This window comes from Macaca nemestrina, chromosome 7, assembly GCF_043159975.1.
Source record: "Macaca nemestrina isolate mMacNem1 chromosome 7, mMacNem.hap1, whole genome shotgun sequence".
Taxonomy (NCBI): Eukaryota; Metazoa; Chordata; class Mammalia; order Primates; family Cercopithecidae; genus Macaca; species Macaca nemestrina.
Genome location: NC_092131.1, coordinates 46,247,876 through 46,356,125, shown reverse-complemented (window position 1 = coordinate 46,356,125; position 108,250 = coordinate 46,247,876). Strand labels below are relative to the sequence as shown.

At 38.9% G+C, this 108,250-nt stretch overlaps 2 protein-coding genes and 1 long non-coding RNA gene across 4 annotated transcripts; 2 read left to right on the top strand and 1 right to left on the bottom strand.

Moving 5' to 3' along the window:
• The first annotated feature begins 777 nt into the window (after positions 1-777).
• On the top strand, positions 778-55,150 carry LOC105473669 (hypoxia inducible factor 1 subunit alpha). 2 transcript variants are annotated; one of them, XM_011727586.2, is made up of 15 exons: positions 778-1,136; positions 25,627-25,817; positions 26,760-26,905; positions 26,990-27,074; positions 32,272-32,384; positions 33,029-33,231; positions 38,834-38,940; positions 40,583-40,730; positions 43,777-43,997; positions 44,970-45,256; positions 47,380-47,502; positions 47,626-48,059; positions 51,587-51,695; positions 52,595-52,721; positions 53,832-55,150. In XM_011727586.2, the coding sequence occupies exons 1-15, from the start codon at positions 1,102-1,104 to the stop codon at positions 53,981-53,983; spliced, it is 2,481 nt and encodes an 826-aa protein (XP_011725888.2). In that variant the 5' UTR covers positions 778-1,101; the 3' UTR covers positions 53,984-55,150. The 2 variants fall into 2 exon arrangements, with proteins under 2 accessions (XP_011725888.2, XP_011725887.2); XM_011727585.2 differs by having other exon boundaries at positions 25,624-25,817.
• LOC139364276 (uncharacterized) lies at positions 16,917-58,033 on the bottom strand. Its single transcript, XR_011625819.1, has 3 exons — positions 57,808-58,033; positions 22,167-22,215; positions 16,917-20,807 (listed from the first exon to the last, which is right to left on the bottom strand). It is a non-coding gene; the product is annotated as an uncharacterized lncRNA (long non-coding RNA).
• Positions 58,034-71,020: 12,987 nt separating this feature from the next.
• On the top strand, positions 71,021-104,130 carry LOC105473671 (small nuclear RNA activating complex polypeptide 1). The gene is made up of 10 exons (XM_011727587.3): positions 71,021-71,213; positions 75,508-75,667; positions 75,848-75,988; positions 77,264-77,368; positions 85,190-85,348; positions 87,110-87,178; positions 87,876-87,938; positions 91,603-91,753; positions 101,245-101,337; positions 103,384-104,130. The coding sequence occupies exons 1-10, from the start codon at positions 71,086-71,088 to the stop codon at positions 103,416-103,418; spliced, it is 1,104 nt and encodes a 367-aa protein (XP_011725889.1). The 5' UTR covers positions 71,021-71,085; the 3' UTR covers positions 103,419-104,130.
• The last annotated feature ends 4,120 nt before the right edge of the window (positions 104,131-108,250 follow it).

Here is a 108,250-nt window from a genome sequence, read left to right as displayed (position 1 = left end):
AATGCTTAACATAGTTTCAGATTTTAAGATTTCCCTGCAACTTTATTTCCCTTGAAGTTTACAGCAAGAGGAGTTAATTTTTATTTTTAATTGCATTTATTCAGTAATTAAACTCCGCCACAGAAAAACTTAGTGGACAAGGTGAGTTCCCCTGTGTCCCATGGCAAAGGTGCAGTGGGTGACATTGACCCATGGTTAGGTAACCTGGCAAGGAAAGACCCCGTTGTAACACATCTGAGCAACGAGACCAAAGAAGGGCTTGCAGCCACGAGGCGAAGTCCGCTTTTTTGAACAGAAAGCTCAGCAGAGTTGGGCGGCAGTCACGCTCAGCACTGCGGCCGAGGAGAAAGAGAGCGGCAGCATTACATTGCTGCACGAAGAGTAGGAAAATATGATGCAGGTTTGGGACCAGGCAACCGAAATCCCTTCTCAGCAGCGCCTCCCAAAGCCGGGCACCGCCTTCCTTAGGGGAAGGCGCAGAGTCCCCAAACCCGCGCTGAGCCGCGCCCCCAGCTCCTTTCTCTTTCCTCCGCGGCTAAACACAGACTACCACGTGAGCGCCGCAGCACGTCCCAGCTGTGCCTCAGCTGACCGCCTCCTGATTGGCTGAGAGCGACGTGGGCTGGCCGCCTGCGTGGCTCGCCATTGGCTCTCGAGGAACCCGCCTCCACCTCAGGTGAGGCGGGCCTGCGGGAGCGCGCGCCGGCCTGGGCAGGCGGGCGGGCGCGCTCCCGCCCCCTCCCCTCCCTGCGCGCCCAAGCGCGCCTCCGCCCTTGCCCGCCCCCTGACGCTGCCTCAGCTCCTCAGTGCACAGTGCTACCTCGTCTGAGGGGACAAGAGGATCACCCTCGCCGTCGCTTCGGCCAGTGCGTCGGGCTGGGCCCTGACAAGCCACCTGAGGAGAGGTTCGGAGCCGGGCCCGGACCCCGGCGATTGCCGCCCGCTTCTCCTGCTTCTGGTCTCACGAGGTGTTTCCCGCCTCGCACCCCCACCTCTGGACTTGCCTTGCCTTCTCTCTCCGCGTGTGGAGGGAGCCAGCGCTTAGGCCGGAGCGAGCCTGGGGGCCGCCCGGCGTGAAGGCATCGCGGGGACCGATTCACCATGGAGGGCGCCGGCGGCGCGAACGACAAGAAAAAGTAAGCCCATTCCCTCGGCCGGCCGCCGGCGCCCCCGCCCGCCGTCCCGCCCTGGGCTCCCGGGCCGCCCTCGGCGCTCCTGGGGGTGGGGGGGCAGCCTTTTTGTTTCTGCGGCTTCTCCCCTCCCCTCTCTTTCCCCCAACCTCGCCGGCCGGGCTCCCCCGCTGTCCACGTCGCCATCTTGTCGTGGGGGGTGGGAGACGCCTCGAAAGTGCTTTCAGGGGCCGGGATCTGAGCCCTGCTTGCCCTCCCCGCCGGCCGTGGGGGCCTCGCGCCGCCCACCTACCCGCCTCAGAAACCCGGCCTGCTCTGTGGCCGCATCCGGAGGGGACTTTACCCAGCCCGAAAACCCCGGGAAGAGAAATGAGCTGCAGCTCGGTAGCCGCGGTTTGCACCCGGAGCTTCCGCTCCTTCCCGCCCCCATCCTCTCCGGTTCCATTGAAAACTCGGCCCTGGGGCGGACCCTGCACGCTGGTCCTGGCTTCCTAGTGGGCTTGGGGCCCTGAGTTCCCGACTGAGGGACTCGCGTGGTCGGATGCGATCTTGTCCTGTAGTTGTCCAGCCGTCGCGGGTGTCTTTGCCTTTGTGCATCCTAGGGATTTGCCGCGATGGCCTTAAGATGCGAACTTTTTAGTTTGCACGTGCAGGTTTTGTTTCGTTTTAAGCGCCTTAAAAAACTTGCCTAGACTGAGAGTCAGAGTAATGGGAATTTAGAGAAATAGCAACATTTTAAAGAGAACTTTAGAATTGGATACTTGAGTTCATATCACCTGTCACGAGAACGCAGATATTATAAATGAATACATGCCTCACTCATTCTTCAAATAATGAAAATGTAGGGGCTGGTTAAATGTAGGCAGACAGTTTTAATGATACTGAAAAAATTATATGATGAGTGAACGAAATGCGGCACTAACATGTTGCAAAAATTTTCGAACTCTTTCATTTTCCTGAAACTGAAGTATATTAAAGGAAAACCTTCAACATATATCCAAAGTAAGTTAATCACTCGGTTAGAACTTAATGCAAGTTTTATAAATCACCTTGAAGTTTGAGCCTAAGGGGTACATTAGAGATTAAGAATTGTGAGTTGAACCACTGGTATTAAGAGCGGACTCCCCCATCCCCCAACGCACACACAATTTTGTCCACTTTGGTATTTTAACTTTTAAGGAAATCATTTAAGGAATTGAAGATTTAGAGTAAGAGTTTTGGTTAGTAGACTGGCTTTGCTCTTAAATCCTTCCACTCTTCTGGCAGAGAGATTAATTTCCCTAATCAGTATCAGCAGAAGATAAACTTGTTTATATTCTTGCTGTTTTGTAGATCCCTTCTCCTGGTCCTTCTTCAATAGAATATTAAATTCTTAGTTTGTGTACACCAGAGAAGGCACTTACAAAATTCAAAAAGTGAGCAAACAGGTTTAAATTCATTCCAAGAGTTACCAGGAATTAATTGCAGTTTATTTTGCGGAGGTGATTACAGTGCTTTTGATGAAATGATAAAGCGGCAGATTACCTCTGTGTAGTGCCAGTTTTCTATCCTTATATATATTGAATCATACTTAATACAATGTATTAAATTATGCACCAATCAATTCCTTTTTATATACAGTATCGAACTCATTTCTTTGCCATTCATCAGTTCAGAATATCAGAAGCAGTTTTGAAATGAATGAATGAATAAATTAGCTGCTGTTCATCAGCCCCAATTCTAAATGAGTTCTTAGATTTTCCTCAGCTCATCTGTTACTTTCAAAATTTTCTCATTTGAAAACTTAGCAACCTTGGGTTGGATGGATTCATTTCTTAATATAGAAGTTCTTGATATAACTGAAAAGTTAAACACTTAATAAGTGGTGGTTACTCAGCATTTTTAGATGCTGTTTATAATAGATGACCTTTTCTAACTAATTTACAGTTTTTTGAAAGATAACTGAGAGTTTGAGGGATGGGGATTTTCTTCATGCAACTTTTTTTTTTTTTTCATTTTAAATGAGCTCCCAATGTCAGAGTTTGGGAAACAAATTTGTCTTTTTAAAAGAAGGTCTAGGAAACTCAACCTGAAGAATTGGAAGAAATCAGAATAGAAAATGGGTATAGCTATGATATTTTAGATTTAAGATAGGACATTTCATGTTGCCTCCTAGTTATAGGGACTGAACTTACTTAATAGCACATGTGTTTTGATTTTTAGATTTTTAAGGGAATGTCAAGAGAGTAATGATTCTGTTTCAGGCTTCAGGCCAGACTCCTTCAAAGTTTTCCAAAACAAATAATTACTGAATCATTAAAGTAAAATTTCTGAGAATAGATATTCCTTAATTTCCTTTCATTAACTTTGGCCATTAAAAGTCAAGAAGCTCTCTCTCATTTATTAGCAAACTTTTCTCGTTATATTTCTATTTTGATTGTCCTTTTGTTTGAGGAAGCAGTATATAGTGGTTAAGAGCATAGGATGTGGAGGCAGATACCTCTGAGTTAAGGGTCCCAGCCCTTCACTTGTGAGCTTGAGCAAGTTACTGAATGCCTCTGAGCCTCTTTCCTCCTTTTGAAGTGATGATAAGAATAGCAGCCATCTGAGCAGTTATTGTAAAGGTTAAATGAGATAATGCTTGTGAAGCACTTAGCCCATTGCAGGAGTCTTGGTGACACTGTGTACTTGAAAATAGATGTTACCTGTTAAAATTCTTGTTTGAACTTCCACAACTCTTAAAATTCTTTTTTGCTAGTCCTTCCAGCTATTTCCTTTAGTTTCTTTTCTGTGTCTTCATGCATCTTTTCTATCTCCTGAAAGTGAAAAGACTAACATTGGATCCAGAGCTTGAAAAGGGCTTTTTTTCCTGTTAAAATGGGCAAAAGAGTACATCCTTGGGTTATATTGGCACCTAGTATCAGTTATTTTTCTTGAGCATCTGATCTACTCTCTACTCCAGGCCTCGTCCTTCACAATTCCTCACCCCTGTGTTTTCTCCCCAAATAGGAAACTTTGAGTTTACTCTGGACTTACATACTGTGTATGTAGAGTCAAACATACACAGCATTCTAGTCTTACTGTTGATTTAAGCAAGATATGTGCAAGACACTGCAGTCTTAGTACTGGCAGTAACTTAAAACATTTTTTGTCTTGATGCCAAAGTTTAGACAATTTTGTAAAAATTAACCTTTGTGAAAGATAATGAGTTGATAAAATATTCTCAGTAAAGCAGCTACATGATAGAAAAACTGTCCTTTGCTTATGAATTTCTCCAGAGTTAAGACCATTGAGTTCCATCTGAAGGCAAGACTTAAAGCTTGCCTTACTGGTCTGTTTTGTGGCTCAATTTGTATGAAGTCTATATTAGTGCACTCTTCCACACGTGCGTATTTACTGAACTATCAAGTTATTTTAGAGCATCTTGTGCAGTTTGGAGAATGTCAGCTTTTCTACCTGTTAACTTCCATTGTCTTTCCTTTTAATGCCATTGTCTATGGCTCTAATGGTGTCTGGGCTCAGGGTTTAGATTTTGTGGTTACATTCTATTCTTGTATGTCAAGAGTGGTGTATAGAAAGCTGAGGGGGATTAATTAGTCTCTTGACTGATTTTTTTTTTTTCTGGAAGAACTCAAAATAGTTTATTATGTTTGGTGGTGAAATTAAAAATTGATGTGCATGGATGTTAAAGATTTGGGTTAAATCGTGTGTTCATAGATGCCTTCTCTTAATATATCATTTTTTAAACTTAGATACTTGAAATACCGTATCCCTTTATCTAAGATTAACACAAGTCTGTTTCTTAACCAGGAGAAAATAATCTAAATTTAAATGTGGTGTTGGATGAGTTTCCGATCAAGAAATTGATTTTTTAAACTTTGTGACTAGTTATCCAGTGGGTGGATTTTACCCAGTGTGTGTATGTGTTCTCTGCTTAACTCTGGAAGGTTAGAAAGATAATTTGAAACTAAGACAAGCCAAACTTCTTGTTGCTCAGTATTTTTGGTAAAAATATGGTGAGAATGTTTAAATTAACGATAGGCTTTGGAATTTTAAAAATAATTATATCTCTTGGTCTCTTGACACATCAAGAATTAACTGTTTTGTATATGCATTGAGTATTAATGTTCATGTTTTCTGCAGTAGAAATTTATAAACCCTTATCTATTTGCCAGACATCCCTTTAGAGAAATCTAATATCTAAAACCTGAATTTCTAAAACAAAATTAAAAATGTTTGTTTTGTAAAAACAAAAATTGTGATTACCTCATGGCTTTTTTCTTATAGCTTTTGATTGTTTTTTAAAATTGTAGTTTAAAAATATTAACATAAAATTTACCATCTTAACCTTTTCTAAGTGTACTGTTCAGTAGTGTTAGATACATTCACATTGTGCAACTAACTTCCAGAACTTTTTCATCTTGCAAAGCTGAAATCATACCCATTAAACAACTCCCAGTTTCCCCTTCTCCTCAGCCTCTGGCAACCACCATTTTACTTTCTGTTTCTGCAAATTTTAACTACTCTAGATGCCTCATATAAATAGAATCATAGGGTTTTAATATTTTTGTGATGGGCTTATTTCACTTAGTGTAATGTCCTCAAGGTTCATCCATATTGTAGCATGTGTCAGAATTTTCTTCCTTTTTGAGTCTGAGCAATATTCCATTATATGTACCATATTTTGTTTCTCCATTCCTCTAGCAATGGACACTTGGGTTGCTTCCACATCTTGGTTATTGTGCTGCTATGAACATGAGTCTGAGTCTGCAAATCTCTCTTAAGCTTTCACTTTTTTGGGATATATATCCAGAAGAGGGATGCTGGATCATATGGTAACCCTTTTTAATTTTCAAGGAACCACCATATTGTTTTCTATAGCAGTTGCACCAGTTTACATTCCCACCAACAGTGCACAAGGGTTCCTATTTCTCCACATCCTTCTAAACACTTGTTTTCTTTCTTTCCTTCGTTCTCTTTCTCTTTCTCTCTCTCTCTCAGCCATCTAATATGTTGAAGTGATCGTTTTTAAGGGCTTGTTTGTGGATAACCAGCTGAAAGCTAACTACAGTTTGCCAGTGGAAGCTTTAGCAGAAAGAAGATTAAGTACCTCTAAAATGAGAATTCAATTTTTCTAGTGACTTAGATTTGCTCTGCCAGTACTTTTTCACAGAAACACTTTTTGGGTGAAATAGTGTACACCTGTTCTATTGTTGATAAAGCCCAATTTAATTAGGAAATTTGTTCTCTAAGATTTATTTGTTTGTTTATTTATTTATTTATTTATTTATTTTATTTTTTATTTTTTATTTTTTTTTGAGACGGAGTCTCGCTCTGTCACCCAGGCTGGAGTGCAGTGGCCGGATCTCAGCTCACTGCAAGCTCCGCCTCCCGGGTTCACGCCATTCTCCTGCCTCAGCCTCCCGAGTAGCTGGGACTACAGGCGCCTGCCACCTCGCCCGGCTAAGTTTTTGTACTTTTAGTAGAGACGGGGTTTCACTGTGTTACCCAGGATGGTCTCGATCTCCTGACCTCGTGATCCGCCCGTCTCGGCCTCCCAAAGTGCTGGGATTACAGGCTTGAGCCACCGCGCCCGGCCAGTGTTCTCTAAGATTTAAAACAATAATTGAAATAATGTATTTTTATTAAAACTATTCCCAAGATGTTAGCTTTTAGCTGTTCTGGTGATCTCAACTGTTATTTATGAGTGTTTATTTTAAAATTTCACCTTAACCGGTTACAGTTTTAACCATAAGGATTATTTCAACATATGATTTTGAGAGTTTATTGTCTTATAAATGCGAAAATGTAGTGATGGAACATAGCTTACTGTATGTAGTTCTTCACTTGTTTGAAAAGTCACAATATATTTAGGCAAATTAATTTAAAAGTGTCTAGTATTTAATATTGCAGTTTTCACTCATTAAGGACAGGTCCCCTGTGTTCCCCCCCGCCCTTTTTTTTTCCAAGTAGTCTGGAAGGGTTTGTTTTTCCAGCTGAAAAATACTATGGTTAAAAAGAAGCATAAGGTTTAAAGGTGAAAGTTGAAGTCTTTGAGGGTTGGGATATGTTTCTGTTCTTAAGAGTCTTGTAAATTCAGATGCTAAGCAAATTTCTTTAAAATGATTTCTACCCTCCCCGTTTCCATTATAAAACTGGGTAAGTTTCAATGGACAAAATCCCAAGTAGACTGAATTTGAAATTTGTGGGCTGGGCACGGTGGCTCACGCTTGCAATCCCAGTACTTGGGGATGCCTAGGCGGATGGATCACCTGAGGTCAGGAGTTCGAGACCAGCCTGGCCAACATGGGGAAACCCCATCTCTACTAAAAATTACCAAAAATTAGCCAGGCATGGTGGTGGGCACCTGTAATCCCAGCTACTTAGGAGGCTGAGGCAGGAGAATTGCTTGAACACGGGAGGCAGAGGTTGCAGTGAGCCAAGATCGCCCCATTGCACTCCAGCCTGGGTGACACAAGACTCTGTTTCAAACAAATAAAAAAAGAAATCTGTGGTGTGAATACTGGTACCTGGTGTACACAGTGAGCTCTTAATAAGTATTTGAATTAACAAATGAGACAAATGATTGAATAATTGGATGAACAAAGAGAATGCAGGTTTTTAAAAGGTTTCTTTAGAAATATTGTCGGCCCGGCACGGTGGCTCCTGCCTGTAATCCCAGCACTTTGGGAGGCCGGGGCAGGTGAATCACTTGAGGTTGGGAGTTCAAGACAATCCCAACCAACGCAGAGAAACTCCGTCTCTACTAAAAATAAAAAAAAGAAAAAGAAAAAGCCAGGTGTGGTGGTACATGCCTGTAATCCCAGCTACTCAGGAGGCTGAGGCAGGAAAATCGCTTGAACCTGGGAGGCAGAGGTTGCAGTGAGCCAAGATCATGCCACTGCACTCCAGCCTGACGACAGTGAGATGCTGTCTCAAAAAAAAAAAAATTAAAAAGAATGTTTTAATTCTTTAGTTCCTTGTCTCTCTGAGATTCATTGATTGGTAAGAAGAAAGTTATAGAATCTCCTTTGACTTTTCTTGATATAGATATTTAAATTCTATTACTTTATAGCAAGGTTGGGGCTTGATTATTTTCTTTGCTTTATAATAGAAGAGCATTATTTTCTTTGCTTTATAATAGAAGAGCATATAATAGAAGAGCATTGATTATTCTCTTTGCTTTATAATAGAATACCATTTAAATAGGAGTTCCTTGAGTGTGTTTACAATCATTTGATTTGGCTAAACTATTTTAATGTTTAATGAAATTTAAAAATTTAAAAATTTTGGAGGAAGAAACTTAAAAACTACACAGGTGCACAAAGAAATAAAAATCACCTGCTATTTCACTGTGTAGAGACCATTGTCTACTGTTTCTCAATTCTGTGTTACATATGTATGTTAATAACTGTAGGATTAGGGAATGAGTACTGTTTTTAACCTGCTTTTTAAACATTTACATCTACATTTTTTTCTGTCTAAATAGTGAGGGTCTCAGAATTTTGTAGGATTGTGGTGATGGTTAAATTAGAGAATATTAATGTTGGGTACTTAACATAGTATATGGCTGTTAATACTCTCTAGATTTCGGATATAGTATATTTTACCATTATTGCCTTTTTATCAAACCTATTCTCAAAAAAGTGAGAAAAGTGCTGGGATAATACAGGCGTGAGCCACCATGCCCGGCCCCATGGTTCTTTCTTAATAATAAATTCGAAGAGGGGGCCGGGCGCAGTGGCTCAAGCCTGTAATCCCAGCACTTTGGGAGGCCGAGACGGGCGGATCACGAGGTCAGGAGATCGAGACCATCCTGGCTAACACGGTGAAACCCCGTCTCTACTAAAAAATACAAAAAACTAGCCGGGCGCGGTGGCGGGCGCCTGTAGTCCCAACTACTTGGGAGGCTGAGGCAGGAGAATGGCGTGAACCCGGGAGGCGGAGCTTGCAGTGAGCTGAGATCCGGCCACTGCACTCCAGCCTGGGCGGCAGAGCGAGACTCCGTCTCAAAAAAAAATAAAAATAAATAAATAAATAAATTCGAAGAGGTAGAATTGCAGGGTCAGAAAGTATCCATTTTAAAGCTTTCAATATAATTGCCTGTTTATCTTCTAGAAAGTTTGACTAGTTGTATTTTAGAGTGTCATTTTCTTGAACTTTATCATCATTAAAGTTTTAAATTTGAAACACTGGCAGTTTGATAAGTATATTAGGATTCTTTTTTATTGCAAGTAACAAAATACAACTCAATCTAGTTTAAGAGGGGAAAATGTAGTCATTGGCTAACACAATCTAGTTTTGGTTTAAGAGACAAATCTAGAGTCTTAAATGATCTCAGAGTGTAATAATCCTTGACTTTTGTCTTGATATTACTTGGCTTGTATACCTTTGCTGTATTTGCATGCTGGCCTTATTCTGCCACTGACAGGCTGTCTGTATGGTGTGGAAGAGGACGGCTAGCATCCCCATACCTGCAGCCTTACAGTTTGTAATGAAAAAAAAAAACAATGTAAAAAAACCCTTCTCTCTTCTAGTGTCTGTGTATCAAGTTTCCTGGAAGAATACCTGTTTGCCCTACTTGGCCATGTGAAAGGAGTTCCCTGATTACATGAGTCAAATATGTCTTATTGTAGCATATTTGATTGTCTTGTAGAATATTATCTTATTATACACAGAACTCTTGATCAGTGCTACCATTGTAATTAATGGGGAATGAGTTTTTGTTGCAAGTCATTTGAATTCATATTCTATAGTTTTCTACCAAGTGTAGTCATTCTGCAACTATTCTTGTCATGACTTTTGGGAAGTTGAGTATTTCTTCTATGGGTTAGGGTTTTCATCTCAAGAAAAAGATGATCCTTTACTAAATAAGTGTTAAGATCGCACATTTTTCTAGAACTTTTAGCTCTACTGTGTGATCTTACACAAGTTGCTTTATTGGGATGATAAGAATGATTGCCTTATAGGATTGTTAAGAGAATGAAATGATATATCAACTCATATGAAACACTCAGAACAGCTCTTGGCACAAAGTAAGGGCTTAATTAGGTAGAAACTAACCCTATATTCATAATATTATAATATTTGTTGTTTTCAGCATGGTTTAGAATCGCTCAGGCCTTCTTTGGGATAATCTGATGAAGGCTATTCACCACCAGTGGGTAAATAATAGTGGCAAAATAGTTACTGATGCTTTTCCTTTGTTTTTTTTTTTTCCATGAAAATCTGGCCTTTGCAGACTAAATACTGGTTTAGGTATAGACATGTTATTCTAAAATAATTTTCCATAGTGGTAATACTAAAGGAAGAAACATGTTCTCAAAGCTATTTATTTGGGATGTTAAAGGAGGGGAAATTAAGAAAGCTTACATTTCCATGTTCTTTGTGTCCAGAATCTCATTAAATGTCTTTTAACTTGTTAGCAGAGGAAAGTTGGATATTGCCTGCCTTTGTAGCTAACATAGTTAAAATATGTAAATGGTTATAGTGTCAAACGAGTAGTCAAAGCCCCAAAGCTGTGAATGGAGGAAGGGATATTTTCTTGAATAATTTAAGTTGACTTATTTCAGTGGTTCAAAAAATTTCTTCAACCCTTAACCACGACTCAGGCACGTAACTATTATACTATGTCCTATAACAGATTATTGTGCATTCATTTATTCAACAGGTATTTGTGCAGCCAGTTTATCGATATAGCATTGAATCGTTGATGGCTTAGGCCACAGTTGAACATTCCATTTTTGATGTTAATTAATTCATTCATAGCATGTTCCATTTTTAAATTTTTAGTTCACTGCACTTTAAAGTTTGAGGTTCTTGCAAAGTACAGACTTTTGGGTTTGAGTTTTGTTATTTAATGTCAACCACCACAGGAGCATTGGCCAGTCTGCTTTTAGAATTTTCGTAGACATACACACACACGACATTCTCACAAGACAGTCTACTCATTTTCTTTTTTATTCCTGTGTTTCTTAACACAGGGTTAATGTTCAGATCTCTTTTGGAGCAAAATAATCCTCTGAATTTTTGAGATGTACCCAGTGACCTCAGTCTCAGTATATATACTGCATTAAAAAATGTAACCTTGTTCCTTTTAGTGGTCATTTGGTAAGTTTGATCATAAACAAATGCAGCCTCAAACACAGAAGGCTTGAAGCAAGTATACAGAACTATGGAGAGATCATTTAGATGATCTAGAATATGCCTTTTTTTACGATGCCATCAAAATGAAAACAGTTTTAAAAATTCTCATAGAATGTAACTTTGACACTGCTTTAACTCTATTAAACAAAGCACTGCCATGTTGTAATTCCTATTTATTACTCTCTGGAGTTGCATAAGTTACCAGATCTGCCTTTTGTGTGATATCCTTTTCAAATATCTGAGGGTAGATACCATGTTTCTCCTTCTATTCTTAAAAAGTCCCAAATTTCTTGAATCTTTTAATTCAAAAATTATATATTGAACATCTGATTTGTGGAAAGGCATGGGCCATATTAAAAATGGGGCTTCATATTAAAATGGGGAAAGGGTGGAGATTCTCAGGTGGAATCTGAGATCTGCCACATACTAATAGTGTTACCTAACCCTTTTTAAAGACAAAGAAACAGGATCAGAAGGTCACTTGGGAAAATTTATTTGGTAATATTGGGTAGCTGGATTAGTATAGTTGGAAAACAGAGACTCTTGCTTTAGGAGAGCTGCTCTTTTGTTATTTCCAGAATCTTCATCATGGTCAAGGTTTAGAGCTGAATATTTAATAGAAGAAGTCTTTAGGGTATGCTTTCTATTACATACCCTTATTTCGACATGTGTGTTTTTTCCTGTTATGTAAATGCTTTTTTATTACTTATGCATCTTCTATTATATTTAAGCAAATAATTATTTCAAGGACACATTCTTCTACATACACACAAAGTTTAGGGTCACCGACCTTCTTAGGTTCTAGTCTTAGATCTGTTACCATCTAAGAGCATATAAATAAGGGAAACAGAAAGAAAAGGATTTACAAGCTGAGAAGGAAGCAATGCAAAGATAGAAGAGTGATAGAGTAGGTAATTTGGGAAAAGTCAGTGATACACAGCTCTTAACCATGAACAGTGATTTTTAACTCTTGAATGTTTGTGGCATTCATGAAGGTATTAAAAGGTGACTTTTAGGCCGGGCGCGGTGGCTCAAGCCTGTAATCCCAGCACTTTGGGAGGCCGAGACGGGCGGATCACGAGGTCAGGAGATCGAGACCATCCTGGCTAACACAATGAAACCCCGTCTCCACTAAAAATACAAAAAAATTAGCCGGGCGTGGTGGCGGCGCCTGTAGTCCCAGCTACTCGGGAGGCTGAGGCAGGAGAATGGCGGGAACCCGGGAGGCGGAGCTTGCAGTGAGCCGAGATCGCGCCACTGCACTCCAGCCTGGGCGACAGAGCGAGACTCCGTCTCAAAAAAAAAAAAAAAAAAAAAAGTGACTTTTAAAAAATTGTTTCAGATAACTGAAAAAAATTGAGTTGCCACATTCTTCATTAGGTCATCTTTGAACTCTACTCATGCACTTACATGTTTAAGGCAAAGTTTTACTAAACACACACTTGTTCTTGCTAGCTTATTGAGTTTTACTGCTAGCTTCTTACTCTTAGCAATTGTACCTCACATTACATAGTATTGTCAAACCCACTATATTCAGTGTTTCGCCTGACAAACATGGTGTATTATAGGATGTGTATTCAGTTATAGATAAAAATAAATTATTCTCGTTTTTCAAAATTTGCTGGCCTACCTGTTAAGCTTTTGCTTTAAGACGTGCTAATGTTTCTCAAACTTCTGTGGTTTAATCACCTGAGTGTTTAGTTGCTCTATGGATTCCCAGGGACCCATTCCTCAGAGATTCTGATTTGGTAATTTTGGGGTGGAACTCAGGGATCTGTAAATTTCACAAGCACTCACAGATGAAACATAGACTTTAAACAGCTAAGAGTGCTCATCAGGATTATGTTGATATTATTTTTTAAACAGATGTGCCAAGCCTATAATTTGAATTTCCAGGGTTGGGATTTGGCCTTCTATATTTGGGGGAAGAAGTTCTATTGATGATTATGGATATATGCCACAGGTCAACCATTCAATAGTCTAGTCAGTGTAGTTAATGTATTTTATAATTACTAAGTTCTAAGTATGTGGTAGTATTACTGTTTTAGGAGGAGGATATATTTCCTGTATTTGTAAAGCATTTGGGTAGGTTTTTTAAAGAGGAAAGTATATAACAAACTAGTTTTGAGTGTTGCTCTTTTACTTCTTCGGGCATTTTTGAAGAACACGTAAGTATTTTATTAGAGCAGAGGGCTCAGAGTGGCCCCCAGATCATCATCATTGGTAACACCTACTAACTCGTTAGAAATGCACATTCTCAGGCTCCATTCAGACTTTGTAAATCAGAAACTCTGGAAGTAAGGCTTAGCATTCTGTGTTTTGAGAATTCCTCTAGGGAACTGTGATGCAAACTGACGTTTGAGAACCTTCATCTTAGAGTAAAAGCTTTACATACACATTTTCGTTGTTTTATTTATCTAGCACAATACTTTTTTTTTTTTTTTTTTTGAGACGGAGTTTCGCTCTTATTGCCCAGACTGGTGTGCAATGGTGCAATCTCAGCTCACCACAACCTTCATCTCCTGGGTTCAATTGATTCTCCTGCCTCAGTCTCCCGAGTAGCTGGGGTTACAGGCATGTGGCACCATGCAAGGCTAATTTTGTATTTTTAGAAGAGATGGGGTTTCTCCATGTTGGTCAGGCTGGTCTCGAACTCCTGACCTCAAGTGATCTGGCCGCTTCAGCCTCCCAAAGTGCTGGGATTACAGGCATGAGCCACTGCACCCGGCATAATATAATATATATAATCAGGGCTCAAAGATTTGTTGAGAGGCTCAACACCAATTCTGGACCAGGAAAGATTTTATTTATGTCACCAGTCAGGAATAATCCAAAAACAAAAAGCACATTCTTCTTACAAATAACATTTCAATACACGTTAATGTAAACACATGGAAAAGTATTAGCTACTTAATAAATGTAATTAACATGTAAATGAAAAATTTACACATTATGGCTATTTCAGATGTGATATAGTTTTCATTTTCAGAATGAGCCTTCCAATTTAAAACAGTGATTCTTTTCCCCCTGTTTATTTTACTGCATTAGAAAATCACATTTAAAATAAGCATTTTGGTGAGGTTATTGGAAGGTGAATAAATCCATCTTTTCTTTAATTATAGATATTTAAGAGAGATGTTGCCGTGCCATTCAGATAATGATGATCTAAGGCAAGAAATTTAGTTGCTTTCAAAAATAAGTATATACATTCTGAACATTTTTCTTTATAAACAAACCATTTCATCTGTTTTTTTGAATTTCAAATTATACAGAATTTTCAAAATTTGAAAATTAGGTTAACATGAGAAGCTGAAGATACTGAATTATATTATCTGTTCAGTCTATACTTTTCTTTAGGATATACAGTAGGAAAGAAATATGATAGTTCAAGTTAGATTACTACTTCTTTCAGAGTTTTTTGACAAATGTAGGTACAGTGATAGTGTCAGTTCATGGTGAATTTTTGTTAAAATAAATTACAAAAAATTTGTGATCCTGATTTCTTGAAACTAGTATTGTTAATATTTGTAAACTTTACTAACATTGTATATCACTGTATTCTGGTTTTATCTGTGCATCTATGAGTTAAATATATGTGTGTATAGCTACATATGGTTATATTTATACACATACATTACACATAGGAGTGGAATCATACTCAATTTTATTTTGTATTTTTCATTTACATGTTAATTACATTTATTAAGTAGCTAATACTTTTCCATGTGTTTACATTAACGTGTATTGAAATGTTATTTGTAAGAAGAATGTGCTTTTTGTTTTTGGATTATTCCTGACTGGTGATATAAATAAAATCTTTCCTGGTCCAGAATTGGTGTTTTGTATTGTAGCATCTAGTATAAGCAAAGATTAATTTTTATAGACTTTGCTTTTATCCTGAAATTTTATGGTAACTGGTTTAATGGAAAGACAATTTCTGTGACGTGTTTTGTCAGTTAGGGATTGACCCTGGTAAAATATTGCTGGATAACAACAAGCAATGTAAAAATACATTTGTTCCATAAGATAACCTCCGTGAAGGTAGGGGCTTGGTCTCTTTTGTTTATTGCACCATGTCCTGTTCTAGGAACAGTGTTAGACTCATAGAAGGTGATCAAGAAATATTTCTTGAATACATCAGTAACATTCTCTAACATGTGGGTATCCTAAAGGTTTATTTTTAAAGTTTATTGATTAGAATTCAGAAGATATTTTCCCAGACAAAATAATAATAGATTGCTAGCTGTCTTGAAAATGTAATTTGTATTTAATTTGAAATGTCAAGTTTTTACTATTTTTTCCATTAAGTAGAGATAGGGTTTTAAAAAAATTACATGTGATGTTTTAAGTATTCTGGTTTTGCAACAATTACTAGGTAGAAAATGTAACAACAGATCCTACTAATATTACTTCCAATAATACATATAAAATACTTGTCTAAAAGTAACCCTCCTTAAAAAAACAAAGCTGGCCGGGCATGGTGGCTCACGCCTGTAATCCCAGCACTTTGGGATGCCGAGGCAGGCGGATCACGAAGTCAGGAGTTGGAGACCAGCCTGGCCAACATAGTGAAACCCCGTCTCTACTAAAAATACAAAAAATTATCTGGGTGTAGTGGCAGGCACCTGTAATCCCAGCTACTCAGGAGGCTGAGGCCGGAGAATCGCTTGAACCCGGGAGGCGGAGGTTGCAGTGAGCGGAGATCACGGATCGCTCCACTGCACTTCAGCTTTGGGTGACAGTGCAAGACTCTGTCTCAAAAAAAAAGGCAATAGGATTAGGTATCAACTTAATGAAAACTTCATGACAGCACTTTCTTGAAAAAGACTGTGGAAACCAAAGTTAGTAAACTCCTATTTCTGCCTGGGTTTGGAAGACGTAAAGATGATAAAGATGTTTAAGTGTTCCTTTCTTTTTTTTTGAGACAGTGTCTTGCTCTGTCTGGAGTGCAGTGGCACAATCACAGCTCACTGCAGCGTTGAACTCCTGGGCACAAATAATCCTCCTGCCTCAGCCTCCTGAGTAGCTGGGACTACAGGAGTGCACCCTTACACCCGACTAATAATTTAATGGTTAAGAACATTAACTATAACTCATACATTTTCCTGACCACATTAGCTTAGGACAAAACAGTAAAAGACATGAGTGTAGATGAAAGCGATAAGGGAACTAATCTTAAACACTGAACCTCTTTTCAGCAAATTGGCATTCTAGTTTCTCAGCTCTCTCTTTACACCTCTAAATCTGTTTCCTAGCAAGATCACTTACTTGCCTTGGTTTATGGTGATACTTTTCATTGTTATACTGCTGGGTGATTGTTTTAATTAGTAGCTGTTTTTTTCTACTTCAGGAAGATGGCACTGCTGGCTGTGATGTTTACCTTGTGGCTAATGCCTGTGTTTCCCTATGTTCACATTTATTCCACGATTCATTTGTTAACATTTACTAAGCTGCTTTTCTGTGCCAGGAACTTGGCTAGATGAATAAATGGTTGTTTTTGTACACAAAATTAGCTGTCATAATCAGTTATTGTAGCATTTATTCTTGCAAAAATATATATTTGTATTTCAACTAGTGATCGAATCTCAACTTATTAATTCATACATTCAGCCAGCACATAATTGAATACTTCTTATGTGTCAGAAACTGTTCTAGGTGCTTGGGATGTTCATTGAACAAAATAGACAAAAGTTTCTGCCTTTGTGGAACTTACTTTCCAGTGTAGGTGTGGATTGGTGGGGTAGAAAATAAGTAAACAAAGTAAGATACGTACTTAGGCTTTCATAAAAATAGAGCAGGGCAAGAGGACCAAGATGGAGGCAGTGATCAGGGAATCTCAATAATGGTGAGACTGGGACAAAGACTTGAAAAAGGTGGAAAAGCAAGCCTCTTAGGTATTTAGGGTAGCAAGGGGAACAACTAGTGCAAAGGCCCTAGGAGACAGTGTGTTTGAAGTGTTGTAAGGAACAGTAAGGAGGCTAGTTTGGTTAGAATAGAATGAGCAAAGGGGGCAAAGTGGTAGAAGATGAGATCAAAGAGGTAATGACGCCATTGTGGAGGCCCGTATGGACTACTGGAAGGGCTTTGGCTTTTACTCTAAATGAGGCAAAAACCATTTTAAGCAGAGAGGAGTGATATGACTTGATTTCTTGTTAAAAGGATTATTCTAGTTGCTGTTACAGGAAAAGACTACGGCGGTGCAAAGAAACAGGGAGACAAAAGAATGTAAGATTTTCACTGTAACTTATATCTAGTATGCTTGCTTATACTTGAAAATGCATATCCAGATAATTGTAGTAAATTCAAATAGTATGTTTATTTAATAGTACTAACATTGATATGCTGGTTAATTATGATTAGGAGCACTAATAAAGCACAAATCAGAGATTCTCCAAAAAAAATGTTGAAAGGGCAGTCAATTTGTCCTGTGCCAGAAATCAAAGTCATAGCAGATTTGGGCCAAATATGTCAAAGTCAAACTTACGCACATCACTACTGAGAAGACAAAGATGAATGTGTGACAGTGTCCTGCCCCCAAGAACCTTTAAGGGTTGTAAAGGAAGATTAGTATAGCCAAATAACTAGTGATCAGTTCTACCAGAGAGGACCAGTTCTGGAAGACAGGGGAAAAAAAAACCAGAAACAAAATGATGTTTGCATTAAATCTTTAAAAGTTTCTCTCATAAATTTACCAAGCCAGATATTGGGAAGGGTACCCCAAGCAGAAGGAGTAGAGTAAGCAAGCCAGAAAGGAAATACTGGTGCTTTTAAATAACTGCAGTGTGACTGGAGAATGTGGAAAATGATGAGGATAAAGAGGTGGACAGGGAACTAGGTAAGGGAGGGCTTTCTTTTAAAATAATTAAACGTTGTCCTGTGTACATTTAATGGGATTTTAATCAGGCCATAATACCAAATTTCTTTACTTTAGAAGGATCTTTATGGTGATGGTTTCAGAAAGAAATTAAAGCAGAGTAATAGTGGTTGGCAATAATGATCAGCTAGTGGTTCCCAAACTTACGTATCATATGCATCTTGGGAGTTTTTAAAAACTCAGATTTTGGGGCCGGGCGCGGTGGCTCAAGCCTGTAATCCCAGCACTTTGGGAGGCCGAGACGGGCGGATCACGAGGTCAGGAGATCTGGCTAACCCGGTGAAACCCCCGTCTCTACTAAAAATACAAAAAACTAGCTGGACGAGGTAGCGGGCGCCCGTAGTCCCAGCTACTCGGGAGGCTGAGGCAGGAGAATGGCGTAAACCTGGGAGGCGGAGCTTGCAGTGAGCTGAGATCCGGCCACTGCACTCCAGCCTGGGCGACAGACCTAGACTCCGTCTCAAAACAAAAAAAAAAACAAAACTCAGATTTTGGGATCCTGACTTAGATCTACTGAATCAGAATTTACAGATTCAAATTCCTAGTGAGGCCTAGGAATTTGAAATGTTGAATGCCCTTCATGATGCAGCTAGACAAGCATTTGGGAATAAAGCATTAGGTGACTATTTCAGTAGACTAAGGAGTGGGAGGCCATTTAAGCTCAAAGACTGTTCTACTTCTCACTATATTTCTAGTACCTAGCATAGTGCATGGTACTTGATAGATGCATCCTTTCTCCCATACCTCGCACCACACATCTCTTCATCTGTATCCTTAGTAATATCCTCTATAATAAACTGGTGAACATGTTTTCCCTGAGTTCTGTGAGCTGCTCCAGCAAAGACGGGTTTGTGAGAATCCCAACTTTTCAAGTCTGTTGGTCAGAAGTTCCTGAGGCCCAGACTTGCAACTGGTGTTGAGGGGGCAGTCTTGAGGCCTGAGCCCTCAACCTGACATTATCTCCAGGTAGCAGAACTGATTGCTCACCTAGTGGTGGAGAGAACCCCTCCCCTCCCGATTTGGTTACAGAAGTTGTCTTCTGTTTTGTTGATTGCTGTGGTGTGGGAGCAGACGGGGGGAAAAAGCTGTTGGAGAGTTTTTTCTAAAACAGTAGGGAGATATTTAGATTTATAAAAATAGAATCAAAGTAGATTAACTGAGCACACTGTGAAATATAGAGTAGAGCTGTGTAAGGAGTATATCTTAATGTCACACTGACACCAAATTGAATGTTTGCTGGAACATTCAAAGATCTAAATGTCCCAAGTCTGTGAAAACAATCAGGTTAGTAAACAGTCTTATGCAAACAGCAACACAATGCTCAAAGCCATTTAAGGAAAAAGAACAGTAACTGAATTCTCTTATGGAAATGTGAGATGTTGTTTTACTAAGTACTGATTGTGTTATACTTTTTGTTTATTTGTTTGGTGGTATTTCAGTTCTTAAAATTCCTTCAAATGTGCTGCAAAATACAAACCAAGAACTTGGTCGATTTTCTTTTTGTTTTCCTGTGGAAAATGATGGAATTCAAAACCTTGAGGATTAGACCTTGAGAGTTAACCTTCCAGTGATTATGCCACCATTATACAAAATTCTGGAGGACAAAACCCTTCCCACTTAAAAACCAGTTAGTCTCAGAAAATCACCTCATGTGAGGAGACTGCATCATTATAGTATGTGTATTAGCTTTAGGTAGAGATCTAAAATGTTTTTAATATTTAAAAAACTTCAGCCTTTCTTCATTAATTTGGCCTAATACAAGTTAGAAGAACTTTAAAAATGAGTACAAACAACAAGGAAGGGCCGGGCACAGTGGCTCACGCCTGTAATCCAAACACTTTGGGAGGCCGAGGCGGGCAGATCACCTGAGGTCAGGAGTTCCAGACCAGCCTGGCCAACACAGAGAAACTACATCTCTACTAAAAATACAAAAATTAGCTGGGCGTGGTGGCACGTGCCTGTAATCCCAGCTACTCGGGAGGCTAAGGCAGGAGAATTGCTTGAACCCAGGAGGCAGAGGTTGCAGTGAGCTGAGATCATACCATTGCACTCCAGTCTGGGCAACAAGGGTGAAATGCCATCTCAGGGGAAAAAAAAACAACAACAAACAAACAAAAAAGAAAGTTTCTGTGACTGCCAGACAAATGTTGAGCAAGTAAAACACCAACAATGTTGAACTTAGATATTGTAATAGCTGCTCTGTACAAATAAAGTCTACTGGGAGTATATAGGGTAGACTGAATTACCATCTTTTGATTCTTTCCCCGTAATGATTGGCGTTACCGGAAGGGATTGCCTTGCTTTGAAGAGCTGATGGACAGTAGAGCAGAGAGCATCTATCACCATTGTGGGTGCTTTTCAGTTAGGATTCTGGATTTATAAGCAAACTCCAAGAAAGAGCCTGGTTCTGAATCCCTCTGAATAGCTTCAGTCAAGTCCTAAATTCTGAAGCCAACCTCTATAATTCCTCCTTTATGTCTTTGGTATGTGAAGTAGGCAAATTTCGAACTTCATAATAATAGCCTAGACTTACAAATACTTGCCTTGGTAATTAGGATGAGTTTTTGAGAGACAGCATAGTCTTAATCGCATGGACACCAGACTGCTTGAGTGGAATATAGGTTCTGCCATTTATTAACGGAGTAACGTTGGGTAAGCTATTTAGCCAGGGTCCTTATCTGTAACATGGTGATAATAATAAATGTTAAATAATAGGTGAGAAATGTTTAGAATACCACTGTGTACATAGTAAGCACCATGCATAGGTGTTTAGATTTAAAAATACTGGCAAAGGCAAGGTTGGATGGCTCACACCTATAATCCTAGCACTTTGGGAGCCCAAGGCAGGAGGATCACTTTAGCCCAAGAGTTCAGGACCAATCTAGGCAACATAGATTCCGTCTCTGCAAAAAATTTAACAATTAGTTGGGCATGGTAGTGTGTGCCTGTAGGTATTTGAGAGGCTGAGGTGGAGAGAGGGAGGATCACTTGAGCCCACAATTTCGAGGCTGCAGTGAGCTTATGATCATGCCACTGTACTCCAGCCTGGGTGACAGAGCAAGACTCTGTCTCTAAAATAAAATGAAAATAAAACTGCAGGCAAAAATGCCAACTGAAAGTGAACATGAACTTTTCTTTGTATTTTTCTTGGGCCTGAGACTTTAAAAAGTGCAGGGCAGTTAAAACGATGAGACGTAATTCTCACCTATCAACTCAGCAGAAATTAATAAGATTAAAAAGATGCATAATATATTATATTGCAGAGTCCATGGGGGAATTGATATACATATTCATGAACTGGCAGAGACAAAAATGGGCACGGAACCATTTGGAAAGCTATTATGTACTTTTAAAAATTTCAGTAGCACAATTTTTATATCATGAAATTTCACTTCAGAATGTCAGTCCTGTAGAAATACTGACACAAGTGCAAAAACAGCAAAAACCAACTTGTACGTTCAAGGCCAGAAAGAGTTATTTCACCAGATAATAGAATTGAGGTACATTAACTTTATTAGAAATAAATCTGATAATCTGCTAACATTTTAAATAGTTATGGTTTAACTTCAGTTCTCGAAGTCACATATTTTTACAATTAGGAATGCTAACAGGCTTTTTGTGCAATACGGAAAGATGACTTTAAATGCCTACTATTATTTTGTGTCCTTTTATTTTTTTTAATTTTCACTGACCTACTACAAAGCACCAAATGTTTTGTGTTCTTAATCTGAAGAATAATAGACATTCTCTATAAACAGCTATTGCTTATTCATGAACTTTGTACACAAGAATCTTCATAAGACAGGGGCTCAATTATTTTTCTAAATATATTTCCTATACAAAATAATTTCAAGATATAATTGTTACTTTTGTGTCTAATACTGTATATTAAATAATAAAATAGTAAACATGTAAAAACTACAGTACCACAAAGATTGAGCTATTTTGCCAGTAGTATACTCCCAGCTTTAGATCTAGAACAGTCATAGAAATGGGGAAACAAACTATTTTGACTGTACTCTTAACAGAAACAGTACCTTATGCAGTAGCAGAACGTAGCAGCAGCAGAACTTCATTTGACCTATACTTAAAAACAAAATAGATGCAATTTATAAAATTTAGAGAAATATAGTGACCTTATTTGCATGCAGAAGATGTACTTCTTTCTGATCTATACATCTTGTGTTGTGCAATGTAAGCAATAAAACAGATAGTACAGGATTCATCTCTGTGGGACCTAGACCCCCCTGGTCTAACAGAATAATTATTGGTCAGTACTGTAATTCTGTGGTATAAAACTGATAAAATTAGCCTTCCTGTGACTAGACAAGAAGCTGGGCAGTTTAGATGCTGAAACTCATAAAACTTCGGAAGCTTTAGCTTTAAGCTTACTTAGAAATGTTACAAGACCTCTAGTAGTCACATATGAAGACTATCATAAAAATTTCTCCATTAAATCTTTATTATAGATCCCTGATTGGTTTATGTCTAGACTCATTGTGTGATAAAGGACCTAATGATTTTTATCACCTTCTTCATCTAATATAGGTTTGTCAACTCTATATTAGTTGTTTTCTTGAAGGCTGGTTTTCTTCCAAAATTCAGGCTCATGCTCAAATTCTTATTTTCAGTCTACACTAGCTTTTAAATATACTGTCCTTTAGATGCTTTATCTAACCTCACATTTCTAATGGATTTGTCTTAGACGCTTATTGCCACTCCTTGGATAGTCATTGCTATCTTCAAAGTTCTGGACAACACATGTATTTCAGAGGAACTGGAGACATTCCATCACCATAGTTAGCTTGCTTGGATACCCTTTAAAAGCATATACTCGCGCCTGTAATCCCAGCACTTTGGGAGGCCGAGGCGGGTGGATTACTTGAGGTCTGGAGTTCGAGACAAGCCTGGCCAACATGGTGAAACCCTGTCTGTACTAAAAATACAAAAATTAACCTGGCTTGGTGCTGCATGCCTATAATCCCAGCTATCCCAGCTACCCGGGAGGCTGAGGCAGGAGAATTGCTTGAACCTGGGAAGTGGTGCAGTGAACCGAGATCTTGCCATTGCACTCCAGCCTGGGTGACAAGATCAGAACTCCATTAAAAAAAAAAAAAAAGGCATATATACCATGTATTATAAGGTTTTCAATTTTTCACCAAGTGTTTCATTTGGGTAGTCATTAATATATTGGTAGTTTACATCAGTTGAGTGGTTCAGAAAAAATATGGTAAGTTGCTTATAAAATTCTGAATACTTTGGCTAGGCACAATGGCGCAAGCCTGTAATTTGAGCCTTTTGTGAGGCTGAGGCAGGAGAATTGCTTGAGCTTGGGAGTTCAAGACCAGCCTAGGTAATAAAGAACACCTGGACTGATTTTGGCATTTGAACTAATATTCAGGTTTAACATGAGATAATTGATCATCACTCTATTTTGGAGGCTTTATTTGAACCAAATAGAAAGCTATTTCCCACAGCTATCACTGCCTCTCACCTACAACTTAAGGGGGTCGGGGAGGAAGTGAGGGAGTTTCTGTTAGGGCCAATAGGGACCTGCTAGATACCCCCCCATCCTGGGAATGGTGTATGGAACTCCAGTGTATGCTGGAATTATTATTGTCATACTTTTTTTTAATTTTACTCTTCTGCTTATACAGATCAAGTCATAACATTTTATTTTTAAGTTCAAATTGAACACATTTACAGAGAACAATGCAGCGAAATGAAAAATAAAATAGACTGCTGGCATTTGCATTTTCATGTAGCCTCAGTGACTAATTTTTTTTATTGTACAGCATTGAGAAAATCCTAGTTCATATAACTAGTTATAGTTCATATAGATTCATATAACCAGTTTTAAGTAATAATAGTTTCTTCCTTTTTTTACTCCACCATCTGTCTAACCAGATGAAGATAATAGTTTTTAATAGCTCACCTTAAATTTCAAGGTACTCAAGTTAAATTGATCTACATGCTTGAGTTGAAGTTTTTTGTATCAAAGTTCAATAACATGCTTACATTCCTCATTAAAGTATAAAAGTCCTGTAAGCACATAAACTTAAGTGCTAAAATTAGTATTGCTATTGTCACAATACAACATGTTATATTGTAACAAGAGCATATGCTGAGAACTGTGCCTGTTAGTCCAGAATGTTGCTTCTATGGTTGTACCTTTCAGCTTTGCAGATCATTTGGAAGGAGGAGAGATCTGAGGTGGATACAATTAGGTACTTCATTCACAGGATGTAAGGAGGATTAAGTAAAATAATGCTGGCTAAAAGTCCTTATTTAGCATACTGCCCAATGCTCACAAAATCATAATAGCGGTTTTTAACTTTTGGTGAAGAACCTATTTAACAGGAGTGAGTTCAGGGGCATAGGAGATCATGTGTATGTTTAAAGTAGAAGCAGCATTCCCCATTAAGAAGAGAAATACAGTGGAAGAGCAAAGACTTTAGAGTGAAAAAACACCTGGATTCAAATCCTATTTGCTACATAATGGCTACTTTTAACCTATTGAACGCCAGTTTCTTCATTTGTAAAATAGGGACAATATTTAACCTATTTACAGGTTGTTGTGAGAGAACTAGGCACCTAGTACAGGGTAATGTTGGCACATGGTAACCTTTCATACATAAACTGTCGCTATTCAAGAAGCTATTAGATGTCACTAGGCAGTTAAGCAAAGGATGACAGATTTGCTTGGTGTGACAATGAAAATCTTTGACTCTGACATCCTTCTTGAAAGAGTTCCCTGAAGATATGTCATTGTATTGACACCTTTATCTTTGCTAACCTATCCCTTTAAATTCTGGGTATTGTGTGTGCCACAGCTTTTTTTCTTCCATATTCCTGCATTTATTTGGCACCTGTTGTGCCAGTAATAGATAAGGGGCTGCTAAGGGAGGAGACAACCTGCACTGGCTTACAGCTGCTAATATCAGTTCCTATAGCTTATTGTTAGTGTTGTTCATGTGGTAAGGTAAATGGTGAGAAAGTACTGGAGTCTAAAGAAACTTGAGTAGAAATCAGTTTGTAGCTATTACCATTCTACCTGCTAACAACTCCTGTTTTCAAGTTATTATGTACAACTTTAGGCAGTTTCTCTAGCCTTAGTCGTGGTTTCTCTGTGTTGAGACTACTTTTGAATTCTATGAATTACAGCCTTAGATGTACAGGCTACTTTAAGTTTTTGCCTAAAATAAAAACATTCTCTCCAGTTACACATGCTGGGGAGGAAACGCCTGCTTCCGACAGGTTTAACGCTTGGTTTTGGACTTTTTGTGAGAGTTCCTTATGTGTGCAGTAATCCAAAATTTGTATAGTTGTCCTTTATAAAAGTACATTAATCTCGTAGACAAATCTCCATGTAACTTAATTACATGGCATCTTCTAATCCTTCTGTGATAAGCAGAAATGTAGTTTTATTCAAGTTAAGGCAAACTAACTTGTATACACTTTCCATCTCTTATTTTTTTTGTTGTTGTTGTTAAGTAGGATAAGTTCTGAACGTCGAAAAGAAAAGTCTCGAGATGCAGCCAGATCTCGGCGAAGTAAAGAATCTGAAGTTTTTTATGAGCTTGCTCATCAGTTGCCACTTCCACATAATGTGAGCTCACATCTTGATAAGGCCTCTGTTATGAGGCTTACCATCAGCTATTTGCGTGTGAGGAAACTTCTGGATGCTGGTGAGTTATTTTACAAGGGTAGAAATAGGCCTGAAAATTAGAAGTTAGAAGTAAATAGAAATTATTTTTAGAAGGTGGTCGCAATGTTTTGATTTTGCATATCTCCTTATATTGTGATATGTACATGTTTAAAATTTTTTCTGTAATTCTTACTATTTTTATCAAGCTTCATATTTTTCTTATCAGTTATTCTTTGAAATAATCTTTTTTTTTTTTGCATTGTAATTTGTTTTGCTTTATTCTCTTAAACATACTCCCAATTCTTTTCTAATATAACATCCTTTTTATTACCTGCTTTTAAAGCTTTAGTCAGGAATAAGATACTGGCTTTTTGTTTGTTTTTTCCCTTTTTCTCCTGTTCCATCTACCTTTCTTTCTTTGAAAAACATGACTCAGGCTGGGCACGGTGGCTCATGCCTGTAATCCCAGCACTTTGGGAGGACCGGGGTGGGTGGATCATGAGATCAGGAGTTCAAGACCAGCCTGGCCAAAATGGTGAAACCCTGTCTCTACCAAAAATACAAAAAATTAGATGGGCGCACTGGCAGGTGCCTGTAATCCCAGCTACTCAGGAGGCTGAGGCAGGAGAATCGCTTGAACTCAGAGGGCGGAGCTTGCAGTGAGCCGAGATCGCGCCACTGCACTCCAGCCTGGGCGACAGAGTGAGACTCCATCTCAATAATAATAATAATAATAAGTAAATAAAAAACATGACTCTTCTTTCTTCTATGGTTTGCCTTGCTGCATTACTTTAAATAATCATGAAAAGCAGCTGGCACATCTAATTATAGTCTTTCTAGCTTCTGGCCTTCACTGTTCTGTGTTAAAATGGCTATATATATTAAAGTATCTGCAAGAAAACTTTATAAAAACATCTAAATATTATATCATTTAAGTACAACTTTTTAACTAATTATTTTCCTCTTCTTGTGCCCTTTTTAGGTGATTTGGATATTGAAGATGATATGAAAGCACAAATGAATTGCTTTTATTTGAAAGCCTTGGATGGTTTTGTTATGGTTCTCACAGATGATGGTGACATGATTTACATTTCTGATAATGTGAACAAATACATGGGATTAACTCAGGTAAAATGCACACATATTAAGAGCCCTCCTATATGTTTTTATGATTTTATGATATAGCCCTAATTTTTAAAAATGTGTTTACAGTTTGAACTAACTGGACACAGTGTGTTTGATTTTACTCATCCATGTGACCATGAGGAAATGAGAGAAATGCTTACACACAGAAATGGTAAGAAAAGTCTGCTGTTTGATTTAATGTGACAGGTGGTTTTACATAATCAGATACTATTGCTAATTATTAAACTTTGCTATTGTAACTTACCTAAGGCAGAATGTTATTTCATGTTTAATAAAACGTTAAGTCTATTCTTCATTAAAACTATTATTCTAGTTTTTAGGAATTTCATTTTGAAAGCCCACCTAATTGCATAAATAATTGTGCATGTGTGAGAAATAAAATGGAAAAATAAATTAAAATCATGACCAAGAGAGTTATAAATAACCTTTTTTTTTTTTTTTTAAGATGGGGTCTCGCTCTGTTGCCCGTGCTGGAGTGCAGTGGCACAATCAGCTCACTGCAGCCTTTACTGCTGGGACTCAAGCGATCCTCCCACCTCAGTCTCCCAAGTTAGCTGGGACCACAGACGCGTGCTACCATGCCCAGCTAATTTTTTAAAAATCATTTGTAGAGACGAAGTCTTACTGTGGTGCTCAGGCTGGTCTTGAACTACTGAGCTTCAACCATCCTCTCATCTCAGTCTCCCAAAGTGTTGGGATTACAGGCATGAGCCATCACCCAGGCTACCATTTTTTTAAAAATTGAGATGGGGGTTCTCGCTGTATTGCCCAGGCTGGTCTTGAACTCCTGGACTCAAGTGATCCTCCCGGCTCAGCCTCCCAAAGTGCTAGGATTATAGGCATGAGCCACCACACCTGGTGGAGTTAAAAATTAAAATACACCATTAAGGCATGGAGAAATTATAATACAAATGGCAGATAATAGGACTTTAGAGAATCATTAAAGTTGAGGTGCCAGTCTGAGTCTAAGGCCCAATAAAAAAAAGTTCACCAGAATTTTAAGACAAACAACTGCTTATCTGACTTCTTCGGATGTTCTCAATAATTCAAGACCGTGTAGTTAGATTATAAGTATTACATTGTGGAGGCCCACATATTAACAAAAATAGACAGTAAGACCGCTAATTCTTACGAATGAATTGTTAAAAATAATCAAGTGTTCCGAGATTTTTGGAAAGTACCTCGTGAATTAAAAAATTAAAGTCTTTCTACATTTGTGTGTTCTTAAACAGTGTATACTGATCGTAATTATTTAAAAAATCATGTGTTCTAAGATTTTTGGAAAGTACCTCTTGAATTACAAAAACAATTCAAGCAAGTCATTCCACATTTGTGCCTCCTTAAGCAGTGTATACTGATCATAATTGAACTTTTCTTCATGATGGAAAGATACCACAAGGAAAATTTCTTTTTTTTTTTTTTTTTTTTTGAGACGGAGTCTCGCTCTGCCGCCCAGGCTGGAGTGCAGTGGCCGGATCTCAGCTCACTGCAAACTCCGCCTCCCGGGTTTACGCCATTCTCCTGCCTCAGCCTCCCCAGTAGCTGGGACTACAGGCGCCAGCCACCTCGCCCGGCTAGTTTTTTTGTATTTTTTAGTAGAGACGGGGTTTCACCATGTTAGCCAGGATGGTCTCGATCTCCCGACCTCGTGATCCGCCCGTCTCGGCCTCCCAAAGTGCTGGGATTACAGGCTTGAGCCACCGCGCCCGGCCGGAAAATTTCTTATGTTCTGCTGTCCTTTGTTGCTCTCCAATTTAAGTGCATACGTTTGTTTGCTTCTATATTATACAACCTCAAATTTATTTTTTGTATAATATTTGAGGTTTTCTTTTTCATATCATTTATTATAATAATAGCTAACCTCCATTGAGAGAATGCTCTGTGCCAAGACACTGTTCTTCCTATTTTATATGCTTTTAACTCCTTTATTCCTCACAACAACCCTGTGAAGTTAACTGTTAGACAATTTCTGTTTTACCAGGAAACTGAGGCACAGAGTTACTAAGTAACTTTCCCAACATTATTTGGTTAGTAAATGGCAGAGCTTGGGCTGAACTTCAGTAGACTGGCTTCAGAGTCCACGCTCGTTAGTCCTTTGGAGCGCTTTTCATATTCTTGAATTCTCACATTCTGTCTTTTTTCACGCTGTCAGCGGGACCCGACTCCTGTTTTTAAATTTCATATTGTGTTTTTACTGTTAATTTGGAAAACAAATGCATACTTTTTAGAATTCTGTATAAAGGAGGAGTAAATATGCGATGAGCAAGGACCTAAGTGGGCTGTCAGTGAGTTTAATATATGAGTTCTAATGTGCAGAGTTGAGGTTTATATTGACTGCTCAGTGCTTCCCTGGGGCTAGACTATAAATGGATGGATATTAGGAAGTCTTGTTCTGATTTGGTAATGATGTTAATGCATTATTCTAAATCAGATAGTCTTAATATAGTTTAAATGTATGTTTCGAACCAAATGTTCTTTTTTAAAGCACACAAACATTTTGAAATCATTCCTAATGTGGTTATGAATTATTGATGTTCCATTGGGAAACTAAAATGCAGATTTTTCTCTTTTAGAAACTAGGGACTGTTGCAAAGCATCATATTTTAGTGATACACTGAGAGCCAGTGGTGTGTTTATAATAGGACAAACAGTCCTATTATTCTTCCGTATAAATTCTAGAAAAATGCTTTAGAATTTATAAATTATTACAAAATAAGACTTATTTTTAGAGAGTTTAAAATTTAGGGTTTTTTTTAATGGTTTGTTTTTTTTTTTCCTCATTAGGAAAACACTAGTACTTTTCAGTTACCTTGATTTTTAAATTAATCTGCAGGTCCCCATTCAAAGGCCTTGGGTTCTTTTCAAAGGTCAGTATAATTCAAGCTTAGATTATGAAGGACTGAACATACCCAAAGGATTTTGCATGTGGATCTTTACTGCCACTACCACAACCATCACCACCTACGTACACACACGACACACTCATTCTCTCTCTCTCTCTCTCTCCCTCCCACACTCCCTCCCTTCCCCTCGCCTCCCACCCCCACCCTTTGCTCTCATGGCATCTTTTAAAAATATACTCTTGAATCCTTCCAGGGAGGGCAAATTCACTTCTTATCTAAGTAAACCCAAGTGGCATGCATCAGTACCAGGACTGCCCATCTTGCCTAGTTCCATTATTAAATGAGTATAGGCTAGAATTCATCTTGTTCCTTAAGAGTCCAGTATTTCTAGCTAACCATGCCTACATTTAAACTTACTCTCATTTCTTTTCTACTTGACAGTGTTCTTCCAATATACTAGCATTACAATTTCTAGATTTGATTTTCTCTCCTGTCTTATTTCCATCCGTTTTCAAGTCTATTAAGATCTACCTCTTCATTTGTCTTTTACCACCATTCTTTTCACTCATACTACTGCTACTGGCTCAGCCCTCTCATTACAGTCACGTAATTCTAACATATATATTGTGGTAAGTTAATTTTCCTTAAGTTACTGATTGTGCTTTTTAAAAGCCCCTTGTTGAATATTTAGGCAGGACTCCATGTGGACATCCACAGGCCTCCGTAGTACAGCCCTAACGTTCCCTTCTGACTTTGCCTTCCTACTCTTCTATGTGTACTTTACATTGTGGACAAACTACTATATGCAGTTTTTCAAACATGTCCTATTTTTCCTACCTCTGTGCTTTTCATTCTCTTCCTTCTCCCTGGAACCTTCTAACCCATCTCTACTTACTGACATTCTAATGTCTCTTTTTCTAAGCAGGACTTCTTGATTCCCCTTGACTAGAAGTTATTCCTCTAAGCTCTCCCTATCCTCCCTTAAAGCATTTTTATAAGTCTCAAGTACCAACTCTACATTGTGTTTTTGTTGACCTTACTATATCTACTACATTTTTAACTTCTTCAGGAAAGGTGGTGTGTCTTACTCATCTTTGTATTGCCTGCAATCTCTAGTCCAGGTTCTAAATAATAAATATTTTTATATGTGTTTTGAAGTACATTGACCAATGAAGATAAGAAATCAAGAGGCTATTTCCTTTTTTTTTTTTTTTTTTTTTTTTTTTTAGACAGTGTCTCACTTTGCCACCCAGGCTGGAGTGCAGTGGCACAATCTCAGTTCACTGCAACCTCTGCCTCCTGGGTTCAAGTGATTCTCACGCCTCAACCTCCCGAGTAGCTGGGATTTTAAGCGTGCACCACCACACCTAGCTAATATTTATATTTTTAGTAGAGATGGGGTTTTACCATGATGGCCAGCATGGTCTGAAACTTCTGGCCTCAAGTGATCTTCCTGCCTCAGCCTCCAAAGTGCTGGGATTACAGGCATGAGGCATGAGCCACCATGCCCAGCAAGATGCTATTTCCTTAGTCACCTAAATATAATCTCATTTTTAGTTATAGAAGGTTTGAAATAGGAGTGAATAGACTTTACTTAATTCTGACTTTACTTTATTTCTGTAGTTTTTTTTTTTTTTTTTTTGAGATGGATTCTCACTCTGTCGCCCACGTTGGAGTGCAGTGGCACAGTCTCAGCTCATTGCAACCTCCGCCTCCCGGGTTCAAGTGATTCAACTGCCTCAGTCTCCCGAGTAGCTGGGATTACAGGCACCCACCATCACACCCAGCTAATTTTTGTATTTTTAGTAGAGACAGGGTTTCACCATGTTGGCCAGGCTGGTCTCGAACTCCTGACCTCAAGTGATCCTCCTGCCTCAGCCTCCCAAAGTGCTGGGATTACGGGCATGAGCCACCATGCCCTATTTCTGTAACTTTTGATAAGTCATTTGATCTGTTGTTGTTTTCTTATAGTAACAAAGTAGAAATAATTTTCTGCCTGCTTTACTAGATAAATTAAGGGGAAAAAATAAGATATGTAAAAATGTTATTTGTTATTAAAAAGAAAGTTGCTATTTTAAAGGTTCTGTAAATACATAGAGTGCTTATTAGAAATTGAGCTAACACATTCAGGAAAGAATAGGAAGAGTTTGCTGAAGTTCTTTCTTTAGGGATTCTTGTGTACCAATAGCACAGTTAAAGAGCAAACTCATACCATTTTTATATTTCTCTGTAGTTTGACTAAACTTACTTGCTTGAATGATTAACTGTTATCCCAAATACGGATTATCTTTCAGTCAACTCAGGGAATCAGAGCTACTGAGTAGTATGTGTCAGATCTCTTGGGTGTGCTGGAGTGAGTAAAAGGGGAATGAATTACTGTGTTCATGCTGAGACTTTTAATTGAACAGGTATTCAGTTGATCTAGGTGATGGGCACTTTGCTACTTTCATTGTAACAAATTTGTATATTTAGTTGCTTTAAAACTTTATTTCATGCTTTCATTAGGCCCTGTGAAAAAGGGTAAAGAACAAAACACACAGCGAAGCTTTTTTCTCAGAATGAAGTGTACCCTAACTAGCCGAGGAAGAACTATGAACATAAAGTCTGCAACATGGAAGGTAAGTGAAAATTATTTGTGATTGATGATACACTTTATTTATACATAGACATTGCAGTATTAAGATAACTTTAGAATTGTGAGGGAAGGTTTACAGTTCCTTGGTGTTTGGTTATGTAACATTTATACCTTCAACTGATTTGCATATGATTCCCAAAATCCAGAACCGTGTAGTAATTTGCCAATTTGAGGCACAAACTTAAATTAGGTGAATTGTGGCACTGGTATACTAGGCTTACTTAATCAGTTGGCTTTGCCAACCACACAATATTTGGATCCTGGTAGGGCTTAATTTTCTATTAATCATGGTTTTGTATCTTTGTTCAATGTTGAGACATAGTCATCAGTGCAAGAAATAACTATCAAACCAGCCCGGATGATGAGATGAATGAAAAAGCAGCCTAGACTTTATATGAGGGGAATTTTTTAAACAGTAATGTATAGGCCCTGGGCAGGAAGTAGGTCATGGGTGGTGGAAAAACGTTCATTGATTTTCAAAAACCTGGTTAATCCACTAGTGACAGTAAATTTTATCAAAGCTTACTGGCCATGTCACACTCAACAACTTATCTCTGCTTTTTTTTTTTTTTTTTCCTAGCATTGTAAAATTTTTGTTAACTGCTTTGTTTTCTTCTTCATACACAGGTATTGCACTGCACAGGCCATATCCACGTATATGATACCAACAGTAACCAACCTCAGTGTGGGTATAAGAAACCACCTATGACCTGCTTGGTGCTGATTTGTGAACCCATTCCTCACCCATCAAATATTGAAATTCCTCTAGATAGCAAGACTTTTCTCAGTCGACACAGCCTGGATATGAAATTTTCTTATTGTGACGAAAGGTAAATTAGATCTAAAATGTGAATTTGAAAGTTTTAATTAGTCTACAGCATTATTGAATATTCACCGTAGCATAGATTCAGTGTTGGCCATGCATGGTGGCTCACACCTGTAATCCCAGCACTTTGGAAGGCTGAGGCCCGCGGTGGGATGGATCATCTGAGGTCAGGAGTTTGAGACCAGCTTGGCCAATGTGGTGAAACCCCATCTCTACTAAAAATACAAAAATTAGCACTGCATGGTGGCGGGCACTACTCAGGAGGCTTAGGCAGGAGAATCGCTTGAACCTGGGAGGTGGAGGTTGCGGTGAGCCAAGATCACACCACCACACTCCAGCCTGGATGACAGAGCAAGACTCCATCTCAAAAAAAAAAAAAAAAAATTACTCAGTGTTAAACTATGCTTTCCACTAAATTAAACAGAATAATACATCCTATAATATTAGATTAACTTTGTAAATTAATTCAGCCACATTTATTGAACACTTACTCTGTACTATGAACGCTTACTTTACTAGGTGCTATCCAGAAATTAAGATGAGTCGTCTTTTCCCCACTAGGGGCTCTGCTTACTTAAAGAGATAATTTCAAAAATATGCAGTGTGTATTTTGAGCAAAGATAGATTACCTTAGGTTGGGGACTAGAAAGCCAAGTGTTTGTACATCTCTTCATCCTACATATTTTCCTTGAGAAGCTTCAATCTTGCCCATGGTTTCTATCACTATTTCCCACATTTCTTTCTGTAACTAATTCTATTTAATTGCCAACTTAATATTTCTATCTGGATATTCTTCTGTATTGTAAACTAAGTATTTCTGTAACTGAACTGTACCACTACTGCCCCCAAACAACATCATCATCAAAAACTGCTTTTCTTCCTATAACGCTTATCATGGTTAATACACCACCATATGCCCATGACTCCAACAAAACTTTGGAAGTCATCCTTAACTTTTCTTTTACATTCATTGGCTACATACAGTTGATGTCTAAATCTTACAGATTTACTATCTACATATATCTCTTGATCGATTTCCTCCTTTCCATCCTTGCACTCCTGCCATTGAATTCATTAGCTCATTATTACCCTTGACTTGAGTTGTTGGCATAGCTGCCTTTTTGCCGACAGATTTGTACCCTTGTAATCTTTCATCCAAGTTGCCAGAAAGTGGGTGTCCTAATGTGAAAATCAGATCATGTCATTCTGTTGTTGAAAATGCCTCAAATGCTTCCCTTCATCTTTGCACACAAAAATATTTTGTTTATAAAAATACTAGATGAGGGAAGTAAATTTTCATTTATCAAAAGAAGATGTGCATTTTAAAAGACTGAAAAAAAATAGACCTACACAATACAATCTAAACTTAGCATGGCAAACAAAGATATTTATGCTCTGGCCCTTGCCTACTTCTCCAGATTAATCAAGAGGAAGAGGGACTACTTATTCTGATGTGGCCGCCACCGCTCTATAGCTAGAGAGCTCCCCATGGTGTTTTAATGTCTTAGTGTAGTGGTCCCCAACCCCCAGTACTGGTCCGCAGACTGTTAGGACCCCGGCTGCATAGCAGGTGAGTGGTGAGCATTCCCACCTGAGCTTCACCTGCTGTCAGATCAGAGGCAGCATTAGATTTTCATGGGAGTGGCAAACTACTGTTAACTGCACGTGAGGGATCTAGGTTGTGTGCCCCTTATGAAAACCATCTCGACCAGTGCCTGATGATCTGAGGTGGAACAGTTTCATCCTGAAACCCTCCCCACCCCCATCTGTGGAAAAATTGTCTTCCACAACCTGTCCCTGGTGCCAAAAAGGTTGGGGACCACTTTCTTACTGCCTTTGCACATACTTTCTTTCCTGTTCTGTAATGACATTTTCTTCACTTCTTAACACATACTTACCTTCCAAGCGCATCTACTCCTTTGTGGGGCTTTCCCTGTTCCTTCAAGAAGAAGCTGCACTGTTCCTTGTACATACCTCTTTTGTTAGCATTTATTCTACTATCGTACTGCTTGTCTCATTTTTTACTATAAGGCTATAGTATAGTATAGTAGCTAAAGGGGACATAGGTTCTGTAGCCTGACTGCCAAATCCTGGCTTTGCTGCCTATATACAAATGATCTTGGACACATTAGTTCTTAGTTCTTGTCTGTAAGCATCAGTTTCTTCATAATACTAACTTGAAGATTATATGAGAAAACCAGTTTAAGCACTTAGCCATAATATAAAGTAGACAAGAAACCCCACCCCATTGGATAAGGAAATATGACAGAGCTCTGTCTTTAGAATCACATGTTAGATTCACTTATGGCTTGCAGCTCTGATACTTACAATGTGGCCTTGGCCTTGGTACTTAACCGTTGTAAAACTCACATTCCTTATCTATAAAATAAGAATCATGGCCGGGTGCGGTGGCTTATGCCTATAATCCTAGCACTGTGGGAGGACGAGGCGGGTGGATCATCTGAGGTCAGGAGTTTGAGACCAGCCTGTCCAACATGGTAAAACCGCATCTCTACTAAAAATACAAAAATTAGCTGGGTATGGGGGCACGTGTCCGTAATCCCAGCTACTTGGGAGGCTGAGGTAGGCGAATTGCTTGAATCCAGGAGGCGGAGGTTGCAGTGAACCAAGATTGTACCACCGCACTCCAGCCTGGGAGACAGAGTGAGACTCCATCTCAAAAAAAAAAAACATACCTCAGAAGGATGTTATGAGGATTAAAGAAGTCTGTTGAGTGCCTAGTGCGCATAGTGAATGCTTCACTACTGGTGTCAACTTTAAGAAAATGAATATAGAAAAGCTAAGATTTTAAGGTGTTTACTACTAGTATTCATGTAAATGTATGATGGAACAGAGATTTCCATCCTATTTTGAGAAATTATTTTTTATTTTTTTGAAAACTTAAGGTAACAAAGTAGAGGGGAGGCCAGGGAGAAAGGAAGGTAATGGAGCAAAAATGAGAAAGGGAGTGACATTACCCTTTAGTTATAGCAGAAAATTAGCAAAATGATCATGACAAGAGGTAACAGTAAAGACAGTCAGCTCATATATCAACCAAAACAGTTTTGAGTTTGACCAACAGACTGTTATTTTCTGATTTAGAGCTCTTTCCAAGAACTTCTCACATCTATAACTCCTGAGAACCAAGCTATGGAAAAAATTTTACTCAATTTTAAGAAAATCTAACATATCAAGCTCCTAAATTCCAAAATATTCCACAAATAGCTGCTATTTACTATACTCAGTAATAATCATTTAAAATTATTCAATTTGAGCATCTACTGTGTTCATGGGACTAAAGTAGAAATGAAGATGAATAGTTCCTACCTCAAAATAAATGAGTTGTATACTGCTTTAGATCACGGGTTTCCTAGTCCATTAAAAACACTTTTTGGTCATATTTTCTGGACACCCCGACCCCTTTGGTACAGAATATAACCTATGTAATTCTCTAAAGTTAAATTAACTTCACCTTTTTTGCTTCAATATGTGTAAAACTGACCTTCTAGGAAAGCATATACAGTTGATATTTTTGACTTTCTGGTATCTTTTAGTGATAGACACACCTCAGATTGAGAAGCACTGATGGACATTAGATTAAATCAGCTTCCTATGACAATATAAACAAGACCCTCATTAATCTGATCCCCCTACCTACTTCTTCAGCATCATCTCATATCTCTCTCCACTAACCATATTCTAGAATCTTTGTTACCCACACCACATTAAACATTTTAAAAAATCTTTTGCTTATGCCGTACCTTTTTCCTGAAAGTGGTTTTGCCTTTCCTTTGTCTCTCTCTAGTCATAAGTCTCCTATAAGAGGCTGTTCCTCATTCTACCATTCCTTTGCATGGATAGGATTCCATGGAATAGATTCTCATCACTGCATTTATCACATTATTTCCTAAGTAGTACAGTACATCTACTGGAAGATTAGCCACATGTTGAGTTTTGTCTTTGCATTTTCATACCTAGAATAATGCCAGGCACACATGGGCATATTAAGATTTGAATAGTGAAAAAGTCTTTAATTCCATGGGGATTTTATTTAAACAGAAAAATATAAGACCAATTAAAATTATTTTTAAAGCATAATTTCAAGAAATATGACTGATTTTGTTTAAAAACATGTTTTCCTTTATAATGCTGCCACCTGGTGTTGCTGTGTTTAGAGATGGCCCTTTGTAAAGAATTGAGGGTTTGGGCTGAGTTTGGTTTGGGTTTTGACAAATCAGCTTTTCATTTATGTATTTATTTTGTAATAAACTATGGAAGATCTTGCCTTTAAGTGTGAGAACACAAGCAATGTTACTTTTATACCTTTATAGGATATCTTGGCTATGTCCTTCCTGTAGTTAAGTGGGGTTTTTTTTCCACACACAGCATGTTATATAAGGTTTGCTTGCACCTCAGTAAGAAAGTCCTCTGAAATCTAAAGGCTGAGAATCTAAAAGCTTAACTCACGTTTTGCTCCTAGAAAGACTTGAGAAGAGAGTATTTCTGTTCAGCATGGTACTAAGAAGATAGCTTTCTCTTTCTCATGTCATGGTTGCCGTTACATACTGCTTAGAGAGAATAAGCTCTAGTCTCTGTCTTAAATAAAGGTCTACTCTCTGCCAGCGAGATAGATAGGGTAATGGGATTGTTTTCCAATCTGTTGTCATTTGAAATATTGTTTTATCTGAAATTACCCCCATAATTTCACGTAATGCCAAAAACTAAACTGAGTACAAGAGCATCTTCTAAAACCAACATAATTCCTTTAGTTCCCATTTAGTGTAGATGCTCTTTGGTTGATGATAATAGAATTGTGTAGTGGCTATTGATTTCTCAGAGTGAGGTGTTGCCTAGGGGCTTAAAAGTTACTACATAAAGCATTTGGCTTTATGAAAAAATGTTATAGATTTTATCTATATTTTAAAATAAGTGTCAGTGACTGCCTTTATAACTTTTACCATTTAATTTAGTAGTACTTCTTATCTGTTTATTAATACCCTGCCTTGTTACCAAAAGTATGTATAATGAGATGTGGTAAGAATAGGTAACAAGTAGGCCGGGCACGTTGGCTCACGTCTGTAATCCCAGTACTTTGGGAGGCCGAGGCGGGCAGATCACCTGAGGTCAGGAGTTCAAGACCAGCCTGACCAACATGGAGAAACCCCGTCCCTACTAAAAATACAAAATTAGCTGGGCACATGCCCGTAATCCCAGCTACTCAGGAGGCTGAGACAGGGGAATCACTTGAACCCGGGAGGTGGAGGTTGCGGTGAGCTGAGATTATGCCATTGTGCTCTAGCCTAAGCAACACGAGGGAAAATTTGTCTCAAAAAAAAAAAGAATAGGTAACAAGTTTGGGTGAAGAGGATAAAAGAGTTAAATAACAGAACGAACATAGAGGACTTAAAGAAATGTGTGGTATTGCATTTAATAACTGTAGTTCCTAAAGGTGAGGTGTAAATTTATTCTAAGCAAAGGAGGATGCTCTTTATTTTTGAAAATTCACTTGTCCATAAGATTAATGCTTATCAGTTAACTTGGGAGGAGAAAATTTTTTATCAGTTAGTCTCCCTTTTTTTCTTAAATCTTGTATTTTTTACTAACAGAATTACCGAATTGATGGGATATGAGCCAGAAGAACTTTTAGGCCGCTCAATTTATGAATATTATCATGCTTTGGACTCTGATCATCTGACCAAAACTCATCATGATAGTAAGTACAATGGAAGAACTCAGAGATATTCTAATTACTTAACTGTTGCAACCTCTGTACAGTTTGGCTACCCATCGAATTCTCTGGTTAAAATGAACCAGTCTTCCCAGACTAAATGTGTTAACAGGCCTATTCAGTACAGATCTTGACCATTTTGTGTTTTGTATTTGTTGCAACAAATATCAGTAAAAATGGAATCATTTAATCATTGACAAAACTTGCTGGCATTTTAAATACAAAGACTTGAAAATCCAAATATTATAGAGTATTGAATAGCATAATTTTCAGAATTCACATAAATACTCAGAACAGTGGTTGGTATGTAAAAGGCACTCAGGAAATATTTGTACAATCAATGAATGTGAAGGTAGTGAACATCACATTTGATAATAAGTAGCATTTTTTAAAATATTTGTAAGTGCATAGTTATGTGTGTATATTTATGGGTGTGTATATTTATGGGTTACATGAGATATTCTGATACAGGTATGCAATACATAAGGATAAATGGAGTACCTATCACCTCAAGCATTATCTTGTGTGACAAACAATCCAGTTATACTCTTTTGGTTATTTTATTTTATTTTTTTTTTCTTTTGAGACAGGATCTCACTCTCGGCCAGGCTGGAGTGCGGTTGAGCAATCTTGGCTCACTGCAACCCCTGCCTCCCGGGTTCAAGAGATTCTCCTGCCTCAGCCTCCCAAGTAGCTGGGATTATAGGCGTGTACCACCATGCCTGGCTAATTTTTGTATTTTTAGTATAGACGGGGTTTCGCAATATTGACCTGGCTGTTCTCAAACTCCTGACCTCAGGTTATCCACCTGCCCTGGTACCTGGCCTCTTTTAGTTACTTTAAAATGTACGATTAAATTGTTTTTGACTATAGTCACCCTTAACAAGTACCTTTGACATAAGATTTGATTCTGAATTTTACTCAAATGAATGTTAAGATCCCAAGGTAAGTTAAACTTTGGACTATCTCACCTGTTTAATCTGTACCTATGCATGACTTCTGACTGTGATTGAGGATACCTGAATATCACTGAGTTTGTGTGATTGATGAGCCTTGAACTCAAGAGTATATCCAAGTCTGTAGTCAGGACCCCCCAATCCTCAAAATAATACCATCATTAGGATTTATTCAGTACTTTCTCCCAAATCAATATTTAATTTAAATTGCCTAAATTGCCAAAAGACTTACAATGTGGTATCAATTTATATTTAAATATGCTACGTACAGCTTTTTAAAGTATCTTTGGTTCTCTGGAAACTTTAGTCAGAATTTAAGGAAGTTATTGTGGCACCATTTTCTTGAAAAAGGCTACTGATTATTCTCTAATCTTACACTTTCAACCTAAGTCATTAAAGGAATTTTAGTTACTGAAGATTGTATATTCATGAACTCTTCACTTAGCTCATTGGCAGCAAAGGAGTTTTATTTAGGGGATTTGAAAAAGGAAATGGGTATATTTTCAGCTATTCTGGGACACACTGTCTGAATTTAAGCAGTTACAACTGATTCCACTAAATAAACATTTGTTTTCTAAAACAATGATCAACATTCAGCATCTGTTCATTTAATTGAAAATTCAAAGTTACAATATTTTCTTTGCATGATTCTTTTTCCTTTTCCCCCCTAGTGTTTACTAAAGGACAAGTCACCACAGGACAGTACAGGATGCTTGCCAAAAGAGGTGGATATGTCTGGGTTGAAACTCAAGCAACTGTTATATATAACACCAAGAACTCTCAACCACAGTGCATTGTATGTGTGAATTATGTTGTGAGGTAAGTTTGAGAAATAAACGTTTTTGGGGAATAAATAGTGATTTTTTTTGGATACTCTGTTCATTTATAGGAAGATAAGATTATAAATATTAACTAAATTTTAATTCTTTTTTTTTTTTTTTTTTTTTTTGAGACAGAGTCTCGCTTTGTCACCCAGGCTAGAGTGCAGTGGCCGGATCTCAGCTCACTGCAAGCTCTGCCTCCCAGGTTCACGCCATTCTCCTGCCTCAACCTGCCACGTAGCTGGGACTACAGGCGCCTGCCACCTCGCCTGGCTACTTTTTTGTATGTTTTAGTAGAGACGGCGTTTCACCGTGTTAGCCAGGATAGTCTCGATCTCCTGACCTCGTGATCCGCCCGTCTCGGCCTCCCAAAGTGCTGGGATTACAGGCTTGAGCCACCGCGCCCGGCCAAATTTTAATTCTTTTACATCTCTACCAAATTATTATTTTCTGTACTCTGACCTAGGTTTCTAGTCCAGCTATTCTACAGTGATACCACTAAATACTGTCAGTAGTTGTCTATCCCCATACCTTCACTCCTATTTTTAAAAAGACCATGAAAAAAACACCAGATCCATCGACTGGTTTGGTCTACTTATACAGGTATCAGCATATATTATCTCAAGACAGCTCTGTTCTTTTTGTAGGAAGAATACTGACCTACGTTTGTATCATAGCTCTAGCACTCATTAGCTCCCTGACCTTGGGGAAGTCTCTTCATTTTTCTGAATTTCATCTATGTAGATAATCGTTCAGAAGGTTATAATGAAAAGTAAACGAAATTCTATGAGATTAATAAGCTGTATGATGTAATACATGGCTCTTGTATATTCATGAACTTTTCACTTAACTCTTTGGCTTGTGAATATTATGTACATCACAATTTAATCTTTAATTTGATCTATTTTACCAGACTCCTGCCCCATCTAGTCTACCTGTCCACATTATTACCACCTTCTAGTCCACCTTGCCCATTACTGCCAGGCTAAGCTTTCTAGTATGGATATCTCATCATCTTATTTTCCTTAGAATTTTAGTGATCTTTTTATCACTTCCAAGATAAACACTTGCCTAGGTGTATAGCATCCTTGTTTACCATCATACTCATGCATCAGAGATTTAGCCTTCCCTTTAAAATCTAGGGTCACCCCTCTTAGGAAGACTTTGGCCAGTTTTTATTTTTGCCACTTCTGACACCATCCTTTAATGTTTTTATATTAGTGCCACAGAGTTCTTTTGTGACTTTACCATTATGTATGAATCTTCCACTTGGAATGTCTTTCTCTTCCTCACACCCCAGTCTGCCTAGCAAATGCCACTTGATCCCAAGTACCAGCTCGTTAGCTTCTCAGTGAAGCAAGCCTTCTCTATTTTAGCAGTTATCACAGTGTATTTTAATTGTTTACATATCTACTTTCACACTGGGTTATAAATTTCTTAAGGTCAATCTTTGGTTCTTAAGGTTAATCTTTGCATTCTCAGTTCATCTCAGATAGTGAACATTTAATATGTTAATTAAAGGAGTAATTTACATTTAAGCCACTCGGGAAGATAAACTGCTGCTCATCATCCCTCTTCAACCCTGTCCTGTAGGTGGTATCACCTTATGTTCTTACCACCAAAGAAAATATGGCCCCTCTCTTAGGACTATCCTTAGATCATGCCTCATATGTTGATGCCAAAGAGTTCTTTTGTGCCAATTTCATAACGTGTGTCAGCACAACAGTTCTGAAGATTTGTTGGTGTCCTTCATGTACTTGACTACAAATTGCCTTGTCATCATCACTCTTCCCAAAGGATATCTGAAGTTCTTTCTTTCTTTTTTTTTTTTTTGTGAGACGGAGTCTCACTCTGTCGCCCAGGCTGGAGTGCAGTGGCGTGATCTTGGCTCACTCCACCTCCTGAGCTCAAGCAATTCTTGTGCCTTAGCCTCTCAAGTAGCTGGGACTACAGACGTGCACCACCACACCGGGTTAATTTTTTGTATTTTTAGTAGAGACAGGGTTTTGCCATGTTGGCCAGGCTCTTGAACTCCCAGGCTCAAGCGACCCATCTGCCTCAGCCTCCCAAAGTGCTGGGATTACAGGCATGAGCCACTGTGCCCAGCCTAGATATCTGAAATTCCTTTTTTTTTTTTTTTTTTTTTTTTTTTTGAGACGGAGTCTCGCTCTGTCGCCCGGGCTGGAGTGCAGTGGCCGGATCTCAGCTCACTGCAAGCTCCGCCTCCCGGGTTTACGCCATTCTCCTGCCTCAGCCTCCCCAGTAGCTGGGACTACAGGCGCCCGCCACCTCGCCCGGCTAGTTTTTTGTATTTTTTAGTAGAGACGGGGTTTCACCGTGTTAGCCAGGATGGTCTCGATCTCCTGACCTCATGATCCGCCCGTCTCGGCCTCCCAAAGTGCTGGGATTACAGGCTTGAGCCACCACGCCCGGCCGATATCTGAAATTCTTAACTGAAATTAGTCAAATTATCTTGTACTGGGAATTTTTTTTTTTAATTTCAACTTTTATATTTGATTCAGGGGATACATACATAGGTTTGTTACATGGGTATATCATGTGATGCTGAGGTTTGGGGTACAATTGATCCTGTCACCCAGATAGTGAGCATAATACCCAACAGTTGTTCAACCCTTGCCCCTCTCTCCTAGTAGTCCTCAGTGTCTGTTGATGCCATCTTTATGTCCACAAGTAACCCAATGTTTAGCTCCCACTTACAAGTGACAGCATGCAGCATTTGGTTTTCTGTGTCTGGGTTATCTCACTTAGGATAATGGTCTCTGGATGCATCCATGTTGCTGCAAAGAACATGATTTCATTCTTTTTTATGGCTGCATACTGTGCATTGTATTGGGTCTTTATTTTGTAATAGCATTTTAAAACCCTAAATGTGACAAAGTACACGTGAGTGATCATGCATCTCAAGAAATCCTAAAATGTTCCTGTCCATAAAGCAGAATTTTTTAAGACTTTTTCACAGTCCCCCTTCCCCTCACTGTGTCAAGTGCTCATTTGTGAATTACTAATTTCTCTTGTTTTGACAGTGGTATTATTCAGCACGACTTGATTTTCTCCCTTCAACAAACAGAATGTGTCCTTAAACCAGTTGAATCTTCAGATATGAAAATGACTCAGCTATTCACCAAAGTTGAATCAGAAGATACAAGTAGCCTCTTTGACAAACTTAAGAAGGAACCTGATGCTTTAACTTTGCTGGCCCCAGCCGCTGGAGACACAATCATATCTTTAGATTTTGGCAGCAACGGTGAGTAGTTATTTTGTTAATGCCCTAAATTGTGTCTGTTGCTACAAGCCTCATTTCAACTAAACATTACTTTGACGTTTTTTGTTGGTAATCATTTGGACATTACAAGCTAATATATTTTTATAGTTTTCTTAAATGTATTTGCTTAAATATTTTTGCCCTCGTAATTTCTTACCATTCTTGCTTTTTTATATTGTTGGAAATTGTGCTTCAAAGTGTCCTTAAGGTATTTCTTCTTCCCACATAAATTTTTCCTGGCTGCTCTATTTCTGTATCCTGCTGTCAGATTTTCTCCACAGTTTAGCAGAGTTACATGGAAGTAGGCATTGTTGCATTAAAGGATAAAAAGGCAGTCATACTATAACATGAAGCATTGAAGATGAAAACTGCAATTTTAAAGTAGAGAACATTTTAATGTATAAAAAGGTTGGTGTTGCCTTTTGTCTTTTATGCCGTAGAGATTAAGAGGAGGTATCAATAGTGGATTGTAAAGATAACCCAGACTTATGGTTATACTATACTATTATATGTAAACTTTCTGATGAAGGAAAATTTGTTAACATTTTGTTGTTTGATGAATTAGACAAACCTTCCGTGAAAAGGAACACAAATTTTTTGTATGTTAAAATCCCTGTGGCCAGGCGCAGTGGCTCACGCCTGTAATCCCAGCACTCTGGGAGGCCAAGGCGGGTGGATCACTTGAGGTTAGGAGTTCGAGACCAGCCTGGCCACCATGGTGAAACCCCGTCTCTACCAAAAATACAAAAATTAGCTGGGCGTGGTGGTGTGCGCCTGTAATCCCAACTACTTGGGAGGCTGAGGCAGGAGAATTGCTTGAACCTGGGAGGCAGAGGTGGCAGTGAGCCAAGATTGCGCCATTGTACTCCAGCCTGGGCAACAGAGCAAGACTGTCTTGGGTTAAAAAAAAAAATCCTTGTATACTTTAGACTGACTCATATTTTTTCCCCACAGACACAGAAACTGATGACCAGCAACTTGAGGAAGTACCATTGTATAATGATGTAATGCTCCCCTCATCCAACGAAAAATTACAGAATATAAATTTGGCAATGTCTCCATTACCCACCTCTGAAACTCCAAAGCCACTTCGAAGTAGTGCTGACCCTGCACTCAATCAAGAAGTTGCATTAAAATTAGAACCAAATCCAGAGTCACTGGAACTTTCTTTTACCATGCCCCAAATTCAGGATCAGCCACCTAGTCCTTCTGATGGAAGCACTAGACAAAGTTCACCTGAGGTAGGTGTCATGATATAATCAGAAAGAGACAACTTTCAGATTTTAACATTCAAGAATGTATTTATAAGTTTGACTCAAACACTCATTTGAACCACAAATTACATTTGTGTGTGTGTTTGAATTTTAGCACTTTAAAATTATTGCAAGAGCTATTGCCTAACTTAGACCTGAGCATATGTTTTAGGCTCAAAGATAGTCAGGAACATGGGAAGAAACTAGCTTAATATAAACCAAAAGGTGAAATGTACATTATTTCTCTATATCAGTAGGACAAAAACATCCTGAATTTGGACATTTAAAGAGAATAGTACTAAGTGTGCTCAAGGTAGCCACAGCCTATACCTGTTACCCCTTTTAGTTTGTTTTATTGTGTTTTGTTTTGTTTTGAGAGTCTCACTATCACCCAGGCTGGAGTGCAGTGGTGCAATCACAGCTCACTACAGCCTCAACCTTCCAGGCTCAAATGATTCTCCCACCTCAGTCTCCCGAGTAGCTGGGACTACAGGCTTGTACCACCATGCCTGGCTGATTTTTTAACCATTTTTTTTTTTGGTGGAGTCAGGGTTCTCACTATATTGCCCAGGCTGGTTTTAAACTCCTGGGCTCAAGTGATCCTCCTGCCTTGGCCTCCCGAAGTACTAGGATTACAGGCGTGAGCTCCCATGCCTGGCCCATTACCCCTTTGAGTTGGAGAACTGTCTGGTAGCAATAGACTTAACAGGGTTTAAATGGGAAAGGACTTTATAAATTCTTTGCCCAGTTTAGTCCAATTTCCATCACTATTTTGAAATTTTGGGTAAGTATAACATGAAAATAACAAGTGTTACATAAAATACTTAGTAACTGGTCTTTTTTATTCTGGATCTGTCTTGATATTAATTGTCCTATAAACACAATAAAAATAATCTTTAAAGGCTAGGCTGGCCAAGACTGGAGATATCACACAGGGCTCTATTTCTAAATCTAGAATGATTCCATTTTAGGGCTTTGTACATCTAAAAATATACTCAGGAGTAGGACAACTAAGATCCGAACATTATAACTTGATAAATGAGGCATAAATAAGCTTTAATAAGTGGTAAATAATTCTACATTGAATATTTGTTGAATAAAACTGACAAGCTAAGAGTAGGAGATTTGACATCTCATACCCTTGTGGTGAATGAATATATATCCTATGCTCTGGTTGCTTAATTTACCCACCACAAAAAAAAAGTTTGGTTCATCTTGGTTTTTATCTAACAAAAGTAAATCTAACAAAAACATTAGAATGAGGAAAGCAAAATTTCTTGTTTAGAATACACAGCTATAGTTTTTTGTTAAAATTCTTGCCCAGAACTCTTAAAATAGTAATAATGTACATTCGTTCAGGTATATGCAGGTAAAATAACTTGAGTTTCTACTCCCACCCCTGACAATAGCTGTGAGATTTTTACGTAGCTCAGTCACCACAGGAATGTGCCTTCTCAGTTCAAAGATAAATTCCAGTGAATGTAGCATCTAGTTAATTGGTCAATTAGGTACCATTGTGGAATGTGAATTACCAAATAGGTTTTATTCTTAGAATAAGGTGTTTCTTTTCATCTTAATTTTGTAAATGATGTTATATTACATAGTCAGAAATATGTATATTGGCAAAATTAGTTACCAGTATAAGCTTCAAAATGTCACTATTTTCACTTTTTTTTTTTTTTTTTTTTTTTTGAGATGGACTCTCACTCTGTCACCAGGCTGGAGTGCAGTGGCACGATCTTGGCTCACTGCAGCCTCCGCTTCCCAGGTTCAAGTGATTCTCCTGCCTCAGCCTCCTGAGTTGCTGGGATTACAGGCATATGTCACCATGCCCAGCTAATTTTTGTATGTTTAGTAGAGACGAGGTTTCACCATGTTGGCCAGGATGGTCTCAATCTCTTGACCTCGTGATCCACCCGCCTTGGCTTCCCAAAGTGCTGGGATTACAGGCGTGAGCCACCAAGCCCAGCCTAGTTAAATAAAATTTGATAAACACGATGGACTTGGTTGTGTGTTTTCTGGTTTTTCTGAGATCTAGTTTGAAAATTCTGACAACTAGCAAAGTATATGGAGGCTTCTTCAGGAAATAGTAAACGTGTTTCTTTTTACAGCCTAATAGTCCCAGTGAATATTGTTTTTATGTGGATAGTGATATGGTCAATGAATTCAAGTTGGAATTGGTAGAAAAACTTTTTGCTGAAGACACAGAAGCAAAGAACCCATTTTCCACTCAGGTATATTAACTTGTTTTATATTAAATTTCATTAATTTTTAGTCTGAAGTAACTTTGAGTTTCACTTGTTTTTTATTTATAAAGTGTAGCCATTGTAAAAACTCATGTATTTGCTGTTTTAAAGGACACAGATTTAGACTTGGAGATGTTAGCTCCCTATATCCCAATGGATGATGACTTCCAGTTACGTTCCTTCGATCAGTTGTCACCATTAGAAAGCAGTTCTGCAAGCCCTGAAAGCGCAAGTCCTCAAAGCACAGTTACAGTATTCCAGCAGACTCAAATACAAGAACCTACTGCTAATGCCACCACTACCACTGCCACCACTGATGAATTAAAAACAGTGACAAAAGACCGTATGGAAGACATTAAAATATTGATTGCATCTCCATCTTCTACCCACATACATAAAGAAACTACTAGTGCCACATCATCACCATATAGAGATACTCAAAGTCGGACAGCCTCACCAAACAGAGCAGGAAAAGGAGTCATAGAACAGACAGAAAAATCTCATCCAAGAAGCCCTAACGTGTTATCTGTCACTTTGAGTCAAAGGTATTTATGTGTAACATTCAAGTTACAGTTCTTTTATTATCTTTGAGATAAATGTATGTGATAGTACATGATTTCTAAACTTATAGCAAACTTTCTGATATATATGCCCTAAGGCAAATTCTTGAGCACTCAAAAAACTTTCTAAATTAACCTCATATATATATATATATATATATATATTTTTGAGACAGAGTCTTGCTCTGTCACCCAGGCTGGAGTGCAATGGTGCAATCTCAGCTCACAGCAACCTCCGCCTCCTGGGTGCAAGCCATTCTCCTGCCTCAGCCTCCCAAGTAGCTGGGATTACAGGCATGCGCCACCGCGCCCAGCTAATTTGTTTTGTATTTTTCGTAGAGACAGGGTTTCTTCTTGTTGGTCAGGCTGGTCTCGAACTCCCGACCTTAGGTGATCCCCCCGCCTCGACCTCCGAAAGAGCTGGGATTACCGGCCTGAGCCACCACACCCAGCCCTATTTTTTCTAAAATAATTATATATATTTCTAAAATTATCTATCTAAATGTGGGAGGGTCTTTCAACACCTTTAAAATAAAATCCACCTCAGTTAAGTTCTGTAAATATTTAAGAGTTAGCTCAGATGTACTTCTTGCAGTTGTTTAAATCAGACTAGTTAACTACCCTTGCAACTTAGATGCTTCCATTTCTTAGAGCTCTTTTTTAAGCTTATCTGAAGGAAAGCCCTTCCAATTTAAGGGTTATTTCCAATTGCACATTCCAAATTGAGCCTTCCATCTTCAGCATTCAATATAGATATTTACAAGCCCCTCTTTTAAAATTTTATTATAGTTAACTTGTATTAAAGTTGCTTTTATTTTTCATTACATATTTGTAGAACATTAGCTATATATATATTGCAGGCTACATAGGTTTTCTAACTCTATACCAGAAATCTAAGCATGAATTATGACATTACTTCTGTGGAGCTAGTTCAAACAAACATATGGACACGACCCAATTTTTAAGTTATACTTTCTGTGTATAATTTGTAAGGGGATTTCACATATTTTAAGTTTGAGGCTATAGCTAGAAGAAATTTTTATCTAATAAGTGTGTGGAAGAGGGGAATGATTCCTCCTCCACTATGTCTAGACTAAGCCAGCTATCAATAGCAATAGGAAAGAACCACTGTCGTAGCCAGAGCACATAGGTTTTTTTCCCTGCCTAGCATTCCCACCTTGACCTAGAGTGCTGGGAGACGTCTTTTCCCTAAGCTTGGAAAAGATCTTGGGGCTTTAGATGAACTCAGAAGTACTTTCTGTTACTTTATTTACTGTATCACTAACTCACTTTTGACTCTGAGCTCCACGAGGGCAATCATAGTGTCCTGGGTATTTTAGTGATACTAATACTTAGCTCATGATCTAATGTGTAGTACTTCCTCAGTAAATGGTTGTTGGGGCAGGGCGCGGTGGCTCATACCTGTAATCTCAGCACTTTGGGAGGCTGAAGCGGGTGGATCACCTAAGGCCAAGAGTTTCAGACCAGTCTGGCCAACATGGTGAAACCCTGTCTACTAAAAATACAAAAATTTGCTGGGTATGGTGGCAAACGCTTGTAATCCCAGCTACTTGGGCGGCTAAGGCAGCAGAATTGCTTGAACCCTGGAGGCGGAGGCTGCAGTGAGCCAAGATCAGGCCATTGCACTCCAGCCTGGGCAACAAGAGTGAAACTCCGTTTAAAAAAAAAAAAGAAAGGTTGTTGGACTGACAGATGCATGAATACAGTAATAAAAATGACAATCACTTCTAAGTTACAGTTTACAATCAGCTACAGAGGATGGGATATCCAGTTTTCTGAACAACTGTTCTCTTGTACTTGTCAAAGCCAAAGGGTAACACATCAGATCACTTTAGCAAGTTTTTTTTTTTTTTTTCTGAGACAGAGTTTCGCTCTTGTTGTCCAGGCCGGAGTGCAATGGCGTGATCACGGATCTCAGCTCACCGCAACCGCTGCCTCGCCGGTTCAGGCGATTCTCGTGCCTCAGCCTCCCGAGTAGCTGGGATTACAGGCATGCACCACCACGCCCAGCTAATTTTGATATTTTTAGTAGAGACAGGGTTTCTCCATGTTGGTCAGGCTGATCTCAAACTCCCGACCTCAGGTGATCCGCCCGCCTCAGCCTCCCAAAGTATTGGGATTACAGGCGAGCCACTGCACCCAGCTAGCAATTGTTTTTAAACATTAGTTCCAATGTAGTGTACACTGAAAACTTTTATGAAAGAAATTTCAAAAATTAAACCATTAAAAACATAACTACTAAGTACTACTACTACTACTACTACAACGATAGTTACATGATAGACTGAGTGTACATTTCATAAAGACAATATATCTATATAAGAATTTTTAAACTTGCCTGTCTGTATAATAGAAGTTTTATAAAAATTTTTTAAAAACCAAAGAAAACTGCAAAATAAGAGAGCAGTTAGATCACTTACCTATTTGGCATTCTCAACTATCTGGAACAACAAGGAGCCATTATGATTATGCATTTGGTTTATGGGGGGGTCTTGAAAAGTCAAAATAATATAACAAAGCTGATGTACTTTACTCATTAGAACAATTCTTCATGATTTAATATTAATTTTAGATATACATAGTTCATGTTTGATAACCAGATCAATACTGAGTGAAAAATAGCATAGTGGAAAGAGCAGGGGAGGGGAGGGTAGGGATCTGGAGACCTAGAGTGTACTTCCATATCACAACTAGTGAGCAGTAGGACTTTGAGAAAGTTACCCAATAGGCCTCGGGATTCTCATTTATAAAATGGGTATGATATGCCTGCCTTATCTATCTTGGGAACTTAAGTAAGATTAAAATGAACTAATGAACTTGAAATGTTTTATAAACTGAAAATGCTATATGAATGTGAAATTGATCTTATATTTCAATAGTCCCAACAGTATCACCGCATTGTTATGTTAGGTGGAATAAAAGGACAATATTTAACTGTTTTGACTCTACAATAATGTCAATTTAGTTGTGTTCAGCTGTATTTTATAAAAGAGGGATATGCATACTGTAGAAAATTTTCTGTTAAATTAAGCTTTGAAGGCCAGGTGCTCACGCCTGTAATCCCAGCACTTTGGGAGGCCAAGGTGGGCAGATCACTTGCGCTCAGGAGTTTGAGACCACCCTGAACAACATGGTGAAATCCCATCTCTACAAAAATATATATATATAAATCAGCCATAATCCCATCTACTTGAGAGGCTGAGGTGGGAGGATCACTTGACTCCAGAGACAGAGCTTGGTTACAGTAAGCAGAAATCATGTCTCTGCACTCCAGCCTGCCTGACAGAGTGAGACCCTGTTTCACCCCAAAAAAAACAAGCTTTGACTTTTAGGGTGATAAACTTTAGTAATCAGGAGAGTTATGTTATATATATTACATTCCTTAATATTGGAGAACTAAGGAATTATGTATTTTCTTTAAAAGAGCTCACTGGATATTTTTTTTAAAAATAAAAGAGCTATATTTTCATTTACAATTTTTTTCTTTTCAGAACTACAGTTCCTGAGGAAGAACTAAATCCAAAGATACTAGCTTTGCAGAATGCTCAGAGAAAGCGAAAAATGGAACATGATGGTTCACTTTTTCAAGCAGTAGGAATTGTAAGTATGAGAGTAGTAGGTTTTGCTTTTCTAGATAATGTGCTATTTCTGTGTGTGTGTGTGTGTGTGTGTGTTTCCACGTTTCTTCCAAATAGTAAAGTTATATTTTCAGAATTTATACATTGGGTTTTTTTTTACTCTGTATACACTGGTTTTTAAAAATACAAATGTTTAATGAATACATTCTTGGTATAAAAATTCCAAACAATTCCAATGTATTTTGAATTAAAAAGTGAAGTTCTCCCCTTACTCCACCCTGAATATCACCACCAATCTCATTCTCTTCCCTTTAAGTTACTTTGCCTGATTAAAAGAACTGGTATTGGCCGGGCGCAGTGCCTCACACCTGTAATCCCAGCACTTTGGGAGGCCGAGGCGAGGATCACTTGAGGTCAGGAGTTTGAGACCAGCCTGGCCAACTTGGTGAAACCCTGTCTCTACTAAAAATACAACAATCAGCCAGGTGTGGTAGTGCACGACTGTAATCCCAGCCACTCTGGAGGCTGAGGCAAGAGAATAGCTTGAACCCGGGAGGTGGAGGTTGCGGTGAGCCGAGATCAGGCCACTGCACTCCGCCTGGGTGAGAGAGTAAGAGTCCATCTCAAATTAAAAAAAGAACTGCTATGTTTTGGGGTAAGTCAATGGTGGTATAATACATTCTGATATTTTCAAACTAAATTAACTGGAAAGTATTTATAGACAGAATGGTCATAATGGATGGCAAATAACTTTATGGTCATAACGGATAGCAAATAACTTAAGAAAGTATTTAAAATAATTTAGGGTAGTATTTTAGAAACTGCCTATATAATGTTACTAAATTTACACCGATTTCAAGGTTTTTGGTTGTTTAAAAAAAATTGAACAAACTAAACTTGAAATAACTTTACTGTTTATAGGGAACATTATTACAGCAGCCAGACGATCATGCAGCTACTACATCACTTTCTTGGAAACGTGTAAAAGGATGCAAATCTAGTGAACAGAATGGAATGGAGCAAAAGACAATTATTTTAATACCCTCTGGTTAGTTTATTCTTTCTGACCTTGAACATCACAGAGACAAAATACATGAAACATTTTTGTTTAGGAGCTTTAATCTAAGTGAGAAATGACTTTGGTTCCTTAGCAAGATTAAAAAGTAAAGTTGCGGCTGGGCGCGGTGGCTCACGCCTGTAATCCCAGCACTTTGGGAGGTCGAGGCGGGTGGATCATCTGAGGTCAGGAGTTGGAGACCAGCCTGGCTACCATGGTGAAACCCCATATCTACTAAAAATACAAAAATTAGCTGGGTGTGGTGGTGGGTGCCTGTAATCCCACCTATTTGGGAGGCTGAGGCATGAGAATCGCTTGAACCCGGGAGGCAGAGGTTGCAATGAGCCAAGATGGCATCACTGCATTCCAGCCTGCGTGACAAGAGTGAGACGCTGCCTCAAAAAAAAAAAAAAAAAAAGGTAGTATTTCATTTAATGGTCTTAATACAGAGATTAACATTTCAAGGTGGAGCTTTTCATTTTTCATAATTTTATTTGACTTATCTATGTCTGTGTGCTGTCAATATTGATAGAAGCTGAAATTTGTGAATTTTTATGACTACTTTTTTTTTCTTTTTTTTTCTTTTTTTTTGTGAGACAGGGTCTTGCTCTGTTGCCCAGGCCTGGAGTGCAGTGGCATGATCATAGCTCACTGCAGTCTCAAATTCCTGTGCTCAAGCAATCATTTCAGCCCCCTGAGTAGCGCGCACTACAGACATGCCTCACCACGCCCGGCTGCTTTTTGTAGAGATGGGGTCTCACTACGTCGCCCAGGCTGGTTTCAAACTCCTGGCCTCAAGTGATCCTCCTGCCTCAGCCTGTGCTAGGATTACAGGCATCAGCCTCGATGCCCACCATATTTGTGCCTTTTTCCAAACTGTTATTTCTTTGTGCCTTTATTGTATCCTGTAAACATTTCTGAGACAGCAACAGTATCACTTGATTATACTTACTTTTTTACATAGTTGTTGTTTTGCCAGGTAGACTAAAAACCCTTCTAGAAGTTTGCTTTATTTTCTATGATACCTAACACATTGTGGGTGTTTAATAAATATTCATTGACTAGATGAATGTATACTTAGGTATCTCGTTTGTTTTTCAGATTTAGCATGTAGACTGCTGGGGCAATCAATGGATGAAAGTGGATTACCACAGCTGACCAGTTATGATTGTGAAGTTAATGCTCCTATACAAGGCAGCAGAAACCTACTGCAGGGTGAAGAATTACTCAGAGCTTTGGATCAAGTTAACTGAGCTTTTTCATAATTTCATTCCTTTTTTTGGACACTGGTGGCTCATTACCTAAAGCAGTCTATTTATATTTTCTACATCTAATTTTAGAAGCCTGGCTACAATACTGCACAAATTTGGTTAGTTCAATTTTGATCCCCTTTCTACTTAATTTACATTAATGCTCTTTTTTAGTATGTTCTTTAATGCTGGATCACAGACAGCTTATTTTCTCAGTTTTTTGGTATTTAAACCATTGCATTGCAGTAGCATCATTTTAAAAAAATGCACCTTTTTATTTATTTATTTTTGGCTAGGGAGTTTATCCCTTTTTCGAATTATTTTTAAGAAGATGCCAATATAATTTTTGTAAGAAGGCAGTAACCTTTCATCATGATCATAGGCAGTTGAAAAATTTTTACACCTTTTTTTTCACATTTTACATAAATAATAATGCTTTGCCAGCAGTACGTGGTAGCCACAATTGCACAATATATTTTCTTAAAAAATACCAGCAGTTACTCATGGAATATATTCTGCATTTATAAAACTAGTTTTTAAGAAGAAATTTTTTTTGGCCTATGAAATTGTTAAACCTGGAACATGACATTGTTAATCATGTAATGATTCTTAAATGCTGTATGGTTTATTATTTAAATGGGTAAAGCCATTTACATGATATAGAAAGATATGCATATATCTAGAAGGTATGTGGCATTTATTTGGATAAAATTCTCAATTCAGAGAAATCATCTGATGTTTCTATAGTCACTTTGCCAGCTCAAAAGAAAACAATACCCTATGTAGTTGTGGAAGTTTATGCTAATATTGTGTAACTGATATTAAACCTAAATGTTCTGCCTACCCTGTTGGTATAGATATTTTGAGCAGACTGTAAACAAGAAAAAAAAAATCATGCATTCTTAGCAAAATTGCCTAGTATATTAATTTGCTCAAAATACAATGTTTGATTTTATGCACTTTGTCGCTATTAACATCCTTTTTTATGTAGATTTCAATAATTGAATAATTTTAGAAGCATTATTTTAGGAATATATAGTTGTCACAGTAAATATCTTGTTTTTTCTATGTACATTGTACAAATTTTTCATTCCTTTTGCTCTTTGTGGTTGGATCTAACACTAACTGTATTGTTTTGTTACATCAAATAAACATCTTCTGTGGACCAGGCCCCTTTGATCAGCTTTTATGTTCAAATATAAATAATATTTGCTTCAACACCTCCAACTCATAAAATTGTTTACCAACAGTTTAAGCACTTTATGAAAATTACATGGTACTGGTTATTTCTACATTTGTCTTATTGCCATCACCTTAATGTATGTTGAGTCCCTAAATGTCATGTTAAATAATAACAACCATCATATCCCATTGAAAAGAGTATGTTATTAGAAAAGAAAGGTCATTTTTAAGTTTCTGAGCCTATTAAAATGTTCAAACACAAAATTTTAGTATTTTTAAAACATGCATGGGATGAGCGAAGCCGTTCTCAGCATTATAGTCACATAATGTTACAAAGGCTAGAGTTTCTCTGAAGATTTCTAATCTATTCCCATTAACAGATTAATAAATTTAGACCTCAAATGAAGAAGAATTTGCCCAAGCTTTAAAAGCAATACATGGCAGACCAAAAATGTAAGCTTAAGTTTCCTGACTCTAAAGTCAAACTTAGAACAAATTTGGTTTGTTTTTGTTTTAATGATACTGCATTTTAAAACAAAGTAGCTTTATCCTTTTTCTCCTGTATTTTTCTTTTACAAAATAGCTGTATTTTATACTCACAATCTCATTTTTAAAAATCAGACAGTGTAGAAAGATATTTCTTAAAACCAAAAAATCACTATGAATCCCTGCACCTACAAGTACAGAAAATTATTTTTATGAACAAATTATGTAGGAAGTGCCAGAGCCTTATATCCTGTACCCTGAGGTATATATACTGAACAAAAGGAACTGAGCCACAGATATCTTAGGTGGCTGTTTTTATCTTAAAATGGAGGACAGTGATTACAATTATATGAAAATTTTGGAACAAAAGTTAACAATACTAAGATTCAGTGCAAAATTGCGGGGGAGGGGCACACGTATATTTAACCACAAATACTGTGACCCAAAGTGCTTCAACATGTAGTTACAGATAGTACTACACTAGAAGTGGTATTTTAGAATAAAGTAGTTGCTTACTATTCACAGGTCACAAAACAAAAAATTATGCTTATGTAGCAGATTAGCTTCAGTTGAAAACTATTTGTAAATCAGTAGATTAATGACCAGCAGTTCAGGAAAACGACTTCTGAAAGCATTGAGAAGGGAAAGCCACGTTAAAGGACAGTACAACAGGAAGGAAGCAAGTACTTACCTACTGCTCAGTCACTCAGAAAACAAGCTGCTTGGAGTGCTTTAAGCTACAGAATAGAAGAACTAGCCCTTCCCAATTTTATGCACTGTCACAAATTTCTTCATAATGGTTTTATTCAAGGCTTATAACCCAACCCTGGCAACTATAGTTCTGGAATAGTTGTTCTCTCCTTAATATTCCTCTCCCCTCCCTATTTTACGAAACAACTGTATTTTTTTTATACTCACAACCCAGAAAATGAGAATGTATATTCTGAGTATAAAAGAAATGTAGCTATTTCATTAAAATACAGGAGAAAAAGAATAAAGCTATTTCAATTTTTGTAATGCAGTATCATTAAAAACAAGTTTGTTCTAAGTTTGACTTTAGAGTCAGGAGACTTAAGCTTACATTTTTGGTTTGCCATCTATTACTCCTAGAGCTTGGGTACATCATTCTTCATTTGAGGTCTAAATGCTATATATAGTTCATTCATAGCAGTACCAGATAAGGGAGGAGTATATCTATAGAGTATATAGTCTTGAAGAAGTGATCTAAGGTTCAGAGCTTTTGAGGTGGCCATCAGTGACTCCAAAGCCCATGGAGCTAACCACCCTGCAGTGCTAGCCAATCCAGTTGAACATACGCTTTTCTCCATTATTAACTGTGTTTAAATAGCAAACAGAAGGCAGCAATGGAGGTGTGGAAAACTGAGGGTCCGATGTCACTTGAAAAAGTAATGAGATCACATAACACATTGAGGGAATGTCCTAAGAGGAGGGGCAGGGCATAAGTAGAAATGAATGAAAGTTTTCAAGTGCTATTTAGTGGGTTCTGAATTCGAACTAGAGATTGAGATCTCCAGTTATGGAGACATTAACTCACATTAACGAGGTAGTGAATGGGAAAGCACAAACTATAAAAGACTGTATTAATGTATGGTATGTTTTTCCCAGAGCTGTTTTGACTTAATGGCATAATAGATACAAGCTTTTATAACCTCACGATTACCATTCCAAATCTTGATTTCCTCCTAGAAACCTCTGTACAGAAAAGATGAACTTAAAATTACTCGCTTTGTAGAAACTCAATCTAAAAGTTAAAAATTTTCAAGTAGCAATACCTAAAACAAGTTGCAGAGCAAAGAATCCTTTTTTCTTTTTTTTCAACATTAAGATCTGGTTAAATAAAACCTTTGCAAACGTGTTGCTAGCTGGAATCAACAAAAATGTAAAGAAGAAAAACTTTTACTTTTTTTTTTTAAGTTTTCCACTAACCACTTGGCTCGTATTCCGTTCCTTTAAATAGAGGTGAACCTGTCGTCCCAGATCATTTTACAGAGAATTAGTGAAATCAGTGGAATTCGATACGAAATAGTCTCCCTGTAGGATAAAAGTTATACTTTACCATAAACCTTCCTATGAACGCGTTCTGGAGATCTGATGTGTTCACACCTTTCAGAGGTTTGGACATCATTTTTTATTCTTACCTGTAGTGGATAGTTTTTCCAAGACGCTGCCCAGACACCCGATCTCCGTGTACTATTGAATTTCCTTTATTCCCTTGTCTTGGCTCCATTCTGGGACGGAGAGGAAAGACAGGTGCCTGAGAGTGGCAGCGGTCAGAGCCCTGCGGGGAAAATACCAAGCATGCGGAAGGGAACCGGCACCCTTCTGTTCCTGGTGCGGCTGGCGCTACATGATGAGGATGCGAAACCCCAGCCAACCCGAGAAAATTCCCGAGCCCCGCCTGGCGCGCGGCAGGCCACGCCTCAGTACGTGCTTGGGCGCAGCACCGCAGTCCGGGCCCCCGCCCTCGGCTCCGACCCCGGGCTCCGGGGCTCCAGCCGCGCAAGGTGGCTGCGTGTGCGCGGTGGGGTGGCTGCTGCCAGCTCCGCGTACGTGTGGGAGAGCATGCCGGAGGCCCTGGCCGCTGGTGGCCTACGAACGGGCGGCGCCAGGCGCGGAGGGTCAGCCCTGGGCTTTGTCTTCTAGGACTTGTCAAAGTCGGAAGCCTAGTACTTCCCCAAACTTTGTTTTTTAGATGGGGGGGGGCGTGGGCGAATGGGACTTGGTGTGTTGCAGAGCTCTCTCCCGAAATTCCCAAGCAAATGCTTTGGGGTATGAGATTTTTTCTTTATAGAATAGAAAAAGGTTGAGTTCTAACAGATTGAACCGTGATTAGCTATATAATACTTTTTTTAAAAAATTAGACATCTAGTCAAAAATAGAGGAGTTCTGTGTTTATTTAAATATATTCCTCTTAAGGCATTCAAAGAGTTCGTTTATTTTAAATAAAGCACCTTGAGATATGCCTAGTTAAGGATCTGGAAAGTTTAGCTATCCCACTTGGTGCTGTTTTTATTTTGGGGTTTTTAGAGGTGGGGGTTGGCCTTTTTACTTTTTTGATTTTATCATATGCCAACTATTGAGAATCCTTTGGGAGAAGATAATCTTGTTGGACAGAAGGGAGGTGAGTGTATAGAATAAGGAAAAAGCTTGGAGTCTTAATCTCTGTAATAATTGGTATGTTCAGATTGCACAATGAATTGGAAAGTACAAAGCCAGGTATTGTTTAGAGTAAATAACTTCGCCTCTGCATATCCACAGCTCACTACATTTTGTATTTTATTTCCATTTGTTTCCTTCAGGAAAATTCATTGTTTATGAGTTTCCTCAAATAGAATTTCATAGAAAGCAAAGGCACACTTTTCAAAAGTAGTTGAGCTGTTTTAGATACTTTTTTACTAATAAAAACTGATCTGTAGCCTCACTCATCATATGTGTGTGTGTTTGTGTCTAATTAGGGAGGTGCCCTTTAATGAGAATGCCATAATTCTTTTGGTCCTACAGATGCGTAATCATTATAGATGGACGATTCTCCGTAGAAGAGAGCAGGCTAGTGGGGCTGTAATACTTACCACAAAGGGTCATGCTTTTTACAAAGTAGAGAAACGCTGTGTGAAGCCAGACAAGTAGATTAGGATTCTGTGAAGTAAAATCTAATTTTAAAGATCTTTGAAATGTTAACATTAAAAACCCTATTTTATGTAGAGATCCTTTCCAAATATGACTGGATAATATTATTTGCTCTTTGAAATGGATTTTTAAAACAGTTCTACATACAACTGCTATGACAAAATCTTTCATAGGGATACAGAAACAAGCTGGACAGAAGTCATTATAAACTGTTGCCTGACTCCCTAATCTGCTGGTAGAATATTAAAGCAAAAACCTAAAGAAAGCGACCTACAAATACGGAAAATTAGAAAGGAGCCAATACAGCCTGGGAGGTACTTTGCATCAGCCTTTGCCTCTTACTTAGAGTTTTCCCAACTGCAAATATTTGTCACTCCTGTGAACTTCCTTATCACGTCCTCTTTAGCTTTCTCACTTCTCTCTCTTTGTTTTTTTTTTACCTTATAATTTTTGTGTGTCTTATCCCTCGTACTAAACTCTTAGTTTTTTCAGCGCATGGTTCCCATCTGACTCACCTTTGATTGGTCCTAAAACCTTCCACTCTGCATGCACAAAGACAACTCACATATGATCCAAGGTGAGAGAGGATGTCAGGTGACAGAGACTAGAGAAGAATTATGATCAGAGGAACAAAGTGGGGAACAGAACCATTTTCTAGCTCTTCCAGGGAGATCCATTCAATCAATGAATAGTGTTTAGTGAGTACAAGATATTATTCTAAGACCTCTAGGTGATATAAATATTCTAGAATATGGTGCCTCCTATCAAGAGTGCAGTTCTGTGAGGTACTCACAAATTCAACTGTACTTGTGCAAACACAGTTGAAATCTAAATAGAATTTTTATTGGCCCTTTGAGATGTTCCAAGCCACTGTTACCTTTCCTTTTCATGGCTGTCTCCAGCTTGATAATCTCTGTCTCCAGCCCAGGGTGCTCCCCTCAGGCACCCCAAATTTGGCATGTCAAAAATTAACTCCTCATTTGTCTTCCAAATGCCTTCTCCTCTTGCATCTCCTGCTCAATGAATGGCACCATTCAGTCTGAAACTAGAACCCTAGAGGTCACTTGTCACTACTCCCTTATCTACCACATATAGTCTGTCACAGTCCTTTGCTTTCCTTAAATTATAATTATGGAAACTTAAACAAAAGTAAAAAAAAGCACGAAAGTACAAAAGTAAAGAGACTACAATGATGCCAACGTGTCTTTACGGTTTGTGTTCTCTGGGAAGTAGACTCTGAGATGGAGATTTCATGTATTTATTGAGGAGTGCTTTTCAACACATGTGGAGGAGAAAGAGCAGAAGTAGGCAGAGGAAGAAACAGCTGAGGTGCAGTCCCAACAAAGCCTTCAGCAGCCACATGGGGAGCTCTGAAGCGCAGCAGCCCTTGAGACTTATCCCAAGTTACAGGGAGTGTGGAGGCCTTTACACCCCTACACTGATCAGTCTCTTGATGTGGGCTGCCCCCAGGAGACATGACCTTTAGTAAGGCAGGTTTCTTCACCTGAGACAATCCCCAAAAAGGGCTGACAGCTGAAGACCATCTTCTGCTGCACTTCCAGCAGCTAGGAGAGTAAGTGGTTCATTCCTGAGACATCTGTGTGTCATCACAGTGTCACCCACAGTGCAAGCTTTAACAGGGATCAACTCATGGATGATCTTTTTTTTCAGCGGCACCTCTACATACACACACGCACACACAAGCATAGCCATTATTTTGGTTTTTGGGTTTTTGTGGGGTTTTTTTGAAATTGAGTCTTGCTCTGTCGCCCAGGGTGGGGTACTGTGGCACGATCTCAGCTCACTGCAGCCTCTGTCTCCCGGGTTCAAGCGATTCTCCTGCCTCAAATTTTCGTATTTTTAGTAGAGATGGGGTTTCACTATGTTGGCCAAGCTGGTCTCAAACTCCTGACCTCTGGTGAGCCACCTGCCTTGGCCTCCCAAAGTGCTGGAATTACAGGCATGAGTGAGCCACTGTGCCCGGCCAATAGCTACTAAATTTTAAATAAAATTTTTTTCCTATTAACAAAAGTAATCATATTTCCTGTAAAATATTATAATGATATAGAAATGAATTATGTAAGAAGTAAAGTCCTCTGGCACTCCACCTCCAAGGACAACTACTGTTTTACATTCATTATACTGTTCCCATTGAGAATATTTGAAATATAGAAATAATATAATCATAGAGAGAAAGGGCAGGTCTTTAACTTTCCTTTACCACCTTGGAATGTAAATAAATGGCTCCAAGTAAGAGCAGTCTCTAGATCTCTTCCAAATTTTCTTCTTTAAGATTGATAATCTAGTTATCCTTTACTCAAACTGTTCAGGAGCACTGAGAAATCCAGGGAGAAAAATCTTACAACTCAAGGCATTCCAGGCCTGGGGATCTCTTGCCTATTTGTCCAAATTCTGCCAACTTCTTTCCCTTGCATCCTGTGTCCCAGTGATGTAACCTTCTAACATGCTCTCTGCCCTCTTTGTACCTTTGTACTCGCTTTCTCTCTGTTTCTGCAACACCCTTCTTATCTCATCTTCGTCTCCTTAATTTCTCGCATTTTTCACAACTCATTTCTACTTTAGAAAGCCTATCCTCTCAGGGACTGGATTAGGAGATTCTCCTCAGTGTTCCCATTTTGTGTGGTGCTTAACTCTTGCACAGTATTAATCACACTAAAACTGTACTTATGTACTTGAAGTGAATTGTTCTGTACTAAATGATGAGCAACTTGAAGATAGGAGTTATGCCTCTAAATGCATACCTAGCAGAATGGCAGCATAAAGAGCTCTGTGGCCTCACTCCCCATGAAACAACTGTAACTGGTGAAGCACTTTAAAAACAATCATTTAAAGTTTCCTGAAACTGCCCAAAGGTTACACAGCAAATGAAGAACTGTTTATTCAAGAAAATAAATAAATAAATAAAAATAAAAAATTAAAGAAAAATAAAAAAAGAATCTACTACATCTTGGTAAGAACAGCAATAGGCAGTCAGTGGTACTTGAGTCATGACTTGCTGCTTTTACCACCCTGCCCACCTTGAGGAAAGCTCCACTCAGGTGAGTGTGGCCAAGAAGATGGGGCTGCTTCTTGCCCCAGATCCCCGTAGAGGACTATGAGCATTTTGGTCACAACCATTTAACCAGTCTTTAAGAAATTCCAAGCTTTCCCTCGTCTTCCTGTCTTCTTCTGAGCCCTTCAAACTCTTCCAGCCTCTGCCCATTACTCAGTTCTATGAAAGGAAAATAAATCTCAGAACCACAAAATCACTAAACCAAGCGAAAAGTCAAGCTGAGAACAATGCCTTATTTAGGAATAAAACTTCAAAATAAAGTTGTCCTGCCTAATTGGACCAAACCAATGTATATCTTACACATATTGATTGATGTCTCATGTCTCCCTAAAATGTACAAAAGCAACCTGTACTCCAATAATCTTGAGAACATGTCTTCAGGACCTCCTGAGGCTGTGTCACCAGTGCATCCCTAACCTTGGCAAAATAAACTTTCTAAATTGATTGAGATTTGTTCTAGATACCTTTTTGTTAACAGTTTGAAAGCCACTTCCACGTCTTTATAGCAATGCCTCAATCCTGGTACCAATTTTCTGTGTTAGTCCACCCGTGCGTTGCTGTAAAGAAGTACCTGAGGCTTGGTAATTTATAAAGAAAAGAGGTTTAATTGGCTCATAGTTCTGCAGCCTGTATAGGAAGCATGGCGCCAGCATCTGCTTGGCTTCTGGTGAGGCCTCAGGAGCTTCCAATTATGGCAGAAGGTGAAGGGGGAGCCAGCACATCTCATGGTGAGAGAGGGAGCAAGAGAGAGAAAGAGGAGGTCCCAGACTCTTTTAAACAACAAGATCTTGGCCGGGCGCGGTGGCTCAAGCCTGTAATCCCAGCACTTTGGGAGGCCGAGACGGGCGGATCACGAGGTCAGGAGATCGAGACCATCCTGGCTAACACGGTGAAACCCCGTCTCTACTAAAAAATACAAAAAACTAGCCGGGCGAAGTGGCGGGCGCCTGTAGTCCCAGCTACTTGGGAGGCTGAGGCAGGAGAATGGCGTGAACCCGGGAGGCGGAGCTTGCAGTGAGCTGAGATCCGGCCACTGCACTCCAGCCTGGGCGACAGGGCATGACTCCGTCTCAAAAAAAAAAAAAAAAACAAGATCTTGTGTGAACTAACTGAACAAGAACTAACTCACCACCAAGGGGATGGTGCTAACCATTTGTGAGGGATTCACCTCCATGATCCAATCACCTCTCACCAGGCCCTACCTCCAACACTGGAAATCACATTTTATCATGAGATTTGGAGGGGATAAACATCCAAACCATATCATGTATCTCCCTGGAGGGACAAGCTGCTGGCATTTCTGCCCACTCTCATGTTCTGTTGCAAAGGCTAAATTCCAGATGAGTGGAGAATGGAAAGACTGGGGGCTCCTTTCCTTCTTTCAGACTGCATTCATAGAGCAGTGGCTCTATCCCAGGTGCAGCAGACTGAGAGTAGTGGAACCCCAGTTGCCCTTATTGCAACTCACATATACGGTATGAGTTCCATGCTAGGACAGGCAAGCTGAGAAGAATGAATGGAAGCTACTTCCCCCTTGCAGAGCCTTGCTCATAAAGCAGGAGAGTCACTCTGAGAGAAGGTGACTGTCCCCATCCTTAGCTCTGGCTGGAGCAGTGGTTCAGAGATTTTGCTCAGGGGGAGAAACATCCATAAGAAAAGAAAATTCTGAAGCTCTTCCCAGAAGAAATTACTTTATTTGGAACGGAGTAGGGGAAAAATTGAACCTAAATGTGCTCTTGAAAACAATGGATATTTTGGTTGTAAGCAATTAAGAGGAGGCTGGTACCTTCTAAAAGCAACAAGCTAAACTGCAGACCAGAGTTTACCAGAGAAAGCTAGGGAAGAGATGGCTAAGAAGAGTCTTCCTGGGATCAGAGCAAACCTCAAGACTGAACTCAAAAACTACCTCTGCAAAGGAGCCTAAATTTAATCTGATTAGACAATGGAGTAATTTAATCCCCCAGAGCATTGTCAAAAACAATAGAGCAATCAGTTAGCAATTAGTGGACTCTAACAGTTAAGTGGTTACTAAAAGGTAGACAGTTTAACAGAGAGATAGGGAAAGACAAAGAATACCGGTGAAACCACTATCATCCCAGGGTGAAGGGTGTAAGGAAGGTCAAGGCTGCAGTCTCTGAGGAACAACATCAGAAGCTTCACACTGAGCTGGGGAACTGGACTTCACTAAAATACTCCAGTCAAGTGAGTAAAATAAATAAATAAGTAAACAAAATCAATAAGCTCCAGAAGGGGAAGCAATCAATATCCATAATTATACAATAAGTTGTCTAAAGTATCAAATCTTTAACAAAAAAAGGCATGAGATATGAAAAGAAACAGGAAAATTTGATCCATACACAGGAAAAAAGGATGCAAGAGAAATTACATAACAGAGAGCCTCGATGGCTGACTTTTTAATAAAGACTTTAGAGCAGTCATTAAAAATATATTCAAAGAATCAAAGGAAACTCTGCTTAAAGATGTAAAGGAATGTATGGTGACAATAATTCATCAAATACAGAATACAAATAGCTAGAAAATATTTTTAAAAGAGCCAAATAGAAATGCTAGAGCTAAAAAGTAAAATAACTGAAATAAAAACATCACTAGATTCTTCATTGAGCACCTACTGTGTAGCAAGTACTTATAGGTGCTGATGGTACATTAGTGAACAGACACACACCCATTCTCTCAGGTTTATCTTTAACAGTATGGGAGGTCTTAGCCTGGGAAATGAAGTAAGAGGGAAAGAAATAAAAGCGATAAGGATTGGAAAGGAAAAAGCAAGCTATCATTACTATTGTTATTCACAGCTGCAGATATCACCTATATAGAAAGCCTAAAAGAATCAACAGAAAAATTACTATAAAAGTTTAACAAGGGGACTGGATACTAGATAAATATATATAATTCAATTGCATTTTTATATATTGGAGTCAAGCAGTTAGAAAATGTAAGGCAGTCAAAGATACTAAACACAGTAGCTACACAAAAACGTAAGACATATAAGAAAAATCTAACAAAAGACAAGTAAAAAGTTCAGGGAGAAAAATTATAAAACTTCAGTAAAGATGCTACAGGTGACTTAAATGTTTATGGATAGAAATAATACAATAAAGATATTATTCCAGCTGGGCTCAGTGGCTAACACCTGCAATCCCACCACTTTGGGAGGCAGAAGTGGGTGGATCACTTGAGGTCAGGAGTTTGAGACCACTCTGACCAACATGGGGAAACCTCATCTCTACCAAAAATACAAAATTAGCTGAGTGTGATGGCACATGCCTGTGATCCCAGCTACTTGGGAGGAGGTAGGAGAATCACTTGAACCCGGGAGGTGGAGGTTGCAGTGAGCTGAGATCGCACCATTGTACCCCAGCCTGGGCAACAAAGGCGAAACTCCATCTCAAAAAAAAAAAAAAAAAAAGCTGTTATTCCTTCCCAAATTCAACTGACATCCCAATGGTGCTATTAGAGAAATTTGACAAGTCAAATTTAAAATTTATATGAAAAAGTGAAAATTCAAGAATAGTCAAGATATTCCTGAAGAACAATAAGAGAAATTTCTTTCTTAAGTAAATTCACTTAAAAAGCTGTAGTAATTCGAGTGTGGTGTTAGAGAATTGAAATCTAAATGGAGCCTTGAAGGTAGGTAACAACCCTAGGGGTAGACTGAAGCTGGAGCCGGCACTAAAGGTCTCTTCCTGTGCCAGGCTTAACCACTTCAGTTTTAGAGGCTGGGAGGTTAAGGGATTTGTGGCCTGGGGGGTCCAAGTGTTTGAGTTGAGGATAGTAAGGAGGCTTAGAGTGGTAACTGTTTTACTAACAGTAATGGAAATACTGCACTATGATTTGGTATTTTAATAACAGATACAAAGCCATACAGTTGTGTACTGGTTGCAATTAGCCATACAACTTGATATATAACAGAAGTGAATTTTGGGAAAGGATGGACTATTCAATAACAGATGCTGGAAAATTATGCATATGGAAAATACATATACATACATATGGTTATACATATGGAAAAAAGTGAAATAGGATCCTTATACCATACATAGAAATAAATTTTTAGATGGATGAGAGTAAATTAAAAGTGAAAGGTAATACTTTCAGAGTTTCTGAATAAAATTGCAGCAGACATGTTGGCAGTCTGTTCTGGTCTAAATGTCTCCCAAAATTAATGTGTTGAAACTTAATTGCCAATGTGATAGCATTAAGAGGTAGGGTCTTAGCAGGTAATTAAGTCATGAGGACTCATGAATGGGATTAGTGATTTTATAAAAGGGCTGGAGGGAACTAGCTAGGCCTCTTTTGTCCTTCTGCTATTATGCCATGTGAGGACACAGCAACAAGTGCTATCTTGAAAGCAGAGAGCAGCCCTCACCAGGCACGGAATCTGCCAGCACCTGGATCTTAGACTTCCCAGCCTCCCAGAACTGTGAGAAATAAATCTCTGTTGTTTATAAGTTATCTATTATATGGTATTTTGTTATAGCAGCAGGAATGAGCTAATACATAGTCCAACAAAGACGTGTGCACCTCTTCCAGAGATTGGAACTATTGTTGGGGAAAGGTTGCCTAATTAGGGATGACATTTCTCAGCCACGTTTGCACCTGAATAAGTCCATGTGACTGAATTCTGGCCAATAGACTGTGGATTGAAATGGTGTATAACAGTGCTTCTCAAATTATCTGTTGTAATGAACCATTTCCCCCCAATCTATCATGGACCAGTACTTTTATAAACTTTAATAAAATTAAATTATTTTTAAAAATCTAAAAAGTCATATCAAATTATTCCATCAAATTTCTATATAAAGTTAATAAGCATTTGTATTAGTCTGTTTTCACACTGCTGTAAAGAAATACACCTGACAATGGGTAATTTATAAAGGAAAGAGGTTTAATTGACTCACAGTTCCACATAGCTAAGGAGCCTCAAGAAGCTTACAATCATGGCAGAAGAGTCGTTCATCTTACATGGTGGCAGGGGAGAGAGAGTATGTGTAGGAGAAACTGTTAAACACGAATAAAACCATCACATCTCATGAGAACTACTATCATGAGAACAGCATGGGAGAAACCTCCTCCATGATTCCATCACCTCCCTCCCTCAAACCATGGAGATTACAGGTCCGTCCCTCCACATGTGGGGATTACAATTCGAGATGAGATTTGGGTGTGGACACAGAGCCAAACCATCTCAGCACTTATTCTTAATTTCTGTACTATTGTGAGATGGAGAAGTAATAAACAGTTTGCAGACCAGTAGTTGTCAGTGAACCACACTTTGAGTGCATACCATTTCCAGGCCTGGCCCATAAAAATCTCTCATGCAATCTTCCACATTCTCGTTCTTCTCCAGTCCACAGGCTCGATGTCTTCACTAAAACATTCCAGCCAAGTCACTCAAGGTGCTCAAGGTGACCTTGAAAGTCAATCACTGAAGATGGCAGAGTTTTCATCAGCTTTGGTCAGCAGGTAACTGCTTGAAGCAGAACCCTCCTCACCCCATCCTGTCATTAATTGAACTTAATGTAAAAGAAAAACAAGCTTAGTTTGTGTTCAGTCATTCAGCATTCAAGATTTATTAGTTATACTAATAATGAAATACAGGGAAAACACTTATAACTTTAAGATACAAGAGCCCTTATTAGAAAAGATTTTGAAATTTGACTATATTAAAAAAAAAATTTCTATACATAAAAAAATCACCATAAAGATAGTAAATAAAAACAACCTAGGAAATAAACAACACACAGTACAAACACCAGTTTAGTATCCAGAATATATAAGGTGCTTCTACAAATCAATATGAAAAAGTCAAATGCCACAATTGAAAAATAGACAAAATATATAAACAAGCATGTCACAGTAGAGGAAATATGAATAGAAAATCAGAATTTGAAAAGATACACAACCACATTAGTATCAGAGAAATGTGTTTTAAGACCACAATTAGAAGCCAAATTTGTGAGATGATACGGCTCAAGTAGGAAATCTCATGCACTGCTAGTGAAGTGTAAATCAGTCCTATTCTTTTTTTTTTTTTTAAGACAGGGTCTCATTCGGTCACCCAGGCTGGAGTGCAGTGGTGCGATCTTGGCTCACTGCAACCTCCACCTCCCAGGTTGAAATGATTCTCATACCTCTGCCTCTCAAGTAGCTAGGACCACAGGCGCATGCCACCATGCCTGGCTAATTTTTGTATTTTTAGTAGAGACGGGGTTTCATCATGTTGGTCAGGCTGTTCTTGAACTTCTGACCTCAAGTGATCTGCCTGCCTTGGCCTCCCAAAGTGCTGGGATTACAGGTGTGAGCCACCACACCTGGCCAAGTCAAGCTATTCTAAAAAACAATTTAAAATTATAAAGTTGAACACTTGCACCTCTTATTATTTAACAATGATGATAATGGTAGGTATATATTCTAATTCTAGGTGTATATACTCTAGATTCCTGCAACGTACAAGTAGAGTTGCCATATTTAGCAAACAAAAATATAATATGCCCAGTTAAATTATATTTTAGATTTAGATAAACAATGAATAATTTTTTTAGTTGATCTGAAAGTCAAATTTAATTGGGCCTCTTGTATTTTATCTGACAACCCTATAAAGGTGACATATACAAGTGATCAAAGTAGCATTGTTTATGATATCAAAATCTGGAATATACTTAAATTTCCATTGAGGAAATAATGAATAAGCAGTATATTTTTGCACAATAGAATATTAGCACTGAAAAATGAACTACAATTATGAGTAATAATATGAATCAATCTTGGAAACAAGTTTTAAAAGCAATTCAAATAACACATATTATAAATTGCAATACCATTTTCATAAAACTCAAAACCAACCACAACTAAAAAATATACCGTTTAAACATGCATACATATGTGATAAAATATATAAATGAGAAAGAGAAACAAAATTCAAGGTAGTTATTTATTTTATTTTTTGAGATTCGGTCTCATTCCGTAGCCCAGGATGGAGTGCAGTGGCATGATCGTGGCTCACTGCAACCTCTGCCTCCTGTAACCACCACTTCCCAGGCTCAGGTGATCCTCCCACCTCAGCCTCCCAAGTAGCTGGGACTGCAGCTGTGCACCACCATGCCCGGCTAATTTTCACCATGTTTCCCAGGCTGGTCTCCAGCTCTTGGGCTCAAGCGATCCTCTTGCCTTTGTCTCCCAAAGTGTTGGGATTTCAGCCGTGAGCCACCGCACCCAACCAGTAGTCGTGATTAAAGTAGGGTACAGGCAAAGGAATAGGTCAGAGGAGGAAATCGCAGATTGATGTGAAGGTGTTGGTAATGTTCTGGTTCCTACACAGGTGAAAGGTGCACAGGTGTTTAACTGCTATGCTTTTTATCTCACACATCACATACATTTTTCTGTGACATAAAATATCACATAACATTTAAAAAACAGGTCAAGAGGGCAGGGTGTAGTGGCTCACGCCTGTAACCCCAACACTTTGGAAGGCCAAGGGGAGTGGATCACCTGAGGTTAGCAGTTCCGAGACCAGCCTGGCCAACATGGTGAAAACCCGTCTCTACTAAAAATACAAAAAAAAAAAAAAAAAAAAAAAAAATTCGGGTGGAGTGGTGCATGCCTGTAATCCCAGCTAGTCGGGAGGCTGAGGCAAAAGAATCGCTTGAACCCGGGAGGCAGAGGTTGCAGTGAGCCGAGACCGCACCATTGCACTCCAGCCTGGCAACAAGAGCGAAACTCCGTCTTAAAACAAAAAACAAACAAATCCAAAAAACAAACAAAAAAACAGGTCAAGGATCAGAAAGTAAAGTGAATTGATACTCCATTTACAGACAGAAAGCCCAATGTTTTTCTATAATATCAGGATACCTCTCCTGAAGAATGATAGCATACCTTTCAATCAGAGAAATGGTCTAAAATTCAAAATGTTACTCCTGGAGGAAGGAAGCTAGGTGGCAACGTGTACACAAAAAGGCAATTCATCCAAATAATAATATAAGAAGTAGGTATTTTGTAAGTACTATGTAGCACAGGGGTGAATGCGTGGCGGGGTGGGAGGGCGGCTGTTTACAAGAGGGTATGAAATACAGCTCTTCTTTTCAAGAGTGGTTGCAGAATACCAGGGTTTACAAAGAGAGGGTCACACATTAAGCATCGTATTATGTGGGTACAGAGTATTAGGGTTCTCGATGACCAGAAGGAGAATGAGTTCAGTTTGTTTCCTAGCAAGCCTTCTTTAGCTTCTCTTCCCACGTGGGGGTGGGTGGGGTTGGGACTGTTCTTTCCTAGCTCAAAAGTTCACTTATGTCACACTAGGGTCACTTTAAAGGAGAGTGCTAGTAAGGGTAAAGTCAAGTTACATAACCTAGCGGAAAATGAAGACCTAAAACCGCTCGTGAGCAAACACAACACTTGAGACGTAAACCTCTTCAACTAAACCACGTAAACCTCTTCAACTAAACCTCTTCAATAGAAGGGTGGACCTTAGCACTCTGGGTGAAAGCAATCTCAGCCAGCAAAACAGCAGAACGCTTTCACGCACGCGCATTAAGCAGACGACCGGTAGCAAGAGCCCGGATAAAGGCGGAGCTAAAAGTGCCGGATAATACGACACGGAGCGCGTGTGCGCACGCCGTAGGGGGCGGGCCGTTCGGGGTTGGTTTCCTGGGCGACCACTGCTGGTTAGTCGGTTAGAGGTGTGCGGGCTTCGGGGGCCATGGGGACTCCTCCCGGCCTGCAGACGGACTGCGAGGCGCTGCTCAGCCGCTTCCAGGAGACGGACAGTGTACGCTTCGAGGCCTTCACGGAGCTCTGGAGAAACATGAAGTTCGGTACTATCTTCTGGTGGGTGTTTCTTGTCCACCACCCGCCTCTCCCTGCCCTCAGGTGGTGTAGAAAGTTGCCTCCTTCCCGGCGATATTGCACTTGGGAAGTGCTGAGAAGAGCGGCAGTCACCGAAGGTTGCCTCCATCACTCCTGGACCTTCCCCTGTGCGCAGGCAACGCGGTTTCCCTGCTGTTTCATTGTGCCCTGATGGTTGTTGCGGTCTCTTCCCAAATATGCGTCTTTGCTTCGCCTCCTTTCTAAACTCCTCTCTCCATCTCCACTGCCTCCACCCTGACCCAGGCCACTATCATTTGCCCTTCCCCAGTCTTGTTCTACAGTCTTGTTCTAGGACCTCATGTTTTAAAACACACAAGCAAAGACAAAACCCTTCGAGATTGAATTAATCTTTCCTACAACAACCAAAGTTGTTTTTTTTTGTTTGTGTTTTTTTTTTTTGAGACACAGTCTCCCTTTGTCGCCCAGGCTGGAGCGCAATGGCGCGGTCTCGGCTCAGTGCAACCCTCCGCCTTTTGGGTTCAAGTGATTCTCCTGCCTCAGCCTCCCGAGTAGCCGGGATTACAGGTGCCCGGCACCACGCCCGGCTAATTTTTTGTATTTTTAGTAGAGACGGAGGTTTCACTATGTTGGCCAGGCTGGTCTCGAACTCCTGACCTCGTGATCCGCCCACCTCGGCCTCCCAAAGCGCTAGGATTACATGAGTGAGCCACCGCGCCCGGCCCAAAGTTGTTTTTCAAACGTGCAAATTTGATCATGTCACTCTCCGGCTCATTCTGTAGTGGTACCCATTGCCTTTGGGATAACGCTTGAATTCTCTGACTTGCCAAGACCATTCCTCACTGGCCTTTGCCCATCTCTCCAGCTTCGCCTGCCAGTCCCCTCCATGCACTCACTTTCTTGCTCCAGCCGCTGCTTTTTTTTTTTTTTTTTTTTTTTTTTTTTTGGCCCTCCACAGGCTTTTCCTAAGCCTGGAGCTTTCCACCGCAACTCTTGTTTTTTCCACCTTATTCTTTACTCAGGGTTAAGCTCAAATGACTTCCTCGGGGAAGTCTTTTTCGCTCTTCTAGACTGAGTACGCTGTTCATGTCCCCCCCACCCCCAGCACCCTGTTTTTATTTTATCTCATCGCTTGCCACGTTTTGTTGTAATGGTATAGTTGAAAACGCAGTGTGGGATTGTTAAGGGCATAGGTTATGGATCCCAATTGGCTGCATTTGATTGCAGGGTCCACTGTGACTTGGGGCAAGTTACTTGAGTTTCCATATCTGTAAAATAGAGGCAATGATAAACCTCAGAAGCTGTGAAGATCAAATGAGCTGATATATCAGAAATTCTAAGTCCTCAATAAGTGTTCATTATTATTATTATTTTTCTTGAGACATAGTCTCGCTCTGTCATTCAGGCTGGATTGTAGTGGTGCGATCTTGTATCACTGCAACCTCCACCTCCCAGATTCAAGACGTTCTCCTGCCTCAGCCTCCCGAGTAGCTGGGACTACAGCTCGTGCCACCATGCCTGGCTAATTTTTGTATTTTTAGTAGAGACGGGGTTTCACCATGTTGGCCAGGCTGGTCAAATGTTCATTATTACTACCGTTTTAAAATTTTCGTTTGACTAGACTGACCTCTGTGAGGACAGTGGCTGGATGAATCTATTTTTATTAGCATAGTACATATAATATTGAAAAGGCTAAATAACTGATTTTCGGAATGAATTAAACCTTATGATTAAAACTATGTTTTTCTGAACAAAATGTTAAAACTCATTTTCTCTCTGTCAGTGTAAACAAATTACCTTTGTAGTTTTTAAATTGCAAGAAATGGAGGATGAAGAGCTGTTCGTTGTACGGTTAATAAAAGGAGAGAGACTAATTTTTTTTAAATGGCTACTAAATGCAATGTATAGCTTTATTAAATGGCTACTAAATGCAATGTATAGCTTTATTGCATTAGACAGTTATAAAAAGCAGGTACAATTATCCTTGTTTTATAGATGAGGAAATTAAGGCTTAGAAAGGTTAAGTAATTTCTCCATTACAAAGATAGTGGATTGTAGAGCAGATGTTGGAAACTGTGTATCTGCCTGTTTCTAAAATCCGTAATATTCCACCGTACCACTTCTTGGGGGGAAAATGCATTTAAGGAAAACTTAGCTAAAAATGTAACATTTACATTTTCTAGTAGGGAAAACCTAAAATGAAAAAAGAAACAGGAATCACTAGAGGAGTGGTGGATTTTCTTGAGAAATTACTTTGGTTACCATAACTAGAGTACGTATTTTGTGTTCTTTTCGTATATTTATTATTTGAAGAGCCAAAAAGTCCTTCTACTACCCCCTTCCCTTCCACCCCTGCTTTGTAATCAGATGAAATGGAGCCCCTGTTTATGGCTGCAGGGTGAATGTCTTTATTGTTGCTGTTTTAAAAGTGAAAGTTCTACATATTTATATTTGTACAGTGTATTAGTCACTTGCATCAACACTTTGAGACATTTAGCTAATGTCTTATTCGAAATCTGGCATTTTTTATCTACTAATTTCAAGTCTTACATAGAAACCTATACAGTATGCACAAATATGGCTTCATTGTTTTATCCAAAGTGGTAAGAAGACTGTTACATTGACTTTTTTAAGGCCTTGTTTTTAAAAACTTTTTGTTAACTTAGCACAGCAGAACAGTTTCAGATAGTTTATTCATTATGCTGTTTATATCCACAGAAAATACATGTGAACCTTGAAAATCTGAGACAGGTCTCAGTTAATTTAGAAAGGTTATTTTGCCAAGGTTGAGGACATGCCCTTGACACAGCCTCAGGAAGTTGTGATGACGTGTGCCCAGGGTGGTCAGGGCACAGCTTGGTTTTGTCCATTTAGGGAGACATGAAACATCAATCAATATATGTAAGAAGTACATTGGTTCGGTCTGGAAAGGCGGCACAACTTGAAGCAAAGACAGGAAGACTGGAAGTGGGGAGGGAGCTTTCAGGTCACAGATTGGTGAGACACAAATGGTTGCGTTTGCCTTCTTTTGAGTTTCTGATTAGCTTTTCCAAAGGAGGCAAATCAGATATGCATCTATCTCAGTGAGCAGAGAAGTCACTTTGAATAGAATGGGAGGCAGGTTTGCCCTAAGCAGTTTCCAACCTGAGTTTTCCTTAGTGATCTTGGGTACCCAAGATACTTTCCTTTCAGGTACATTTCCTGTGTTATTTCTTTGATTGATTGCCAAGAAAGCCTTGTTCCTCTCTTGGATGTTTGGACAAAGCTTTTGGTTGTATGCTGGAGTATGCTCTTCTCCCCTGCTCCTCCCTTCTTCTAATGAGCTTGTGGTGCTCTGGACGATTAGGAGTGTGGGTTACTTTGTGCTGTTTCTCTTAACTTTTTCACCTAGGCTTCCCAAGGACAGAGGAGATTTAGTGCAAATTCCTGAGAGTACTGGAGAAAATGTTCATTATGTAAAAAGTAAAGTAGAGGTTTGTCTTCAAAGACTTTCCTCCCTATCTAATTAAGACTAAATAGTAACTTCTCTTAGAAGCAAAATTTATTCAAAGACCTATGCTAACATTCTTAAATATCTGCTAGCTGTAATAAAGAAATCAGTGTACTTTATGTTCTTAGCTCTTACAGTTTAGCCTAAATATTTGCCCTGGCGTGCTTATACTGGTCCAAGCAAGCATTAAGTCATAGCCTGTTCCTCTTCCTTATTTAAAAGTGTTTTTACCTTTCTCAGCATTCCACAAGTTACTTCAAGTTCTAAGTTGCTAGTCAATCAAGACAGATACAGAATGTGAAGTCCAAAGTAGACGCGTCAAGTTATAAATGACCCTGTCTCCTTTGTTCAGTGTAGCAAAACTGCTGGCGACTGTCCCCTTTCTGTAGAAAGTAAAAAAATGGCCTTGCTGAAGACATAAAATTTACGTTCAAGTGCTGCTTCTCTACAGCACCAAAGAACAAGCATTTCTGACGATTATATATTAAAGTGCACATAGTTCTGTAACATAACCATGATTATTTTAACATTACGGGTTTTAAATATTTAACCAATAATAATTTGCAACCCCTTCCTTCTTGCTCTTCAATTTGGCAAGTAAAGTTGATGCTTTTGGAAACTGCATCATGTTTACCTAGTAGTTGCCTTTGCCTTGGTGTGAAATTATCTCTGTGCTTGAATCATGAAAGAATTGGGTATGGAATCCTCATCAAATTATTATAACTACTGTTTAAACAAGTATATACTTCTGGCTTTTGTTCATTATTCACTTAATGAGTCATAATATATTTTCTCTCTGTTTATTAGTGGCAGAATGAGAAATTTAGAAAAGAACATGTTTACAAAAGAAGCTTTGGCTTTGGCTTGGCGATATTTTTTACCTCCATACACCTTCCAGATCAGAGTTGGTGCTTTGTATCTGCTATATGGATTATATAACACCCAACTGTGTCAACCAAAACAAAAGGTAATACTTAGTGAGTTATTTTTCCTTTGCAGAAATGTAAAACAAGTACCATATTTTTATAATAAATATTATGTGATTAAATATGATTTAAATAAAACACCAGTATTTTAAAATTATAATATGTTTGTGAAAATATGTTTACATTTAGTACAACGTTTTTTTTTTTCTTCCTGGTTGCAGATCAGAGTTGCCCTGAAGGATTGGGATGAAGTTTTAAAATTTCAGCAAGATTTAGTAAATGCACAGCATTTTGATGCTGCTTATATTTTTAGGAAGCTACGACTAGACAGAGCATTTCACTTTACAGCAATGCCCAAATTGGTATGTTGCCTAAAATAATTTGGTTTTTTCAAAATGAGCAATTATACTTTATTGTCCATAAAACCTCTCAATCTCCAGAAAATGGAATGAGTATTGATAGTGTTCAAGACTTTTAGCCTTTTTTTTTTTTTTTTTTTTTGAGACAGGGTCTCACTCCGTCGCCCAGGCTGGAGTGCGGTGGCACCATTTCGGGTCACTGCAACCTCTGCCTCCTGGGTTCAAGCGATTCTCCTGCTTCAGCCTCCCAAATAGCTGGGACTACAGACACGCACCACCAAGCCCAGCTAATTTTTGTATTTTTAGTAGATACGGGGTTTCGCCATGTTGGCCACGATGGTCTCGATCTCTTGACCTCGTGATCTACTCACCTCGGCCTCCCAAAGTGTTGGGAGCGCCCGGCCTGGCTTGTAACTTTTTTTTTATGTGTGTGCCTTTTTGATACAGAGTCTTGCCCTGTCGTCCAGGCTGGAGTGCAGTGGCGCGATCTCGGCTCACTGCAACCTCCGTCTCCGGGGTTCAAGCAGTTCTCCTGTTTCAGTCTCCTGAGTAGCTGGGACTACAGGCGCCCGCCACCATGCCTGGTTGATTTTTGTATTTTTTGTTGAGATGGGGTTTCACCATGTTGGTCAGGCTGGTCTTGAACTCCTCACCTCAGGTGATCACCCGCCTCAGCCTCCCAGAGTGCTGCGATTATAGGCATGAGCCACCGTGCCCGGCCTTGTAGCTTTTTTAAAATAGGAGATGGTATTTTCTAATTACTACTTTTTTTTCTGCAAACAAAAATGAAGACTTTGCTTTTGAATGCAGTATATCTGGATGCCACATATTAAGCGAATTGTTTTGAGAAGAAATTAGATTTGACATCTGCATTTGCTCATGTCTCAAACATCAGAGGAGGTTTCTGAAAGACGTACAAAATTGTTAAAAATTCTTTGGTGAAAAGTTGAAACTTCTAATAACACTTGTTTTTGTTTAATCTTGTGATAATTGAGACACTAGGTTGAAGAGCACTAGTTCTGATTCTGCCATTAGCTGGCAAATTATGTAATTTCTGTCTTACCTGAATTTGTAGGCATGTGGCATGGCATGTGAAAGGATACTTCACAAGTCTAATAGTCTTTAGAACGTGGATGTTTAACAAATGTACCCTTACAGCTGCTTTTGTTTTATCTGTGTTTATTTAATAGACTATTTTTAGTGCTGGCTTATATTTCAATACTTTTAAAAATACTGTTTAAAAGATACTTATTTTAAAAGACATGTATTATCACATAGCTGTCATATAGGATGAAGAAAAAAATTCACCGAGCTGAAGTTACAGAAGAATTTAAGGACCCAAGTGATCGTGTGATGAAGCTTATCACTTCTGATGTATTAGAGGTAAATTTTCTTTTATGCTCTTGAAATTTTTTTAAAACTGTTTTATTGCCAAGTACATATCAAGGTTATACCTTCATCTACTGGACACTGATTTTTCTAATGATTTTCACCACTCTAGGATGCTGTTTCTCTAGAGTATCAGAAATAAAATAGCCTAAATATATCAAGACTTACAAATCTTAAAATAGCATGAGAAAAAAAGATGTAGAAGACTGGACTTGGACTGAGGATATGTGGATTCCGTTACTAAAACTACCGTTAGTTAGGTCATAAAACAAGAGTTTAAAGTGACTTTACTTACTTTTCTAAAAAACGATACACATGGCCAGGCGTGGTGGCTCACACCTGTAATCTCAGCACTTTGGGAGGCTGAGGTGGGTGGATCATGAGGTCAGGAGTTTGAGACCAGCCTGGCCAACGTGGTGAAATCCCGTCTCTACTAAAAACACAAAAATTAGCCGGGTGTGGTGGCACACGCCTGTAGTCCCAGCTGCTGGGGAGGCTGAGGCAGGAGACTTGCTTGAACTCAGGAGGTGGAGGTTGCAGTGAGCTGAGATAGCACTGCTGTACTCCCGTCTGGGCAACAGAGCAAGATTCGGTTTTAAAAAACAAAAAAAAATATGCATTTATTTCCTGAGTTTTTTTTTTTTTTTTAAGTGGAGTCTCACTCTGTCACCCAGGCTGGAGCACAATGGTGTGCACCACCATGCCCGGCTAATTTTTTGTATTTTTGGTAGAATCAGGGTTTCACTGTGTTAGCCAGGATGGTCTCGAACTCCTGACCTAGTGATCTGCCCACCTCGGTCTCCCAAAGTGCTGGGATTACAGGCATGAGCACCTGGCCTACTTCCTGAGTTTTTTTTTTTTGAGACGGAATATCGCTCTGTCGCCTGGGCTGGAGTGCAGTGGCCAGATCTCAGCTCACTGCAAGCTCCGCTTCCCGGGTTTATGCCATTCTCCTACCTCAGCCTCCTGAGTAGCTGGGACTACAGGCGCCCGCCACCTTGCCCGGCTAGTTTTTTTTTTTTATTTTTTTAGTAGAGACGGGGTTTCACCATGTTAGCCAGGATGGTCTCGATCTCCTGACCTCGTGATCCGCCCGTCTCGGCCTCCCAAAGTGCTGGGATTACAGGCTTGAGCCACCGCGCCCGGCCTACTTCCTGAGTTTTAACATTTATTTTAAAACCCACCATTGAAAACAGTGAATCTATTTTGATAATATATTTTGGTATTTTGTTTGAGTGTACAATATTGAGAAAAATCTTATGCATGGATAAGTAGTGTTACAAATCTTTTTAAGCATGAGTAGAAAAGCATTGCTTTGAGGTTAAAACAAAATCTCAGTACAGGGTTACAGGCTTCTAAATCAATGATATTTCAAAAGAACATATAGAGAGGAGACGAGGGGGTAAGGGGACACTTTGGTCATGCTTTTAAATTTTCTTTAAGCCTAAATATCTCCCTCATTAATATTAGGATTATAATATTTCATTCGGTTGTTGTGAGAATTGAAATGAGGTGATACCAAACTAGTGCCGAGTGTGGTATATTACACACAGTATACCCTTAATAAATGTTGTTAATTCCCCTTTTCCCCAGCCCTACTCAGTCTTTTCTTGTATTACAATTGAAAGAGAGGGATCAGATCTTCGATTTACTCAAATGTTTGTTTAGATGCCCCCATGTTCTTTTTTTTTTTCCCCCTTACGTAGGGTCTTCCTCTGTCGCCCAGGCTGGAATGTAGTGACACAATCTTGGCTCACAGCAACCTCTGCCTCCCAGTTTCAAGTGATTCTCGTGTCTCAGCCCCCCCGAGTAGCTGGGGTTACAGGCATGCACCACCATGCCCAATTAATTTTTTCTATTTTTAGTAGAAGTGAGGTTTCACTGTGTTGACCAGGCTGGTCTTGAACTCCTGGGCTCAAGCGATCTGCCTGCATTGGCCTCCTGAAGTGCTGAATTTACAAGTGTGAGCCACTGTGCCCGGTTGTCCCCATGTTGCAATAGCATGAGCCTGTCAGGTTGTTTGTAATTCAGGTAGCAAATTGATTTTTGAGAGCACTCTGGGTCTGTTCTGTAAAGTGACTTTATTTTTGAGCAAGGATTCTTAATCTCTGGCCTGGGGATCATCCATGTGCCCTCTCCCCCACCACATTGTATGAAAAATTGATGTCATACATATGGATCCTTTTTTTTTTCTTTCTTTCTGAGATAGAGTCTCACTCTGTAGCCCAAGTTGGAGTGCAGTGGCGCAATTTTGTCTCATTGCAACCTGCAACCTCTGCCTCCAGGGCTCAAGCGATTCTCATGCCTCAGCCTCAAAAGTAGCTGGGACTACGGGTACATGCCACCACACTTGGCTAATTTTTTGTATTTTAGTAGAGATGGGGTTTCACCATATTGCCCAGGGTGGTCTCGAACTCCTGAGCTCAGGCGATCTGCCCGCCTTGGCCTCCCGAAGTACTGCGATAACAGACATGAGCCACCCTGCCCAGCCCATAAGGATACATTTTTAGGGTGAGGTACTGTAACTATCCTCAGATTCTCAAAGGTGTTCATGTCCCCCAAAAAGGTTAAGGATTACTGTATTACAAGGAACTGAATATTCCTCAATATCTGAAGACATAGTATAATGCAGGAACTCTGGGAAGATGTTTTGTGTAGATTGTTTTACTTCAACATTTCTGCAAAATAAGTGTTTAAAAGAATTTTTAAAAGCAGGGGGTTTTATCTGTGATTTAAAGTTGAGGAAACTGAGTTACAGAGACTAGGTTAGGAAGTGATGGAGCTAAGCTTCAAACTCAGTTCTGTATGGCTGCAGTGCCTGTTTGTGGATAGCAAAGGACTGGTCTGAGGTGGGACTGGGGTTGGAAATTTGTCATTCGACAAGCAAATGAGTGAAGTGTAACAAGAACTAGGATTTTTTTTTCCCTTTAGCAGCTTAGCGAGAAAGAGGTGGGAGAGAGTTTATGTACAAAACTAAATAAGATAAAAGTACTTTGTATAATAGAAGGAATTTGTATTTTGTCTTTTTGGCAGAGGGGAGTCGTAAAGTTTTAGAGATTGGAGAGAAATAATGTTTATGTTTAGAGTTGAAGTAAGGAGCTAGTTAGAGGGAATGGTTTTATACAGGAGAGGTAGCAGCAGGGTTCCTGCTATGGAGGAGGTGGGTGTGTCTGTGATTGAGAATCCAGTGGAGAGAGTAGCCTTGAGCAGAAGGCGTACTTCTTCCTTTGAAACTTGAGGAAAGAAGGTGAGAATGGATTTTTATAAATCTTTGTGTAGAGGAGAAATAGAAGGCAAACAGACCTGACTGCCTGAACTGTAAGAGAGCATCATCGGGGTCAGGGAACTGAGAGTTGAAAATGTTTGGACTAGCAATTATGGAGAATGGAAGAAAGATTTCAGGATGCCAGAAAGCTGAGAAATGCTGATGTGAATCATGAAGAGAGAGGCACAGGGCATTTTCAAACAGCAAGACATTCTTATCAATATTCTAATGAAAAAGATGATTTGAACCCAGTTGGTTATAATTTCTTTTTTAAAATTTTTGAGACAAGATCTTGCTTTATCACCCCGGCTGGAGTGCAGTGGTGCGATTGTAGCTCACTACACCCTTAATCTCCTGGGCTTAAGTGATCCTCCCACCTCAGCCTCCTGAGTAGCTGGGACTACAGGCACTCACCATCATGCTGGCTAATTAAATTAAATTAATTAATTAATTAATTTTTTTGAGACAGACTCTTGCTCTGTGGCCCAGGCTAGAGTGCAGTGGTATGATCTTGGCTCACTGCAACTGCCACCCAGGTTCAAGTGATTCTCCTGTGTCAGCCTCCCGAATACCTGGGATTACAGGCGCGTGCCACCACGCCGGGCTAATCTTTGTATTTTTAGTAGAGGCAGGGTTTCATTATCTTGGCCAGGCTGGTCTTGAACTCCTCACCTCTTGATCCACCCACCTTGGCCTCCCAAAGTGCTGGTGTTATAGACGTGAATCACCGCACCTGGCCCATGCTGGCTAATCTTAAAAATTTTTCTTGTAGAGACAAGGTCTTGCTATGTTGCCCAGGCTGGTCTTGAACTCCTGAGCTTGATTGCTCTTCCTACCTTGGCCTCCCCACAGTGTTGGGATTATAGGCATGAGCCACCATGCTTGGCTGGTTATAATTTTTCTGACTATTGACCAATTTGGTGGTAGAATGTAAATATTTTTTCAACATATCTTTTTCAACGTGCTTTTTCATTCTAAGCTCTTTTAAGTTGGGGGTGATGCACAAAGGTCTACTCTTTTAGAGTGAGTAGAGAAGAGTGTCAGAAGGGTCGCTATGAAATACCTATACCTGGAAGCTTTTAGGAATGGAATAGTCTGTGAAGTTATCCTGGCTCTGTTGGATCTCTGGCTTGTGACATAATTGCTTTGAGAGCCTTGTCCCTTGATACTTCTGCTGGCTCTGTATCTTTTGTCCTAGCATAGCCTGTGATCCATTCTCACTGATAATGCTTAAATTTAATACTCTTAAATTTTCCTTTTACTGCCTGCAACTGCTGTTAAGTCTTCATTTCAGAAGATCCAAATTCTGGTCATGATTCTGCCACTTGTTCTAGTTTTGTGGTTAAGGAGGCATAATAAAATGAAAAGAGAACAGGATACTGAATCAAAACATTTGACTTCTAGCCCTCTGCTATGTAAGTAGGACCTTGAGCAAATTACTTCATTTCTGTTCTTCATTTATATAGTTATAATAATGGACATTGTGTGCTGAGTACTCACCAAATGCCTGGAACTATGCTAGATGTTCTACGTGTGTTATCTTACTAACTGTCATAGTAACCCTGCAGAGGAGGTGGTATTTCCCCAGTTTTTTTTTTTTTTGAGATGGAGTCTCTCTCTGTCGCCCAGGCTGGAACGCGATCTCGGCTCACTGCAAGCTCTGCCTCCCGGTTCAAGCCATTCTCCTGCCTTAGCCTCCTGAGTAGCTGGGACTACAGGTGCCTACCACCATGCCCGGCTAATTTTTTGTATTTTTTTTTTTAGTAGAGACGGAGTTTCACTGTGTTAGCCAGGATGGTCTTGATCTCCTGGCCTGGTGATCTGGCCGCCTCGGCCTCCTGAAGTGCTGGTATTACAGGCATGAGCCACTGCACCTGGCCTTTTTTTTTTTTTTTTTCTTAAAGCAGAGTTTCCCTCTTATTGCCCAGATTGGAGTGCAGTGGCATGATCGTGGCTCACTGCAACCTCCACCTCCCCACCTTCCAGGTTCAAATGATTCTCCTGCCTCAGCCTCCCGAATAGCTTGGACTACAGGCACCCACCACCATGCCCAGCTAATTTTTTGTATTTTTAGTAGAGATGGGGTTTCACCATGTTGGCCAGGCTGGTCTCGAACTCCTGACCTCAGGTGATCTGCCTACCTCAGCCTCCCAAAGTGCTGGGATTACAGGCATGAGCCTCTGCACCTGGCCCCCAGTTTTAAAATAAGGAAACTGAGGTTTAGAGAAGTTAAGTAGTTTGTATCAGGTGAGGTACAATAAGGTACAGACACTGGGTTTGAATGTCCAAGTCTGTAAGGCTCCATAGTCCATGCATTGTCTTTTATTTCTTATTTAATTTTCTTCTTTTTTGTTTTTTTCAAGAGTGGGGGTCTTGCTATGTTGCCTGAGTTGGCCTTGAATTCCTGGGCTCAGGCCGTCCTCATGCCTCAGCCTTCTGAGTAGCTGGGACTACGGGTGCACACTACCATGCCTGGCTTCTTTAATTTTGTATAGTGCTTTACATTATACAGAATACTTTCACCTGTATAATAAGCTTGTTTAATAATTAACAATGGTGGGTTTGTTCATTTTGTACAAATGTGAAACGTGAACGTGATTCTTAGGTTGAGGGACTTCCCCATTGTCATACATTGAGCAAATGACAGAGCTCAGACTCAAAAACTAGATCTGACTGGTGGTCTTTCTATATCACATGAAATAAAAATCATGAGAGCACAGCCAATGTAAACTATAAAGAGTTAGGGGCTCTCCATGTCTGGACACTGTTCTCCCATTGCAGATCCCGTGTATGTGAGCACTTACCACTATTGATCAGTTTCTCATTTCTTTTTTTTTTTTTTTTTAAGAGACGAGTTTCACTTTTGTTGCCCAGGCTGGAGTGCAATGGCACGATCTTGGCTCACCGCAACCTCTGCCTCCTGGGTTCAAGCGATTCTCCTGCCTCAGCCTCTTGAGTAGCTGGGATTACAGGCATGTGCCACCACACCCAGCTAACTTTGTATTTTTAGTAGAGATGGGGTTTCTCCTTGTTGGTCTGGCTGGTCTCAAACTCCTTACCTCAGGTGATCCGCCCTCCTCAGCCTCCTAAAGTGCTGGGATTACAGGCATGAGCCACTGTGCCTGGCCTAGTGTCTTATTTCTTGAACAGGTATTGATTCTACCAAAATCTGGAAATGAATTGAGTATTCTGAGTTAGGGATGACTCAGATGTTGCAATGTCCATCTGTGATGGAAATGTCAGTAGTTCTCTCCTGATCTTAGAGCCAAGTCCCTATGCCAGGTTTTCTTAAGTCCACCTGTAGTATGCTGTCTTTTTCCTTACCCCACAGATCTGCCCATTTGGCTGGAGATTTTTGGAGGAAGAAGATCTAATAAATAATGCCACAAATGGTGTCATAAATCACCCTCTATTTCTTTCTTTTTTGTTTTGAGATGGAGTCTTGCTCTCTTGCCCCCACTGGAGTGCAGTGGCAGTGCGATCTTGGCTCACTGCAACCTCCGCCTCCCAGGTTCAAGCAGTTCTCCTGCCTCAGCCTCCCAGGTAGCTGGGATTACAGGCGCCCACCCCCACACCCGGCTAATTTTTGTGTTTTTAGTAGAGATGGGATTTCACCATGTTGGCCAGTCTGGTCTTGAACTCCTGACCTCGTGATCCTCCTGCCTTGGCCTCCCAAAGTGCTGGGATTATAGGCGTGAGCCACCGCACCCGGCCTACCCTCTATTTCTTTTAATCCTGAATCTTATCGCTGAAGTAATGGTGAAACTTATGGGAACAGGCACATAGGTTTTGGGATTTCTGTGGCAGGTTGGGATGAGAGTCGTTACATAGGAATTTCCAGCAGAGCATAAAGGACTATGTAAATATTCTTTTCTTTTTTTTGAGATGGAGTCTTGCTCTGTCACACAGGCTGGAGTGTGGTGGCATGATCTCGGCTCACTGCAAGCTCCTCCTCCTGGGTTCACCCCATTCTCCTGCCTCAGCATCCCGAGTCACTGGGACTACAGGCGCCCACCACCACGCCCGGCCAATTTTTTGTATTTTTAGTAAAGATGGGGTTTGACCGTGTTAGCCCTGATGGTCTCAATCTCCTGACCTCGTGATCCGCCCACCTCGGCCTCCCAAAGTTCTGGGACTACAGGCGTGAGCCACCGCACCTGGCCATAAATATTCTTGATGTGACAATATGATATAAAAATATCTTAGTTATCAGTAGCAATATTTAATGATACATCATGCTACAAATAATTGTGATATTCTAGAATGGAATTGTATGTTAACTGATTCGTCTTTCCCCAGTGTCTTCCTGTAAGTGTATCTTAGTTAATGTTTGTTGAGGTAAGTCAGTAAATCCATACCTCTGGAATCCATACCTCTATGTTAATGAAGTTGCACTATTTTGTTTACATGATTATGTTATTTTCAACATACTGTAGCATGTTATTCCCTATCAACTGGAAGTCACCTTGGAAGGTGACTATTTTGTGTTGGTTTTGCCTTTTAGTTTCTCCTCAAAAAGTTAAATAAAGGACTCATCTTTTTGCTTTTAGGAAATGCTGAATGTTCATGATCATTATCAGAACATGAAACGTGTAATTTCGGTTGATAAGTCCAAGCCAGATAAAGCCCTCAGTTTGATAAAGGATGATTTTTTTGACAATATTAAGAACATAGTTTTGGAGCATCAGCAGTGGCACAAAGACAGAAAGGTATGCAATCACTTGTTTGGTGCTTCACCATTTTACTATACACGAATGATTATCCATGGATGATAATGTTGAGAGGCAGCCTAGTGTTAGAGGCTGTAATCCTGTGGAGCTAAGATTTAGAGGGCTTGGCTTTTCTAGTTCCACTTTTGCCACTTACTAGGTATGTGATGTTATTTAACCTTACAGATGGAATTTATATGTATTTTCCTTTTTTTGGTAGAAGAGTAAATAATCTTGTTATACCACAGATTTATTACAGTCTTTATAATTTGGCATTTTTCTAGGGGTTGCACACTCGGTCTTTGGGCTAAATCCTGCACACAGATGTGTTTTGTTTGGCATAGTGTTGATTTTAACATTGTTTAAAATTTTTGAGTTAATTACCAACTTTTAAGTACTTGTGGACCTCACCTAAAATTCTAGACTGGTAATACTGATTCCACTTTGCTGCATGACAGCAGACAGTGGGACCTGAGTGGTGGCTTTTCCTACTGCGATAGGGCAGGTGTTTCTCTGTTTACATATTGTCTACCTGGTGTGGTTTATCTTTTTGCAGGTCTCATCATCACAGATCTTCAACTTAGTTTATTTAACCAAAAGTATTGATGGTTTCACATTAGCCTTTTCAGCTAGAGGAACTTTTTTACCCTGGACACCTAAAGGCTAGCCTTGTGAAGTTTACTTTTGAAACTATTACTCCATCTTATTTTAGTAAATCTAGGAAAACAATTTTTAAAAAGTAAGCAATTTCTGATTACTTACTGTGTGTCTTGATAATGTGCTGGTGTTTTCACAGATGTCACACAGATACTGTTATCTATATATCGTCTTTCAGGAAGATTTCTTGCTACTTTTTCACTTTCTGTTATATAAAGGAAGCTGGCTCACAGCTTAATTTTAGAAAAGATAAACAAGGAAACTGATAAGAAGATGATAGTCTTGGGAAGAAGAAAATAACTTTATTCCTCTGCATTTATTTTAATGAGAGATAGCAAGTTTTACAATGTTTGGATACTTTAAGTCCTACAAATAGGTTACACAAATGACTTAGGCATTTAATGTAAAAAAATTGTTAGTATTCTTTATATGTACGTATATAGACAGGGTCTTCTTGCTCTGTCACCCTGGCTGGAATGCAGTGGCAAGACTACAGCTCACTACAGCCTCGACCTCCCAGGCTTAAGTGATCCACCCACCTCAGCCTTCTGAGTAGCTGGGTTTGCAGACATATGCCACCATGCCCAGCTAATTTTTTTTATTTTTTGTAGAGACAGCATCTTGCTATGTTGCCAGGGATAGAACCAGCAAAATTTAAAATTTTTTTGTAGAGATGGGGTCTTGCTATGTTGCCCAGGGTGGTTTGGAACTCCTGGCCTTAAGTGATCCTCCCACCTCAGCCTCCCAGAGTATTAGGATTACAGGATTAGCCACCATGCATAGCCAGTATTCTCTTTTAATAGATAAACTCTCTTCAAAGAGCATTACTACGAGCTCTGAAAACCTGAAGGAAAGGAGAATAAGCCTGTTTTCTTACTACCACATAGAGACTACCATATTAATTAGGAGGATTTAAGCATTTTATTGATGAATTGTAGAACATTTTGAAACCTGTGATCTTAATGTTAGGTGGTATATAATGTGAATGATCTTTTAGTTTTTCATTTATTAAAAGTAATGATTTCTCACTGTTCTAAAATTGATTTGCAGTTAATTGAATTGTAAATTTGTGTGTGTGTGTATGTATCTTTTTTGCTCTTTTAGAATCCATCCTTAAAATCAAAAATTAATGATGGAGAAGAAAAAATGGAAGGAAATTCACAAGAAACAGAGGTCAGAAAACTTTGCAATTCATATTATGTGTGGCTGTGATTCTGTATACTAAGCATTGTGACCCATGGTCAGTATTATAAGAAATATAAGAGAAAATTCTGAATCATGGTTTTGTGAAAAGGTAGTTTGTTATTTACTGGAAGCCTTGTGGAGGCCACATCAAGTGTAGGTTGGGAGAGAGGATGATAATAGTTTTCCGTAGGGAAAGGAAAGCTCGACTATGGAAGGTGCCCTCAGTTAATAGAGGATCAGGATCAGGCTTTTGTAATATATCTTTTCTGACTTGTCAGCCTTTCAACCAGTGTGGAGCCCAAGCCATTACACGGTATACTGCTTCCTGCCTCCAGAGTTTTCATCCATCTTAGTGGATGAGACAAGGAGCCATCTTTGAGTATAGGCAGATGAGGAGGGAATGGCAGTTCAAGGCTCTGCCTGATCACCCAGGCTTTCATTCATATTGTCCTCCTTGAATCCTGAATGAAAATGATCTGTAACTACGGGGATAGTATTATGGCACCTGCTACATCTGTGAGAGAATATGATGTATGTTTATGTGTGTGTACCCAATATATGTTAGTTTCTTTTACCCTACCTTCTGTCTAAAATCTTATTTCTGATAATAAATACTTGGGTATTCAGTTTTTTCACCTATTGTTTGTGTGTTTTAACTTTTTTTTCCTTCTTATTTTACATCCAGAGATGTGAAAGGGCAGAATCATTAGCGAAAATAAAATCAAAGGCCTTTTCAGTTGTCATTCAGGTGAGTTATTCTTTAATAAGGTAATTTGGAAATTGACTGCTTTTTAAATTATATTTCAATTTTTCATCAAAGTAGTGATACATGTACTTAGTTTTAAAAGTCAAATGCTAGAGAGGTTACATAGCACAACAGACCCCTTCTCTGCCACTTCCTACCCTTGTATTCCTAACCTTGAGAGGCAACATCTTCGACTTCTTTTCTTTTAGCAGTTTCTTCTAATATTTACCTGGAATTTTGATGCCATTTCCTTTATTGTCTTCCAGCTTCTAGTATTCCTGATTTTGGAAGGTTTTAGGGTTTTGCTTTGTCCCTGGAGTTCTGAAATTTCATTTAGTACATATAATGTAACTTGGTGTACATCTTTTTTGTTTATTGCCCATGGCACTCATGGTGACCTCCTTTTAATCTGATATCCTTCAGTTCTGAAGAAGTTTCTGTATTGTTTCTTCGATACAAATGTTCTTTGCTGCATCTTTTCTCTTCTTCAACTTTTCTTATTTTTCTCTTCTATTTTTAGTTTCTGTCTCATTTTCTATTTTCAGGGAGATTTCTTAGGCTTTATCTTCTGAACCATTATATTGATTTAAAAAAAATTTCCCCTGATATTTTTTCATTACCAATAATTTTTTTTGTTCTCTGAATGCTTCTTGTTTTGTTTTTTTTAAATGTATTTTTCTTTTTCACAGGATGCAATAACTTTTTCTCTTTAAGGATATTAACTACAGTTTTTTTGATGGTTCCTCCCATTTCCTGTGAGTTCTTTTTTTTCTATTTGTTTGAACTCTTTCACTTTGTTGACTTTTTTTTTTTTTTTTTTGAGGTGGAGTTTTGCTCTTATTGCCCAGGCTGGAGTGCAATGGTGTGATTTTGGCTCCCCGCAACCTCTGCCTCCCAGGTTCAAGTGAGTCTCCTGCCTCAGCCTCTTGAGTAGCTGGGATCATAGGCATGTGCCACCACACCTGGCTAATTTTGTATTTTTAGTAGAGACGGGGTTTCTCCATGTTGGCCAGGCTGGTCTTGAACTCCCGACCTCAGGTGATCCACCTGCCTCGGCCTCCCAAAGTGCTGGGATTACAGGCGTGAGCCACTGCACCTGGCCCATTTTGTTGGCTAAATGATTGAAGAAGGCTGGGCGCGGTGGCTCACACCTGTAATCCCAGCACTTTGGGAGGCTGAGGCGGGTGGATCACGAGGTCAGGAGATCAAGACCAGCCTGGCTAACTCAGTGAAGCCCCGTCTCTACTGAAAATACAAAAAATTAGCCGGGCGCCGTGGCGGGCGCCTGTAGTCCCAGCTACTCGGGGAGGCTGAGACAGGAGAATGGCGTGAACCTGGGAGGCGGAGCTTGCAGTGAGCCGAGATCGCGCCACTGCACTCCAGCCTGGGCGACAGAGCGAGACTCCATCTCAAAAAAAAAATATGATTGAAGATCCTCAGATGTCTTTTCATATTTAAGGGTGATCAAGAGGAGATCAAGAGCTTATCTAACCTCTAGATTTCTTTGTCTTGGATCTAGTTATTTAAAGAACAATCTTTCACTTCCTTGTCTAGGGGAGGAGGGTGGGCAATAAGCCCAGCTGCCAGTGTTTTGGGAGCCTACAGAGAGAATCAGACATGAGGCTCACCATTCCTTATGCAGGTTTCACTCAGCCCCTCTGTTTTCAGTAAGAGTCCTCATCTCCTTCCTCACCTACACCAGTTTCCTTTGAGCCCACAGCCTTTCTCGTTTAGCCTCTTCAGAGAGCAGCAGGCCTTCTGTTTTGTATAGGAGAAAGTCAGTTGCCTAGCTCTGAGTTTGAGGAATGAGACACTATTCTCTATAGATTTTCAATGCACCTGCCTGTTTTTTCAGTCCCACCTCAGCCTTCCAAAGTGCTAGGATTACAGATGTGAGCCACTGTGCCCAGCCCTTTGCCCATTTTTTAATGAGGTGGTTTTTTTGTTTGTTGAATTGTTTAATTTTCTTATAGATTCTGAATATTAGACCTTCATTGAATGCCAAGTTTGTGACTATTTTCTCCCATTCTGTAGGTTGTCTGTTTACTCTGTTGTTTCTTTTGTTTTACAGAAGCTCTGTAGTTTAATTAGGTCTCACTTGTCAATTTTTGTTATCAACTTTGTCAAACATCAGGTGGTTGTAGGTGTGTGGCTTTATTTCTGAGTTCTCTGTCCTGTTCCATTGGTCTATGTGTCTGTTTTTGTACCAGTACAATGCTGTTTTGGTTACCGTAGTGTATCTATGGTTTCTGCGTCTATGGATTCAACCAATTGTGGATTGAAAATATTTGAACAAAAAAATGCATCTGTACCAAATATGGACACACTTTTTTCCTTGCTGTTGTATTCCCTGAATAATATGACAATCACTTTCATAATATTAGGTATATTATAAGTAATCTAGAGATGATTGAAAGTATATGGGAGGGAAGTGCATAGGTTATATGCAAATACTACACAATTTTACATCAGGAATTTGAGCATCTCTGGATTTTGGTATCCGAAGGAAGTCCTGGAACTAATCCTCCATGGATACTGAGAGACAACTATACGTGGTTGCTTTTTAAGAGTTGTTGGTCGGACGCGGTGGCTCAGGCCTGTAATCCCAGCACTTTGGGAGGCCAAGGTGGGCTGATCACGAGGTCAGGAGCTTGAGACCATCCTGGCCAACACGGTGAAACCATGTCTCTACTAAAAATACAAAAAATTAGCCAGGCATGGTGGTGGGTGCCTGTAGTCCCAGCTACTCGGGAGGCTGAGGCGGGAGAATGGCATGAACGCAGGAGGTGGAGCTTGCAGTGAGCTGAGATCGTGCCACCGCACTCCATCCTGGGCTACAGAGCAAGACTCCATCTCAAAAATAAAAAATAAAAATAAAAAAAAGAAAAGAAAAAAGAATTGTTAATACCTGTATTGCATATACAACATTAACCAAAAATTCTTTGCTTAAGCAAGTAAGGGAATTCACCTACTGATATAACAAAACAAATCCATAGCCAGGATCGGCTAAAGATATCTGTGTCTCAGACAAAGATATCATTAAGACTGGCCCTCCATTTTCACTGCCGTCAAGTGCTATTTTCCTGACAGCTTCAGCCTTGCATGTTCCCAGTTTTAGCTTCCAAGGCAAGAAAGAATCTTTCCTTCCTAATAGTTAAACAATTCCAAAATAACATTTCATTAGCCATGATACATACCACATACCCCGCCTACTTGCCTCCCCACTCCCAACAAATTACCCTGGCCATGGGGATGTTAAACTCATTGTGGCCAGATCTGGGCCACATGGCCAAACCTGGAGCCAAGCATGAAGTACTTCTACTTGGAACACATGGTAGTGCCTACGGGAAGTAAGTTTATTAGAAGATGCCTCTACACCTTTGTTGCCCAACCATGCCAGATAATAGAACAACTTCATTTAAAGCCCATGTGAGCAGATAGTGGTGACAGCTGCAGGAAACTTCATGTTATAAAAAGAATAGACTATTTACATGACACAGGTAGTTATATTATAGTAAACCAGCCAGGGGTAATAGTAAAGTACTTTATGACAGATATTTCTGTAAATCTTTCCTCATCTTTGATTGTACATTTTGTCTTCCTCTGAATTACCTGTCATTTGTATTCATTTTATAATTTATTGGTTAATTGGATTGTAACTCTTAAGGCATCCAAATCAAGAAGGCATCGTCAAGTCAAACTTGACTCTTCTGACTGTGATTCTGCATCTGGTCAAGGGCAAGTCAAAGCAACTAGGAAAAAAGAGAAGAAAGAAAGATTGAAACCAGCAGGAAGGAAGATGTCTTTCAGAAACAAAGGTAATTTTTTAAAGTCTTACTAAGACTCAACAAAGGAGAATGGGTTTTATTTACAACTTTGCCTCATCTTTATTTCGTTGTTAAGAAGGATTAGATACTTGTTTGAGAACATTTTTGTGAGATTTAATATTAAAAATAAATTGTTAGATTCTTGGAAACTTATTGCTGGAAAGGGACCCTAGGAATCATATCAAATGTGTCATTTTATAGGTGATGAAATTTTGACCTGGCCAGGTGCTGTGGCTCATGCCTGTAATCCCAGCACTTTGGGAGGCCTAAGTGGGTGGATCACTTGAGGTCAGGAGTTCGAGTCCAGCCTAGCCAACATGGTGAAACCCCGTCTCTACTAAAAATATAAAAGCTGGGCATGGTAGTGCACGCCTGTAATCCCAGCTACTTGGCAGGCTGAGGCACGAGAATTGCTTGAACCTGGAAGGTGGAGGTTGCAGTGAGCTGAGATCATGCACTTCAGTCCAGCGTAGGTGACAGAGCAAGACTGTCTCAAAACAAAACAAAAAACAAAAAGAAAGAAATTTAGGCCTATAGAGATTAAATAACTTGTCTAAAGTGATAATTAATAGCTAGATAGTTATGAAATCAGTCTAGAATTATCCAGTGCATTTTTTTTTTTTTTTTTTTTTTTGAGATGCAGTTTTGCTCTTGTTGCCTACGCTGGAGTGCAATGGCACAATCTCAGCTCATTGCAACCTCCGCCTCCCAGGTTCAAGTGATTTTGCTGTCTCAGCTTCCCAAGTAGCTGAGACTACAGGCACCCACCTCCACACCTGGGTAATTTTTTTTTTTTTTGTATTTTTAGTAGAGACGGGGTTTCACTATGTTGGCCAGGCTGGTCTTGAACTCCTGATCTCATGATTCACTGGCCTCGACCTCCCAAAGTGCTGGGATTACAGGCGTGAGCCCCTGCACCCAGCAATAGTTTGTTTTTTTAAAAAATTGTATGAATAATATATATGTACCCTACATAAATTTGGAATTTGATTAACAGGTTTACTTGGGGTGAGAAAAAGATCATTAGAAACATTAGTAAATATTTAATACTAACACGAAATTCACTCCTAACTACTGCAGGAATATATGAAGATAAGTTAACAGCCTTTTAGCATTTTTTCCCCCTTTATTGAAGCAGTGGAAGGAGAATTGAAGTTAAATACCTTTAATATGTCCCAGATATGATTAAGTACTATAACAGTAGCTTGAAGTGCACTGAGAATTCAGAGGAGATACCATATTTGTTAAGTATGATCGAGAAATAGTTCAAAAGGAAATTTTTCTACTTCCTTTCACAATGCTGAAGGATATTGTGAAGAAAATTGTTAGACTACACTCATGAGTATTACTGAAAAAATCCTAAGTCATATGTATCAAAAATAATCCTAGACACAAAAACACCTTAACTGAGTACACTTATTTCAGGATGCATTCAGAATCTATTAATATGATTTACCACATCAATAGGTTAAAGGGGAAAATGTGAATTTATTTTAATAGTTACCAAAGAAGACATTTGATAATATCCAGCATCCATTCTTTTTTTTTTGAGACGGAGTCTCGTTCTGTCATCCAGATTGGAGTGCAGTGGCCAGATCTCAGCTCACTGCAAGCTCCGCCTCCCGGGTTTACGCCATTCTCCTGCCTCAGCCTCCCGAGTAGCTGGGACTATAGGTGCCCGCCACCACACCCGGCTAGTTTTTTGTATTTTTTTTTTTAGTAGAGACGGGGTTTCACCGTGTTAGCTAGGATGGTCTCGATCTCCTGACCTCGTGATCCGCCCGTCTCGGCCTCCCAAAGTGCTGGGACCAGCATCCATTCTTGATTTAAAAAAAAAAATCTTCTAGATCAAGGAGTTAGCAAACTGTTTCTGTAAAGGGCCAGGTAGTAAATATTTTAGGTTTTGTGGGCCATGTTTCTGTCACAACTACTCAGCTCTGCCATTGTAATGTGAAAGTATCTATAGATAATACCAAAACACCTGAATGTGGTTGTAGTCCAGTAAAACTGTATAAAAGCAGGTGGTGGGTCACATTTGGTCCTGGGGTTTGTTAACTCCTGCCCCTGCCCTAGATAAAATAGAAGATTATTTCTTTAATCTTAAAAGTGTGTGTGTGCACGCATGTATTAGATTATAAGTTGCCTCATGTTCAATGGTAATATGCAAGAAGTATCACAGTTTTATTTAACGTTGCTCTTAAAGAGCTAGTCAGTGTAATCAGACAGGAGAGTGAAGGGAGATACGACATCAGAAAGAGAGCCTAGAAAATTATCATGATTTGTGAATGATTTTATGCCTAAAATATTCTAAAGAGAATTTGCTGAAAAATAGGAACAAAAATTTAGGGAGGTAAGGATTACCACTGTAGACCTTACAAAGATTAAAAGGTAACCAAGGCAAAATTATAAATAATTTTATGCCAGTAAGTTAGATAGCTTAAATAAAATGGATAAATTTATTAAGAGACACAAGTTTCCAGGCCAGGCGCCGTGGCTCATGCTTGTAATCACAGCACTTTGGGAGGCTGAGGCAGGTGGATCACCTGAAGTCGGGAGTTTGAGACCAGCCTGGCCAACATGGAGAAACCCCGTCTTTACTAAAAATACAAAATTAGCCAGCTTGGTGGCGCATGCCTGCAATCCCAGCTACTTGGGAGACTGAGGCAGAAGAATCGCCTGAACCCGGGAGGTGGAGGTTGCGGTGAGCCCAGATGTGCCTTTACACTCCAACCTGGGCAACAACAGCAAAACTCTGTCTCAAAAAAAAAAAAGAGACACAAGTTTCTAAAACTGATGCTGACAGAAGAAATCTGAATAGTCATGTCTACTGAGACCCCAAAACATCTGAGACAGGTCTCAGTCGATTTAGAAAGTTTGTTTTGCCCGGGTTAAGGATGTGCCTGTGATACAACCTCAGGAAGTCCTGAGGCGTGCGCCCAATGTGGTCGGGTTACAGTTTGCTTTTATACATTTTAGGGAGACATGACACATCAATCAATATATGTAAGTTGTACATTGGTTTGGTCTGGTAAGGCAACAAGTGGGGGCTTCCGGGTTAGAAGTAGGTAAGACAAAAAGTTGCATTGCATTTTTTGAGTCTTTGATGGCCTTCCACCTAATACGAATAATACGCAATTTACTCTGGCTCAATGAATCTGCATTTTCACATGAGCAATAGGGGAGAGGAACCAATCAGTATGCATTTGTCTTCGGTGAGCCTCAGAGGGATGACTTTGAATAGAATGGTAGGCTGGTTTGCTCTAAGCAGTTCCTAGCTTGATTTTTCCCTTTAGCTTAGTGATTTTGGGGTCCTAAGATTTATTTTCCTCTCACACTGCTAAGAAATTAAATTCCCAGGCTTCTCTGGAAATTTCAGCAAACATTTAAGAAAGGAGTGATCTAGATCTAGATTCTTTCAGAAAATACAAGAGGGAATACTTTGCAGCTTATTGACGTTGCAAGAAAGAACTAAAGACCAATATCCCTTATCTTATCCAAAAAAAAAATCAAAATGGATTATGGACTAAATTTGAAACCTAAATTATAAAACTTGTGAAAAAATATGTAGGAGAAAAATGTGTGTGTTCTTGGATTGGGCAAGATTTTAAAATACATGACACAAAAAAACACAAGCAAATCATGAAACAGAAAAAATTGATAAATCTGCATTCTCAAAGTTACAATTTTTGTCTTCAGAAGACACTGTTAAGAAGATGAGAAGATAAGCCATAGACTGTGAGAAAATTTCTGCAAACTACTACCCTGATTAAAGGTCCTGTATCCAAACTAGTAATATATAAAGAAGTCTAACTCAATAAATATATAGTCCACCCAATGAAGAAATGGCTAAAACATTTCACCAAAGAAAATATATGGATGGCAAATAAGCATATGAAAAGATGCTCTGCATCTTTAGTTATTAGAGAAATGTAAATTAAAACCACAGTGACATTCCACTAAACCCTGAATGACAGCAACAAAAAGACCCCACAAAACAAAACAAAAATTGTAATGAAAAAAGCTGTTGATGATTTGAAACAAGTGGAACCTGCATACTTTTCTGGTGTGAATCCAGAATGATGTGGTTACTTTGGAAAACTCAACAGTTTTTAAAAGGTAAACATGTACTTATCATCTGACCCAGAAATACTATTCCTTGGTATTTATACAAGAGAAATGAATACTTAATGTTCACACAGAAATGTGTATGCAAAAGTTTATGTGGCTTTATTCATAGTTGCAAGAACTGCAAACAGCCTAAAAATACTTCCACTGCTGATTGGATAAACTGTGGCATATCCATACAATGAAATATAATCCAGCAATAAAAGAGCTGTCATACATGTAACAACGTAGATGAATCTGAATTCAGTGTGCTCTGTGAAAGAAGACAGATACAAAAGGCTATATACTCTATGATTCTATTTATGTGACATTCTGGAAAAGGCAAATCTTTAGGGACAGAAAATATGTATTTGGTTGCTAGGAACTTAGGGGTAGGGGAAGGTGTTGAATGCAAAGGGGCACAGAGAAATTTTTGGGGTGATAGAAATCTGTATTTTCATTGCAGTGGTAGTTTCCACAACCATGCATTTGTCCAAACTGCTCTGTACAGCAAAAATGGGTGAATTTTATTGTATGTTAATAATACTTCAATAAACCTGACTGATGGCCAAACACGAGCAAAAAGAGAGGACATAAGGAAAAGATTGTTTAGTTTGGTTGTATTTCAAAAATTAACTTCTGGTAGATTAAAATGTTTTTTTTCTGAAAAGAAAATGTTCAGCTGAATTAAATTTAAAGGAGTTTAATTGAGCAATGAACTATTGGAGTATCACACAGCCCCCAGAATCACAGCAGATTCAGAGACTCCAGCGCAGCCACGTGGTGGAAGATTTATAGCCAACAAAAGGGAAATGAGGTACAGAAATCGGAAGTGAGATACAGAACAGCTGGATTGGTTATGGCTCGGCATTTGCCTTGTTTGAACACAGTTTGAAGACTCAGCAGTGTATGAATGGTTGAAGTACCGCCGCTGGGATTGGCCAAGACTCAGCTGTTGTTCAGGCATATACTGCTAAATTGGGTTTTCACTCTTGTCTACCTATTAAGCTAGATTGCAATTTGTCCATAAGGACTCAAATATAGAAGTATGGAGTCCTTCTCAGGCCATATTTAGTTCACTTTAACAGAAGTACCAAAGATATTTAGGTTTAGAAACCCTCACAAGCACTTTTTATTAATAGCCTTCATATAGGCATAGCAATGTGATAAGCTGGCCAAGCTGCTTTCTTGAAGACCTGAAAAAAATTTTTTTAATGTGGTTGAGGAACAAAGGACGAACAAGAGCAAAATAGGAAAAGAAAGTTAAATGAAATGAGCTTTCATCTTGAATATGTGACAGGTATAATTTATGAAATATCACTTCCTTTGTTAATCATATCTTAATCAGTTCCTAAAAACAACTGTTTTGTAAATTCTAAAACTAACTTAAGTACAGGCTCTGTAGTACATCTGAGATTTGTTAATGAATTTTCTCAGGTTGTTAGGGAGGATTTACCCATGAGAAAGACTAAAGTATTATAAATGTGATCTGAATTCAGATCTCCATCATGGCTTAACTAATCCAGCTAAGGTATTGTAAATACTCTGAAGCAGAAGTAGTTACCTGAATAATAAAGACCCAAATGCTTACTTTGTAGTTTCCCATTAATCAAAAGTTCATTTCCATACAGTGAAAAGGTATTTTTGATTTTATAGTTTTTCAAAAAGAGGAGCCTCAGTTCCATAAAAGGCAAAAGATCTTACAAATCCATTTGCACATATGATACTTTTAAAATTTCTAATTTTAAAAGAGCTCTTATAAATGAATAAGAAAAGGGCCACCACCCAGTAGAAAAATAGCTTAGGACATGAACAGGCAATCACAAATGCAGGCAGAAAGTCAATGCATATAGGAAATAGTTGAATTTCATCTATAATTACAGATATATAAATTAAAACATGATTTTTATATTATTTGATCAGCAAAGATTAAAGGTGTAATACCCATTGATAGTGAAAGTGTAAGGAAATACAATCTCAGTTTAAGTGGGAGAGTAAATTGGCACATTCTTTTCATAGAGCAATTTAGAATCGTGTCAAAATTTTAAATGTACATGCCTTTTAGAATTGCTAATAATTTATTCTGTACAAATCATAAATATAAAAGGAAATTCATTGCAGGATTCTTTGAAGTGGCAAACTAAACAACTCAAATGTATAATGGGTAAATAAAATTCTTGTCAGTCCATACAAATAAATACTTTGCAGTTACTAAAAAGCTAGGGAGGCTGGGCACGGTGGCTAACGCCTGTAGTCCCAGCACTTTGGGAGGCTGAGGCGGGCGGATCACAAGGTCGTGAGTTCAAGACCAGCCTGGCCAATATGGTGAAACCCTGCCTCTACTGAAAATACAAAAATTAGCTGGGTGTGGTGGCGGGCGCCTATAGTCCCAGCTACTTGGGAGTCTGAGGCAGGAGAATCGCTTGAACCCAGGAGGCAGAGGTTGCAGTGAGCCGAGATCATGCCACTGCTCTGCAGCCTGGGTGACAGGGCAAGACTCTGTCTCAAAAAAAAAAAAAGAAGCTAGGGAAAGCCCTATATTATGAAAGTATATCCAGAATATATCGATTAAAAATAAAGTACAACATGATACATTTCTTAGTGAAAAGGCTTTTTTAAAAAGAGTATGATCTCATTTCTATAAATCAAAAATATATATATACACACATACACACATGAACATAATATATAGCACTGAAGAAATCTAGACATGTATGAAGTATTACCAGTGGTTAATTTTCAAGGATGGTATAATGAGAAATTATCCATAAATTTCTGTAATGTTTGGATTTTATATAACCGTGTGTTACTTTAATCAGTGGAAATCCAAAGACCTTTTTACAAATAAGGTAAACATAATTCCATAGACTCAGACAAGTAGAAGGGCTGGTGTGAAAAAGGCAAAGTAGCTGGGAAGTATAGAGCAAGGGGCCCATTTAGATTGGATTGTAAAGGGTGTGTTGGGGAGTTAACTGTTAAAAGTGCTGGAAAAATAGATTGAGGGTTGTATTGTGACCAGGCCTTAAATGTGGAATCAAGTAGTTTACACTTCAGTTGGTAGGCAGAGGGGAAGTCAACTGAAACTTTTGAGCAAGAAAGTGGCATGCCCAAAGTTTTTCTTAAAGAAAATCAGTCTAGGAGTAGAATGGTAGGTAGCTGGGAACAAACTGAAAATAGGAACACTAAGTAGAAGGCTGTTGCAGTAGTTCAGATTTAGGAGTGACGAGCATGTGCCACATGGTTGTAGGAATTAGAGAAGCAAGGCTAACAGACATAAGAGCCAAATACGGAGGCTGGTGGAGAGGGGTGAGACAAGAATGCTTAATGTCTGAGCACCTGGGAGGATATTCATGTCCTTAATGTTGGAGAAATATGATGACATGATAAAGATTTCATTGGGGGGAGAATTCGCTCCAGTCTGCCTTTCCAGACTTAATTTCTGTAATAATTGTTTGATGCATAAATGGGTGCTCAGTATATTTATGGAATTTATTTAAGCTTATGTTATTTAAGCTTCAATTATGTGCTCACCATTCCTCGAATATAACATGCATGTTGATAGGACATCAGTAATATCAGTGCTATGATGGATGAAGATGATAGCAACTACTGTTTATGTAACACTTTTTTTGAGATAGAGTCTTGTTCTGTCACCCAGGCTGGAGTGCAGTGGCACAATAATGGCACGATCTCGGCTCACTGCAACCTCTACCTCCTGGGTTCAAGCGATTCTCCTGCCTCAGCCTCCCCAGTATCTGGGATTACAGGCACTCGCCACTATGCCTGGCTAATTTTTGGATTTTTAGAAGAAATAGGGTTTCATCATGTTGGCCAGGATGGTCTCGAAGTCCTGACCTCGTGATCTACCCACCTCGGCCTCCCAAAGTGCTGGGATTACAGGCGAGAGCCACCACGCCCAGCCAAAATTTACTTTTTAAAAATTTAATTATTCTTGGCTATTTTCTCAAATGTATTGCATTCTCTTTTATATGTTTCCTTTGTTCTACATTTATCATTTTTGTAATTATAAGTATATTAAAGTAAAATATATTTTATGCTCTTATTTTCTGTAACACTATATCCTTAACATAATTTAATTTTCTTTTGACAAGTCATGGTCACCATCATGAGGATTATGTTACTGGGTTTTATAATGTAATGATTCTATCAAGAAAGAAGCCAGATGCGGTTGCTCACGTCTGTAATCCCAGCAGTTTGGGAGGTTGAGGCAGGTGGATCACTTGAGGTCGGGAGTTTGAAACCAGCCTGGCCAATGTGGTGGCATGCACCTGTAGTCCCACCTCTTCAGTAGGCTGAGGCATGAGAATCATTTAAGCCTGGGAGGCGGAGGTTGCAGTGAGCTGAGATTGTACCACTGTACTCCAGCCTGGGCTACAGAGAGAGAGACTGTCTCCAAAAAAAAAAAAAAAAAAAAAATAGCTTAAGTGTGGGGCAGTTTATACTAAATGGCTTCATGCCGCAGTGTTTTGTTCTTATGTTTCTCTTTTTTTTAAAAAAAAAATAGTGTATCTGTTACACTTATTGTAGTGAAATCTTTCTGTTCTCAGTGTGCAGGCTCAGGAGGCAGAGGCAGGAGAATTGCTTGAACCCAGGAGGCAGAGGTTGCAATGAGCTGACATTGCGCCACTGCACTGCAGCCTGGGTGACAGAGTGAGACTCCGTAAAAAAAAAAAAAAAAAAAAGCAAGATATAATATATCAAATGAGAAAAGTGTTGGGCGAAGAAAAACAGCATAAAAATAGTCACTGTTTATGGGGCTTGCTTTTGGGACATGGAAGTTTTGTGCTAAATGGTACTTGATATGATAATGGTATCTGATACATTTGGTTGGGATATTTCTTCAGGTAACAGAAGGTTGATGTAGAAAACCTCTAGTGTTTTTGAAAATGGAAAGTCAGTCGCAAATTATGACTAGAGAAATATATCTTGTAGAGCATATGTGGTGAGAAAAGAAAGTATGTTCACATCCAAAAGTAAGGTTGTTAAACTCAAAAACTGCATTTGTAATTAATAAAGTTGAAGTAACATATGCGATTATTCTTTGATGGCTGCAGATATAACCCCTGTTGTGTGTGATAAAGATTAAATATGGTATTTGTGTTTGGCTAATTTTTATTCCTTTTTTCTCTGTTTTATCTAGTGGAAGAACTAGAGACTACTTTCAAAGTATAAATAAAATATGTTAGTACTTGAAAAAATATAGGTATTCTAGAATGTGTATTTTTGCTTACTATTACAGTTTAAGTTTTTACATGTCTAATTTTTATGCTGTAATAATGACATTTTTTGTAAAATGTTTTCTCAAAAAGTATAATATTCTTTGCTTTCATATAAAATCATTTTCTAAATATTTCTAGGTAACGTGCAGAATATACACAAGGAAGATAAACCTTTAAGTCTGAGTATGCCTGTAATTACAGAAGAAGAGAATGAAAGTTTGAGTGGAACAGGTACAGATAAAATTTCGTCAAACTAGTGAAGTAAACTAACTTATATTCGTAGAGCATCAAGGTTTAGAACCCTTGAGGAACATGACAGTTTGCTGTGTGTTCCTGTGATCCTTTCATCTTTGGCCCATTAGAGAATTTCAGTATTAGTCATATCATTAATGACATCTCAGAGTCAAGGATAACACAATAAATGATGGTATGGATATCCATTAGGTATCCTATCAGTTTCATCTTTGTAGAGATGTCTCTGTCAGACCTCTGACCTGCTTTCATCTGGACATTGTTTCAGTACTTCTAATCCTGACTGCTGCTCTCTTCCAGGAATTTGTTTTCTTTATTTTTTTTCGTGAGACAGGGTCTTGCTGGGTTGCCCAGGCTGGTGTACGGTGATTTGATCACAGTGACTTACTACAGCTTCAACTTCCCCGTCTCAGGCTGTCCTCCCCTCCTGCCTCAGCCTCTTGAGTCACTGGGACTGAAGGCACATGCCCCAGTGTCTGGCTAATTTTTGTATTTTTTGTAGAGACAGGGTCACACTGTGTTGCCTAGGCTGGTCTCAAACTCCTGGGCTCAAGTGATCCACTTGCCTTGGCCTTCCAAAGTGCTGGGATTATAGGCATGAGCCACCGTGCCTGGCTTAGGAATTTGTTTTCATCTTAATTTTTTTTTTTTACTTGTCTTTTCTCTTTTTCTTTTTTTTTTTTTTTGCCATTTCCCTTTTCTTTTGCACTGGTAGGGAATATTTTTTTTCTTTTTTCTTTTTTGGTTTTTTTTTTTGAGATAGTCTTGCTTTGTTACCCAGGCTCGAGTGCAATGGCATGATCTCAGCTCACTGCAAACACCGTCTCCCGGGTTCAAGCGATTCTCCTGCCTCAGCCTCCCAAGTAGCTGGGATTACAGGTGCCCCCCCCCCCATCATGCCCGGCTCATTTTTGTATTTTTGTAGAGACGAGATTTCACCATGTTGGCCAGGCTGGTCTTGAACTCCTGACCTTAAGTGATCCGCTTGCCTTGGCTTCCCAAAGTGCTGGGATTACAGGCATGAGCCACCGTGCTTGGCCAGAATATTTCTTTTTGCCACATCTTTTATAATTTTCATGTTTTTGTGTTTTCTATTTCTTTCTTTGCTTTTAATGATCAGTAACCTTTAGGTTCGTGCTGTTTGTAGATGGACAATTATTCGAGTGTTGGTTCTGGAATCTCCTGTAGTAGCCAGAATGATGTATAGTACTAGTGTTTTGGGTTACATTTCTAGGTTTAATTGAAATGAAATTGAAATCTTAGTCATTTTCTTCTTCTTAGTACTGGCCTAAATACCTTTGAGATCTAGCACCCTGGGTTCATATAATTATAGGGAGGGTGTACCCATATGACCCATATGAAACAACTTCACAGTAACTTATTATTAATTAGGATTTAGAATGGCTAAGGGCCACTATCTTAATAGATTGATATTGCAATAAGATTGAGATCTTACTATTTCAATGGATATAGTATTTTTTATTGTTGTTATGTGTTTTTTTTTTTTTTTTTTTTGAGATGGAGTCTCGCTCTGTCATCCAGGCTGGAGTGCCAAGGCACAATCTTGGCTCACTGCAGCCTCCACCTCCTGGGTTCAAGCAATTCTTCTGCCTCAGCCTGCTGAGTAGCTGGGACTACAGGTGCCCGCCACCACGCCCAGCTAATTTTTTGTATTTTTTTTAGTAAAGATGGAGTTTCACCGTGTTAGCCAGGAAGGTCTCGATCCCCTGACCTCATGATTCGCTCACCTCAGCCCCTCAAAGTGCTGGGATTACAGGCACGAGCCACCGCTCCTGGCTGATAGTATGTTTTAAACTGCTATATCATTTTGAAGAAAAAATTCTTGAATATGTCAGGTTTAAGATTTTTTTGTTGTGTCTTTGCTGTGAGGGCATCCTTATTGTGTTGTGCCAGTTAGATAGCTATGTAGTTTAAATGTATGATATCAATTAGGTATTATCATTTAAGTGTCAAGTTTTTTTTTTTTTTTTCGATCTGACTGACTTTTAAACTTTATGTCTTTAGAGTTCACTGCCTCCAAGAAGAAGAGAAAACACTGAACAAAGAGCCTGGTGTAGTTTTTAATTTTGAGTTTTCTGACAGAAGAAAAGAATGATATTTTGTGTATTGAACAGGAAGACTGCCAGTATTAAAAATAATCCTTCTGGGAAACTGTAGGTTATTTCTTGGAAATTGCAATACATAGTTCTAGAATAAAAGCACACAAAATTAGAATAAGAATTCTTTAACATTTTCTTTAATGATATGCATAAATGGAGATAAAACTTGTATTTAGTATGTAATATAAAAAATTCTGTTATTTGCAGATTGTTACTATTTCCTGTAACGTTTTGTGATACTATACTGTCCGAATACAGTCTGGTAATACTATCCTATTTTATTTAAAATATATTTTATTGAAATATTAATGTTTATTACATGCAAATAACTAATCATTTTGTATCTACAGTCTGATAATGGATTTTTTAATTTTGTATATTCTATTTTGTATATTGTTAAGTGCAATAAAGTTTTTGCCTTGTTTTATTTTTTAATACATAAAAGTTACATTCTCATAACATGTGATTAATAACTTAGGAAGTTCACAATGTATTTTCTAATTCTGCAGTTAAATATTATTTAGTGCTTGTTTTAAAGCTCCCTTTGGTCTACTGTATGTTTATGTGTATGTTTGTGTATGTGTAAATATGTATATGTATGTGTGTCCATATTTATATATATGACTAGTCAATAAATTTATGTGTGTCTATATATATGACTAGTCAATAAATTGTGTAAGTACTTGAATACTAATACTTAAATTAGTATTAAATACTAATTTAAGTACTAACTTAAGTACTTAAATATTAATGTATTAAGTATTTAAGTACTTTACTTTCTAATAAAATGTTTAAGAAGAATAATGTAAATTTCAGAATGTGTCTCTGGTACAGAATCGTTGATAGTCACAGAAAAAAAAATCTATAGCTTCATGAATATGCCTATCTGTTAATTTCTCGTTCCAGACATTTTAATAGAGATTGCTTGAGCCATGTTGTTTGAATTGCTGCCAATAGCAGACCACCTCCCTATCATGTTGTTGGCTCAGCTGTTTTTTTTTTCTTCCCCCTAATAGAGACGGGGTATTGCTGTGCTGCTCAGGCTGGTCTTGAACTCCTGGGCTCAAGTGATCCTCCTGCCTCAGCCTCCCAAAGTACTAGGATTATAGGTGTGACCTACTGTACCCAGTCCTAACCTGTTTCACAGTTGATTATACTTCATGCTGTTTTCCTGCATGAAGTATAATTAAGGGATTTGTTAAGGTAACCCTTAATTAAGGTATTATTAAGGGATTTAGAGTTTGGGTTGCACACCTGTAATCCCAGCACTTTGGGAGGCTGAGGCGGGGAGATCACGACGTCAGTGAAACTCCGTCTCTAATAAAAATACAAAAAATTAGCCGGGCATGGTGGTGGGCGCCTGTAGTCCCAGCTACTTGGGAGGCTGAGGCAGGAGAATGGTGTGAACCCAGGAGGTGGAGCTTGCAGTGAGCCAAGATCACGCCACTGCACTCCAGCCTGGGCGACAGAGCAAGACTCCGTCTCAAAAAAAAAAAAAAAAAGTTTGGGTTGAAGATCAAATTCGTGATATCTCTATATCTAATCTTTAAAAATCAGAATACTAATGCTAACCCAAATAAAATGTTCATTTATTAGCATTTATGCAGTCACAATTGTTTCCTTTGACTTCAAATGATTTTGATCATAGAGGGGGCAGTTTTCATAATGTGGACATTGGGTGGAGCATCTTGAATTTAAACATTGTGAGGTTGGGGTGTAGATCCATTATTGGCCCCACTTGGTATACTAGGTTGTTTGCTAGAACTTGTCTGACAAAGTTTATAGACATTGTACAGCTAACACACTGAGTTGCCCTCTCTTTTTTCATAACTGTACTTACAAAATACATGCTGTTGTTTCACTTGTACCTCAAGATGGTTAGTGCCCTGCCCCCATTCACAAAGTTAGTAAGTCATGCTTCTGAGTCATAAACACAAGGTTCAGGCTTATAATTTCAATCTTTTTATATAAGCCAATGTGGAAATCCAGAAAGATCCTTTTTAACTATAAGCAGTAAAACTCCACTTCAAAATGGCTTAAATGAAAAGGAAAGTTTATTAAAATCAGGTGAGTTCCAGCAAAGGTTGACTCTGCATTATATAGCACATCAGTTTCATGATGGCTTCATATACCTAGGTTTCCATTTTTTCTTTTCTTTTTTTTTTTTTTTTTTTTTTTTTGAGACAGTTTTACTCTGTCACCCAGGCTGGAGAGCAGTGACGTGATCATGGTTCACTGCAGCCTCAGTCTCCTGAGATCAAGCTATCTTGCCACCTCAGCCTCTTGACTAGCTGAGTCTACAGGTGTGTGACCCCATGCTTGGCTAATTTTTTTGTTTCTTGTTTTCTTTTTGAGACAGAGTCTTGCTCTGTCACTCAGGATGGAGTGCAGGGACGTGATCCTGGCTCACTGCAACCTCTGCCTCCCAGGTTCAAGCGATTCTTCTGCCTCAGCCTCCCGAGTAGCTGAGATTACAGGCGTGTGCTACCATGCTCGGCTTTTATATTTTTAGTAGAGACGGGGTTTCACTATGTTGGCCAAACTTGTCTCAAACTCCTGACTTCAAACGATCTACCCTCCTTGGCCTCCCAAAGTGCTGGGATTACAGGAGTGAGCCACCACACCCGGCTGCAATAGTGAGTTTTTCATGAGTATATGTTGAAGATAAGGTATGAATCACTTGATAGAGTTGCTTTAAATATGAAATTGAAGCTCATTGAACAGAGTTCAAATAGAACATACCTGTGTTTAACAGTGAGTTTTCAAAATTAAAGTATGAAGTCCAAATACTAGTTACCTATTAAGCTACTTATATCGCCAACTTAATTATAATTACCAAGTGATAAAGGCATGATTTCAGTATTAAATATTTACTAAATTAATATTTTGTGGGAGAAGAAGGGTTGTGGCAGTGTATATAAACATACACTGTATTTTAAAATCACACCACTCCTAGAAATCCCAGTATATGAAAGTGGTGTTCAAAGTAGATAATTAGAATTATAGTAGTATTAATGTTATATACCAGGTTTACTTGGGGTATCTTAAAACCCATGAATAAAAACTGGAGTCATAAAGGAAATGCAGCTTGTATGGATGCTTAATTAGGGAAATATTTTTCACTTTGATAGTAAAGTATCCTAATTTCTTCAGAAGAAAACTACCCTGGGAATATGCAGTTCTCTATGAGAATCATAGTGTTGTCTTTGCTTTCTTTTGTAGTACTCTTATGAGTTTATGTTGTAAGCACATCTAAGATCCCATCTGGGTTTATAACCCCTTTGTCTTGATAACTCAGTTTTCCTAACTGAGTGGATATATTCAATGAGGGGAAACATTCCCAGTCTCTTTAATACCCAGTTAGAGTGATTGTTCCCTGAGACAGGCACAGTTGTACCATTTGCAAGCAAAAGGAGAGACCATGAACAAACTTGAGCAAAGGCTTTGTCTTATATAGGGATTTTTCAGAACAGCAATTTATTAGGGAACTACGTTAAAAACTTAAGTGCTGCAAAACTATTTTACTGACTTGTTCAAAAATATTAAGAACTGCAGAGTACTTTGGAAATGGAAATGCAAAGATATGAATGCCAAACTTCAAAATAATTACAGCTAGAAAGTAAGCTTTTAAAAAGTACTTGGATGCCAAGGAAACCAAAGTAATTATGTGGTGACTTTTGAAGTGGCTTTTTAAAGTTATAATAATTGAAAGCTTATGTGTTTACAGAGATCTTAAGATTGATATGAGATGAAGCTCTCATGGCTTGACAACTGAAGGAGACCCAGGTTTCTTTTTTTTCAACTTGAATTGGCTACAATACATGTTTTATTTCCAATAACCTATTTTGGTTATGACAAAAGATTTACACATGTATAGAGAGATAAAATATTTTTAATTGAGGTATCTTTAAAAGTGAGCTTTATGGGCTGGAAATTACTTTCATTTTTATGTAAAGAGCCCAGGAAAATAAGCATAATTACTAATGTCTTCCTAACTTACCCTTGATTCTTGAATTCTAGTTTGAAGAATGCTTGCTTTTTAAATGCCATTGAGCAAACTCTGTGGGTGCTTAAGTATTCACATTTTCATTTATCTGTTGAACAACTATAGAGTAATTTTCATTGCACATTTTTCTTATTCCCTCTATTAAAGTAAATGTCAAAGCCTAGATTTCGGGTTGTATAATCTTTTTTTATGTGGTATTTTTTATGCCTGACTTACTTTATTTTAATGTGCTGTATATTGCAGGTCTGGGTTTTTCTTTTCATGATGAATTCGGGCTGCCTCCTTTAAGTTACAAGGAACAAAGGCACGTTGACATTATCTTAGATGCTGGAGGTTTATTTTAATGCTGATCAGAGGCAAACCTTCTTGGAGAGCTGGGAAAAAAATGGCTCTTTGTCATGTAGTGAACACCAGCAGCTTAGACGGCTGGGTTGAGTCCTTGCTTTTGAAGTGGATGTCTATTGCCCTGTAGTTACAATGTGCATCCTCTTATTCATGTGCTCTCCAGCTTCCCTGCCCACGTTCGCCTCTGCTACTTCTCCTATTCTCTATAGTCCCTGAGAGACGATCCGATTGAGTCTATTAGTTATAATCCAAAATAGAGCTCCCTGATTGGGTGGAGATTATTCTGGCTACTGGCCTCCTTTTTTTTTTTTTTTTTTTTTTTTTGGTAGAGATTCGTTCTTTCACCCAGGCTAGAGTGAAAAGGTGCAATCTTGGATCACTGCAACCTCCATCCCGCAGGTTCAAGTGATTCTCCTGCCTC

Excerpts from the sequence above, each read along its gene's own strand:
- LOC105473671 (XM_011727587.3), top strand. The coding sequence starts at position 71,086 with ATGGGGACTCCTCCCGGCCTGCAGACGGACTGCGAGGCGCTGCTCAGC. Across the intron at positions 71,214-75,507 it reads AAGTTCGGTACTATCTTCTG|TGGCAGAATGAGAAATTTAG; the intron begins GTGGGTGTTTCT and ends TCTGTTTATTAG. Across the intron at positions 101,338-103,383 it reads TGAAAGTTTGAGTGGAACAG|AGTTCACTGCCTCCAAGAAG; the intron begins GTACAGATAAAA and ends TTATGTCTTTAG.
- LOC105473669 (XM_011727585.2), top strand. The coding sequence starts at position 1,102 with ATGGAGGGCGCCGGCGGCGCGAACGACAAGAAAAA. Across the intron at positions 47,503-47,625 it reads AGAACCCATTTTCCACTCAG|GACACAGATTTAGACTTGGA; the intron begins GTATATTAACTT and ends GCTGTTTTAAAG. Across the intron at positions 51,696-52,594 it reads TTTTTCAAGCAGTAGGAATT|GGAACATTATTACAGCAGCC; the intron begins GTAAGTATGAGA and ends TACTGTTTATAG.